Here is a 144,179-nt window from a genome sequence, read left to right as displayed (position 1 = left end):
TGGCCACGGAAGGCATTGATTCGTTTTCTTCACTCTATAGACGTCCTCACTTCTCTGAAATATCGAATCATCTCTGGTTTAAGGTTGCAGTGTTTCTATTGCATGAAAATAACTGGTACGGACTATCTAAGGCTAGAATAACAGGTAGGCTAAGATAAGAAGCCAATCACTGAAGAAATCACCGGTAGCAGATATTCAGCCTTTTACCACTGCACTGTCCATCCGTCTTTTAACATGTGAAACTTTTTTTTTAACATTGCATGTGACATGTTTGTATATCGATTTGCATTCGACCAGAATGAGTGTTATTACTGGACGTTAACAGTTAAACTGCATCATGGTTATTTATGGAATCATTTCTGACGGTGATTGTGGGGAACGGCATAGCGGAATGGGAGCGACATGAGCTTCCTCTTGTCAGTCTTTGTCAACGATGTCATTAGAATTTAATTCTAAATCAGCCCATTCTGTTTGCCTGATTGTGTTGATGAACAATGGTATTATAAAAGATATTTTTGCATGATCAAATATGCCTACATTTAAGATCAATTAAGAAATAATGATGTGACATGTATGAATTCAAGGAAGAAGGGAAAATATGCTTATATTAAGATAAATGTAACAAATGCAACTCTTAATTTGTGTGGAGTGAGGAAAATCACTCTGTGGTGACATCAGCAATGAAAAGATTTCAAAAAGCTCAAAATCGCAATGTGAAGGGTGCAAGCCCCTCATCTAAGGTGGTGGTGACATTCCAATCATCATCCAGTGCCTTACAGATGTTCCCTCTGATCTTTCAGATGCCCCCTGTGCAAGGCCTCAGCCCTTAATGGTACACCCCGGTCCCAGTCCCGACCGTGGTCCTGAGTCTGGCTGACAGCGTGGTGGTGGGGGAGCTCTGTGGTGTTTCGACCTCCGTCCGCCCCTCTCCCCAAACCAAACCAAACCCCTGGCCCTCCTCTCCATCCACCCCCCTCACCATAACTGCCCCCCCCCCCGCCCCCCTTTCCTTCTGCTGACGCCATCTGACGGTGATGGTGAGAGTGAGTGAACAAGAAAACAGAGTGGACTCTTCCTCTTTACACCGTGCCCCAGCTTGACCTCTCACCTCTACGTCATGATTTTCCAGACTGATATCACCAAGGACACACGCTAATTTGCATGGTAAGTTAAGCACTGCATTCCAACCCCCTCAGACACACACATATACTCACGTGACGTATGTGAATGTTGTTTGACTGCTTCACTCTCTCATATGTTGTTGGAGCATGTTTAATTAATTAATTAATTTATTCATTTATTACTTCTTGTTTGTAGTTCATGTGCAGGTCATGTCACGTCATGTATGTCATCACTGCATGTGATTAGCTTTTTGAGCACCATCCACTGAAATACAGCACATCTTTTGACACATGTTCCAGCTAAAAAAAACAAGCACACACAATAAGATCATTTCATAGCCATGATAAGCCATCACAGCACAGCACAGCACAGTGCACGCTGACGCAAGCCTGATTGACGACTGTGAGTGCCACTTTATTTACGAGGTCTTGCTTTACCCTGCTGTTGTGGCGGAGATGTGATGAAAACAAACGTGTTACATTTTGCCTTTAGGCCTACAGTGTTACCCGGCCCCCCCGCACAGCACACCCCCCAGCCTCGCTTGTCCGACAGTCATTGGTCTGCCTGTGTAACATCCCCCTCAGAGCTGCTCTTTGTGAATGATGGTAAGAGGAGGCCCGTACTGTGCAGCCAACCGTGACTAGTGCTATGCATCACTTGCTCCTGCCCTGGAATGTGTACGATGAAGTACAGACAGAGAGAGAGAGAGAGAGAGAGAGACAGAGAGAGAGAGAGAGAGAGAGAGACTGAGAGAGAGAGAGAGGGAGAGAGAGAGAGAGGTGTAGATAGAGAGAAAAACAGATAGTCAGACAGAGATTTCCTACTTGCTAAGCACATGCTCTGTTTTGCCTTCGGAGGTGACCGCATACTGTAAGTTGGTACCACTACCAAAAAGGCTACAGAAAGTTTAAGAGACAACATTGTTGCCACTATGTCAACATAGCAAGGCCCTTTTGTTCTGTAGGTCTTGCCCAATGATTGCTGAATTCAAACACATGCAAATCCTTAATGACTAAGCATACACTGGAGGAAAATAGCATGGGTTTTACAGTGTGCTTCTGCGCCATATACAAGTCCTCAGACAACAATATTGCCTTGGTGTCCTCATAGCCATGTACAGCTTAGAAAAACATAACGCACTGGGGCTGAAAGATGTTTTCGAAATTGAACGTTTCAACTAATGCAATGGGCAAATCGCGAAGGCTGCAATTAATTCTACAGCTTGCGATAATTTGGGTTTACCTATGATGATTTGCGAGTAATTTGGGTTTACCAGAAGCAAACCAAGGTACTAGGCAAAACCTACTGTCAAACAGTTTTGACCTTCTGAGAAAACACAATGAACATGTAGCAACTTGAAAAAACACCACAGACAGCAGTACAATGAAAGTACAGCAAAAAAGCCTAGTTGAAGTAGTGCTGATCTTTCCCAGTGAGAAAAGAGTAAGCAAGCAACTATTTCCTAGTCATGGGATGTAGCCCGTTTTCTGTATTGCCTAGCATGAAAACGAGTGTTAGACACCGAAATTTCGACGATTGAGCCTGTTTGTGGAATTTGGCAGCTTTAGAATGGAGCTCTGTTTGGCTTCTACATTGCTCGCTTTGTGCATGGACTATTCTGTCCTTAAAACACCCCTAAACGTTTGTTTTTAAAAATGTGCAGCTCACCGAGTGGTTACTGGTCTTCAACGATCTTCTATAGCAAGTTTCGCAGTGAATTCAAATTCTGTTGTGTTACAGGCACACACGGTTGTGAGGTATGTGAAAAAGTACTTCCGGGATTTCGAAAATCCCTGATAAAAGCAGTATTTTGCTGCTAAACTTGCTATAGAAGATCGTTGAAGACCAGTAACCACTCGGTGAGCTGCACATTTTTAAAAACAAACGTTTAGGGGTGTTTTAAGGACAGAATAGTCCATGCACAAAGCGAGCAAAGTTAAAGTCATACAGAGCTCCATTCTAAAGCTGCCAAATTCCACAAACAGGCTCAATCGTCGAGATTTCGGTGTCAAACTCTCGTTTTCATGCTAGGCAATACAGAAAGCGGGCTTAAAGTGTAAAATGCCGAAATATTCCTTGAAGCTTGACTTTCATGACTGCAAATCAAATTGCAATCACATTATTTGTCAGAAAAATCACATTTAAATATTTTTCTTAAAGCCCTATAACACACACACACACACACACACACACACACACACACACACACACACACACATACACACACACACACACACACACACAGAGAGAGAGAGAGAGAGAGAGAAAGAGAGAGAGACAGAGAGAGAGAGAAAGGGAGAGGTTTTAGCATCTCTAGGTCATGATACTGTATAGTGCTCCTAACTTCTGTGTTTTGATTTTTAAAGCAGAATTTCTGACATACTGTACTGTTTCCTCTTCCATTGTAAGCTGTTACGCTGTTGTTATACCCACACAAACAAAACAAAACAAACCCTGTTCAGTTTTATGACTGAATACTGCCTGTATTCTGAACTGGTCACTGTGTGCTTAAATAGAGAAGTGCTGTGAAACGCTGTACTGTACATGGCTTTTGTGTGTAAATACAGTAAGAGAGTGAAAACATGGAGTGGTTGCCTATGGGTGCCCACATCAGTTCATTTAGAGCAGCCCTTGCTGCAGCAGCATGTCTGAACATTTCGTCTCAGGAGACGACAGGAGTGGAAATGGGACGGGAATGTAATTAAATGTTTTAGTTGAGGTTGCTTAACTTGAACAGGATATGTTAAATACACACAAGAATGGAACTGGATCTGACACATTTCTTACATGCATCAGTGGTTTGGGCAAATCGAGAATGCAGTTTGAAAAAATAAATCGACTTTTCCGTACACAATATTTGGTTGTGTGTTCCCAAACATACAGTGCCTTTTTTCGGTAGATGACGTGGAAGATCATAATTGACAACCAACATGATGTCATCATCTGCTGTGCCTGTACTGGAGTGGGTTTGCAAAACAGCTTTGGAAAAAACTTTTGGTTTATTACCGGTTCTTACGAATATAATGCGAGTCCTATTTGCATACCTGTACCCGCTGTCTAGTAAGTTAGAACAATGGTGTTCCTCACTGGGTTTTGCATCAGCGTCCATGTTTTTCCACTGGCTTGCCCTCATTAAATGGCCACCACAGACATTTTTGCATATTTTGCGTATTTGCACTGGCTTCCCAGTTACAGTATCAGACAGACAGAAGTGTGTGTGGCGGACAGTCAGTTCAGGAATGCCCATGGGATCTTGATGGCAGTAGTCTTGAGTAAAAGGAGAGTTATCATGGTGGACAACATCCCAATGCATGTCCAGGTAGGATCGCTTTTCATGTGTGTGATGGAGGAGGCAGTGTGTGAAGCAGGTTCTGGTATGATTTGAGTGTTGTTGTTGTTGTGTGACGGGGTACATTAGAGGAGGATATATGATTAGAAAATGTGCTTAAACACTGTGTATCTGTTCTCTCAGTCGCGTTGGCACACTTCTCAGATTAGAACGGAAATTCTCAAAACTGCCTCATATAATCGTGTCCCGTGTGCATAATAATTTAACATATTTTGGACATTCGTACTTAAATTTACTTACTTACTTAAAATCCATGCAAAATATATGCAATTGTTTGCTGTTTAGTGTTACAAGTACTAGGTATCTATTTATCTATACCTTTATAGGCATATTTATTTTGCTGTAAAGCATGACATGCTAATAGGTTCAATAGTTATCTATATGTGTCAACCATGTGTGCAGTCATATCAGTTTCAGTGACGTGGTGTTTGTGAAATGTTTGTTAAGTTACCCTATTTGTCATTCAAACCTTGATTGTTTGCATATGATTGAGGAATGATTAAATTTGCTCAAATGCAAAAAAAAAATGAGGCCACTAAGACAAATTGAATGCCAAGCCAGCATTAGGGAAAGTCCAGTAACAGTATGCCTGCATCACTATATGTTTGATCATGGTTTCACCACTGGGCCTTAGAAAACACAACATCTTACCTTCCTCGAAATCAGCCACAGGCATCTCATTCATGAAAACGAATTTTTTTTTGCCAAATTGCAGTGGCGTGCCAAATGACGTACTGTATGTGGTCATTTGATTCAATCGTCACTAAAAACAACAGAAGGGAATGGTTTGGTGGTGGACTCAAAAGAATACTGATTAGCTGTCTATTTCACTTTGCTATAGTATTTCACAAGTTCATTTCTGAATGATGATACATTCTCTATGATCATTATGATTGGATTGATTTTTTTCCAGATTGTCCCATTGTTTCACACAGGTTGGTTGTAGTTGTTGCTGTCCAGTCTTTCAAGTGATGGTCTGCATCTTTTGTCAATAACATGAACATTATCCAATTTAAAAAAACAGTTACTTGGAGATATGCATCTGGTTTGGTGATGACTTGCTATTAGTGAAAGATGAGTTTTGTAAAAAGCAAGCGTTCTTGGACGCATTTTGGTCATTCGCAATGTGATTTCGCTGACTGCTTTTCTTTGCTGCTTGAATTTTAGTTTGGTAAAGAATTGTGTGTGTGTGTGTGTATGTGTGTATGGGTGGGGAGAGAGAGAGAGAGAGAGATAATTCTCTACCTGGTACGTGACTTTAGGATGCCCTGGAGTTGCTTGATAGCCAAATGGCATCTTGTTTTGCAAACTGCCACCAACCTGATGCAGTAATCAGTATTTGCTTATGCCATCAACCATGGGATCATTTGGTTTTGCGTTCAGTTGTAAATGTACTCATATGCCTAGCATCGGTCATACTGTAGCTCTGTTTCTAGGTAGATTCAGGTCTCTAGGTTACACTTTTCTTGATTCTCAATCTCATGCTGCCACTGCTACTTTGGCATCATCTACAATATCATTTGAAGGAAGACAGTGGCCAGCACCTTTGCACTGAGGGGATCCAAATTGCATACAAGCATGTAAATAGATAGAAAAAACACACAACAATGCAAAATGCGCGGTTGGTGTGAGAGACCCAGGTTGAGATAGTGCATCAAATACACACAGCTTGTGTTTGTTTTGGTGTGCTTCACATTTTTTTGCATTTTGCTCTATTCATAGTTTGGTGATTTATCGGTTTATCGACTTTCTGTAGTTTCGTTTGTTACGGCAGCTTGATACAGATGTTTAATATGGTTTATAAATAAACATAACATTATTCATATAACTATGAGGATAGTGCTTCAGTAAATATTTTTTTGTTGTGTACTTCCCAGTTGATTTAAGTGAGATTCTTGTTGTGGACATAATTTGTCATTTTATATTTGTCATAACTGATGATTATGAAGTTCTTCTTATTGGTCACATACGGTAATCACAGATGGGCAAACAACTATGGGCAAACAACTATGGGCAAACAACAAACAACCATAAACAGATATGTCTCACGCTGGAATGTAAAGGCAGTGTCCAGGGAAAACTTCCAGGCTGATAGTGATGGCTTGACCAGAGTATGTCTCTGGGGAAGATCCCTGGGTCTGGGAAGAGAACTCTGATGCATAGGGCTGTACCTAGGCCCCGCTATGTATATTTAGGGACATTTCACAAACATTTTGCTTAAGATTGAGCTCTACTTGTGTTCCCAGGGGGTGGAAGCCATTCTCGCCAGTGCCTCAAGCTCCCCTGTTTGTGTATTTGCTGTGTAACAGGAGAAGCATGGGTACCGTGCAAGGATGCGGTAATGGCACAGACTTCATTTGACTTCAACACACACTAGAATGCCAGAGATTTGATCAGTGGTTTGCCACCTTACTTCCACCACTGAATGCTCACTGCTGTTTAGTGAGCAAGTCGTGTAAAAACGACTTGCATTTGGGAGTTTAGCAAATACATTACCCCAAACATTGACTTTTAACATTACCGACTCACTGTTCCATCACTTGAGCTACACTGATCAGTGAGTGTCCTCTCTGGTGAAATTGGCGCTCTCTCTGTGGCTGTATTGAGCTCTCCTTAGGCTGACCTATTGAATCCCTTGATTCCAGAGTACTTTGGGTACTTAGTACTTAGTGGCACGTCCTCAAGGGGGAAAACTAACAGTGGCTGAGATTGTGCCATACTGTATCTCACAGAGGGGACTTGTGGTGTGGAGACATGATTGGGTCCTCATCTTGACCATAACGTTGCTGACCTCTGCGTTGATTCATGATTCCATTATCCTATAGCCACCGATCACTTCATCATAGCCATCTATTCACGCAGTACTCACCCTTTCCTCAAGTTAAAGTGCTTCGCAAATGACCAGAGACAGACATTGATCACATGCTTCTCCTGTGCTCAGACATGTCGGACCCGTCTCTTCCTTGGTGAATTTGACTTGCTTTTAAAACTTGTTTGAGTGTGAATGTCTTTAGTTGCTTACTAGTTTTAAAAAAGTTGCTGTACCAAATGAGCCATTGCTGGTGCGTTGTGTTCAGGGATGACCTATAGTAGAGGTACGCTACTCACCATTACAGGGTCATACACATAAAAGTGCCAGTAAACAGCAGTGAGCATTCAGTGGTGGAAGTAAGGTGGCAAACCACTGATCAAATCTCTGGCTTCAGTACTGCTTTCTTGTGTAATGGCTGTATCTATGTATCACATATGAACAAATCCAAACCTCTCTTGACACAGACTGGCCGTGTGATCAGACTATTGTGGCGCACATCAGAGCGGTGTGTGTTTCCTGATACTTCTGTCTTTTGGTTGTCTTCCTGTTTTTCTTTCCCTTTTCCAATTCCTATTTCAACTTTATTTCTGTCCTGTGTTTACTGCCCATTTATGTTGTCCATTCTAGTGTGTGTTGACCGATTTGTACATCATGTATGTAATTTCACGAGCACAGTGTTTATCCAACTTTCTGATGACAGAGGTGGCTTTGGCTGGCCTCTAACATAGACGAAGATGTAGCTCTTCCACACTTCTTGATTTCCTGTCAGCTGTCTATTTTGACTGCCCCCAACCTAGTGTGAACCAGCAAGGATTTGCCAATCTGTCAATCATGTCATGAAATTGAGCTGGAAGTTGCTTAAAATAGCCTAGATATAAGATGCTCACTCATAAGACAGGCTATATACTGTAGCTGTGCTATTAATTTGAAAGCGGTTATGACAAGAGCTGCATAGTCATGGGGTGTTTTATGTGTTGTGACATGCTGTCAAAACAATATCAAAACCAAAAAAAAAAAGAAAAGAAATGAATCTCATGAACTAATGTTAATCTGCCATATTAATTAAAGCACAATGTAGCAGTTTGGCAGCTCAACCAGAACAGTCTTAGAGTCATTACAAATTTTACTGATTGGCTACATCATGTTGTTGATACCGTTCTCCCTTACTACAACAGTGTCTCTGGTAATTCTCCATAACACAGATTTCATTCTCTCTGAGACAGCACCTGTCATCTCACGAGAAACCCCTTCAACTGTGCGTCACAGCAAACTCACACTATTTCTTCAAATCCGTGTTGTTTTGGACAGAAGTGACAAAACCAAATGCTCAACTGAGAATGGCCCTCAGAGGGAAGTGGCTGAGCTGAAGGGGTGGGGGGGGAGTGTGTGTGTGTGTGTGTGTGTGTGTGTGTGGGGGGGGGGGGTTCATGGAAGAGACAAGAGAGAGAAAGAGAAAGCTGGAAATAACAGTGTCCTGTCTTCAACAGTACACACGCACTTCTCCGCCATTTGGTCCCCCCACACTTTAGTCTGACACTCCTCATGTAGTCTGGAATGTGTCATCGCTGCTCTCCACGCCACACGCCTCTCTGTCTGTTCTCAGGGAGATGGAGTGTTGGGACAGATACAGTAAATGCCGGCCACACACACCACATTCAGCCCAGATCAGGGCCAGCGATAGCTGCTCTGTGTGCTTTTGGAGGAAGTCGTGTCTCTTAAGGTCTTATGCTGTCTGTAGTTAGACAAGGGCCAGAAACATTTCAAGTCCGCTCTGTAGGCATGCAATGTGTCTGTTTCATGAGGTATTTCATTTGTAACGCGAAGAATATTTTATTTTAAGTCCATTTTTCTTGTTTTGTTTTCAGTGGAATTATATATGTGTACTAGGTACTATTTATAGTGTATCGTAGAGATGGCCTTGCAACAAAACACAGAGTTGGCATAAAAAAGTGCTGACTAGATCCTATACTGATGGTGATGGACCTAACATGTACAGTAAAGTATTCCCAGGGACAAATGGATCTGCTCTTGTATTTGTTACCTTTGATTTTCTCTGTGGTACTCAACACTGACCCAGGGATGGAAGAGTGCTTCAGAGCTCCCTATTCAATGCGTCTGTTCTTTTCTGAGTGAGCTAGAACAAGCCTCGACTCCGCGCAGCTGCACCATGTACAGTATGAGTTTCTATCTCTCGCTCTCTTCTTCCTCTCATAGGGTTAGTTGTTAAGGACCCGTTTGTCTGATAATGTTGCAGAATGTCACTGGTCTGAATAACCTTGCGTAAATTCTCTCTCTCTCTCTCTCTCTCTCTCGCTCTCTCTCTCTGCCTCTCTTGGTCTCCTGACTATCTATGGTGTTTCTCTCTGTTCACCCCCTCCCCTTCCCCTGTATGAGTGATCTCCTGTCTGTCTCGTAGCAGCAGCAGCAGCAGCACAGGGCTTTGGCTCAGAGACGCTGGAGTCTGTGTTCAGACCACTCCAGCAAGACTCCAGCGCATCACTTCCTTTTGTGTCATCATTTCCTGTCATGTAGCAGGAGTGGTGTACCCAGGGCGTCCCTAATGACTCTTAATGGGGAACTATTGAACTATTGTGTTTCGGAGTGACTCAAAGCCTGTGCATGGTATTCTTTCTCCCCTGTGTTCAATTCTGGTCAGAAATGTGGACTTTTAGAGGGGCTCTCTACTTAAGTGTAGATGCTATTTATGGAGATGTTGTGTGTGACCCCGGTCACCCAGTTTAAGTTACAGATATGATTGCCCGCCTCATCTGCTTACATCAGGCTGTGGAATTTATATTCCATTGGCTGGCAGTCATTTGCATGTGAGCCTTGCTCTTCTAATCCTGTGCGCTTTTCATCCGCTTCTGACGTTTTTGTCACTTTCCATACAAGATAAAAATGGGAAGTGATCTGAGCTCTTGTGTGACAGTGTGATGTAGCCACAGGCGAGGATATCCCCTCCTCTGTACTGCCTTCATCCTGTCTAGATGAGCCATTCTGTCTGTGGGACTGTTCCAGGGTCTGTCTCCAGATTTCTGTCTGTGTGTGATTTTTAGATATCTTATTCTTTGTAGGTCTCCTGTCAGTGTTAGATTTGATTAAAAATGTCAGCTGGGTGAAACTCTTGTGTCTTGTTTGTACAGATGTTTTGCACAGATCCCGTGCACAGTCAGTTTCTAATTCAAACTTCTTACTTCCTCTGTCCGTTTCTCTTCATCCATCCGTTTCCATCCCTCCGTCCCTCCCTCCATCCTCCTCTCCTCTCCAACGCAGCCGCGCAGTGTAAGTGGAAGTGAGATGAGAAAACGGCAGCAGCCACACATCGAAGGACCCCCCCAGGATCCCGGACCCCCCAGGCCCAACACCTGCTGCCTGTGCTGGTGCGGTTGCTGCAAATGCCTCTGGTAAGCACCACCACCACCACCAACACCACCACCACCACCAACACCACCACCAACACCAACACCAACACCAACACCAACACCACCACCAACACCAACACCAACACCAACACCAACACCAACACCACCACCACCACCAACACCACCACCAACACCACCACCAACACCAACACCAACACACTCAAGCACCTCACTTATACAGTTACATTTCAAAACTATATGATATATTACAGTTACCTTTCAAAACTATATGGTATATTACAGTTACCTTTCAAAACTATATGGTATATTGTGCGATATGTGCTGTATGTATATAAAGCCTAATTGTGAAACATGTCATTCTGACAGGACAATGCAGCATAATGATACGTGAATATACAGTTCATCTGTTGAGAGCATGTCGAAAATGAAATGATATGACTAAGACACCTACGCCGCAGAGAGATTTCATATTAGATAAAGATTTATTTTTAGAGTTAGTGTATAGACAAAAAAAATTAAAGAAAAGGACAATAAATTCATTAGCTCAGGCACTATTTGTTTTGAGGGTATAATGTTCTGAGAGACGATCCCTGATCTATCTAAGACGGTGCTGGGCCGGTGAAGGTACATGGTATACTCAGTATACTTGCTTTTAAAACAGCCGAGGGTTTGTCTGTTGACGTCGCCAAGACGGAGGGAGGTTTGTTTACGTCCATTGGAGTGAATGAGGCTAATTTGTCTGACATTGTAGTCTTTCTCTGAGGCACCCTTCCTGGAATGCTTCCCCCGCAACTTTCCTAGTAGCACCCTGGAGCTCTCGGCAGACAAACCCGTCTTCAGGGAGATAGGCAGATTGATTCTAAGAATGGAAGGGTGGTGTCCTGCCTCCTCCTCTCAGTACTCAGTACATGGAAACATGGCCTGTTATTGATGATCGAATCATCAAGATGTTTGCATGAAAGAACTGAAGTTTCCCCTGATCTAGGGATCAGAGGCACCCGTATGTGGTCTCTGATGTTGAATCTGAATTTGCCTATTGTGTGTGTGTGTGTGTGTGTGTGTGTGTGTGTGTGTGTGTGTGTGTGTGTGTGTGTGTGTGTGTGTGTGTGTGTGTGTGTGTGTGTGTGTGTGTGTGTGTGTGTGTGTGTGTGTGTGTGTGCGTGCGCGCGTGTGTATTGTATGCCCTATACAGCATCTGTATGCATGGGTGCATTAACATTTGCATCCGTTTGCATAAGTGCAACATTGAATAAAGTGTGTAGCGTGTCAATAAACACACTGGGTCTATGAGATGGTTGGTTCGGCCACCGTACTTCATTTTCCTCAGTGCCAAAAATGTACAACTATGTGTCCCCCAAACTGAACACGCTCCAGCATAAACGGATCACCGACTGGCTCGAACGTTCCCATGTCCAGGTTCTGTGTCTGGGCCGACCAAACAAGGCAAGACTGAGGGTGCCCTCGCAGAGATCAGCACCAGCTATTTATAGCGCTTTTATAAATATAAATACTGTATGAAATAAAGAAAACATTGAGGGAGGTGGACAAGCTACTGTTTGTGAGGCCCTGCGTACATGAACAGAACACCCCATTGCCTCTACAACCTCCCCACCACCACCACCACCCCCCCACCCCACCCCTGCTTCTTTGTGGTGCCATTATCTTGTCTGTGAACAGCTATTTCCATCTCGGCATCACATGCCAAACAGCTGTGTCCACCACGGTATATATTTAGCATCTTCCCTTGCATGTGAAAGCCCTGTGGCTAGTGCGCCCAATTATGTTGGCACAATGAAGACTTTGATTGAGAGACAGTGGGGGAAGCTAAAACATCACCGTACGCGGCAGAAAATAGACACCCGGGATTGTTTCGGGCCTTTGGGGAGGAGGGGGTGGGGGGGGGGTGTTCCTGAATGCTTTGAAAAAGTGCAAGTTGTGAGGGTGTTTTTGTTTGTTTTTGTCTTTGTGATTGCCTCTGTGGTTCACATTTGTGCTGTTGCTCTCTTCGAAATGGTGGATTGTACATTTCGTGATTGTGCTCTTGGTGCTCTACACACTGGCAGTTTTTTTTTTTTTTTTTTTTACGATTCTCAGGAGAGAAAAGTACTACAGGTTTTTTATTTTTTATTTTCTACTCAGCCATGGAGCTGTAGATGTGTTGTCCATGTCCATATGGACTACGTATGTCCATAGTTTCAACTCTCGAGCTGCTAGAGATTTTAGGCTTCTCCTAAGCCAATTCTGTCTGTTTTAGATGTACTGTATCAGATTGTGCTGCAGAGATTCTTCCCTGCAAGGCAAGGGCCATTTCAAAATTGGAGCTGGGCAATGCGACTTCAAATTCATATCTCAGTTATTTAAAGTTTTACTTTGATTACAATTAATGAACATTGTTTATTATACTCATGCCCTCATATTTCTCTGACAAAGTACTGCCAACCAGTTTGTCATAGAGCCACCAGCTTTGAGTGGACTGGGGCATAGGCAAGAGACAGAACACCACAGAGTATGATTGCACACATTGATTAACAGATTTATTGACATTATCAAGATTAAGTTGATGACAGCTTGTAAATGTTGGTAAATGTTAGCATATTGTAGGGTTTGTTTTGGCCCCGGGGTGGCATTGTGCTTCAGACAGGTTACAGAAGCTCTTCAGAGCAGGAAGTTACTGTACATCTAAAATAGTCTGTCTGTCTGGATGTGTAAGATGTGTAACATTTCTAAAGTCCCATATTCCTTCTCTGCACTCCTGCAGGAATGCGGACAGAGGGGAACAGAATAAGCCGCCCTTCCCAATGGACAGCATAGAGGAACAGTAAGTCACCAGACCTTTTTTTTTTTAACTCACTTTCCGTGGCAGATGTGAAAAATGTGAAAATGTCTTCTTTGATGTGTAAAAGTTGGATGCTGTTAACTCCCGAAAGGTTGTGGTTCTTCTTTGTGTCAAGTCTGTTTTGAGAAAAATGACCCATCTTGCAGTCACTAACGTCACATTTTCAGTTGATTCTGTTGACACATCCTCTGATGGTTTTCACTTGATCGCCACATACGTAGCATGACACCTTGGATGGAAATCTAACACTGTGGTATGTGTCATAACGATTATGCAAAGGACGGTGTGATGAATTTTGGTGTGATGTCGATTTGTAATTAGCATCTTGGGAGTGGTTAAAGCTGCAGTAGACAGGAAGCAGTTAGGAAGCACGACTCTCCTTCTCTGTTCCGCAACACTAATATGGGCTTCCTTCCCCTCCCTCTAATGCATGTTTATGTCCACCTGATTGGCTGATCGCAAATGACATTAATCACATGGAGATGTCAGTGCGAGGGAGTTAACAGTCCTTCAGTGTCTCTGTCCAATCAGCCCCTATTTGGCTTGTCATTCCTGCATCACATGCTACACACACAGAAAAGGAAGGAAGTCACTCGTGTGTTGTGGACCCTCTTATCTACTGCAGCTTTAAATGATGGCCCCATCATGGTGTGTGTGTGTGTGTGTTTTTGTGTGTGTGTGTGTGTGTGTGTGTGTGTGTGTGTGTGTGTGTGTGTGTGTGTGTGTGTGTGTGTGCGTGTGCGTGTGCTGTGTGCGTGTGCTGTGTGTGTGTGTGTGTGTGCTGTGTGTGTGTGCTGTGTGTGTGTGTGTGTGTGTGTGTGTGTGTGTGTGTGTGTGTGTGTGTGTGTGTACATGCACTCTAACTCCCTGTATTAGCCAATTAGAGCATGCTTTTTTTTCACTCACCTCTTCCACACTTTTAGCTGTTTGTTTCGAACAGCTGTTCCCTCTGAGGATTTCTAAGGTCACATCACATGGCAAAGCCATTTTCTTCTCTCTAGGCCCTCTCTCTCTCTCTCTTTCTCTCTCTCTCTTTCTCTCTCTCTCTCTCTCTCTCCCTCTCTCTCTCTCTCGCTCTCAGTCCACTGAAACCACACTTTTCACTGTCTTCATGGAAACTTAATGCACAGGGTATGGCTCGCCATGTGTGCTGATTTCAATCTGATCAATCATTAGGGGCACTATGGCCTAATGGTCTGCTTCAGACCAGCAGAGTGCCCTCCATCTTGATGTTATTTGTTTGTGCACTCACCCCCCTGCCTCTCCCCTCCCCACCCTCCCTCCCTCCTGCCAGACACCCCACACTGGACGAGGTGGTCTCCTGGGCACGCAGCTTCGAGCAGATGATGCGCTCCACGGAAGGCCGGGACATATTCCGGGAATTCCTGCGCTCCGAGTACAGCGAGGAGAACCTGCTGTTCTGGCTGGCCTGCGAGGAGCTCAAGGAGGAGAGCAACCCCGCCGCCATCGAGGAGAGAGCCAGGATCATCTACGAGGACTACGTCTCCATCCTCTCGCCAAAAGAGGTAGCGCGTCGGCTTTTTTTTCTTGATCTGATTTGATTTGATTTTTAATTACCACACAGCCAGGCTGGTGGAATTTGTTATCAGTACAGCTCTTCAGTACAGCTCTTGGTACAGGTTCCAACATTGGGTTACATTACAGTAACATATAGTATAACATACAGACACATACATACATGATACATACAACATACTGTAGATACATAAATACATAAGGGTCATCCTAATCCATAACAGTCCTCAGCGTTTGGAGTTCTTCTCCCGTACTCTCAAGCATAACACGAGTGTTGGCCTGTTTGCATTTACCAGATTGGCAAGGTGTTTTCTGTCAGTTGTCTTTTGTTGTGCTTTCTGCATATGCGATTTTAATTAAGTGGTCATCGCCTATTATGTCATTCATTTCTTAGGATAGGGTCCTGCTAAGGTAAGGGTGCTTTTAGTTCACTAATGTCAAAGGTTTAACAAAAACATTTGACCAACATGCTGTTTAACACTCATAAACTACTAGCAATAATACGCAATTGTACTACTAACTTGTACAGCTACCTTTCCAAGGACACCATCATTCTGAATATGAAAATGAGCCAAAGATCTAAACTCTAACTTTAAAACCTGCAGCACTGGCCAATGCCTATCAGTTCTTGACTGACTAGCCCACCATATATTATACTACATGCATAATGAGTCGTGTTGTTTTGCCAACTCTAACATAAGATGATGAATAGATTGCATTGTTTGTTGTTGTTATTGTTATAGCTGCATTAGTGTTTTTCTCATCCTCGGTGAAGCAATAGACATCAAGTATTGTGTAATCACAAACAGCCCTCCAATGTCCCCCATATTAATTACAGAGAGTGTTTTCTATTCTGCACCACAATCAATTGCATTTGAACTTTCATTGCTGCTTAATGTCTTTGCATCTGTTTGCCACTCCATCCAGTAATTGATTGGCTTTAATCCGCCAATATAATTTCAGACATTGAAGTAAACCACTGGTCAGTGAGAATGCTGTTGTTCTCTCAAGTTCTTTTCCAAGAGTGTGGAATTGAATTGAAGTAAATGCAAACATTTTGCTTGTAGCTCACTGAGAAAGTTAGTATATTCATCACAGATTGTACTGTATATGATAGCATAGCACACATTTTAGTGTGTCCTTTTAGTGTGTCTTTAATAATGATTTGAGGTGTTTTGCACAAATATTTTCATTTGTACAAGGGTATATAGTGACATACAGGGCATGAAATTGGCACCCGCCAACTAGCCAAATGCGGGTAACTTTTGTGATTGGCAGGTGAAACTTTCAACCTACCTGCCACATTGGCGGGTAGCCAATAAAACAACGAAACACTGAGAAACACTGTTAAAACGAGACTCGCAACAATGTTTACAGAGATACACTGTAACACCATGTAAGATCAGGTGATTGTCTTGACTGATATGTCTGTCTACACTGATGCCATTCAAAAGAGGCTTTGCACGTTACTCCAGTAATGAGCTGTGCTTAGGCTATGTATATTTTGTTCATTTGTATTTTGGACACAAAAAAATGTGGCTGGTAAAAGTACACAGTGGCTGGTGGATTTCAAAATCCACCCGCCACAATGGCTGGTGGCCAAAAAAGTTAACTTCATGCCCTGGTGACATATATAAAGTACATTAGTCACACCTGTTATTCAGATGGTCCAGGTCCTCTCTTCTATAGGTATCAGTGCTTATTAAACATCGGTGTTAAGGTGTTACTTGCAACATATGCAGATGTTCTTAGAAATATGGCTGCATCAGTTTATTACACCCCTAAATCTTTTCTCTGTTCCAAAAAAGTATATATTCTATTCTAAAATGGCTCAAATGTAACGTTATACCTTCTTCCTCATTTTGGGAATTGGGATCTATCTGGTCCCCCCCCCCCCCTCCCCCTGTCCACACATGTTTGGCAGAAGACCTCCACACCTTGAGGCAGGATTCTGTTTCCCGTTGCAGGTCAGCCTGGACTCGCGCGTGAGAGAGGGCATCAACGTGAGCCTGTCGGAGCCCGGCCAGCTGATGTACGAGGAGGCCCAGCTGCAGATCTACACGCTGATGCACCGCGACTCCTACCCCCGCTTCCTCAACTCCTCCGTTTACCGGGACCTTCTCGAGAGCAAGAGAGGCTCCTGTCTGGACACCTAAACAAAAGGACCTCCGTCCCTCGGCCCGCCGAGCGCAGCCCCGCTAACCGTAACTTTTTATGAATACGACACAAACAGAAACAAAAACGAACCCGACGCAAACACAAGGTGCCACAATGGGGGGGTAAAAAAGCTAAGCAATCCTTTTTGCGACTCACTAGCGCTCAGTTCCTGCTCAAGTGCCCAGTGGAGCTCCTCAGGCAACTGTGACGTTGAGAGACAAGATGAAACAAAACGATAAACGACCGACAGACTCTCGCTTCCTGTACTGTACTTTCTGAGGAAACTTTGCTCTTCACTTCTCAACTCACTATCTCTCTCTTTCTCTTTCTCTGCTTGTCTCTTTCTTTCTCTTTTTCTCTCCTCCCTCCTTCCCCTAGCTCTGTCTGTCTCCCTCGCCTTCGTCTTACTCTGCCACCCTCATTCTGTTGTATCCTTTTTCATGTCTGTTTCCTCTAACACTCTCATGATGTCTCAAAAGTTAAGGCAGATTTTAACGGCAGTGCTCTTTTTGGTTGGGATGTGGAGCTTGACCACACAGATCAAGTTGAAAAAAGCACCCTTTTGCATGAAATTTAAAAAAAAAAAGAAATGTATTCTAACTTGACGTTTAAGGGGTGGACTTTTAGGATTTTTTGAGAGGATGTTTTCATTTGTTTTCATGGCGACAGGCCATGCCAGGCTCTTGAGGTACATGGATGGAAACTTAGTTTTTATTGCCAATTGTCATTTTTTGAGAGGATTTAGGACAAAGTGAAAAACATTGCGACTGTGTCACTTTTCTGTCTCTGGCAGAGTTACGTGAAGTTGGGAAGAGAAATGAAACAGCAAACAACAACAAACAAAAAAAACAACAACAGCAAGGGCTAGCATTGAGGCCGGGCAGCTAAACTGAATCACCGATGTTATTAACCACTGCAAAAATCACAATGCCTATCTTTTTAAAAAAAAGGGCAGAAAAAATAGCTGCTGAAGTGGGCAACAAACTTGAGTTTGTTGTGCACCTCTGTCCTGTCCCTCCCAGGCTGTAAAGAAAGATGGTATGAAAGAGAGAGTGTGAGATGCACAGGTGCTGATCGTGAGATGTCATTCTAGCTAGAGCAAATAAGGGGAGCCTTTTTTAACGTTGAAAATAAAATTCCACCATCTATTTGTCAAATGACCTTGATCATTAGAGAATTGTTTCTTAGCATATAAACAATGTTTTATTTTTTCATGTGCATACTCTCTATGTGTGTTTTAGCATATAATTTAAAGAGGAGAGATCCTGATGCCTTGTTTTAGGAGGTAGCTGTACAGTCCTTGTTTGCTTTAGCACTGTAAAGCTGTCCGTGTACAGTGGGTGTTTTGCGATGGTGAGAACGTGAACTGTTCGAAGAATATCTTTCAGTTGTTTATAGGGAGTGGCTCAGAACGGAGAGAGAGGAAACACAAAATGAATCAGACTATAAGGTGGCGTCAGGTCATGTTTTGGGTTTTGACTCTGAAGGTTTTGCTCCAGGTTGTTGCATTGCAAATGCCAAGGCGCTTTTGTAACCACTGTAACAGGAAGAGAGAAATACAGTTCTTTCTCTCTCTGAGTTTGCCAGTATAATTCTCCACATTCAGAGTAATGCGGAGGCTGTATTACCACCTACAGAATCTACCACGGTAAGAGCCATAGTGGGAAAGCAAACGAGATGAGTTCTTTTGCGTCCTGTCCTTGGAAGTAACTTCTTCACTGTTTTGTCGTGCAGAGTGCAGTCTCGGACAGGGCTTACTCCACTCTGCGTGGTCTTTCTGTGGTTCTTAGCTGGACTATGGAAGTGTGATTTGATAGTGATTGAGACAGAGACTTTGGTCACACCTGACATGCAGGTTACAGGAGCGATAAGTCCTCACACCTCAAGGGCTTGGAGGCGATTAACGGGTTTATAGAAGAACTTCAGACTTGTGCGATGGTATCTGCTTTTTTCTTTTTTTAAATCGAGTTGCTTGTTTTGCAACCAAGTGCATGCGTGCTCTTTGTGAAGAAGAGGAATTCTTTTTTTTTTCGGAGTGCGATGTCACAGCACCTCGGCTTTGGGCTTGTTCGAATTGTATTGGTGCAGTCAGACCACTTGAGCATGCACCAGTCCTTGTCGAAGATGAGGAACCGACTCACTTACCTTAAAAGATTCATGTGCCAAGAGCAAGTTGCCAGTGAGCCAGTGAATTGTAATCATGTTTTTTAAATAGCTTTGATGGTTACTTAAGTGCAACTGGATTCTATTATAGACTTCATGCTTTTAAAATGAATCTATAAAATGTACTGTAGCTTTTTGCATTATATTGTCATTCATAATGTAGTACGGACTCCGGCCCATGGGCATTGGTCGTGTAATGCACATAAATGGAAATGCATGCGTCATATTCGTAAAAACTCTTACAACATATGTAGCTCTGTCTGCAGCACTTAACAGTAACAAATGATTTGCTGGAGACAAAAAAAATTATTACATAGATTTTGTCAATCTCTGTTTGGTTTTTAGGTTTGTGAGCGTAGACCAGACAGCTTCATGGTGTCGTTGAGCAGTGCGCTCACCTGTTGGGCAATCAATCTGTAGAGGCAGGTGAAGCCAGTTACTTTTGAGCCATGTGGCATATTCAGAGGAGCCTTCTTTTGCCGGGAATGTTCCGTCCTGATTTTCCTGAAGGTTTGAGTGAAGTTGATGGGGTAGATGTGCCGTCCGTTTCTCCGTGCATGCGCTGTTCCTGTTTCTCTGCCAGACCTGGGAAGCATCAACCATTTTACTTTCACTTCTGGTGGAGAGGTTGTTCTTTCTCTTTTCACAAGACCCTGTTTATTTCACTGGGGCAACTTCAAAGTCACACCACATCATGTTTTGACGGATCGCCAATTTATATTTTGTTTTATTTTTATGATGATTTTTATTTCATTTGAGATTTTTTTTCTGTACTGAGAGTGAAGCTCCACAATGGTTAGGTAGGGTTCCCCACCCCCACCCCCACCCCCATCCTCCTCTTCAAACCAACCAACCAAGAGTAAGACCTTGAACTGAAATATCATATCCTGCATGACTAGAGGAGCTTTGGCCTTATCTGAGTTGTCTCTCTCTTTTGAAGAGTCTTATTAGGGTTCACTACCTCTCTCATGTTCATTAACTTATTTCACATCCAGTGGTCGATGTACAATTTTTATTCTATTTTGAACTACTTGAAGCCTAACACTGTAATTGAAATGTGCACAGAAGAAATATATTATGTACTGAGGGTCAATGAAGAGTAGCTGATTTTTTTTTCATTGTTGTTGTTGATATTGTTGTTTTTGTTTCTGTTTTGTTTGTCAATTGTATATTCAGCTGAAATACATTTTTAGACATAAAGAATTCAGGAAATACACTGTAAAAGGGCTAATCTCATTTTGCCTATGCAAATAAGTTAACAGTTGAAAAGGATTGAATAGAGTATTTGTGTGAGACCTTTTCAACAATATTTGGATGGAACAAGGTTTACATTGCCCTTTGCTGATATTCTTCAATCTTGTTCAGCAAAAAAAAACAAAAACAAAAAAAAAGAATTTTTTTCTTATTTTGTTTCTATATACATATAACAAATAATATATATATAGAGAAAATAGTATATGCCTTCGTGATGAAAAAAAAAATCAGATTTAAATAAATATGTGTTGTCTGAAGTGTTTCGTTATTTTGGCTTGTAAGATGGCCGTTTGATGAATCTGTGGGTGACACCCATGGAATGAATGCTGAGCAGTAGTAAACATTGACCATTGGTGTAGATCAGCTTTTATTAGACTTTTATTCATCCACATTTCTTTCTTGACCCAAGAAGCAAAAATGTAAAAGAGCAAAAGAGAGAAAGACCTCTTGCATGGATTGATGGCACCGCCCTTATTTTATGGTACTGGTAAATCCTGGTTAGCTGTGTCCCTGGACAACATGTCTCTAGTGTGTTTCTGGGTCTATCAAAAGTCTGTTAGTGGGACAGTATTGTAACATTCTCTTCTGGAAAGGTGAGATGTTTACTTGGCATTTGGTGCAGTTTCTTCAGTGGCTTGGCAGGTGTTTTGCTCACAGCAGGCCTAAGATCTTATGTATGTCAGTATAATGTGCTGTAATACCCAATGAAGGACCACTCTCAAATGCTGTAGCTTTCAAGAAGGGCATCTGTTCCCATCCTTATATGTTCCTCACGCCACTTGAAAGGACATGTTGAAGTGACAGGACAAAACTACCTCTGGTTGGTTATTCTCACTGTCTGAAGCGCCTACAGGAAGCCACTAGTTATTTGCAAATACCACAACAGAGAACAGTTTTGGTTCGAAACACGTTAAAGGCATGGCAAACACAATACAATTACTCAGTTTTACCTTCGTGAATAATTGCTATTTTTGTAATTGCGTTACAGTGAGATCGCAGACATTTCTTTGGACTTGAGTTGAGGGTTGACTTTAGAGCAGAAAACTTCAAACTCAGTTGGTGTGATCAGTTTCAGTGACAGTAACTTTAAATACAAAATCTTTTTGTGTTAAACCACAGGACATATGTCAGAAAGCATGATATTTTGTACAAAATAACAAAAGGTTGACACAAAGTGAAAGTAAATCAGAAACTTTGGCCAGCTGGCATATTAAACTAGATAGATGACTGCTGAATTAAGAAACATAGGGTGTTTGGTTTACTTGTAAAGTCTAGTTAGGCACATTATTCTGCTAAACAGCTGGACTGAGTCTAGTGGCCAGGCATGTGATTGAAATCTCCTCTGGCTGCATGAAGACTCCCCCTAGAGGAGCACTGCCAAAAAGCCTTTTTTTTTTGTCAAAGAGTGATGATTTCATTGAAGAGGCACAGAGAAGAGCATATGGATAGTGTTGTGAGAGATTATTACACAAAAGAGTTTTTTCCCCCTGGAAAGGAAAACTCAAAGCTTCATTATATTACTATAAGAAACGTGTTCCTGTACTGGCAAATTTCTGATGAATACACAAGTGGGTGACAAAGAAATATGGAATATTTTCATGTTTCTATCACAATGTCTAGTGAGTGACAGTGAGATTAGGTGAGAGACCGGAGAGATTAGTAGAACACTTGTGGTTTGTTTGAGCCTCACAGGTGTACACCTCATCTTGATATTACTTTGTACATAAATATATCTTATCCTTCTATGTCAAGACACACTTTTTGGTATGGCATTTAATTGAATGATATTTATTAATTTAAAATGCCATGAAAAAGTCAATGCCTTTGTAGATACCATCAAATACTGACTTAAGAAAACATTTTGATTGAAAGTTATATTTTCTATTCAGCATGCCTTTGCTAAATGAAATAATTTAGTTATTTATAACAATCAATACTGTATGAGTATGTATTAAAGTACTGCAATATGCAGACAACTAGTACCATTGGAACTTTGGAAAGTTTATTATTTGACTTTGTTGGTAATAAATTAATAATAACTACAGTAGTCTTTTTTCCAACAGATTCTTAACAATTGCCTGGAAGATGGAAATCCTCTTTATATTAACGAGATTAGATGGCTGTGTCGACTGACGACTAGAGAGAGATCAGCTTTTGCATGAAGTTATGGAGCGAGGCTCTTACGATCTCATACGATTGCTGGTGTACCAGCGGTCAACTCCATGCATTAGAAAGCTGACCATTCGGAATGTTGGCTGTATGACATCGCTCATCCTTTGAGGGTAGTTGGTGTGTGAGTTGGCAGACCTGTCGGAAAGGTCGGAAGGACAGCTAGGATGGGTGTAGTTGAGGACTGGCAAGGGCTTGGAGGTTTGCTTTTAAAGAAGTTGAAAACAGTAAGCATGCATTGTATTGATTCCTGAGCACTTTCCAAGCGTTTGCCAACACCGAGATCAGTTGCACCAAAACACCTGTATGTACTGTGCAGATGAGATGCACTTGGGTAGAGTGGAGGAGATACAGTATGCGTTCCCGGACATTTAAGGCTGAGCTTCAAGTTTCCCAGTTTGTGTGTGTGTGTGTGTGTGTGTGTGTGTGTGTGTGTGTGTGTGTGTGTGTGCTTGTTGTGTGCCTGTGTGTGTGTGTGTGTGTGTGTGTGTGTGTGTGTGTGTGTGTGTGTGTATGGTCATGATAATATTTAAGAGCTTGTCCATGAAATTGTAGCATATTTATACAAGTGCAGAAGGTTTGTGTTTTACAAGTAGGGATCAAGTTACTGACTGTGAAGACCGCACACAAGCTTTATTGGTTAGGATGTGCTTTTCTCCATTGTCACTCCATTCTGCATGTGAAAAAATAAGAACATTTGTGTTAGTTCTCTACACCCAAAAGAATGCCTGCATTTTGATGATTCGGTTGGTTTCCTTGTGAAAGGAAATAGACAACAATTGACTCCTCATTTACTGATGGTTTCTGGCACCTCAGTGGCAGCCATCTTGCAAAAGCATATTATTTGTATTCTCTTGAACTACATGTTGCCAATCAAGTCTTTGACACATTTTGAGAGCATGTTTAAGTGCCAAGTACTCTCACTTTGCCTAATTCCAGTGCTATATTCTGCCTCTGCGTGCCAAAATACAGTATAATAAAAAATATCAATTTTCTTGGGTGGCATCTGAAGTGTGTTGTGTTCTGGCTAGTTAAGTCAGAGTGAGTAGCAAACCCTCTTCAAAGATGAGCACCGTGGCTTTGTTTTCCAAGGAGAGTGAATCCATAGGGCTCCACCATTAGGAGGTCTGACTGCCACTTAGTCACTAAACCACAGAACCTGAAATCAACTCCCAGAATACTTGTGAGGGGGAACACGGTCTCCAATGACTCAAGAAACAGAACTATTCTCCTTTTGCACATGTTTGTACAGTGCATCTTTCCTTCGCCTTGAGGATGGACAACATTGGTCTTCATATCCCATTATAGACCGAGGACTTAACCATAAAGGACGTATCATGAGTTCATCAGTTTTTTCGTCGCTATTTTCAGGCCGCCACACGGAGACCGTTTTGAGATCCAAAATGCAGATATCCTAAAATTGTAGCCACCTTTGTTAAATGTTCAGTCTACTCCGATCATGGCCAAATGATGCTACGTGCAGAGGCTGTGTTCTGCAGAGGGCCCTTGTTTTTTTGTACCTGTGTTCATTTGTGTCCCAACATTTCACAAATACTTTCTTATGATATTGCATTATGCTTTTAATAAGTTATTGAAATGGTGTGTAGTTCATTTGTTTTAGATTTCAGACTTTAGACAACAAATGTGTGATTCACCTTTTTAAAACATTTGAAACATTTTGGCTGTGGTGGTTGATACGATTGTGGCGAAGGAAATAGATGTTTAATTTTTGTTTGTTTGTTTAGTTTTCAGTCATTAATGCCATGAAGGGGGGGGGGGGATCCTCACTACTGTAACTGCCCTTGAATATTTCTGTGTACTTCAAATAGTGCTGCTAGAAAAAAAAGACTGAACTTTAAATGTAACATATTATCTGACAATAAATACTTTTGAGACTTTTACCCAGTAGTCATTCTCTTTTGTGTGTAAATGCTGTGATTTATGCTGTTTTGCAGTAATCATTTCTTAATGTCCTTGCTACAGTTCACTAATGTGAAACTAACACTGTGCTCTTCTAAAACTAGAAAAACACTCAGAGTGCGCAGACCTCCACCAAGTGAGAACATAACTGCCTCCTGGATCCAGACGGTGATCCAGATCACACCCAAAATGTAATGGAAATCATCGAAATCCATCAGTAACTTTTTGAGTTATCTTGCTAACAGACAAACAAACAAACAAACAAACATACAAACAAACCCTGATTAAAAAATAATAGTAATAAAAAATAAAAAGTAATAAGCAGTTATAATGAAATGTACTAATCCATGCCCAAGTCCCAAATACATTTTTTTTTTAACTCCATGACTACTTGTACACACAGTACATGAGCGCAGAGCACCTACGAACACTCAAAATGGAGTAATTGCAATATTCATTTGTAATAATGAAGTGTTCATATTCAACTCAATACCATGTAGTCCTATTTAGGGCAGACTCCATGCATCCCAAATCAAACTCATTTGAGTTTCCTTAAGTTTTCAAGACTTTGACACAGGTCCGTAGGGACTTTTCTTTGAAGTGAAAAAGAGAGTAGTGCAGCCTGAAAGGAATTGAAACATACTCACCCCTCAAGTGGCATTTTTTTTATTTAAAATGTGAAGTGTACAATGATTCCAGTGACAGAATTTAAATCCCATGTAAGACACTTACTTAAAGGGCTACTGCAAGAGTGTCCCGACCCACGATCACTTCCCTCCCCGCTTATTTTTGCAGTAACTTCAGCACAACACACTCTTGCCATTATATAAAACATAAACATAAACAACTATGTTAAATTCTGTCAGTCGTACGTTCACATGGGAAATGTGTTGTCAATGGCAATGCATAATACTGCATATTTCCTTACAGTAAAAGAGGATAAGACAGTTCCTCTTCTTTACCTTAAACTGTGACTGAAAAGAGTTTTCAGTTATACCACTATGACTTGTGCCTCATACAAAACCCAGTGAAAGAACACATGATGACACATAATTCAGTCGTAGCAATTCTCCGCTCCTTCTGTGAACATCCTGATATTGTGAGAAGAGTATTCATTGGTAAACAGGAGAGACTGTGGGAAGTCGGCGTTGGTCAGGCAAGAGTCCATGTGGTCATGCACCCATTGGTTTTGGAGGAAACTGAAAGGTGTGTGTGGAGACTGGGCAGCACCAGTCCATCTAAAAATACTTCCCCAGATGTCCGGGGAGAAACTGACCGTCTGCTTCCTGTAAAGATCAACTGAGTGTGTGAGAGTTAAGTTATGGGTGTTAAAAAAAAGTCTGAGTTTGTATCAGTCGTTTTGGGGGAGACACTGACCAGACTACAGACCCTTCACATTTTTCTCTGGACACAGTACTTGAACACTGTACCGTACCTTACCGTACCGTACCGTACCACATACACACACACACACACACACACACACACACACACACACACACACACACACATTCACTCACACACACTCACATAAATACACATACACGCAAAGACAAATTGCCCTAAAGTATTTCTTTCAATTAACCTTGCCACTTCCAATTCAGTGTGATATTAAATGTGGAAGATGTTTTTTGTTTGTTGATTTGATTTGTTGTTTTTTTTTTTATTTTTATACATGAGTACTTTTTTAAAAAAAGTCACAGTCAACATGTACATTCAGGAAACTCATAATCAACGTGCTGGGAGGTGAGGCAGGTTTCGGTGGCCTGGGCAAGTAGCAGGAGGTGGAGGTCCCCTTTCTGGACACGATTGATCCCGCTGGTACCGCTGGCTCAGATGGTCTTCTGGTCCGGTAGCTCCTGGACGGCGGAGGCCAGAACCGAGTCGTCCTGGCTCCTGTCCGTGCCTTGCGTGCTGCTGCGGTCTCGGTCGATGGACGGCGGGTTGTCTTTGGCCCCCGTGAAGACGTTGGAGTTGGTCCCGTCCATGCTTTCAAAGGCCTCTGACGTCCACTGTAAAAACAAGAGTTGTGGGCACCTTATTTACATTCCCAGGGTCATGCCACAAACATGGTCAAATATGGATTAAAATCGGGGGGAAATGACTTATGGCATTAATCATGCTGTCAAATTCAAAACCAAACCAAAGGACTGGGTGGGTCTAAGCCTTGTTAACATTCATTTTCAACATTTCTGTCTCGTCCATAATATTTCTTTAGCCTTATACAGACAAGTTCAGCAGGATGTTATTACCTTTCCATGGTTTGAAGCAAGTCAAGTCAAGTCACATTTATTATTCACACTTAAATGCAATTCAATTATTGCTTATTTCTATAAGGAGATTATTCCAGAGTTGAGGGGCAGCAACAGAAAAAGCACTATCAGCTTTTGTTTTTAGAGTTGCAATGGGGACTGAGAAAGATCAAAGATCTGCGAGGAAGATCTTAGTGGGCTAGCAGGACAGTAGGTACTTGAAGGGTCACAGATATACTATGATGCCATCCCATTTAGGGCTTTGAAAACAAAAAGCAAAACTTTCAAACGAGTGAATCAGTGTTATTCTGCTGCTGTGAGCAACGCTCTATGGTGATGCTAACCTGCGTTGCTCTACTGGTGGACCTCGCCGACTGGCCCATAGCTGCGATGTTGACGCTGCTGGAAGACTGCGTGTCGGTGGTGTTGCCGCCCTCGGCCGCCGAGAGCCCCGAGATGACCAGGCCACTGGAGAAGCTGCGCTTGCCGAAGAGGAGGCTGAGCGTCGAGCTGGACGACGACACCTGACCTGAGCGGTGGTGATGACCCCCTCCTCCTCCTCCTCCTCCTCCTCCTCCACCTCCACCTCCGACGCCCCCGACCCCCCCGACCCCAATCCCCGCCGCCACAGTGGCCGCCGACTGCAGCCCCGCCGTGGAGAGGCGTGGGACCTGGGAGAAGATGGAGGCGATGGAGGTGTTGAAGGACAGCTGGCTGTTGGAGAGCCGCTGCACCAGGCTGGGCCCCGAGGCCGACGAGCCGTGCTGGCTGTCCAGGATAGGGCCCGACTGGCTGGTGACCGGGGGCCGCTGGGCTTGGGGCTGAACCGACCGGCTGCGGTACTCTCGGCGACCTGCAGGGGGAGCAAGAGGACAACTGCTGTCAATAACTCTTCCAGCCAGATCTTCCACATGAAAGTGATTCACTGACAGAGTTACAATTAGTTGAATGTACACTTGTGAGTGGCAACACTAGCCGAATCTACTACAGAAAATAATATACAAAAATGCTACCGGAATCCTAAATTATTCATCCATTTATATGCATTATTCATCCGGACCAGTGGTGAAAACGAGCTCCAGTATCTTTGACACATAGCATAATGAGCAGGCTGCTCTACGCAGCTCATCCGGACCTGCGGCGTGGTGCCGGACCCCCTGGGAGGCCCTGGGCCGGGCCTGGTACGTGCTGAGGCTCTGCGACGTGATGGAGTTGTGGTTCTGGCTGAGCGAGGAGCCGGCGCAGTCCACGTCGTCCATGTTGACCCCGCTGTTGCAGCTGGTCAGGTTGTCCTTCCGCACCCTAGGACAGAGACAGAAACACACCGCTGCTGAAAAGCCCACGCCGGCATTTGCGGGAGACCGGGCCGGTCCAGAAGCAGAGGGTCGGGGCCTCTCCGAACGGCCGTCACGAGATCTGGAGTGGCTCCCAGACGTGAGAGCACTGTCGCTGTAAATCACACGGGCGGCGGGGGAAATCCATTGTCATCGCGCTGACACAGCAGAAATCCACCACATCACCACGACTGCAGGGAGGGCCAAGCTCATTCCCAGAACCCTCCCATTATATTCCTCCTCATCTGTCATTTTTATCTCCCCTTTCTTCTCTGCCCTCTCTCTGCCTTCTCTCTTTCCCTCCTCTCCAGTCACCCCCTCTTTGCCAGATGTCCCATCATCGACACCCTGCCACAGCTGATTTGCACAAAATGGTACACTTGCCTGTTTTTGTTGCATCATTTGTAGTATTATTATTTTAAATAGCATGTCAAATAAATGTCTTTCTATAAATTCAATGTGGCATTATTATTGTTCTCATTATTATCATCATTATCGTTATTGTTATCGTTATTGTTATCGTTATCATTATCATTATTATTAGTATTATCATTATCATATTATCATTATTACCACCAATCTCAACTCTCATCTCCTGCTACATCATGCACCTTTACAGAGAGTGCTAGCACTGCCCCTGTCTGTTACTCACACACACACACACACACACACACACACACACACACACACACACACACACACACACACACACACACACACACACACACACACACACACACACACACACACACACACACACACACACACACACACACACGCACACACACACACATAGACGTATTCCACCGCGGGCACTCCCACTGACCGTAGCCACTTGGTGCAGAGCCAGCCGCGGATGGTGTCCAGGCTGATGGGGCCGCCCCAGATCCCACGCAGCTGCTTGTGGGTGCCCATGTAGGAGGTGGTGAGGGGCGACACGTACATGGGGTAGCCCAGCGGCTGGTCGCACGACGAGTTGATCATGTTGCGCAGCGCCTGCTTGGAGTTCTGGATGCTGCCGCGCTCCGGGTTACGGTTGCGGAGGAACACCAGCTCCTGCTGCTGCCCCGCCCATAGGCCTCGCACACACTCCTTGTTGATCTAGAGAAGACACACACACACACACACACACACACACACATACTACATGTTTAGCTGTTAACTGAATGTTGAAAAGAAAGACTTTTCTACTTTGACATTATCATGTACAATTTAATCCTTCCACACGTACATACACATGTGCCATCATTTCCAAATACCACCACACACACACACACACACACACACACACACACACACACATTTTAATACCTTTATTTGTGTTCACATTTTACAATGAATTTCACTGAACACAAACAATTTTAGACACCAGCATTGCAAACCCAGTAGCCTATGTCTCTGGTCTCAGTTCATGGGTACATAAAACAACGCCTTCTCCATATGTGGCGACTGCCAATTATCACAGAAATTGAGCAGAATTTTGCTAGAGCCTTTGCTCTTGGCTTAGAGAGACCAGCAATCTGCAAACCCCTGACTACTAGTCTGTGGACATTACCTAAGCTTCCAAATATACACACCAACAGCTTACATTTGTACCCAAGCTGTACAACAATGTCTCTGAGTGGCTGATACTTTAAAAGCTTGGTGAGGTAGGCATCCTCTAGACTGTAGTCAAATGCACAGCCTACTTCAATAATGGTTACTTCTCTGCTGTCCTCATCAACAACAACAACATCTGGCCTTTTTGCAGCAAGATTTAAAAACACATTATTTCCACTATTACAGAGTTTGAACATGCAAGGTGAGACGCATACATTCTTGTAGATTGTTGTAAGCGGTGAAGCACATGGGATTATGTGTTCAACTATTAAGTCAACAATTCTGTCGTGTCTGGCCATGTACATTCCCTTATACACATAGCAGCCATTCAGAATATGAGACAGGGATTCAATACACACACACACACACATACAGTACACACACACACACACACCCTGACCTTGATGACTTTGAAGCTGAGGTGGCGCTTGTAGAGCATGATGATCTTGTACTCGTCCGTGCCGTCGTCCACCATGTGCCTGAGGGTGAGCAGCGTGTCGCGGCTGGACAGTACCGCCTTGCGCCAGGCGGGGTCGCTCTCGTGGCAGATCACCAGGCTCGTGCGGTAGTTGGTGATGGCCTCGTACAAGATGGCTGGCTCCTCCGTCTCCTCCAGACAGGTGAAGTGATCCTGCAGACGAGAAGGAGGGGAACCGTGGGACCGGCTGGCTGAGTTGCCCTCCCTTTACCCCCCCCCCCCCCCCCACCTCCCTCCACCCCCACTCCATGACTTTTGGCAGGGCGCCCTAGGCCGATCGCTAACGGGGCACCCTGACTGGCGAGTCAATGTTCTCAGTCAGTCAGGCTGCTGGCAGGGGTGTGCGTGGCACAGGGGAGGCCCCTGGGACAATGTAAGTGCTTTAAATGGGTCACCTGCACCAGGCACAGGTGGCTTCCTCTCCGCTACAGAGCCAGAGGGGGATGTGACCTCTGCTCAGAGGGAGGAGAAGCATGAGAACTATACTTGAAGCCACACCACAATACACAGCCTGGTGAATAAAATGGGCTGCTTAACAACACTGCTCTTTAAGTAGGGTTCAGACCAAAGATTCGCGACGAGACGAGCCGCGACGTTCTAAAACCTTGCGACTGCGACTCAACGTGTTTAATGCTCTGCGACGGCTTGCAACTACTGTACGTGCAACTTCTAATTCACACCGTTGCAACTCAGTCTCGTCGCGTGGGGAATCTTTGGTGTGAATTGGACTTTAGTGTCTGCATGGTGTGCATAATGGAGATCATGTAGAAAGAGTCCTTACTGTTTTATCTACATATCTAATGATCCCTCCCATTTCTGGGGACAACTCCAGACAAATTTGGTGCAAAGGCAATCAGGAGAATAGCAATGGATTTGAATGACTGCAAACATTTCCTTTAATCGCCATGGTTACATGTGGCCTTTATGATCAACGCTAGTGTTCCCTCACAGGCATACTACATAGGGTGCCTCTCATTCGTGTTTTATACATCCTCCCTTCCTTCCTCGGTCCTCGTCCTCACTGATCTAGATAAAGAATGATGGGGCGGCAAAACACTCAGTGTTAGTTATACTGTAGATCAGTGGGAACGAACCTGAAGGACCGAGCATCGAGGAGAGAGGTTGAGAGGCACCCATAGTATCAGACACAGCATAACCACAAGCTCAGAGATAACCGTGTCCAAAGCAGACGGCCTTTTATTCAGTATCTAAGTGCTTTTGCATGCGTGTCCCATTGAATGGGACATCTCTGGGTTTGTGTGCCTTACCTGGTGCAGCTTCAGACTCATCCGCACACCTGGTGCCACCACCTTCTGCAGCAGATCCATGTCTGCAAACACCCACTCGTCCTTGCTGGAGATGCGGAAGTCCCCTTTGAACAGGGTGTTAAAGCCATACAGAAACGACTCCAGGCTGGAGAAGAGAGAGAGAGAGAGAGAGAGAGAGAGAGAGAGAGAGAGAGAGAGAGAAAGAGAGAGAGAGAGAAAGAGAGAGAGAGAGAGAGAGAGAGAGCGAGAGGAGATACACTTTTCAGTATTCACGCTGGATATTGCCGCAACAACAGAAATAGCTTGATAGTTGCAAATATGCAGATGAGATGAGATGAGAATTGACATTATAATAATTGAAATAAACATCCAAAATATCAAATGGTTTGTTTCGTTTAACTCAGCCTGAGTAGGTATTTAAAACCTCACCTGTTTGACATGTTGTGGGATGCTGTCCCCAGTGACCGTCGACCCAGCACTGACAACCCGAAACACAGAGTGACCAGGGCTGAGTCCTCATCACACTCCATCGGCTAGATCAGACAAGGCACAGAGCAGGAGCACAGAGACATCAGACATCTCCACCAGGGGCTGGCAGAGACAAAAACACCTACAACTACAGCACTGCCAACCGTGTAAACACAACACCAGCTCAGATATTGACTTGTAGTCCCACTATACAGGTGGGAAAAAAACCCCAAAGCTGACTGAGACTAGGCAACTGTTATTGATAGGAACACAACGAACTGGCAAGGCCTTGCAATCTGCATAGTACAAATTGTTTTTTGGATGAAAATGTAAGGACCCAATAATTTTGTTTAAATAGAGGATCTGAGTATGTGTATACTGTAACATCAACATGTTCACCACAACCATTAGTATGCACAATGCTGTGAATATTCAACGTTCCTTTACATTTAAAGAAGACTTGACGTGACTTTGCCACTCTCTGATGAGAGTACAACATTCAGAATGCAAAAGTGGCAAAAGCTGGCACACACCTAGCTCTGGACTTGGCTTCTCTCCTAAAACCCACTTTAGATTTTACAATACCATCATTCACTCTGGCTGTTGACTGTTGGATTTTGCACTGTAATGCAAGTATTGGGTTGGTTTGGAATGTGCCCAACTGGAACTAAAATACACCAATTCACGACGTGACTGTCACCACACATATACAGTATATTTTAATATGCAATGCTAAAAGAGGCTTCGAAGTCTCCGAAAAATGTACATCATTCTGACAATGAACCAAATAAGGTTGTCCCCACATATTCATGGGTTTCATCAGGTCTCCACAGCTGTATTAATCAAGCACAATACAGTCTGCATTCATATTCTTGGTGCTTGATTTTATACACCTGTGGAAAGGGACCAGATGAAACCCATGAATATATTGTAAAACACAGAACTAACTGAGTGCAAACCTGTAATGTCTCTTACCTCTTCCTGCTTGCCGGCACAGTACTGTATCCACTCCAGGTAGACATTACAGAAGCTGGCTCTGGTCACCCCCTGCAGGCAGTGGACGTAGTCCTCATCGATCTTCACGCTGAACACGGCGGGGTCCCGCTCGATGTGGTGCCACTTGGTGTAGGCCTGCAGCGCCTCCAGCATGGCGGAGTCCTTGAGCCACGTCTGCAGTTTGGGCGAGTGGACGAGGAAGTAGATGATGCTCTGCAGGTAGAATAGAAGAATAGAATATATACTTTTTTGATCCTGTGAGGGAAATTCAGTTCTCTGCATTTAACCCAATTTAACCGAATTAGTGAACACACAGCACACAGTGAACACACAGTGAGGTGAATCACACAACCCAGAGCAGTGAGCTGCCTGCCCAACCAGCGGCGCTCGGGGAGCAGTGAGGGGTTAGGTGCCTTGCTCAAGGGCACTTCAGCCGTGGTGGACTGGTCGGGGATCGAAGGTGGAGGAGAGAAGACGCTAGAAAAGTCAGAGAAGTGCTGAGAGGACAACTAACACTTAATGCGCCATGGAGCGCCTCGTGATTATCTGGGGAGGAGAGAAGACCCAGGGGCCGATTTCAATTTACTGTTCAAAATGAACGGAACGTTTTTGGAGTGTTTGACAAAAACAGTGAGAATTGTTTTTTTGCGTAAAACCAAAGTTTATATGCTGATACAGAAAAACGGTGTAATTGCAAAATTAACTAGGCGTGTGATGAGACTTCACCTTTTCAACATCAGGGTGGAGTTAGGGTACTTTGTAAACACAACACACTCTACCACTCAGCAATTTGGTTTCCCACAGGTGCGCCTTTCACTACTCATCAGCATGACCTCTAGAAAATGGTGGATTGTCCTTCCCTTCATACTGGGCGCTTAGAGCATTATCTCATAGTCATAGAAATCAATGCTGGGAAAGACACCTCACTACCTTTCAAATCTTCTCCGCCTTCAGCAGTAATTACTGTTTAATATCTGATACTTTTCTTAGGCTCATCATCCCTTAAGTCTGCACATCTTTTGATCTGAACTCCTTTAAGTTTTACTGCAGCAAATGGCTGGAACAAGCTACAACATGTCCTCAAACCTGCCACTCTTTCATCATTTAACTTTCATGTCCATCCAAAACCATTGCTGACTGCTGTACCTGTTAATAAGCTCTTTCTTCACTTTCTGTACCCTCCCTCATGCTGTAGTGTTGTTACTGTATGTGTGGTTTAGTGTTTTTGTGTGAAATGTGCTCATTTATAGTCGCTGGATGCCTCTAGGCCAAATAACCTTTTAAAATGAGAACTGATTCTGTAAGATGAATAAAGGTCAAAAAAGGTACCGCGTACATAGATAATGAATTTGACATCGGTGCTATTGTTAAAAGCAAGAATAAACAGGAAGATTCAGATTGTTCATATTGTGTTCATAACGTTACTGTATATCCAGTGCATGGCGACACACACACACACACACACACACCGACTGTACCTTAAGGTAGTATGTGATGAGCAGCTTGCGCAGGTCGTACACCTGGAGCATGGTTGCGGCGTTGTTCTCGCTGATGCTGTAGCCCTCCAGCAGGTACTTGGTGGTGGTCACCTCCCAGGCCAGCCAGCGCAGGTTGAAGGCGGCGTTGCAGGACAGGACGTGGGGCAGGTGACCGGGCTCGCAGCAGCAGCAGGCGTCGTCGTCCTCCACCCCCTCCGTGATGGCCTCCACCTCACGCTGCTGGCAGTATGTGCCTGGAGAGAGAGGTGACGGGGTGTGAGTGAGGAGCCGAGCTTGACTGACCAGCAGAGACACGCCAGCCTGTCATTTGAACAGGACTCTGTATATTCAGGTTGAACAGACACACGTTTTTGCTTGGATCTTAACCAGCAGACCGACACAGAGAGAGACTCATATGCCAGATACAGGGTTGAATAACTTTCTGTGTCTGTGTACAGTCTGTGTAGTCTGCTGAGAGGAATCACGGCAACACTGAATAATTGAGTGACACAGTGCGTGATAAGTTCACTTTGACAATAGCAGAGTCCGCCTCTCTAACAGGCGAAGTTACCTCAGTGGGTTCCCTCAACGTATAGGCGTATCATTCCCCGTTTATCTTCGCTAGGTTTGAGCGCCTCACTCAACATATAGGCGTATTATTCCCCGTTTATCTACGCTAGGTTTGAGCGCCTCACCCCGGAACTCCAGTCCCCGGAGCTGGAAGGTGACCAGGCCGTTCCCGATCTCGATGAGGTGCACGAAGGCATTGAGGTAGTCTGAGGCGAGGATGAAGCAGTCGCCAGAGCTGTAGTTGCCCCAGCGTCCCAGCATCAGGTCGCCACAAAGGGAGTGCTGGAGCGAACGCGTCAGGTACTCATAGAAGATGGAGTTCAGGTTGTTGTCATCGCAACCTGAGAGAATTAAAAAAATCACTCTTCATATGTACTGTACTGTAAGTAGGTTACATTATTCTTAGCTGCTTGTTCAGGTCTGTTTTCTACTTGTTGTTTTGTTCATATTTACAACAGTGGGCAGTGGACTGTGATGTGAATAACAAAGGCGAGAAAAAGAATTGCAGGTAAATTATGTATCACTAGAGTCATATTTATTTCATAAATGCATGGCGGTGGCAACATTTGAGCATACGGTTACATACAGTATTGCTTTGGCAGAATATGTGTGGTATAATTTTGTAAAAAATAAATAAACAGTTGGACTTAACAGTTACCTGTATCTTTATCAACCTGAGACACCAGCCTGCTGTTGGAGTTGTCAATCCGTTTGGTGCTGTGAAGCAGACAAGAAAACGGGCAACACGTGAGTTTGTTTGGGGCTGATTCCATGGGCACTTCCAGTAAACAGTAAGGCGATCCAGACCACAATGAGTCAGCGCTGATTTTATTGGGGCTATCTCATTCTGTGTGATCACGGTTTCACTCCGGAGAAAACCTCATCAATAACTTATGACCGGAGCGTCCATTCGTGAGCTGCCAGAGACAGGCTGCTCAGCTGAGAGGATGACATCACTGCAGAGGATTAGCACAATGGATCGGTCCATTGGACCAAGTGGACCGTACCAACTCACACACAGTACGCTGAGCAGCAGAATCATTCTTCCTTATAAGATCAGAAAAGTGACTGAAGACGAGAGACTAAACATGACTATTTTTGAGCTTTCAGTTGACTTTGCAGTCATTGCATAAGCATCCATTTGGAAAGCAAACATTCCCAGAACATTCATGTCGCCGAACCCTCACGGAATCTCTCAATGCTGACATCCTCGGGGCTGAAAATAACTGGTGTGCCAACAAGCGCTGGGAGAGGCAGGCAGGCCCCATGCATATTTCACAGTGCCATTTCCCCCGGGGTGGGCGCTAAGAGGCTCTTACTTGTAGTTCCTCTCCCAGAACTTGACGGGCCGCGGGTAGGAGGTGATGAAGATGGCGCTGCCCAGGAAGGGGCTGAGCGGCGTGTAGAAGAGCGTGGTGAGCAGAGTCTGCAGCAGCAGCATGGCGGAGTCTGAGCTGGGCCGTGAAGGAGAAACACAACACAGTCTGGACACACACACACTCTCCCAGACAAACATATATGCAGATAAATTCTCCCTTTCTCTCTCTCTCTCCCCACTCTCTCTCTTCCTGTCTGTCTCTGTCTCTCTCTCTCTCTCTCTCTCTCTCCCAGACAAACATATATGCACATACATTCTCTCTCTCTCTCTCTCTCTCTCTCTCCCTCTCTCTCTCAGACTTACATACACACAGGCATATTCTCTCTCTCTCTTTCTCTCTCTTTCTCTTTCAGACAGATACACATGCACGCATTCACTCTCTCTCTCTCTCTCTCTCTCTCTCTCTCTCTCTCTCAGACAGAAATACATGCAGACACACATACTGTTGAATACATAACATGACATTAACAATGTTCCCAGTGAGAAGAGCTCTTGTAGAGAGACTCACAGTCTGAGTTCTAAGAATAACAAGGTCAAGTAACATAGGTCATTATACATACTGAAGTCCACAACTGTGTTTGGTCATCAAAAATGCATACATTTGTGAAACAAGTGGTGTGTGTGTGTGTGTGTGTGTGTGTGTGTGTGTGTGTGTGTGTGTGTGTGTCTGTGTGTGTGTGTGTGTGTGTGTGTGTGTGTGTGTGTGTGTGTGTGTGTGTGTGAGAGAGAGAGAACAGTGAGGCAGAAGCTAGGATACGAGGCACTGCAAAAGGCTGCGCGAAGGCATGAAATGCACTTCCCCATGCGATCTGCCAGGGCGCGATGTACACCATGATGAAGTGCAGTTTGTGGAGCAGGTCCCAGAGCTGTGGGAGAATCACAGGCCGGCAGAGTGAGTCAGGGAACGCCAAAAACACACACCTCATTATTTTTGGATAACTTCCCACACACCCACTGTCTGTCTGAGCTGCTCAGCCCAGCAGCTCAGCAACTGCAGTTGCCTCCAGGAAAAAGAACAGATGGACTCTGTTTCTTTTTCCTCTTTTGTGGCTTTCGACTACACACACAAACACACACACACACACACACACACACACACACACACACACACACACACACACACACACACACACACACACACACACACACACACACACACACACACAAAACACACACATACACACAAACACACACATACACCCACACCAAGTGGACAAAGGTTAATCATAGCGAGAGCACTAGCTCTGTTGTCAGATCATGCAATGTTTGCCACAGACTACCATACAGGAAGGCATGTGAGCATCTCTACACTGGCAGACCCCTAATCTTCCTTGACAACACAGTAGGTGTGAAACACAGTTTTGAAGGTGTTGGTTACTCACCTGGACTTGTGACAATGTTAAATGTAAATATTAAAGTTAGCGTCTTTTGGTCCTTCAACATGATCCTTAATCTACTGTACCAAATATTGATGACCATCTCTTCACTTTTACTGATGGTATGACCAAACAGGGCTGGCTCTAGGTGGGGGTATAGCCTACATATGGCCATTTTTTACATATGTAGGCTAGACATCTGTTTCTCCAAGTCACTGAGTACTGTCACTGCTACCTAGCTTGAGCTGATAGAGCAGAAAGGCAGCTACAGTGCTACAGGGGCATGATTTTAAAGATGCATTTCCCCCAGAGTGCAGCAGAGTGTCGCTGCTTGGCTGCTCTAGCTGTTGGCAGGGATGGACAAAAATACAGGTAGCCTATTTTAAAACAGAATATCAAATACCCTCATTTTAGGTCAGAATGAACTGAAAAACACATTAGCCACGCCATGTATCAAAAATAAAATACTGTATTTTGTATTATGAAAGTACTAACAATACTGAACTTGTCAAGCGGTACAAATGGAGACTGTCAATGCATGCCCAAATTAAGCAATGTTGCAGGGCAACCCAACCACATAACCGGTTCCATGTGTTACAATTGGGTGATTCAAGTTCTCAAGAAACTTGAGGTTGGCATGAAAGGAAGTGCATTATGCGTGTGAGCAACCTACAAGTTAGTCACTTGCACTGGATCATCCTCCTGAATCTCAATGTTATCATCACAACAAGTCTGAGCAAATTAACAAGTCAGCATCAGTCAAAGGCTACATTATTTTGCACTTTTTGATGTCATCACACCACCACAAGTAGGCTATTGGCTTTACCAACAATACCTGGCAGTATTTTTAAACTACAAATATAGACACCTATAAAGTATTTTCATACAAAATACGAAGCCATTTTCTTTAACAAAATGAAATACAAATGGCAACATACTATTTTGTATTTGAAATACTTGTACTAAATACATGTATCAGAAATGCTGTCCATCCCTGGCTGTTGGCTGCAGCAACTAAAGCAAGGTAGTACCGATTTTTTTTTGTGTGTGTGTGTGTGTTCGTGTTTTGTGTTTATGTCAATTTCTTTCCAATTTGACCGCTATGCCACCCAAAATTTCTACCAGCACATCCAAATGTAATAGGCTAGAACAGACCCTGTGACCAATGCAATAGGCAAACTCTAGGGGAGAGAGAGTTCTTTTAGGTCCATTTTTAGAACCCAAAGCCCTTGCTGGGTTTACCCATAAGTTTATAAGAGTACAGCAGCAGCATGCATAAGAAAATGGGAACTACAGCATAACTAGGTCACTATGAATGATGTCCAGTAGTGTTATTCTGGTAGCGTGACCTGACCTTGTGGAAGACTATGGTCATGAGGAAGAAGTTGAGCAGGAAGGTCTCGGAGGCCCTGCTGCAGTCAAACTCGAAGAAGATGACGGTGAAGAGAAGTGTGACAAACTGGTAGCTGGGATTGCAGAAGGACGAGCGCAGAAGCTTCATCCCAGCAACTGTCATCAACAAGACATCAAAGCTGGAGCGAAACACAGACGCCTGAGATACTCAGATGCAGAGGCAAGGACACCAGGCAGCAAAAGCACACAGGTGACACATGAGAGAGAGAGAGAGAGAGAGAGATAGAGTGAGAGAGAGAGAGAAAAAGAAAGAAAGAGAAATAGAGAAAGAGAGAGAGAGAGAAAGCTATGGCTGGACAGATAGAGTCCAGCGACATCAAGAAGAAAACTCCAGGTTCAGAAAGACAAGGTCCCAAGCCACTGAGTCAATCAATATCATCAATTGATATCAATTGATATCATTAGTAATATCTAACTTACAGAAATCAGATCAGTCAGAAGAGTAACTAAGAGCTGGAGAGGAGGCTTATGCTTCCATAGCTCACGGTGCAGTGCTACATAGTACTGTACATCAACTGATGAGTACAATGTAGTTTTTACCTGACAACTTGATGCAAGTGAATTTACATTTAGGCAGAGGATTAGTGATTTGAGATTACACAAGAGCTACACTAATATTGTATGAACATATAATAACACACTAATAACAGGTATTAATGATAAGTAGCTAAGGGAACTTATACTCTCTGAGCCCAGATTTTCCACCAGTGACAACAGTGCATTGCACAGAGAAGGGGTTAGTCAAAGCATATTGTCTACAGACACAGAGCTAAATGTGAATTAGCGTCATCCAAGTAACATGATCAATTGTCTGACTATTTTCCATTACAAGTACAAACAACAGTAGTTAAGTGAAAGCAATAATTAGTTCGGATGGTCTATTAGAGTGAGAGCTGACAAAAACATTTAGTGATGCTTCAAATCAAAAGGTACGCTAAATAAGGCAAGGTAACAGCGCCACTTTGCAACAAAGCAAGGTGTTGATACGAAAATTATATATTACTTCATGATGAGCACGCTTTGCCAAAGCAGGCTAACTGTACAACACTGTACACTGAAGTCCAAACAGTGGCTTGTCACTGGATGGATACATATATCATATAATTGAACCGCAATTCGTCAGATTATTAAAAGTTGAGTAAAAGCCGCAGCCTGACAATCGACAGTCCCACCAGTGTTTGTCCAGAGGGCAGGGCCTGATTAGGGGCAGATAACATCTGACGAAGAGAGAGAGATAGCGCTCTGCAAAGCGTTTCCAATGAAACCTGACGGAGCTGAACACGGCCCAACCCAGCCCAGCCCAGCCCTGGACACCAGGGCAGCACACTCACAAGCAGAGGACACTGGGCAAAGTGCGGCGGGATAGATGAGCCCATTGTTGGGGGAGCAAGAGGCCTTGTGGGAAGTGGCCGAGAGTGTCCAGAGCCGGCTGATGTATGGTGTGGTGATGGGCCTGGGAAAGGTCCCCCTTTGTGTCAGCACCAGATTAATGGGGACATTAATGTCTCGTGTGTTTCCAAGGACCAGGGCTAGATTACAATGCACGGTCCACCTGGAAAGAAGACACTTGGATTTGGTTCAAGTTTTTTTTTTTTTTTCTAAAAAAAAAAAACCTCTTGAGGGCAAAAGGTTAAGGAATGTGTGTGTGCTTTTGTATCTGTGTATGTGTATGTTTGTGTGTGTGCATGTGTGTGTGTGAGAGAGAGAGAGGGAGAGAGAGAGAGAGAGTGTATGTGAGTGAGAGAGACAGAGAAAGAGAGAGTAAGAGAGAGAGAGAGAGTAAGAAAGAAAGAATCAGTGTGAGACACTCCATGGAAACCCAGCAAAACCTGGCTACAGTTCCATTTGAAGTGGATCCTGTCCTCTGCACACCACACACATTCCCTTCCCACCTATGGCCTGGACAGAATACAATGTACCAAGTACCTTGAGGGCCAAACAGAGGCAATACGGAAACAGCTACTTACTGGATGCCCAGCTTCTTGCGGTGACTCAGTGCAAAGCCGTCGTTGGTCAGGGCGCTGAGGACAATGGCAGGGTAGACCACATATTTCTCAAAGGAGAGCAGTCCAACGTACAATCGCTCGTACCACATCAGATGGGCGTCCTCTGAAAGACAACCACACAGGCCGCAGTCACGACCTCCATCTCAGACAATGGAGCCCAGCACTGAGAACGAACCTTTTAAAAGCCTTGCTGCTCAGATGCTATATCTCAAGTAGAAAGGGACTGAAATATATACAACATTATCAACAGCAGTGTGCTTCTGTAGCCACCGTGAGACAAATCTTATGTCCTCTTACGGAAAATGGTTGGAGGCCACTTTTCAAAGATGAACTTGGGATGAACTCTCCTCATAGCAGGAACCCCTGACCCCTGCAAAACGCTTCTCTGTGGTTCTTCTGTGGTGCCTTCATTGACATGAGTGAGGAGAATCACACTCGTCTGGCGGTGACAGAGCAGCACTGCTGATTGACAGCCATGTAATGTGACAGCTTTAGGAGCTCAGCCCCCTGCTGCGATCGGTCCCACGCACCCCTGAGAATCGGCAGCTCTTATGAAACCGACGACTGCTTCATGAGCTGATCCATCATCAGCTTTTATGGGGACATTTTAACTTATGGTGTAAAAAATGAAACAGTGTTCATCGCAACATGTATGACTATTGAATAAAAGATAATGGCAGATATATAAGGATTAGGAACTCATATTTTTACTCATGAACAAAGAGTGCAGTGTTGGCATTTTGATGCAGGATTTTAACATGGAAACATGGGATGTGTGTAGTAGGAACTGAACGGCATAATGACAGCAGAAATGGATGCTGAAATAAATTGAAATGGCTTAATACACTTAAAATGTAACTGATTGATTATTTAACATTAAGTATGGCTCTCTCAATATGGACAATCGTGAATTTCAAAGTGTTCAGACTTAAGACCATTACCGGTAAATATACACTATAATTTCCATTTGATGATGAATAATCTACCGTATCTTTTAAATCTTAAGTCAATATAGCTTCACCTGAGGAAGGTCTATGACCGAAACGTCATGAATACTGTGAATAAATGTTTGCATGGGTAATGGACAGTGTGCGGGATTCTCTCTTTTAAGTATTACTGGTTAACCTTTTCCAACGCACCTGTCCCCACAAAAGAGGCGTGCAAAAGCGATTGTAAACTAAGTGTGCAGAGTTGACTGACCTCGAGGCTCAAACTGGGAGTACTCTCTGCTCTTGAGGACAGGGTGAGCGATCCAGAGCCAGGGGTGATGCTTCCTCAGCTGGGGGATGAGATAGTGGGTGATGAAGCCCACCGTCCCAGCCAGCGCATACAGCACGATGGTGACAAAGGGCTGAGGATCACACACACACACACACACACACACACACACACACACACACACACACACACACACACAGAGGAAGGTAGTGGTAAGAAAAGTGTCAAAACACAGGGACTAAACAAAGGGTCACAGATGCTAAAAATGAATGAATGATTTCATTATTTTTGAAGGCTTCATGGTTGTCCTTTGAAAGCAGCATCATGGTTGTACTGAACACAAACACCTACACTGCATTCCTGTTGTTCCATTGTAGCAATAGCAAAGTTGACGTCTCTAATGCCACAGAGTAGCTACTTAGCGAAATAGCCTCATATCAGAAATAGCCTTTCACATTCAACAGACTGATTTTTCTTTCAGTATTAGCTTAGACACTGGATTCTACTGCCAAATGCTTCCTCTGCTGTAATACTAGACGACAATAAAGACCGATATTTTGGAACTATAGGTTAAAGAGAGACAGACACAAAACCACAGATCAGACTTTAGATGTCCAGACACTCACCCTCAGAGACAGGAAGACGGTGCTGGCCGTGACCGCAAAGGTCAACACTGACGCCAGCGTGCACACAAACAGGTCTGAGATTAGGATCTCTTTCTGCAACAGGGGAAATGTGTCAGTCACACTATTAGCTGATGTATATACATCAATCGGTAACATTGACAATGACAGCTGTCAATCTAGCCATTACGCATTCTGTCAGCCATTTTCCACCACGCCAGTGGAAACACTCCTCACCACGGAGCCTCTGAGCTTCTCTGGTAGAGGATCTATGTTCTCTGTGGTGGCATCTTCCTCTTCTTCACTTCCCCCCAACACAGGTATGAGCTTGGATTTGATCAAAGACCTGCAGAGAGAGGCATGGTTCAGATTAAGGAGATTCAAACTTTTAATGAGGCAAAAAACATTCTAATCCATCACATAATTTAGACAACACAATACCCCCAAGGTATGCTAACAGAATAGAGAACCACATTCATCTCTGACATGCTAGGAAACTCATGAAATGAAAAAAATGTAGACCATCTACTGTATTTACTCAATAGTCCGTCCCAAGATGATAAACATTTTGCCATATACTGCTTCCCTTGGTTTCCTTTTATTCTGATTAATGAATCATTGCTTGACACACTCATTCACTACTTTACAGCTCACAGAGCAATGTGCACAACCCTTAGTCAATATTCAAATATTAATCAAAGGTATGTAGGAATACCATGGTGGAGCATGCTTAGATATCTGCCGTCTATATGTAACACTGCTAAGGTTTCTCTGGGTGAAAGCAAAGGATTCATACTTGTACACTTTTCTGTTTCTATTTTCTGCTTGTGTCGTGTTTTTGTCTTACATGAGCACTGAAGGGTCGCTGCTCTGTCTGCTGAGGTGATAGGAGAAGACAACCAGCAGTCCACAGAAGCCGGAGAACAGCGCTGGAATGTGCTGCTCGTCCCACGGTTCCTGTGAAGTGAGAACTCAGTTCACCGTCAGGTTCACAGACAACCCTCAGATGTGTTGTCTTTCATGTGAAAAAACGCTGGCAGCTGATGCTTTTTCAAAGGCATCTGTAGCTCAACACCTTTAGATTATTTCTATCAATAGCTCCCTCTGATGTTATTTTGAAATGGACGCGTGTGTGCAGGAGCCTATTGTCTTCCATGGCAACAATACCCCGATATTTCAAAAAGCTTATACAAAATGATAGTGTGGCTTATCACGGTTCTAGGGCAGTTTTACACATATTACTTTTGATGTCCTCTTTTGCTTTTGACTGATATGGGAAAGCAGGTCATGAGAATTAGGCCATTTCTCCCAGTCAGCACAACTCAGCTCAGCATTAACTCAAAAAGCACCACCAGAGCTCAGTTGGATTCTGATAAATGAATCGTTGCTCACCACACTCACTCATTCATTACTTTACAGAGCATACAGCAGTGTGCACAAGGTCTAACTGATCCAATTCTCTCATACTGCCACACGAGTTTCAGTGTAATATAGCCCACCTTTAAAGCGCCGAGGCAGAAACCATAGAGTAAAGCGATCGCAGTCAGACTTCTCATGATGCTATACACTGCGGAGACAAGCCCAGTTGCAGCTGCCAAAAAAAAAGAGACAAACAGTCTTTGCGTATTTTAAATGATTAAAAACAATGGCTACCAATTCCCTGTTAAAGGTGTAGTCTGCAAGTTTAATGGCACTTTATCAAATTAATTGTAGTTCTCTGTGTGTGTGTGCTATTCCAGCCAATCAATAAGCTTTAGGAGGATGGAAGGGAGACTGCATTCTAATTGGCTGTTGGGCTCAAATGTCAACAAGCATTCACCAGAATCACTGACTGAATGTTTACAGTATGCACTGATTGGTCAAGACCTGCAACTGACACTTACCTGTTCCTCCAAAGAAATGCATATCAATCTGTTCCAGGAAGTATATTACAAATGTGTTAATCTGAGGGAGAAGGCCGACGAGGAATGTAACAGGGAAACAGTATGTGAATCCTGTAAAGAAATGATAGATGACAGAATGAGTTATATCAATATGGGTGAAACCAAGGTGACAATATAACAAACATAAAATATAAGGACCAGTCAACTGGCAGTACTCACCAACTAAAATGTCACGGACAAAATGGAGCGTGTCAGATAAGACAATGTTCATGCCGTACACTCTGGACACAGGAAGGTTTGACTGTTTCAACAACAGTTCCAGGATCCAAATAAGGCCACAGAAAATACAGAAGTATGCTGCTCGACTGTATGCAACTAATTGATTGTGTCCCTAAAAAAGAAAAGAAACCATGGTCATTATTGTCGCTGTTATTATGGCTGTCTTCCACTCTGTAGTGACATTTAATTGACTGACTCTAAAGTTACAGTTTATTGCAAAGACATGAAAACTGTGTTCAATATTTTCCATCCACTTACATGAGTTGGGGAAGCTGCATCTGGTTGGACACTCTGTAAGATATTGAATAATTGATACCGTGCTGATGCGACAATAATGGAATAAGACACTTCACAAAGAATGCACTACGAATCTCCACTGAGAATGTTTTTGCTACAAGAACACTTTTTCAATAATACAGAGACACAATTATACATCTTTGATTTATAGTACAGAGAAATGACTAAGTAATTAATGAAACATTCGCCACCTCATAGACACAATAAACACAATAAATACAATTGTGTCAGTGGGTGCTTTTCTTTTCACTTTTACATAGAACTATATAAATAGAGAGCAGCATTGCTTTAGCACTCAGATTGTATGTAGTAGACAGCTTGCGTGAGGGGATGTCTCTACCTTTAAGAGGGAATACTGGCAGCTGGCGATGACGAGGCAAAACTGGAATACCCAGATGTCCTTAAAGCAGCCATGGTTCAGCAGGACGAATCCCAGGAAAGACACCAGGAACGCCAGGAAGACGGCTACCACGTTCTCTGACACGTCTTGATTCCTGGGGACATAAAGCACCATTAGTTCTTCAATTGACTGCTGTACCCACAGTTCCTTGAGAAACTCAATGAGAGACGTCTACTCAAATCTGCACAACAGCAAAAAGCAAAGAACATCACTTGTCAGGCCACTTGAAGTCACCTGTCAAATAATGCGAGTAAGGTCAGCCGATCATACAGGATGTTGACCCACTTCCCGGGAAAGACCTTCAGCTTGTAGTAGAGCTTCCGAGATGGCTTCTCCTGAGTCGACGTGTCTGACGAGTCATCCAGTGAGTCCTCTTCCTGTGACAATTTCACAAGAAGCGTGACTGAATGATTGATGATGAATGAATTATTGTGATGAATGAATTACTGATGAATTATTGAATTGATGAATGACACATGCTCCACATGAAAAATATATCCCATAGAGTCACGGTCTGTGTCTCACTCATCTCCTTCAGATACGGTTTTACTTTTATCAAACCAATTATCTTTTGTGATTGATTATGATCAATGTCACCTGAAAGATCTCTGGATGCGTTCTCCTCGGGCGCAGTCGGTGAGCGGGAATGATGCGGCGCTGGAATGGGCAGTCCGCATGACCTCCGGCTAAACCGTCCTGGCATTCCGAGTTGGATGAGGTCGACAGGAGATCACTGAAGGTATAAACAAGCAAACATGAAGCAAAAGAGAAATCTTTGAGGCTGAAATATCATAACTATAGAGACATATTGCATGAGGTATTAAACAGAGCTGCAAATGCTGGAACTCTTTGTTGGCAGCCGAATAAGCAGACTTATAAATAATATGTGTGAAATTCAAGTACATTACCACATGTTGCCAGTAATCAACTCAGCCCCAAGGGGTAAGTTCAGGGCTCTCTCATTGTACAACTTCCTGGGTCTGTCTCCTAGAAACGAGCAAAGCAACTAGTCAGTAATACAGTAATAACATGATATTCAGTACACTAAAGATCAAATGTCACACCAACTCATTCCAACAAGCACATTTCAACTACCCTCTAGTTGCGGAAGGAATGAATTAATACCACCTATCATCAATCTGCACAATCATTCTTTAAGTTTCACCTTGTGTTCACTTGCCACTTACAATCTTAATCCAACCATTTTAATCACATCCATTTGTCTTCTCAAACAAAGCATGTTGTCGGATGGAACAATGGCAGCATATTTCGGTAGTTACAGACAATTGACTATCTGAGATAACCCCATCATCTTGCTTTCAATTCCATCCTTGAGTTATTTAACTTGACCAGTAATTGCGGTCTTAATCATCTCACATTCAACTTCATTGAGCTCCAGCAGCTGACTTACTGTGTACGGTGTGGAAGGTGTAGGCCTCCTCCTTGGAGGTGGCCTCTGGTCTGCAGATGACCTGGAGCATGGAGCTCTCGGACTGGGACGTTTGGGAGGGAAGGGAGTCGTAGTCTGGGTCCTTATCTTTATCCGTCTGAGGACTGCAGGGAAATTGATTAAGGCATGGTTTAATTTTCAATCAGATATTCTTGACTTGTTCCGCTAACTTGTTAATACACATGAGCTTTCAGAGAGATCAAATGTTTTTTTTTTAAAGCACCGATCACTTCAAAACAAATATGACAGCTCATAGCTTTAATGTTTCATAGCTTACTCACTGTGTAATGTAAGAGGCATCTCTCAAACATCATAACATGAAAACCTCAACCGACCATGCTGAGTCAGCACTTAAAAAAAACAGCATAGTCTACTGTCCACTGTCCAATAATGACCTCATGGATGAACTCATGGTTTCTGCTCTCAACATCCATAAGTCCAGCAGTGACAGACTGTCCATTCTAAGGAATTCAAACTGAGGTAACAAGGTAAAATGTATCATTTGATTTAATTTGAGCTGGACCTGTCGGGAGAGACGATGGGGATGAGCCTCTCTGGAACAGCGAGGGGTGTGTCCGTGGTGGCCAGACTGTTGGGAGGGTTGGGTCTTTCTGGACGCTGGCTCTCCGTCTCGGTCTCCTCATCATTCTTCACCGTCACCATGGTATCATCTGAAAAGCACATACAAATTACATCATACATACTATGATATTGATTTCATAAAGCATGCATGTCTTCATATCTCACCAAAAAGAACAAAAACAAAGGAAAAGCTGTTCTACAGCTTGAGGGCCAAAATAGCTTTGATATTTCTCTTATCTTTGGATTGGCTGAGAGCCAAAGCTCACCAAGACACTTCAAAGAGCATACTATCTCTAGTTGTTCAATGACCCTTGCTTACAAAAAACCTTTAGGGGTACATTCAAATATAAATATATATTCCCATCAGAATATGATTCAGAGACATTTTCAGATACAAATATTACATATCACAGCCTTTCTCACTAAAATTGGGCTGTAATTTCACACCATACAACATCTTTAGTTAGTTGCCACTGTTAATCATCATGGGACAACATAATAATAACCGAATGCATGAAATGCAAATGTCAAACTCAGATCACCATTTTGAATTTTGAAGTGAATCAACAACTCCTCACCTTCCTCGTCCTCTTGGTCATCTGCGTCATCCGTCTCAGGCTGAGTGCCGCTGGCCGCTCGCGTGCTGTTGATGGACTCCAGCAGCGACACAAACTCCACAAAGTTGGACTCGTTGGGCATCTGCCCCTCCTTGGCTTCCAGGTCCGACTTGGAGGTGGTCATGGTGTGCGTCCGGCCCCTGGAGCGGTCAGCGATGAGCACAGCGTCCCTTCCGCTGTCTATGCTCATCCCGCGCACGTGTGTCCTGCCCCCAGGGCCGTAGCGGCCGTAGCCGGCCGGGATCTGCAGGAAGCCGTCGGCGTCCATCCGGAGCTCCGGCGCCTCGTTCTCGTCGGGGTGCGAGTGGACGTCGATGCCCGAGGAGCTGTTGTCGTTGGTCAGCGGCAGGCTGCTGTGCTCCGCCTCGTGCTCGTCCGGCTCGTACTCCCGACAGTCCTGCGTGGCCGAGTCCGAGCTGATCGGTTCTTTGGAGTGGCTGAGTTCGGGATTCTGCATCGGCGGTTGGTCGGCCGGCTCGTCCTCCGCGGCTAGTCTGTACTCATCCTCCCGGTCGTCCTCTCCCTCTACGGTGGCCTCGTGCTCGTCCTCCAGGGGCGAGTCGAAGGTGATGACCGGTATCCGGATCATGCAGTCTCCCCTGGACTCCCCTTGCCCGTCTTTCACCATCTGCGACTGGGCCGACTCCAGGATGCTCTGCTTGACCGACTCCTCCAGCTCGGCGGCCGTCTGGGCGTCGCAGCTCATGGTGATGATGATCTTCACCGTGTCGCTCTCGTCCAGGCGCACCGACGCGCCCGAGTTGTCCACCAGCACCACTGCGATCTCGTCCGAGCAGTAGGTCTCCTCGGCCGGCGCGTCCTGGACGGGGGAGAGGTCGTCCGGCGAGAGGCCGCCACCACCGCCGTCGTCCTCCTCGTTCTTCTCGTCGTTGTTGTTGGGGTCGGTGGTGGGCGGCTTCTCCTTCGCCTGCCGCTCGCTCTTCTCGTCCGCGCTCTCGACGTCGCTGTCCTTGGAGGGCGGCAGGCCCTCGTCCGCGGTGTCTCTGTCCGGTGGCGGCCGCTGCTCCTGCTCCAGGAGAGGGGCGCACTGGTCTGGGTTGGGGCTGGACATGTCCTCTGGTGAACCTCCGTCCTCATGCTGGGGCTTGTCTCTTGACCTCTCTTTAGCGGGGGAGTCCCTATAGCCTGAGCAAAGAGAAGCACATCTATTATCAAATGTAATAGCACAGATTATCAAAACACCACTTGAGTCAACCAAAATGGCCTCAGCCTTGGGAGAGGTTGACAGGAACATGCTGCCTGAGGAAATGCTTGAATTTTCCCTCTATCTATCTAATCTTCCATATTTCAAACCTCTCCATCTCATTTGCGATTTCTCAATCAGAGAGATGAGATCATATCTCACAAACACCAAAGAAATACTGTACGCCGTTCTACATTTAAAAGCCATATCCACCAAACCGCATTTTCAGCCAAGTGCTTCAAATCAGTCAAAAACGCCTGAATAATCCACTTTACCATACAGCTCCCAAGATTGCATATTGACTTCCTGGCAACGCAATCAGATTCAATCAGAGCTCACAGTTCCTTTTTGATGAGGCATTCCAGGAAGCCAGCCATGGTGCCTGCTACCACATGCTTAGCTAGGCATTTCTACAGTTATGACACACTGGTAGAGGCAGCAGTCGTCAATTAATCTGTCGGTTCATCAGGGTCCCTTTCACAGAGTGTCCTAACAGCAACTCTCAAGAAATGTGTGTCTTCTTCTCATCATGCTCACAAATTAGGCCAGCTCTAAAAATACGGCATACAGTACATACCTTCTGTGCTCTTCAAGTCCTCTGCTTTGGGGCACTCCTGCAGGAGAGAAAACAGAGCAATGATAGGTCATGCTATTATTAGATTTTCGATAAAAAAAACTTGTGTCTTCTGAACAAACACATGAATGTGTTAACTGCATGTAAATCGGTCCTACAGGACAGTTAATCACTTGGTGCACTGTTGGTATATGTGTGCATGTAAATGTAATGGAAGCTTGGCTCTCTGGCGGGTGACCACAGAGCGAGAAAGATTGATTAAGAACACTTCCAACAGAACCTTTCTGGGTATTAGTAATTATTTTAGTGACGTTCTCTTTTCCGAAAATCGAATGCATAAGAGAGCAATGATAACTGATGCACTACTCACCACACCGATCAGACCCGGATCCGTCTCTGTTTGTTTCACAGTCACTTGGATAATGGGACTTAGATGGTTTCTGGTCAATACTGTCATGGCAACGCTGTCAGGAGCAGTACTGCTTTTTCTGCATGGAGAGAAAGAGTATAAAAGCATATGCCAAAGTCATGTGAGGCAGAGTATAAAAGCATATGCCTAAGTCATGTGAGGCAGAGACTAATTAGTGACGGATAAATCAACAAATCAACAAAAAGCATGAGTCAAAACTACACATATAATATATAAAGTAGCCGACAGAAAGGTGCAATTAAGAAATACATTATGATCTAAACTGCATGCAAATCTACCCTTTGTAGGAACACACTTTGTTCATTAGGGAGCAGAATCAACACGACAATACTCAAACCCACGGAATACCTTAAGTTAGCAGGAAGGCTGGGGTCAGAGGCGTTGCTTTTCTTGTCAGCACCTTTGCTGACATCAGACACACTGTTCTGGGCCACAATGTCGCCCCTGTCGAACATAAGGTGGAGCCGGTAGTTTGCTGCCTTTATGGCGATGAAGAAGATCGTCACTGACGTGCAATAGATGCTGAGTGCCATCGTGGTTGGGGGGAGGGCCTGAGCAATAAACACATGCACACACACACATCCATACACACACACACAGAAGAAGGCAAAGAAAATGAGGGAGGGAGGGAAACGCTAGTTTCTGTCATGTGCATGTGTATGATTTTATTCAGACATTTTCTATCAACAAAATATAAGATTTAGTCTGTAGCGTGTGAATAGCTGCTCTCTGTTTTGCAGGCTATAATCAATCATCAGTTGTGTCAGCAAAATCTATTCTGCAGGCTGAGATTACTTTCTTAACACAAACTGCACTTCTTGTTGCCACCAAAAAGTGGCTCTTGTAATCAATTGACTGTTATAAAATGAACAATGAGTTATTATGCCATGACATAAATTAAATGGCATATGGCAAAATTAAGTGGACCAAGGATATGAATGGCTCGCCTGATACTGATATTTATTTAGGAATGTGCCACCCTTTGGCAGCTTCCATGACAACCAATCACAGACTCACTAGCCAATCACTGGATCCACTCGTGTATTTTTCATTCAGTTAGGTAACACTGATGCCGACTTGCATATACGAAAGGAAAAGCGTGATATTGGCCTCGTGCGTAAACTGCTTGTGTGCATGGCAAAGAAACACTGTTCCATTAGCAAAGCGCGAGGCCTATTTAATTTGAAAAAAGATCTTTCAACATAGACTTTTATGGTTCAACCCCGTGCATTCCATCATAGTAGCCTTCAGTAGCCTATGCAGAGAAAAAATGCGACAGTAGCCTGCCTCTACACTTAAAGTAAACGCGCTGAGTCAAAACACAGCGAAATGGACTGAACATCTGTTTAGCTTGATTATCTACGAACCTATCCAGGGCAGGCGAATGTTAATTGACTTCACATAGAAAGAGGTGACCAATTTTACGCTGCACCTTTCATAAACACAACACAATGGAGCTGCTGGCCTATTATCCGCTCGATACTTACCAAATGCAGGGACAAGGGTAGCATAAGAAGAAACATCCACAAATAAAGGTGACATGAGTTATTGAATTTATTCTGGTCCGGGTCGTGATACCAGCCGCCGGTAAGCGAAGCCCACACTCCCTGCCGTAGAGTTTGAACCACATGCGAGCCCATCTTGACAACTGCAATGATCGTTACAAAGGTACCACACTGTATAGATTCAACACGCTGCCATGTTGAAGCAGCATCACCGTTTCCAGTACCGATTACATTTTTTTTTCATTCGAGGTAGCACTTGTCCTAACCGCTGTCCTTGCGTTGTCTGCCTTTTGTTTTATTTTCCATCATTTAAATACCGTGACCTACAGCTCGGGGCTGAACGGGGTACGATGCTCTGCTGCGTGCACCATCATACGACCTGCCGCCTCCCGTTCCTCAGCATCCTCCTGGAAGCGAGGATGGGTGGGGGTGTGGTGAGAGAGGGATGAACCAATTTGCGGTGGGACTCAAAAGCACGTTCCATTAATCATTTGCCGTGTTCATGACAGTGGCTGAGTCATCATGCCAATCTCTAAACATGAGGCTGGCCATTAAAGAAATCTGCATCTTCCAATATTAGCAATTACGTCAGTGCGCCACAATTAGGCTAAAATCGGTCCGTGCTTTACCAAACAGATATGATTTGCATGTAGGCAGTATATAGCCTATAATTTGGGGCTCATGGGCATTTTTCGAACCAAATAGAGACTATTTGATTGGTCGCCAGACTAGATAATTTATCTCAAAATAGCCTGGTTTTCGTCTAGACTTAATCAGGTTTATAATTTGTGGGTGGGGTTGATAGGTCGAACAGCCTTCAAAGGGTAGTCGAAAACAACACGTGGTAAAATTAATACAGCCCACCACATATCACAACAGAAGGCTCGTGTGAGGCTTAATATTTGTATGCGGCGGATGATCAGTGTAGGCTATTTTTATATGATAATAATTTCTAACCTAGACTCACTCTTTGAGGAACATTATGGTTACATTGTTAACATTTAAATTGCAATTTGTAAAGTTTTCACCTAGAGTGTGATCTCCTGAGAATCTCCTCCCTAAAACATTTACCACGTGATCTGAAGGAACCAATCCTTTAGCGCTTCTCCTGGTCAGACGGGTCGGTGGAGTCTGGGAGCGATGGCGGCGCAGTGTGGATTGTTTTGAGTCAACTTGCCGAATCCATCGTTATGGGATTTTTAAGTCGGTCTCAATTCAGGAGTTAGTTTGGGACATTTTGGAGTGCTAAGAGAAGACAGCAGATATCCTCGTGGTAAAACGTCAAACAAGTTTTTTGCATAACTCTTGTTGTTAGTTTTAAGCTGTCAATGTAGGCTACCCTACAGGTTGACCGTAAACTTTTTAAAAAGTGTGTGAACTTACGTTAGCCTGAGTGGCTAGCTCATCGTTTGTTGAATCGTGCTAAAATGTATATTTCAATCACTTGGTTATTCATTGAATTGTGGAATAGCTAAGTTTTATGATAAAGTTTGTGTCATTGGTTGTGAGGGAAGACGTCTAATTTTAACGTTGTTGCACTTCCGAACCAGAAACCTCCGTTCAATGGATAATTCTTCATCATGGCCTAATGGCAAGAATTTCAAAACCAGCAAGAGAACTAGTATTATGTCTAAATGTAAATACTACATGACGTGAAATGTATCACCCATAACACCTTGGTACATTGAATTAGCCGAAGTCTTCGACTACGTTATGTATTTGGAGCACAGTCATACTTGTGTATTTTTTTTTAGCGTTAGCAAACACTTGACGGTACAATACAAAGACACATTGCGACTCTAGATAGGCTACGTGGAGGCAGAGGCCACCTGCCACCAGTCATGTAGATTTGCTGATCTATTTAACGTTTCTATGAGATTCAGTTTTTGTTGTCTTTTTTATAAATGTCCTGCCTTCCCTTTTGAAGCCATACGATAATAGCCGCAGTGCTATATTTAATTACAATTTGCACCAACAACTAAGCACCTTATGGTGCGGCGACAGACACCGAGACATGGATCTTCCCAAGGGTGGTTTTCTAAATGGTGAAGGAGGCCCGATCCAAAGTGGAGACCATGCCTGGACAGAGTCCCCCACTGCCAGATCTTGGGCTCATTCTACGCCCTCATGTCCTCGATCTCTGTGGACGGCTGTCTACGACTATGAGCCCAGCGGAGAAGACGAGCTCAGTCTTCGGCGTGGGGACGTGGTTGAGGTACTGTCCAAAGATGCCGCAATATCGGGTGACGAAGGCTGGTGGACAGGCAAAATCAATCACCGTGTCGGCATCTTTCCTGCTAATTATGTTACCTTTCAGCCTGCCATTCACAGACTTCCCGCCGGTGGCACGGTGGGGGTGCGGGAGAATGTTCCGACTTCCCCCGTACAGATCCCTTTCAGTGAATTAGTTTTAGAAGAAATCATCGGAGTTGGTGGTTTCGGTAAAGTTTACCGAGGAACATGGAAGGACCAAGAGGTTGCTGTCAAGGCTGCTCGACAGGACCCCGATGAAGACATTACTGCAACTGCGAACAGTGTTAAACAAGAAGCAAAACTGTTTTCCATGCTACAGCATTCCACTATCATAAAGCTTGAAGGGGTATGTTTAGAGGAGCCGAACTTGTGTCTTGTTATGGAATATGCTCGTGGTGGAACATTGAACCGGGCTTTGGCTGGTAGAAGGATACCCCCCCACATTCTTGTGAACTGGGCTGTTCAAATCGCCAGAGGCATGCACTATCTTCATGAAGAAGCAGTAGTCCCCATCATTCACAGAGACCTGAAATCTAGCAACAGTAAGTAAACACACACACACACACACCAACAAACACACACACACACACACACAAACAAACACACAAACACATGCATTCTTGCTCACAAACACTTTCCTGGATTGCCTTATTGTTCACAAAGTAGGACTAAGGCCTGTTTCATTGCCACCTTATCTCTTTGCAAACATGCACTCAGGCATGTGTTAGTGCTTCTTATATCAAGGTGTCAACTCTAAGGAATGCGCTTTTTGCAATGAGTGGATGAATGATTAACTGTTCGTTATTGTATGTGAACTACACTGCACCTTGTGATTTGTTTCACAATACAGTTCGGTCTGATGTTACCATAAACCTGCCACATCATACCCTTTTCCACTCAAGTCCATAGATGGACAGAAATTGAGGAGCTGCCGCGTGTGAGTCTGAGTTTGAGTTATATAGAACCAACTCCCAGGTACATCAGGATGATTGGCATAACTTGGATAATGTCTATTATGACTCCTGTGCTCTGTAAAGACACACAAAGTAATAACACATTGCTTGATAATCTTTGGCAGTACTGCGTAAATGTTGGCACTATATTGAATCTGTTCTATCGGTTGGTCTAGTCACATTTCGTCTCAGTAGACTTTATTTTGGAGGTACTACAGGTATACAGTAGCGTATGCTCACTCCTTGAAATGAATGACAAACTTCTACCCCCAGGTATTGGTAGTACATCTATAGCTTGGTCTCGTTGCTATATTTAGCTCCTCTGCCTAATATTGTTTATTTGTACATTTATACACACTAGTGGTGCTGAGGGAAGTGACTAGGCTATGCTCTTGTTTTTTCTCCATTCAAAAAGAATGCTATGTGACAAGAACATTGTCTCAATGAAAGAAGGGTTTTTGTGTGTATAATGGTGTTTTTGAGTGGAAATTGTAAGTGTTTTGAGAGCCTTTTAGTTTTCATGTCATGAAATGTAATTGGTTTGCTGTTAGCTTTATGATCTAGATGGAGATATATAGACTCAACTTGCATAGCTTCATTTAAGTAGTCAGTGTGTCTAGTAGAGTGAAAAGAGTCCAGTCTGGTGATGTTGAACATTATCTTTGCAGGTAACACAATCACTGAAAACTCAATGAGAACTAATGGGCGAATAACAGACAGATCTTTACAGCGTTGTCACCTGTAGTAAAGGAGTGCAATCTTATCCTGACAGAGAGCCTATAAATGTGATGGATGTTAGCAGGATGAAAAGGGGCTTTGTAGTTAAGGGATCACCTGTTCTTATTTGGGACAGGCCCCTCCAGCAAAAGAGACCCCTCAGTGTCTATACAAAAAAGCTGGTCTGACAACCACGGCTTCCCTACCTGCAAAGAAGGTATAGTCATTGGACTTGTGAATGCCGTTTTAGCTCCAAACAAGATTTCACAAAAGCATATCTGTTTGGAAAGTCTTTGAGGTAACGCACCCATTCGCTGTTTGGTGTGTTAACTTTTTAGTGAATGAGTTCAGCCAGAGGTTGAGATCTCTGTTCTAGATTTTGGATTAAATTAGGCAATAAATAAATTTGCCATCATCATCCACACATTTCTCAGCAATGGGTGTTGTCTCACTGACCCATTCTATCTCCTTCTGCCCTCTTACCTTTATGCTGCCTTTTGCATTTCGTCACACAGAAAAACAAACTAGCCCATGTCACAGATTGGTGGTACCACAAAGAGAACGAGAGAGTCTTTTCATCAAGTTGTCCTTTAGCTTTATGTGATAGCTAGTCACTTGTAGCACGTCATACACACGTGGGAGGGTAGAGACAACCAAATTACCACATGATTTTTCTGGTGTACATTTAGTATGATAATATGTTCTATACGGGTGGACTGTTATTTAGGCACTTACCCTGTATGCTCAGGCAACACATGAGCAGACTCGTGTGCATTAAAGAATCTGTTAGGGATGCATTGATTGTGAAATTCTGGGCTGGTACCAGTGCATAAAATAACAATTTGGCCAATATCCGATGCAGATACCATCCTTTTTTCTTTGTTTGTTTACTTAGCTTTTCTTGTTAATTATACCCTTTGGTAAAGTGGAAACAAAAATATTCAAAAAAGAAAATAACTGAACCATTTTCAAGTCTTTTTAAGGCCTTTGTAGCGCAACATTTACCTTGTGTAGAACTGATGCAACATAACAGATAAACATCAGCCACTGCCATAAATTTGCTGATATCAGTCAACAAGGCCAATATTGGCCAATACCAATGTTGGCCGATAAACTTGTTCTGTAGTAAATGTGGGAACTGCACTGTTAGTGTTATCATGGGCACACTAGTTGTTTGGTTTGTTAGGCAGTACAATTCGGAGATATTGACTCTTTTAACTCTTAATTTCTTTCACCACTAAAATAGTTAAAAGTTAACGTTGTCTTAATGAATCACTCCATGTTCAACAGCATACAGGAATGTATTACCTTTTGAGGTGTGTTTTAGTGGGCAACTAGTGTTTGGATCATCTTCAACTTCACACCAGGATTTTGTGAGGGATTGTTGTCATACTTAAGGGAGTTTGTACACTTTAAATCCTTCTTTGTGGTTTATTTTCTTTTGGCACAGAATTACGTTTCGACCGTGTGGTCTTCTTCAGATTCACTTTCACAGAGTTACTTGTATGATACCTGTGATTTGGAAGTCATATTTGGCTTGCTACAGAATGAAATATCTCTCTCTCTCTCTCGCTCAACAACTAGATTATCTCCCCCATTCTTTCTGTATTTCTGTCTTTCTTTATTTCTCTCTCTTTTTCATTATTTCTCTCTTTCCCTGACACAAACACACACACTCACTCTCTCTCTCTCACTCTCTCTCTCTCACAAGCACTCACACACACACACACACACACACACGCACATATGCATACAGGAAATAATACGTTTTGCATGCACAAATTGCTCCCCCTCCCCATCAAATATTGTGTAGCATTTTGAGAAATTCTGATTCAGCTATTCCATAAAGTAATTTCCCACATATAAGCCACAGGGCAGTGTTTTATGCAAGTTAAAAGAAACAAAACCATATTGACACCATATTAATTGCCCCCCTGTATTAACCTCATAGCGGAAGAAATTTTGCAAAATCAATATAAAAGCCGCGGCTTATAGTCAGGACATTACGGTACTAGGCATAGAATCGGACGTGACGGTCCACCCTTAATAATGGTGTATGGCTGGACCTTGGTTGGGTGATTGCCAATTTTAAACTTGATGGTATATGGTACACAGCACTGTTGTTCCCACTAGCTGGGCAGGCTATGTAGTTTTGAAGTTCAGGCAGAATAACTCTGCAGATATGTAAAAAAGATGCCTTGTAGGCAGCTAGGCACATTAGTTATAGGCCAGCGCTCTGCTGTTTTTACTAAACTGATTAACGTAGACAATCCCTGTCAGTAAAGCAGTAAAACTCACCATAGCACATAGCAGTTGCTGCATACTGTAGGCAGCACATTAAACACTACACACAGGCTATGTTTAGTATAGGCTGTGTTTTAATCAATGAAACCTGCTGGGAGGGGCTCAGGGATTGCACCTTTAATTGAAGCCATTATGTCTGGGTACTATGGAGGCTAGCCATGCTTAGGACCTTCCCAACAATGTGACTGTTGTTCCAGTCACAGATGCTTAGGGTCTGGGGTCAACATGGTATGAAAGCTTTGCTAAAGTGGCACAGTAGAAGTGCCATCTTACCGTTCTTCCTACGAGGACCAAGGTCAGCTGAGGTTAGAGGTCTTGACTGACCATTGGCAGAAGACCAAACCGTGGTGGTTATTTGAGTTATGGGTTGTCATTATAGGACATAATTCTGTTGTGAGAGTGTTACCTGACACTACTTGGACTTTCAGGGGACTATCTTTACCCAGTTCTTATGAGCACTAAGATACACAACAGCATTGGCGTTTGTGAGAATAAGAGTGTATTATCAATCATAAATGAGCTTGACTTTGTGCAATATGTAATGAACATTGCACAGTACGTTACAGCCTAGGCTGTAGCAATGATCATCTACTGTGTTACTGCAGGTAACTCGTCTCCAACCAGTGTTGCCTACTGCTTTCAAACTCTTTGCTGTCTTCAAACTCTTAAGCCTAATAGAACTAAGTTGGATGATACGTTTCCCAGCACTAGTGTGACTTTGGTGTTAAAATCTTATGTTTGCATTTGTTTTACGCCCCTGCCCAGGGTGGAGACAGTGTGTGTTGTGAAAATGGCCACAATGGCCCAGTGAATCAGCAGGCGTTGTCCATGAGGCACATGTATTATTACAATATAAAACATACTGACCACCATTGTATAGGCATAGTAAACTGTATTCTGGTGGATTATGTGTTAATGCTTGCTGCTGACAATAGGTGATGAGAATAGCTTGTTGTTGTTTTAAGTCTCGCTTCCTTCCGTACCCTGGTTGGTTGGATGGTTTAACTTGAGTTGGGCTTTTATAAGGCCCTAGGCCTACTTTTTCCTCAAGCAGAAATATTATTGACCTTTGTAGTTCTGTGCTTTTTAAAGAGTGATTGGAGTATTGGCTTAAGTGTTTGAACTTGGAGGAAAGTCTCAATTTTTTTCTGAGTAGTTTCTTCATTTGGTTTTGCTGTATTAGTGAGAATAGGGTCAAATGTTTAACTAATAGACATCACCATTGAATCACCATTTCCCATTTGTTTTCTCACACAAAGATTTTCTGTATTATAAAGTTTTCAGACAATTGTTTAAATATGCAAATTAGGCATGTCAAATTGTATTTAGTTTTTATGGATAAAATACATTGGGCTATGAATGATGGATCAAACCTCTCTGTAAAGACCTTCAGAGTATAGACATGTATCAAACTGATAAGTTTGGTCTAAGTTGCACTGTATGAGGCCGGGGAGGGGGGGGCATTTTAAGGAAACACCCTAAAGGTATCGTGATTGACTAATGGCACTAAAACCAGCAGGAAAAAATAAAGACTTTTGCATTTTTTAAGTACCCCAATAATCATGACCCATATAAAAAAGAAACAAACGGCAGCCAAATTAGTAACACTGCCCCCCTACTGTATCCCCAGGCCGCCCCATTAAGTAAATAAAGGTGTTTTGGGCCTTTTCACTGAGCGAGGATGTCATGACTTGTTTCTCCTAATACACGTGGCAACAGCTCTCGACCAGTCTGGATACAGATGATGGGGTGTGGGGCCCTGAGGCCGGGGTGAGGAGTGGGGGGAAGGGGGGGGTGTTGATCTTAGGTCAGCTGGCGAACACTGGAAAGCAACAGAAGCAAGTGGGAGGTTTTGGGCTGGGGGGCGTGGGGGGTGCTTAAGTGGACGTGAAATGAGGTCTCCGTTTGTTCAGCTGGTCTCTCTTCTGAAATGAAAGTTGGCTCTCATTTAAATCCCCGAGATACAGCATTGGCTTGAAGTGTTGGATCCAGTTTGGGAGTCACATCATTTCTCTGTTGCGTGTGATGTAGTGTAGTAGTACTAGTGCAGTCCTTCTGTTCTTTAACTAAGTCAGTTTGGATGCATTGCCATGACATTTACAAAAGGAATAATTACAAATGTAACCAATTTCATCTCAGAAATATTCTCCCACTATCCCAGTGATGATCTTTGATAGGCCTAGTAATACTGTAGTTTGCAGATCTTGCATGCATGAGGGAAACTTAACTAAATCATGTGAAAGACATTACTACTGGACAGCAGGCCATTGGACAATTAACTTTAAATCTCTTTTTTTGAGCCTTTCTCTTGGTGAGGACTGGACTGTCAGTAGTTTGTGAAAACACGTAGGTTGTGGTGTTGTGCAGGTCATTTTCAAAATCAGTTGTGGGTCCTTTCCTGATGACCGTTCCAGACTCTGATTTCTGAGCACTGCAAGTTCACATGCAGGGGACCTTGCTTACGTTTCCAAGAGTAACTTGGCTAATTGTTTTAAATAATCAATGAATGCAGCCACTTGAAATGTTCACTGTGTTCTCGACAGATGGAAGGGGGGTCACGTAGCCACTTGTTTGAGACGTTGGCAGTGTCGCTTTGGAACACGATTCGGGCGCAGTGTAGTCTATCACTTTTACAGTATGTGTCTTTGTCTTATCAGGTTCTTGTTTCGTGGAATTGGAGTCCCGTAGAATCCAGTTAAGCGGGAGCCTGCACAGTGAAGGCCACTCACTCCGTGGACATTAGCCAGAGAGAGGAGGGGATGTTGTCTGCCTGTGAAATTGAACACGATAGCTCTGCATCTTTCAGTAGGCACTAGGCAGTGTTGCCACCGTTGTGCCCGATGCTGTTTTCCCGTCAAGTCAAATTTTAAATTCATCTCTGTCTGAACTTTGCTTGCCCCTTTAGTGGGTGAAAAAGAGTTGCCGTAGACAGACACAGGAGCCTGAATGACTTGGTGGGGGCCTAGCAAAGTCACTGTTAACGCAAGTCAGTTTGTTTGCCTCTCCACACGATTGTGACAATCAACAGTGCTAGCTTGCCAAGCTTAATTGAAAAAATAGCATGTTTGCCCAGAGTCCCAGTGAATGCACCACCCACTGGGGGGGCTGAGCTTTTACTTAATGCTCTGTTCGTCAGGAAACCGCAAACAACAAATAGCCCTACACAACCCCATTGGCTATTCATTGGCCAGAGATGCATTGTGTGGGAGGTTCTTTTTTTTTTTCAAACTGAAGGACAACACCGAGAGCTGGGACCCAGATGCTCAAGCCGCACCTCATGCGGCCCATCTGGGTTGTCTGTGTGTGTGTGTGTGTGTGTGTGTGTGTGTGTGACGAGAAGTCACACAAACAGGACTGTGTGTTTGTGCATTCCTTAATCTCTTAATGCCTCGCTCTCTGGAATTCTACTAATGAGAGGCCAAAAAGCTTAACATAAGTTTTCACAATGGAGTGGTCAAGCACCGGTTGCTTGGTAACCGTCTTCTTCAAGAATGCCCCCAACTCCAGGGTTCTGAGAGGCTTATTTTCATTATATCTAATCTTCCCACCCCAGCCCCCACCCCCACCCCACAGTAGCAGCTACTCTCCCTCTCCTGTTACGGCTGCCACTGGTCTTGCTGTTGCCCTGGTTAAAAGCAGAGGCAGATTATTTTGTCCTTAGTTTGGAGCCAGATGGATGGAAGATAGAAGACCGTGTTAGCATATTGCTGCCTGTCATTGAAACTTGGCCCAGAGCCAGGAGTTCATAGCACACTTTTTGTAGTTTCGAGCGCGCCAATTGAAAGGTGCAAGGAATCCCAAGCATGTTGGCCGCACACTCTAAAAGACGTGCGCATTGAACACACACTCTCATATACACACACACACACACACACACACACAGTCTAAGTGGGTCTCATGCAGAACAATGGCAGGCTGTGGCAGCCGTAGCCAGCGCACCTCAATGGTTGCTATTGTGGCGAAGGTGATTTCCCGGCCTCTGTGGAATGGCCACCGTAAATATCTGCACTAAGGAGATGGGGGCGGGAGAAAGTGGAGCTTGGTAGCTGATCGAGAGGTGACCCCCCCCCCCCCCTTCCCCATGTTCCCTCCCAATAATTGCCTCCCTTTATGAGATGAACAACTGGCCTAAGCTACACTTTTGTTACCAGTGTACTAAAGAGGTCTTGAGATGATCCATTATCATTTTTTCCTGCATATCCTATAGCTTAGGTCAGGGTATTGTGCTCTTATGCTAATGCAACTCATGCAGTTTATGCACTGTTCTTATGGCAATGGTCAGCAATAGACCTCTTTTGATATTAGATTTTAGCAATGTCTTGTCGTGCTGCATGAAGAATATGTAAAAAATAGTTTGGCCTAGACAAACTCAAACTGGTCCCTCTACAACAGTTTTTGTAGTAAACTGACAGTGAGCTTGGACAGTTGGTGTTTAAGAAATGTAGGTTACATAGTCTTAGCATAGGATTATGCCATTATAGATAGACAATATTTAGGTCTTGATTATAAAGCTGCTAGCCGCGTTGTGTGTAGGGATGGGTATTGATAAGTTTTTATCAATATCGATGGCATTATCGATTCTGCCTATCAATCCAATTCCTTATCAATTCTCTTATCGATTCCCAAAAAATGTAGGTGCACCCACATTTTTCATTGCATCGCCTTTAACGCCAAAAGGTCACCTTTTATCGCTCTCCTTTCATATAATGTGAATGATTTTTTAACATTAAGGCGTAGAAAAAGCTTGTCTTTATTTAAAACACAATAAGGAATATACATATTCTTTATAAAGAATTATAAAGATGTATAGCCTACAGTGTATATATATAATATAATATAATTCTTTATATATTCTAATCTATAGCCTACTGCTGACATTTCTGATATTCATGACATTCATGACTATTCATATTACAACTCTGCCTCTTTAATTCAGCTGTCGGCTTGAAGCCTCAAATTGTAAACAAAGTAGCATAGTTGGCTAGCTAGTCTACTGGTTGGACTGTTCAGTTTCCCCACGTGTGTTTAAGTTGCAAGGTAGGCTAATACTTTGTCTCCTTGGGACAGGCCCTTTTGAGTCTTAGAGTTGGAAAACATTGAGATGATCAGTCAACTTGAATGCAAGAGTTTGAATCAAATTTGTGCAGTAGCCTACGCTATGATGCTAACCGAAATTAATTATAATGTCGCTAGTTGTCTTCTATGCGTCATTGCTTTCACGATTGTGAATGTGCATGTCGAGGGAAGGGTGTCGCGCACGAGAGAGGGAGAGGGAGAGAGAGTGGGCCAAGGGGGTTACTTAAACAGTTTGGCAAAGTTGCACGCATAGTCTACAATTAAAACTCGTGAAGGAAACGTATGCTTTCACCCGAGCAGCGTCAGGTGCACCTAGAATTATTTTCAGGCACACTCTTAAACATTTTGGGCGCATACACTCTGGAGCCCTGGACCGGGCAACGTTAGCACCCCTCCGTAGTCTGTCAAACACATGACACTCTTGGAGCTTAATCCATGCTTCACGGACAAATGTTTTAACATATTGCTGGTATTACTACCCTTACACGATTTGACTTGTAGTATGAGTCGTCGCAGAGGGCGTGTAGTAACACAAAATTTCAGGAAAACCGGAAAAGGTCCGACGTCATGCAGGCTGAGGGAATCGTTAAGGGAATCGATAACAAAAAAGACGTACGATGTCGATGGAATTGATAAGTTAAACCCGGTTCCAAGACGGAACCGGTTATCGATGCCCAACCCTAGTTGTGTGGGCTGAAAGGGGTAGTTAAAGTTAATTCAGGGCTTTGTATTTCAGACAGTCTTCCTCTGACAGTTTTCTTTCATCTGACATCTACGGTTTAAACTGTGTAGCCGGGTTGCATTTCTCAGGATTTATCGTGGATATGCTGCTGTTTGTGAACATAGACGTTTAATTATAACCTTGATATCATTACAATGAAACCGAAACTGTAGCTTGCTTTGTGAAGTTAGGTGTGGGACAAACAAACCAAGGGACATGAGCACTCCATAATTTTTACTTTACTGAATATAATCTACTTTTAAGTGTCCAAGTAGCAGGAACCTACAGTATGCTGGCCGTAAGCAGCATCTAGCACAACCAGTCCTTGTAGATGCTGATATTTCATGGTTGAAAGAAGTATAACACTATTTTCAATAAATGACTTTATTTAAGTATGGACTATTGCCATTCAAAATATTCTACTAGATATCTCAATTTTAAAATATTTTGCAAAGTTTCCCTGGTCATTCCAAACAAGAAGCAAGCCTGCTAAAAATAATACAGTGACCTTTTTTTTCATAACACTTTTTCGTAGCAACAGGATGCACTTTGCAGAAGTGAAAAAGGAGACGGTGAAGGTGTGATAAAATAGACCAGCTTTACTAGTGGGAGGAGATCCGTGTAGGAGGATGCTCTTCAACTCATTTACGTCAGAGCTCTGTGGCTACAGAAGATAAAAGTTACACTTTTTGACAGAGACTAGAAGGATGTTTGTGGTCAGTGTTTTTGTTTCACCCAAACACCAAAATCTCCTCTAAGACTTAGTAGATGACCATGGACGCCACCAGTCAAATCAACAGCAAGAGGAAGGTCACTGTTACTAGAACATGTACAGTACTATTCCCACTGTGGATGTTCCAATGAAGTATTCATTGACTGCTAATAAGTGGTCACTATTTTAAAGCTACTGTAGAAGCTGAACTAATGTGAACTACCTGTTCAACCTCCTGCCACCTGTGCTGTAAAGCCCCGGCCAGGTCCCAGACTGTAGTCAGTCACCCCACCTTGTGCCATTAAGATGGATGCCAGAGGGCCTCTAGGGCCAGACATATGAGCCTCCTCTCCTATTTCAAAGGGGAGCTCATCACAGCGCTGGGTGGGGTGGGATTATAAGGTATCGTGACCCCCTCCAGGATCGAAGGGCCACTCTCGAGCTGGTCGCTTCAGAGGGTTTGAACTGTGGGGTGTGATTTAAAAAAAAAAAAAAAAAAAAAAGTTCTATGACAAGAGTATCTAGACCACTCCTGACTGATCATGTCCACTTGGATCTGCCCAGAATTTACAGTAATTTTTTTTAAATCTGGCACCAAATGTATGACTTATCTTTGTTTATTTGTGTTTAAAATGAAGAGCCTAATTGTCACATTCACACTCCAGTAATTCTGCCTTGATGTTCACCATGATCACTGTTGCATGTAGATGCTGTGTGCAATGCCAGTATGCCAGTATTTCCTAGGAGATCCACTTGGGAATGTGGCATATGTTTGTAGATTTTTCAATACTTTCAGAGACTTCAAGTTAAAGGAAGAGTTTCAATTTTTTTTGATGGTTTCATTGAGTGAGGTGGTAGTCGCATTTATTTATTTATTTATTTATTTATTTTCCACTACCCATGTATACCCATTTTTGTATATATGTCTTGGACAAAAGTCCAGTACCTCTTCAGAGTTTCACTTCACACAGTATAAAACAGGAGGTGGTAAACCTTTGCCATGCAGGCATGCGGTTTTTGGCATCCCTGATATCAAACCATGGTAACGCATTAACGTGTTCTGGAATGACTGTAACCGGGACTTCCTCATGCGCATGTTTTGCTCGAATTAGCCGGGATGTTGTGAGGCCTGCATTCTCAAATCAGTGCCAAACCAGTAAAACTGGTTTTAAAATACAATTAAAGCATTTGTAGTTTCCCCTCAATAAAAGTGTTGACATATTATTGCATTAAGAACAGAGTATGAACCACAGCTGTTTAGATAGTCCACGCATCAATCTTTGTCCCAGAGAACTTAGGCATCAGCTTTCAGATGGAGGCGGCTGAGTGGCTGCAACTGATGCGTGGGGATAGATAAGATGGGTCAGATTCTGAGGTAAAACAAAATGGCCCTAAAGAGGAAAGGAAAAGAAAGTCAAGGCCTTTATGCTGAAAATAGCGATTCTGACATCCTCCTTACTCCTTTAATCTGAACAGTGTTTATTTTCTCTCCTACACAGTGAGGACAGTGTGTGTGCGTACGTGCGTGTGTTTGTGCGTGTAAGAGACAGAGAGAAGATAGTGTGGTGGTGCGTTGACTGGCCTTGTATGTATCCCCTGCCAGGCCTTTGCCTTTGTGGTTATAGTCTTGTCTAGTGGTTCTGGGCACGAGCATTGGAGTCAAGGTCTTTGTGCTGGTCTTATCTTGGACTGTGCTGTAATAGATGTTAATTAACCATCAACACTCGGAGACAGGGGTGTAGGAAGAGCCCCCCCAACCCCAGTCCATCTGTTGTCATGTGTTTGTTATGTTTCTGTCACAAGAAACCTTTGTCAAGGACAACAGCAGAAATGTATTAATAGACATTATTTTTCATATATATTCCCCCCCCCCATCCTGCTCATCCCACCTTGTTTGCCAAGTAGGTCAGATCTACTGTCTTCCCTCATGTGTAGTTACTACACATCAGACTGCCGTGCTAGTATAGTATTTTGATCCCAGTATATCATGTTATGATCATAAAGAATGTGCTTGGTAAATATGGGCGGTGTAACTGAACAGGCGCTCCCTGCATTTTTATATTGTTAGTCATGAGTGAAGAGGCTCCGTGCCAATGGATCACATGTACTGAAATTAATATTACACTCCAAAGCCCAAGAACAAACAGTTGCCATAGAGCAATCGATCCCTTTTATCTCTCCAGTGTGTATCCAATTAAAGGGGTTCGTGTAGGTGTTTCCTTACGCAGAGGTGGGGACAGTTGTATGTGCAGAATGCAAGGCACCTGCAGGGGAAGTCCCGATACACTATACCTACCTTTAACCTAATTATCAAGTCACTGAACGACTTTGGACCTTGGGATGTGTTTTATTGTGTGTCTAAACTTTACCCTCTCTCTCTCTCCCTCCTTTTCTCTCTCTCTCTCTCTCCCTCCCTCTACCTGTATCTGTCTCTGCATTATTTCGTAATATCTCTCTCACTTTGTTTTTGTCCTTCTCCTCATCCAATCTCCTCCAGTTTTATTACTTGAAAAAATCGAGAATGACTACATCGGCCGGAAGACTCTGAAGATCACAGACTTTGGTCTGGCACGAGAGTGGCACAAAACCACCAAGATGAGCGCCGCAGGCACCTACTCTTGGATGGCACCCGAGGTCATCAAGTCCTCGCTCTTCTCAAAGGGCAGTGATGTCTGGAGGTGAGTCTGCTCTGCACCCCACCAGTGACTGAAAGCTGAAGTACTGTATGCTTCACCTCATATGCATCAACTTCAAGGAGAATTTTAAAAACAAAACATGGCTCTGGTGTTAATCCTACTCCTGTAGTTCACTTCTGTCTCAATGCATATTCCATTAAATGTATACATTTGCATGTGTGTGGTACGCTTATCAGGAAAAGTCACTAAGGCCATGTAAAGTTTGTATGATACACTTGTGACTCTATATCCGCCAGATCATGGGTGCAAATTATAGGAGCCATCATTGTGCTATTATATTAACATCACTTATGTGCAATGATGTTAGTGCTCCATTGCTTTATTAGTAGTAGAATTAATGTATTATTATGAGAAAAAACTGGTAACATTTCTGTCCAAGTCCTTGAATGGTGACATTGTGTGGTGACTCCGTTCTTTTCCCTGCCAGTTATGGGGTTCTGCTGTGGGAGCTGCTCACTGGGGAGGTTCCCTATCGAGGGATCGATGGGCTGGCTGTGGCCTATGGCGTGGCCGTGAACAAACTCACCCTCCCTATTCCCTCCACCTGCCCAGAGCCCTTTGCTAAGCTTATGGAAGGTTTGTAGTAGTCGTCACAACAACCCCCAACAGGATGCACAACACCCCACCCCACCACTTGACCCAAAGTTAATTAAAGAAATGGTCTGAAAGACCGCCAAGTCATGAAGTTAATTTAATGGAAGTATTTGCAAACATATGTCATGGTGGAAAAGTAGCTAATGAATTCAACAAGTCAGGTTTGATTACTTTTAATTACGTATGAAGAAAAAAGCCATGCATTATCAAACTTAGGATAAAAACAACACACATACTGTATACAACATTTGTGCTTTAAGCCGCATGTTTTCCCTTCAAGTAAACACAGTCCTTAGCAATGAGTTCAGCACTGATCACTAATCTTATGTAAATGGGCACCGTCCATTCTGTGTGCAGAGTGTTGGGAGCAGGACCCCCATATCCGTCCGTCGTTCTCCGCCATCCTGGAGCAGCTGACGGCCATCGAGGAGGCCGTGATGGCCACCATGCCCCAGGACTCCTTCCACTCCATGCAGGAGGACTGGAGAGTGGAGATCCAGGAGATGTTCGACGAGCTGCGCACCAAGGAGAAGGTCAGCTCAGGGTCCTAAACATTTAGTGTTGTATTTAGTGTAGTGTGACCATTGATTCTTTGTAATGGATACAGAGCAGAGTCTTTGCTGTAACTGGGTTGGAATACTTCTGTTATTCTATCTCCATGCTCTAGGAAGGCTGATGTTAGCGTGATGTTGATGTGTGAATGGACAATGTGACACAATTAGTTTCTTTTTTTTTTTTTGGTAACTAAAATTGGATTGTGCACATCAATTCATACAGAGTTTGCAGGAAATAATTTGTGCACACTAAGGCTACCACCTGGGTGTACTTTTCATGTAGGCGTAACCAGACTGCCCTTCTGGTGGAGGTAACCATATGGTTAAAAAATTGCACAAAAAAACTGGAACTGTGTATGAGGACTGGAGGGTAAACAACCAAAGGCTAAAGTGCCAACCCTTGTCGTTGATGTTTGTTTTTAGTCTGCATGCATTGCATTCATTTTGGATGAATGGTGTTTGTGTTCTTGTACTTCTTGTTCTGTTCATTCCTCTTTTGCCATTGACAATTAAGGTCTGTGTTGTTGAATTGTACTTCAGTTGTATTGAGTTTCATTGAGTTCACTCACTCTGCTTGAATCAGCCCCCAATGTACTGTAAGGTTCTCCATTTTATGATTTGATTGTGTCCTAGTATTGTGTTGCACAGCAAGCTGTTAGTCCCTGACTATTCTTGGTGAAGGCCTCTGTTAAGGCAGCAAGCCAGAGAAAATGCAGCCCGTGGTCACGTTTATCACAAATGGGGACACAAGAGTAACAAGTGAGCCAGTCTCCCCCCATGGACTACGTGCCGACTGGCCCAGCACTGTGGCTGACATTGCCTCTACTCCACTGTGCTTATCTTCCAACACTTCTTTATTCAACAGTTGCATTTCATTCATCTTAATATTTGATCAGTGCTTTTCCCACACTCAAACTGGGAAAATGGACCATACATTTAGATAAGAAGGCATATCGCATTATCAGCAGAGGTGCACTTCAGTGCTAGAGTTTCAAAGAACACGTTCCTGTGCCCCAAACGAATCCATTAAGAAATTAATGTTTCCTAAGATGGATCAAAGTATTGATAAGTTGGTGTAGTTCAGTCGAAGTGTTTACAGGCGTTTGGCCCCCTTGGGTCAATTAAGGACTGTTTCTCTGTAACAGATTAAATCTGGAAGCCCTAGTATTTTGATCGCCTTTGCTTTTAATTGGTTAGTTTTTGTGCAAGTGAGTTAATCGTCGGCTTAACAAATGCGAGCCATTAGCAGCCAAATGGTTTAAGCAGCGTTTCCCGTGCTTAATTCCATAAGCCGCTCACCCTCTTACTTGCTCGTTATTTCAAATGGGGATTTGCCAATTGCCTGAGCAAAGAATGTGCCTTTTCTGCACATTCAGCTCAATTGTTAAGAGGCAAACTTGGCAAGTTCTGTTGCAGGCTGCAAAAAAAAAAAGAAAATCTGTGCATCTGTTCCAGTGAATGTCCCTTCAGTCGACGGCAAGTCGCTCTCGTCCACTTGCGTGCTTGAGATGAATCCTTGTCAGCAACCGTAAGAAGAGTTTTGCTCTTTTGGAAGGTTGTAAGTTAAAGGTGATTACAGTGAACAAAATCCTTTCACCTTTTCTAGGGTTGTGAACAAATTTAGTAAAATCTGCTTAGAGAGAAGTCATTCTCCATGGATTAAGCTACTGTGTTTGCACAAGGGGGGTAGGGGGTGGGTAGGGGTACTGAGGTCCTTAGTACCGAGATGTTGTCAGCACCACCACTGTAATGTGTTGTCTGTAATTCTTTTTACTCTTTTCTCTTTCGTAATTCTTTAGTGTTTTTTTTTCTGGGTACTTTTCAGCGCTTGTTGCACTCTCGTGTTGTCTTGGCACCTCATGTTGGTGGTAGAGGTGGGTGAGGAACAACCGTTCAACATTCCTGATGGTTCATGCAGGTAGTGCTTTCTGAAAGCCTTCAAATGGGTGACATCACATGGTCTTATTCAACCCATAAAGCACTAGGTCTGAATCAGTTCAGTGTGAGCTGTCAGGAGTACGTTCACAGTCTGTCACGCGCTGATTTGTGATCAGTTGTGTTGGAGAGAAACCAGAGTGCTTGGCCCTGGGGCTGCCGGAACTGAAACTGGCTGCTGTTTTTTTTTTCTTTCTCTGAGCCAGTGATCCGTGGCCCTAGGTGAATGAGCTGCCCCGTATGCCGCATAGCGTCAGAAAATCTTCTGAAATGCATCCCAGTTGAGGCCAGGTTTGCTCGGCCTTCACTGTGGTTTCAGGCAGTTGACAGTTGCCTCCCTTTTCAACCTTGAGTGTTATGAAATAACTATTGTTCCTGATGGGCTATTTTTAGATCCCATGGATACTAGTAACAATGTTGCACGTGATACCTAAAGACTCTCAAGTGTAACGTTTTTTTTGTCGCACGTTTACACACTTGATCACACATTGGTCTTCATTACCAAGACTGACATCCACATTAACTCCCTGTGTTCCCTCCTTGTGACAACAGTCCAGCTGTGAAGGCTTGTTAATGGAGAGCTTAGGCCTGTATAATAAGGGGGAAAGTTTTGTTGTTTATCCCATTACAAATGCCTGACTTCAATACACTTCGGTCCTGGTCAAGCATGCCAATTGAGGTAGACTTGTAAAATGTTATCATTTTATGACCTTGTATCATTAAGCTAATGTTTATTACTTTTCCTATCTATGCAAAACTTTGAGAGGGCACATACCACATATTAAAACCCACAGAGGATGATAATTGGAGGCAATTAATATGAACTTGCTGTCGAATTTTGTTCTATTGATCGTGTAATATTTCAGTGATGTTTTGAGTTGAACTTAATTGAAACGTTCGTCCAACTAATGAGTTGTCTTGAGCCTTAAAGGAGTAGGATCAATGATGTGTAAGGCGGGGATCACACTAGCCAGCGGTAAGCGGCAGGTTTCCTATAGTTCTCTATGGTTCGGCAGCGGATCGGTGACAACGCTGGCGTAACGCTAGTGTTGAGCAAACTGGGAGTTGAACTTGGTTCAACTTTGAAGCGCAACGCTCGGCTCATCACAATCAGTTTTAGAATGTTTAGGTATTTTGACCAATCAGATTCGTCTAAGAACGTAGCAACAAAGACTGAACTTAGGAATGAGATAGAATGTTTTGGATTTATTATTATGGTCTGAGCGTTGCGTTACGCTTGCCGCTGCCGCTTGCCACTGGCTAATGTGATGCCCGCCTAAATGGATGCTTTTTGTGTGAGTTGAAAGTCTTGAAAGCAAATGTATGCCTCCTGAATTGCAGTGGGTGAGGAATAAGTGGCATTGACCTCTTGACCTCTTGGTAGTAACTGATTTATGTACCTGGAAGATCACTAGGATGAACTAGGATGACCTCTCCTAGTTTTGTATGTTTATCATGAAGATCACCTCCAGTGTCCAAATTTCAGCCTAACCAAGCAGATATGTGTTTGATTGTGATATCTGCTGACCACCTGTTTGACCCCAACTTTTGGAGAATTCTATCCCTAACCAAGCTGTCCTGTCCTGTCTTGTCCCTCTCGTGTCCTGTCTCATCTCGTCCCGTTCCTGTGGCGGTGGTCAGGAGCTGCGCTCGCGCGAGGAGGAGCTGACGCGGGCGGCGCTGCAGCAGAAGTCCCACGAGGAGCTGCTGAAGCGGCGGGAGCAGCAGCTGGCCGAGCGCGAGATCAACGTGCTGGAGCGCGAGCTCAACATCCTCTTCTTCCAGCTCAACAAGGACAAGCCCAACGTCAAGAAGAGGAAGGGCAAGTTCAAGCGCAGCCGACTCAAGCTCAAGGACGGCAACCGCATCAGCCTCCCCTCAGGTGAGCTCAGGGGACGGTCAGGGGATTGGGCCCGTTAAAAAAGTGACCACTCTTAATGTCGCGACAGGAGATGCAATGGCAAGACGTCTTAACTGGGGAAGAAATAAAATATTGCTTCAGTACTACAGTGTGGTACGCCGGGCTTTTCCGTGCATGTTTTTATATGACGTCCTTTTGACACAGAATTACAAATATTCCGAATTTTCATAGGAATGTCAACAACATGTGAACACGCTCCTGCTTCTTAGGCTGCACTCTATGGTCAAGCTGTACAACACTCCACAAGGCTGGGTTTTTATTGTTGGTCATAGTCATACAAGTGATGCAACACAGGAAACCTCACTTTTTCCATGTCCAGAGAGGAAGCCAGTGGGCGAGTTAATGACCATGATGATGCAGCCTTGCGTGGGCAGAGGGTTAAGTCGTGCGTTTTTATATTGATGCTGAAGGTGTGCTTCTGAGGCTGTCTGGACAAGTACACAAGTACAAGTTTGCGCAACAGTTCTGTTGTGCCGTGGTGAAACCTTTCTGTGGAGATCTGCCAGCCAGACATTTGTATTGGCGGATAATTATCGGGAGTCCACTTTTTTTACAGTCAGTCTGTGAATATCCTGCCAAGGAAAACTTAGCCTAACTCCTTCTGACAAATGCAAAGACCTAGAAAAAACTCCTCCATCAAAAAACTCTCTCGAGCACTGTGATGGACAATGTTAAGTAATTACTTTTCCTGAGACAAAAAAGTGCACCCACATCTAACACAGTCTGCAGTAGTATGGAGCTCATCATCGCATCATTATTTTGTATTGCAGTATTTCATATTTGTGTTCTCAACGTTTCCTCACAGACTTCCAGCACAAGATCACGGTCCAGGCTTCGCCCTCCATGGACAAGAGGAGGAGCCTGAACAGCACCAGCTCCAGCCCCCCCAGCAGCCCCACCATGATCCCTCGCCTGCGCGCCATCCAGCGTGAGTGCCCACCTCCACCTCCCACTCAGGCCTGTAGCGTAGACCAGTACTGCAATAGCAATCCTAACAACAGTTAGAATTTAGATTTCAATATGATTCTAGAATTAGTTCACCATTTTATTGCTCGTAGCTGTTGCTTACTTTAGCTGCTCATAGTTTCATAGTAATGCAAACATTAGGTTTGCTAAGTGTGGTAATACTTAAAGGATGAGTGAAGTTGTTGATGTACACATTGCAATACTCCAGATTATCCTATTCAATACTGCAGATGTAGAACATATGTTCAGTGTTTATGTTGAAAATCCTGTTCTACAATGGCCTTGCATTGAGTGATGAACATCCTCTTGGAGCCTGTAGAGGGCAGTGTAGATTAAATAAAATACTTATTTTGCAAGTTGTCTAGTTCTTGGTTTTCACCCAGAGCATCAGCCATACTAGAAATTGAAACATAGTAATTATTTGGCAAACCACCATACCCCCCTTGTTCACTGCTGCAAGAACTCAATACTGATAACCAATCAAAGCTGAGTCTTACGGATCCTAGTCAGGTGCTGTTGCTGACCAGTCGTCAGGGTCACCCCTAGCGTGACCCTCGGGTGAGTTCCATGTCAGAGTTGCGTAACAATGTTCTCTTCCTCCAGTCAGCACACGCACTGAGACAGTCTGCAGGGACAGTATGTATGTGTACCACCAGGATGTGGATATCACAAGCGAGTGCACTCCACCTAGTGGCTTTAGGAAGAAAGGCAAGGAACCTGTGGCTTTGTGGGACTCTTTGGTCACCTTTGTGTGTGTGTGTGTGTGTGTGTGTGTGTGTGTGTGTGTGTGTGTGCGTGTGTGTGTGTGCGTGTGTGTGCGTCCGTGTGTGTTTAACCTTTGCCCAGTGGTGATACACAGATGTGGCAGGAGGACCTAATGCTAGCTTATTGCACTGACAATAACATTGATCATTTGGTTGCAGTTTTCTCAGAGTTCAGGAAGTTAAACAAAAACCTTGGACTGGTTTCTTGTATGAGGCCGAGCTTATAGTATCGACAATCCTGGCCAGGATGTTTCTCCACTCACTCCAGGAAGTCAGTCCACGATGTTGATCTCTTGAACTCAAAACCCCATGACTGACTAATGTAATAATGAGCATCACAAAACAGGCTGCAGGACAGTGACATGCTGGGTTACCAGAGCAAACAAACATCCAAAATATTTACTGAACATCGGGCAAGCGCAATGATCTGCGATACTTTAGCAAGACTATGAATGGCGCCATCTTGTTACGCTTGGTGCGACCCAGCATATACTTGTAAGTGCAGTCTGTGTGTGACTCTGGTTTTGTGGCTCCTCTGACCAAACGTCTTCCCGCCTGACATGCCGCGGATGGTGGAGGGGGGTCTCACTTGACTCATCAAGCTTCTTAATCCCAGCGTGTGGTTTTTGATTTACTATTGGAGACTAACAAAACAGCACCATATAAACTGGCTCCCCCCCCCCCCTGTGGCTGTGGAGCTCTGGAGCTCCCCCCCCCCCCTTCACCCAGAGCTCTGTCTGACTGATGTACCTGTGGTTGCAGTGACCTTGGACGAGAGCAACAGGACATGGGGGCGGAGCACCATCTACAAGCCCGAGGAGTTCGAGGACGTGAAGAAGGGCTTCAAGAAGAAGGGGCGCACGTGGGGACCCAGCTCCGCCCAGACCAAAGAGAGGGGCACCTGTGCCGAGAGGTGAGTGCTGCAGCAAGACACGGCAGAGTCTTGGGGCCTAATCCCTTCACACCCCTTCGCTCTACCCCTTTCCCCTACCCCTCCACTTTGCACGTTCACGTGTAGGGGTAGGGATGTGTCAATTTCCGTTAAGGCAGAGGGGTAGGGGAAAGTGGTAGGGCTATATACCCCTCCAAGCGAAGATTTTTCAGAGGCACACTCCAAACGGAGGGGTATGAGCAAGGGCAAGGGGAAAGGTGAAGGGGTAGGGGTAGAAATTAGAAATGGGATTGGCCCCAAGAACCTCCTGTGTTGGGTTCAGATGTCATGGCTTTGTTTTTGATTCATTTGTTTGGTTTCTTGTGTCTGAATGTTGGGCAGTAAGACTTGTGTTGGGGTCATTGGCACAACTATGCAAAGCAAAACAATTCAATGAATGCACACATTTTATGCATAATCCCTGCCCATGTCTGTGAACTAACAGTGACATTCCTTTTGGTAGAGTGCGGCCCCTCTCTGATGGGAGTAACCCCTGGTCCACCAGCCTCCTGAAGAGCCAGAAGCCTGTGCCCCTTGCAGCGCTGTTTGTAGAGCAGGGTGAGTGTCTGAACAGACTAATGGTGCACCAGCTGCATTTATGGGATATATGGGGTAATTCACAGGTGTACCAGTACCAGTATGGGTTTGAGATGCTGTCCTGTAGATAAAGAAAATGAAGATTGTGTTTTGTGTTCCTGTGCTTTTATCTGCTATTACTGTTTGTTTTTTGTTGGTTTATGTAAAGCACATTGAATGACCTCTGTGTATGAAATGCGCTATATAAATAAGCTTGACTTGTGTCGACTTGACTTCCGTTAGGCTCAGGTAAAGAGGAGGCCGGTCCCGCTGACGGCCTGGATGGCAAACCAAAGCAACTGAAGTTCCCCAATCAGGTGTACATCGATCTACCTCTGTGGAAGGACGAGCAGGGCGAGGGCGGGGGCGGCGCCTCGACGGGCAGCGCGTCGGCGAGCGAGAACCACGACGACGCGGCCACCTCGGCCAGCTCCACGGCCAGCACCACGCCGCAGCACACGCCCACCAACAGCCTGAAGCGCGCCTCCGGCCGCCGGCGCCTGGACGCCATCCTGCACAGCTGCGCCGCCCTGCTGGCCTCGGTGGCGCTGGGCTCGGACGTCAGGGCGCCCCCTGCAGGCGAGGAGCCGGAGCCCCGCGAGGAGCGCAAGAAGCGCGAGGGTCTGTTCCAGCGCGCCACGCGCTTCCGCCGCAGCACCAGCCCCCCCACCAGCAGCGGCGGAGGAGGAGGAGGAGGAGGAGGAGGAGGAGCGGGCGGGGCGGGTCGCTCCCGGAAAGACGAGATGGCGTCGTCGGCGCTGTCGTCGTCCTCGTCATCGTCCTCTTCCTCCGGGCCCGTCAACCTGCTGTCCATGTCGGTCATCACGGAGTGCAACTCCACCAAGTGTCTGCTGCAGTCCGACTCCGAGGGGCCCGAACCCAGCCCGGTGAAGGAGGCTCCCCCCGCCAGCTTGGCCAAGATGGACGCCGCCGCTCCTGAACACACCCCCAGCTCACTGCTGAAGAGGAGGAAGAGCAACCCTGTACTCACTCAGACAGGTGAGGGAGCCATCCAACGTGTGTGTGTGTGTGTGTGTGTGTGTGTGTGTGGGGGGGGGGGGGTGTATGTAAGGGTGTGCGTGTGTGTGTGTGTGTGTGTTTTTGTTTTGTTTTGCTTTGTTTTTAAGGTATCAAAGCATATCAATGTGCATTAACATATGAACATATCAAAATGCTTTTGTAGGGTACACCAACATCGTATCAGTCTCTAAGCAGAGGCTTGAATTTGCTGTATTTTTTCTTTTCACCCGATTCTGCTACAGTGTTGTTAGGTTAAGTCTAGACTATAGCAATGTGTTTGTTTGGCCTGCTGTGATTGCCCAAGTGTCCGCACTGTTTGTCCTCCCCAGCCAACGGTACATCCAGCAGCCACTACCCTTCCACCGGCCCACCCTCTACCACCAGCATCACATCCTCGTCCCAGAAGAAGAAGCCAGACCGTGAGCCACCCCCCCCAGAGAAGCCGAGCCAGCCCGAGCCGCCGCCGCCGGTCATCGCCAGGCCGCGTCCGCTCTCGCTGCGCGGCCGGCCGCACGCCTGGGGCCTCCTGAAGGGCCGCAACAAGAGCTACTCGCTGGGCCACAGCTCGGGCGAGAAGAGCGCGCACAGCGTGGCGCAGAGCCTGGCGCTGGCCAGCGAGGTGAAGGTGGGCCGCTCGCTGCTGGACGTGGACACGGAGGGCCAGAAGCGAGACTGCACCGTCCCCCTCTGCCGCATCCAGAGCGGACCCAACCGGACCTCAGTCTTTGAGCTGGAGAAGGAGTTCCTCTCGTGAGGAGGACACAAGCTGCGGTGTCTCTTGTCTGTCTGTCTGTATGTCAGTCCGCCTGCCTGCGTGTTTTGCTGTCCCTCCCTCCATGCCTCAGCGCAGTGGAGGGGTTGACTCAAAAATGAGCTCACTGCCAGACAGTGGCCTCCCAGTGTGGAGAAAAGGCCTCACATGGTGCAAGACGGACTGTTCCAGATATGGAACACTCTCTCTCTCTCCTCTCTCCGTTACCCCCCCCCCCCCCCCCCCTCCTCCCCTCCCTCCCTCCTCCCCCCTGGAGCACTAACTGACTGCCATCTCGTAGCATTCTCTTGTCAGAATCACTGGATCCCCCAACTGACCCCTTGATCAGTTTGGATTTTGGTTTGTAATTTGACCATCTCCATGTGGCCTGCACACTCATCTGCATTCAGGCCTTTGCTGCTGGAGTTCTCTTGTGGTACTTGTCCTTTTTTGTTTTTTGTTTTTTTATTTATATCTGTATCTCGTTGCTAGGTAATTTAATATGGAAAAAAAGACATTTTTAAATAGTAACTGATGAAGTGATCAACATTCCATTTTGGCAGGCAAAATGGCCACTTACTGTACATTCATCTATCTTGTTTTGTTTGGACATCATATGTCACAACCAAGAACTGGGCATTATGCATGCACCACATTATCGAACAAACCTCTTTTTTTTTTTTTTTTCATTACAGTGTTCATGTTCTTCAGCATTCTGTTATATGGTGCCCAGGAGCTGTGATTGCCTGAGAGAGCATTAGTTTGGCAAAGACAAACCAGTCTCAAGAGTAACAGAAGGATACCATTGGCATGGCAGCTCAACAACTTTAAGATGCCTGTGAGCTCTCCCCTCAGATATGGTCAATTGTAGCAGTAGAGGACTACTATGAACTACACATGCTAGTTATGAATTAGAGACCCCTTTTGAGATGATTATGAAGAAAGCATGCAAAATCAATCTAAATCCTCAGATTAGCTACATGAATGTGAGATTGGTTGATAAATTCTGTTTTTTTTTTTTTTTTGCGGCTTGTTTGTTTGTTCTTATCAGTCTTGTCAGAGGCACTATGTGAAAGGTACCACCTGTTTGCAAAATAGCTGCACATAAGAGCTCTGTTGGTCAGACATCCTCTTTAGGTCATTTGTTTTTACACACACGCACACACACACACACACACACACACACACACACACACACACACACACACACACACACACACACACACATGTAAGGGTAGTTCTCTGATGTGGAGTCTGTGAGAAGAGACGGTGTTCTGGCAGTGGTGGCAGTTTCCTCCATTTGCTGATTCTATTTGTTCTGGTGGGTGGTTAGGTCTTGGCACCTTTGTATCACATGATATATGTGCATCTACTGTTGTTGTCTTAGCACATGATAACTATTGCACTCATTAACTGAATACACTGGAGTTCGTCCTGTCACGACAAGCTTAATACTGTAATTTCCCCATTCAAATGTCATGAAATTATTTTTTATGTTAACAAATATTTGTCTTTGTTTTTAAGTCAACAACCTCAATTTTGATATGCTCAATAGATACGTATGAACATTTTGGCACCCGTGCAAAGTTTCTGTTTATAGAGCAGCAGAAACCTGTGCATGGTCACCACAGCTAACTGTTTACACAACTGAGTGACATTGAAATTAATCGTGGATTGGTGTCCTTATCAAGCGCTCAGTAAATGTTGACTACATTCCTGCCACCTTCTGAATGTCACTGATTGGCTAGTCACTGCCATGACTTCTTCTCAGAATGCTGCTCCAAGGCCCAATCAGTAGTGCTGTTATGTTTTCCTGCGTTGTCCCGATGGCTGTATTTAAGTGATGTGATTAGTATTCTTGAGGTCCATAAGTAAAATTATGGTGTGAGGTACAGAGGGACGTTGAATGTTTATTTGAGATTTGCGTTTCCCAGACATCCATGTTTTTCATCAGATTTCTGCATCTACACATCAACACATGGTTTAAAAAAAAAAAAAAAAAAAAAAAAAACAATTATGTGATTCACTGTAAAATGCATGAATTATGCATCCAGCTTTCCCGAATTTTACACCATGTGAGAATTGATAAAAGCAGTTGCTTTTGATATCTAGTGAAATGTTTAGTTTGAAGAAATAACATTTTCGGTATGCTTTTGTGTGGGAAGCAACTGATGCAAGCACCTCGACTCTAAAACGGTACCTCTTTTGAAGACCCATGAAATAAAGAAGTTTGACCAGGGCGCCTCACATTTTCCTCAGACTTAAAAAGACTATGTCGTGTGGGGGATCCTCTCTAGTATCCAGCCTCAGAGACGAGGTATAGTCGGAAGAGCACAAACCTGCCCACCTTCCCTGGTGGGACCCTTCATAGTGTTGGAGTGCCTTTTTTATGCTTTTTGCTGAGCCTCTAATGGACTGTGATGGAAACAGGAAATAGATGATGGAGGCCTTCCCTGATTGGTTGGTTATTGAAGGGACCAAACAACTGCTCTGCATTCCTGCATTTTCACCAAAGCTTACTCCTAGGGCAAGGGAGACAATTTTTAAAACCAAGCCTTGGTTTCATGAAATTATCTAAAATGTCAAATTGACAAAAGTGTGTATTTCATAGATTTTTTTTAATTTGTTACATAGCTGAAACATGTACATAGCCTTACATGTGATTTTACCAGTATTGTGTGTCGGAGGGCACCCAAGCGTTAATGAATAGTGCATGGATAGTTAACAGATCCCGATCCACCTTTGCAAGAAATCTTTGATCCCAGCACACCAAAATGTGTCCACAACCGCTACAAATAAGTAAATCTCACTAGATGTGTTGTGTGGTCAGGTGGGTTGTGTTGAGGCCATTTTTTTTGGCTACTATCGGTCTTGTGTGTTTTTTTGTAATGTGACTACATGCTCAAACTGAATGCATGGCCATTCTGAAAGATCTAGTACACACACTATCTGTTACCATCAATGGTACTTGTATTTCTGAAACAATCACCTTTGATGAAAAATAAATATTTTTTGATTGTTGAATACGCAATTTTGAAATCAGTGGCTGTGTTTTTACTTCACAATATAATCTATTTTGATAAATTGATGATTAGCAAAAATGTCCACAAGGTGAACTGTTTTCATAAGCCTGGTTGTCAAATGACTGGAAATTGTAATATTATGAATTGTAGATTCTATTTGATGTCTGAACTTTCAGGGTGTTGTTTGCTTACATAAAGCAACTTCAATAAAGATCCACAATGTTTTTTTTTTTTCCAAAGCAAAAATAGCCATTTGTTTTCTTGACTTTCTTATGTGAGCACAATCACATAGTTTACATTATGTAAGTATATATCAGATCAATCAGATTGCTGAATTCAAACAGCCAATCAGATTGCAGGATTCTGTGAGCCAATCTGATTGCTGAATTCCAACAGCCAATCAAATTGCAGGCTTCTGGGAGCCAATCAGATTGCAGGATTCTCACAGCCAATCAGATTGTAGGATTCTGGGAGCCAATCAGAATTGCTTCATTGCTAATTGCAATAGAACAGTACAGTGCATTTTCATGCACTAATTAAAAATGTAATAAATAGATACAAATATATGCATACATGTAAAGTCAACTCATATCAAGAGGGTCTTTTACAGAACCAGACCTGATTTCATTTAGAATCTGTTGAACAACACCAGTACAACATGGAGACACATGAAAAATTAATATCTAGGTTTATTGGGTGACAAACTTACAGGGGGTGATTTTAATAGCTAGCTGTGGTAGATAGGCATGCATATTACAAGGACACCGGGTCATGACATGTAAGGAACATGGTACTGCAACAAATAAATGGAACCACTGTCAACATTGCAGTCACTTCAACTTTATTCATTTATGGTGAATAAATGTTATACTACTGTGCACAGCCCCATGCTTTTCAAGGCGATGCTAGCATGGTAAACTAGTGCAAAAGAATAGGTCGTCGTCATTATCCCCCCCCCCCATCATCTACTTCCTGAGCATAAAATGAATGCTGATTCTTGCAAAGCATGACATTGAGTTTCATGTGAGTTTAGTCATGTTTAACTGTAATACCGTGCAATTGGCATATTTGCATATAATTTGCATATTTGCATAACTAAATGATCATCACACAATCGACATGAAATCTGGAAATAATCTAGAAAACTATTCAAATAACTATTCAAAGTTATTGACATCCAGCCCTAACACTGTTAGGCTACTTAACTTGCATGCCATGAAAAAATAAGACCATGTGTGCTGTACAAGTTTACATTTCTTCACACAGTGCCTATCATAATGCTATGCTTTACTATACTTTTTCTCTTTGAACTGACTTTGTTTCAAGTCACATACTACTGTAGCCTATTTATTGTACATATATATTACATAACTGTAATGCAAACTAACTTGTTTTCTCATGTAACCCACTTTTACCTGAATTCATGATGTATCTGATGTATGAATTTAATTCAAGACATATATGATTTTATCCTTTTTTTTATTTTTACTTTGCAGTTCTGTCCGTAAGATTTCATCTCCTCCCTCTCTTCCTCTTACTTATTAATCTCCTGGTTCTCATCCTCATTTCCCTCCTCTAATTCATACTCTAACTCTCTCCAAAATGGTCCTCCATTGTAATCCAGACCAAATGCTAACCCGTGGCTTATTTATAATGCTCAAACTCCGATCGCTGAGTGAACTAAAACTGTTTAACCATGTCAATGTGGGAAGGCAAATTGTGCATCATGAATCACTGTTAGTGTATACAGCACCTTGATTATCAATGCAGACTGCATGGTGCTTGATTGTATACACCTGTGGAAAGGGACCTGATGAAACCCATGAATACTTCTTCTTCTTCTTCTGTAGTATTTGGCGGCTGGACATGCCGGAGGATACCCAGCAACGCTTCGTCTGACATCACCGTGAAAAGGGCTAATATAGGCACCTGGGCACTGATAGTGCAGTATTGGAGAGGGGCTCAGTAGGGAGAGCACACTTTTCGTTGACCGTATCAATTTTGTACCATCGTTTATTTTCTCGTTTTACTGTCACACTGGCAATAGCACTGGCACTTTGGATAACATTTTTACCATACATTTTTGGATGTTTTTAATCTTTGCTAATAAACGAAAGAACGAACAAGATTGTTTGCGCGTCAGCGTCGCTCCCTCCCTGTGCTCCTCGGTGGCCTAGGTAGCCACCGCAACAGTAAGTATTAAAAAAACTAAAACATTTGACAAACATCATATAATGTATATGTACAAAGTACATTGAGGTCAGGAAGCTTTTCAAGTCAAGTCTAACGGATGAGGGTGCAAAGTTGTGCAGGTGTTGAGTCGGTAATCCAGTGGCATGTTCTCCCTGAGTGCAACAGATGAGGGGCACACAGGTGTTCAGTTGGCAATCCAGCACCATTTTCTCCCTAAATAACATGCAGAAAAGATTATGGTGAAACTAAAGGCCAACTGCAGAATATGCGCCTGGCTGAAGTACAGAGAGTCAAAGTCACAAACCAAAAAGAGAACCCTTTTTGGGATTCATCTAAATGCCCATAATTGCACCAAGACCGCATTGCTCATTAAGCTGCTACACTTAAAAAAGGTTGGCTAGCTAGACAGACGTAGCCTGGCACGCCCTCCCAGTGACGTAACACCTTCGGCTTTTTCTGTCTCTGGTCTGGTCAACTGCTAATCGGGAAGGATTTCTGAGTTCCCGAAATCTGCGGAACTGCCCCCTTTAGTCAAGAACCAATTAACTTTGAGCAGCTCCAACGGCTCTGGGTAGAGGCGTGTTCAAGGCAGAGGAAAGAGTGTTGTTATTGGTTTAAACTCGGCAAACCGCTTTCTGACATCGACCAGTAGCAAATCGAGGCACTTAAAGGAGGCGGGTCAACCAGCGCTTGGAGAAACCGTGTTAGCACAGGCTCTTGGTCAGACTAAAGTCTCGCAGAGCCTTTGAAAGTCGATGGTAATCAGGCTAAGACAGACGGTGGCACAATGTTCAGGTGCTCACAGCAAGGTGAAAAAGAACTTGAACTGAAGAGCAGACCTGGTGGTGACCTAACAGTTGCATCTGTGAGTATGCTGACTTAAAAGGGAACTCACCATGGGCCCTTGCTGCCTATGGCGTGGTGACACAGGTCGTAGGCCCCCTGTGACTGACTTGCCCCCTGCGGGGGACCAGCGTCTCAGCCTGGAGGCAGTAAGTCGTTTTGGGCTTCAGGTCTATGATCCTTAGCTCTTTGGTATAGCCATCCATTTCATGCTGCTCCTAGAGATTGAATAATACGCTGACAATTAGCTCATGCAAACCATTATGTATAGTTACATACATACATACATTACACATACATTGCTGCCTTTGAATGCAAAAAATATCAAAAAGATGTATACTGTACATACATGACAGTGAATATCCCTACCCTGTTCTACTGTTTTCTGTTTGCAGAATCTAAACTCGTTGCCATTCATGCCTCTTTAAAAAGAGAAGTTTTGAGGAGGAAGTCCTGGCCCCTACCTGCTCTCCATTGTCATGGGTGAGGTGTATCCTGAAGAGGAGCCTCTCGTATTTGGTTATTGGGACGAGTCCTCCATTCGCCCTCCTGTGAGCGGTGCGAGGGGCTCGGACACGGACCACAATGCTTTGCTCCGTCACATTCAGCTTCAATGTTGGTGGGCTAAACAATGCTGCAAAAAAACAAAGACAACGACATTGTGATGTTTCCGTTCAGTGAAATCGTCTTTAAAAACTAGATTTAAAAAAAACAAGTCATTTTTTTTTGGCTGAACTCAGATTTAACACCAGCAGCGTGTGACTCTGTTGCTGTGTCAGTGATGGGATGGATTAATACTTACATTCCCACTGAGGGTGGAATCTGGGACTCAGGGTCCATTCTGATAGGACACCGTTGCTGGACACTTGGACTCTGGCGTAGTACCACTCCCTTGGGTCTGATGTCTCTTTGCTGAGGTCACAATGGTGCTGGCTGATATTCTGACAATGTTGCGCATCTGTCCACTGCTTGTCACCATATCTGTCATCGGAAATGGTAATTTATTCCATTTCATCAAAGTCATTGTGCATGCATTATAGGTTACAGTAGTAATAGGACCAGGCAAAGTCAATAACTGTGAGTTCTCAATTTGTTCTTCTAGATTGATTTTTTCCAGACTCCAGGTATTGTGTAATCTATCTATCTATCTATCTATCTAACGATCATTTAGTTCATGCATATTCCACAGAATTGCTGTTACAACAGTATTGCTACCTAGCTCGAATTTCTGCAGCCAACAGCTAGAGTAGAGCCGACAATACTCGGTGACCTCGAGAAACAGAGATTTCCTTCCCATTTCCTTTAAGTCTCTCAAGAATCATTGATTAATATGTTCAGTACTGAAATACTCTCCTGTATCTTACGGCCACTGGGAAAATGAAGGAGCAGACTTACATTTTATACTGCACAGAGAAGAGAACTGTGTCTAAGGTGCTGGGTTGCATTTTCCAGTTTATGGTGTTTCTGTAGTCCAGAGATTGAAAGTTGAGCTCCAACGATGAGGCATCATCTTGCTGGTATAAGCCAACTATAAAAGCAAAAGAATGCGTTGGTGACTGATGAACAGACAGACAGAAGACAGACGGGTTGACATTAGTGGATAGACAATGTCATACTGACCTGCTGCACACCATACAAGAAGAGGGTTGCTCAGCACAAGTAGTGGAATGGACAGTGACATGTCTGCAGGTAGAGTAGGTAGCGTGTTAAAATGACCAACTTAGGTTCAACCTTTAAATAGGCCATGCAGGTGGACTTCCTACTTTTGTCCCATTGTCTATTCATGTCAGGTGGGTCTACGAACACATGATATTGAACACTCTGCTCCCACCACGCGCATCACGCCCTAAAGATCATAATAAAAAAGAAAATATAAAACGCGCAAGAGAAAATAATAAAAAAATGAAGAATAATTATAGAATAATCTTTTTTTCCCAACGTCCACTATTGACATCCACAGGACCTCTCTACAATGACCAAAAAAGGTTACCTAGTTCTACTGACGTCCAAATGGGGTCATGGTTAGACATCCAAATACACCTCTGAAGTTCGCCTACAAAAAGGAACCAAAACTGCCATCTTTGCCCACCTAAGGAGATCCGGATGTTAATTGAAGCTACCTATACCTATGGCAAGTTGCATTGTACTGTAAGTTAACTCTGGGGTCACTTATCGAAGATCACAGTATCCACTCCAAAACTCCAGGACAAAACTGTGTAGTACAAAACGTCTGCATGTCCAATTTCTCTCCCCTGGGGATTTTAACAGGTGCGATAATAATAATAATAAAAAAAACATGTTATTTTCCCATAGAAAAAAATCTCAAGATACCGGATCTCCTTATTTGGGCAAAGATGAAAGCAGGTAGGCAAACTTCAGAGGTCTATTAGCGGACCTATAGACCTCTGAATTGGTCCAGGACTAAGAAATGCAATAAAGACGTGATCTGCACGGCCATCAAACGTCTAATGTGTTGTGGGCTTTACTGCAAACTGCTTTTCACTATTCCTCGAGAATGCCTGTTTACATGCAAGGAGTCTAGGCCTACTTTTTGTACCAGAAAGCAATTCCACTATGGGCATCAGTGAACACTTTTGTTTTCGCTCCCATTTTTTTAAGAATTTAACCCAAGTAAAAAGATCTGGGCCTGCATTCACAAAGCATTTTATCTTACCACTAAGGAAAAAAAGACAACTCCTAAGATAAGAGCTCTGTTGCTATGGTTGACAACGTAATGCACAAGCTTGATTGAAGTGACCACCTTGAATGGCTCATTCTTCAAGATAAACTGCACATTTTAGAGTGCCTTTTGCTGTAAACAGCCCAAGGCATATCTGTGGCAAAAATCATACTTTATAATCAGCATCTTTTGATAACATAGTTTCCCAAACATACTCAGTGGGTGATATGTCTGGTGAGTAAGTAGGCCATGGAAGAACCGGGATAATTTCAGTACAGATTCTTACAATGGACCGCACATTGTCATGCTGCAACACGATGGCGATGGTGGTGGATGAATGTCAGTGGAATGGGCCTGATCTCATCAAGGCATGTCTGTGCGTTAAAATTGGCATCAATAAAACCCTTTGTGCCTGCCCAATGCCCATCCCTTAACCACACGGCCACCATGGGCTACTCTGAGGCCGACAAGCTCTCAGATGAGCTTCCCTGAGACGGTTCTTGACCATTTGTGCAGGAATTCTGCAGTTGGGTAAACGTTTTCATCAGTGTGGGTGGCTGATCTGATCTCAGATAATGTATCTAGTGCTGTCTCTGTGTTGGAGTGGTTACATGATTTGTTTGAGCAGCTGTTTTAGCAGAAGTGGAGACTTTATGAGGTGTAAGGTTTTGAACTGGCATTCAGTGTGAAAGCATCTGAAATAAGGCAAGGAAGATTCATAATTTTGGTAATGAGTAAGCTCAGGGCCGGTTCTAGCCTTCTGCATTTGGGTGGGCTAGAAATCTTGGGTGATCAACATAACAAAGCGGTCAAATTGGATAAAAATAGACATGAACACAAAAGAACAAACAAAACTGCCTGGCTGCAGCAACTGGTAGCAGTGGTTGTTTTCGGAGGGTTTTTTTGTACTGACTCGGTGACTTTGAAAAAACTATTTGAGTTCTATGTGAAAAATGACAAGAGCAAGGAGGGGTGTTTATCTAACATATACTGCACATGTACCAGCTAGTTATCATTACACTCAAAGCCAATTGACTACAATTGATTGTGTAATGTGTGAAAAAAAACATGACTTGTGTCAATGGGGTTAATCACAGACATATGTGGTGCCAATTGTGCTTTGAAAATATGACAACATGTAACAAAAAGATATGGAGACAATTCCTGCCCCGCCAACAGCAAACTCTATTCTCTCCAAGATTGCTTGCATGTGTTTGTGTGTGTGTGTGTGTGTGTGTGTGTGAGAGAGAGAGAGAGAGAGAGAGAGAGAGAGAGAGAGAGAGAGAGAGAGAGAGAGAGAGAGAGAGAGAGAGAGAGGAGATCCTAGCAGGAATGATCACCAAGCCTCACAGGTAAAGCTGAAGTGAAACGCCAAAAGACAACAAAAACTGCGGAACTAGCATAAAGGTCATCTTTTGACTTGCGTTCGCATGGTAATGATGCCCTTGCTTCCTCCACCAGCGCTGGGTGTAATGGAAACAGCGCAATGACATGAGACAGCAAATACATCAGTACATACATGTATCTGGAGAGGGGAGTCCCTGGGAGTCAGCTGACAACAAGATCCGGTCAACTGTCCGGGAATCTGTGGAGTTCTTGTTATCTTACATAATGGGTGGCGTGTCACTTGTAATTTTAGGAATCCTAATTTTTTTTACTAAGAGTAATTTCATGAAGCATTTTAACCCTAAAAGTAGCATTTTAGTCTGGGACAGCTTACTGTAAAAGAAGTCGAGAGAACTCCTAACTCACAGTCAGTCTGTGAATTTTGAATTGAGCCAACAGGAAGTTTAGGTCCCTCCCTGGGGGTCCTTCTCACGGGTTGATAGCAAATATATCAGTGCCCATCCATGACAAAATACATTGAATATCAGATCCAAATGTTTTGGTGTACTCGTTACACTTGCCCTGACTGAGAGAACAAGCTCAAATCCTCTACTCCAAACATACAGTTCATACCATGTGACTTAATTAGCTTCTCTGCAAGGCCCTGCCAGTGGAATGATGCTGTGACTATCCATATAAGGGGTACAGTATATGATGTTGGTGAGTCTAAAGTCTTGTCCCCATTTTTTTATTGACCGTAAACAGAACAGTGAACAGTGAGATCTACTGTATAGCTGCTGACAAAAGTATTATCACTCCAGAAATGTTGCTTTTTAAGCAAAATACACACATTTTTTTAGTATTTTTTTAAAAAATGTTTTTGTTGAGAGAAGAAAGAAACCAGTTTGATAGTATTCCCTTCCTGCATCATTTTGGCGATATTTTGTGTTGAAATCAATTGATTCAGTTGTGCTGAGCTATACGGAAATGATCCTCGGTTTGTTTGTTTTCTAAAAAAAACTTCAAAACACTTAAAAACAATACTTTTGTCAGTACGTGGATCCACATCTTTCTGAGGGAAACACTTACTACAAGCCTAGATCATATGCATGATGGAGTGAGCCTCTATTTTCATATTTGAGATACAGTAGCCTATTGCTTTGCAACGAGGGGTTTAACACACTACACAAAAATAAGCTGTGATGCATTTGAGTTGTCTCAAGAATGTTGGGTCAACACTGTTGGGTCAGTGTTGAAAAACCCGAGGCTGCTTTTTTGAATATTTGAGAATCTCTGATCTCATTTTGACAGCCCCATGTAGTAATGCATTTTCACAGCTGTCTGAATCAGTCCTTTCTGGGCACTTTGTAGGATAATCTCATGACCTACCAAATGAAATATCACATTTAACTACTCTAAATGTTACCAGTCCTTCCTGGTAATAGTTCAGATTACTTTCCACTCAACACCAGCCACTTGAATCGTTCGACTGTAAAACCAGTCAGAAAGTCATGCTATCGTTAATTTTATGGAACACTAAAAAAACTGTAAAAATGATTGCATCAGGGTTTGAGAATGGTGGAAGGAAGTGTGTGTATGTGTGTGTGTGTGTGTGTGTGTGTGTGCGTGTGTGTGTGTGTGTGTGTGATTGTGTGTAGGTGTGTGCAATTGCTGACATTTGCAGTGGTATCAGATGAATTCTTTGGAGATGTATTAACTTCCCTTTGTCAATAGGTTGTATTTCATTGACGGAGACGAGAGGCCTCACAGGAACAAATGCTTATGCAATTACTGTAGGTGCCATAAACGGCATGAGGAAGCAGGCACAGTCCCCATTCCCATCCAGTACAGGTTTCCGGTAAACCATGAGGTGTGAACTGCATTTGTGAGGAACTTCCATATATGGCTATAAAGTCTCTTTTATTTACAAATCGTCATGTACAAAATAAAGCCAAAATATAAAAAAGCACAATGAAATAATCTATATAAAAAAAGCCGGGCAAGAACAAAGCCAGCTGTAGTTCAGCAGCAATGCTTATAAAAAAAGTAACAAAATGTCCATCACTACAGTAATTTCATGTGTATTAGCCACATTGTGTATAAACCACAGGGCAGTGTATGAATCCCATAGCTGAACAAATTTCGCTGCGAAATTACAGTATATTCAAAACACTTGCAGACATTCAGACAAACTATTCAATCAATCAGCAACATAACTCTCTCTCTCTTATCTCTCTCTCTCTCTCTCTCTCTCTCTCTCACACACACACACACACACACGCGCACACACACACACACACACACACACACACACACACACACACACACACACAGTCACATACAGTATCTGTACACATCTCTCATATAAACAACATGAATCTGCACTGGCCGTGCAGGAAAATGTAAATGTGTCTGTAAGACAGAGTGGTTATTAACTGCACAGAAAACACACATATCATACGAGGGTATACTGTATGTACTGTATGCATTTTCACATTCCCTTTGGGATCCCACAGTCTTTTGTAATAATGGTAAGCTGCAGGAAAGCCAAGCTCCAGCAGGTGATGTTGGCAGGTTATGATGTGCAGCCAGAAGTCTCAAGTAAGAGGAGTAGAGATGGAGACTGACGCCACGTACATGTATGTGCAGTAGCCCGTGAGCCTGGGAATGAAGGACACCCCACTGGGAGGTCGGAAGGTGATGATGTGTGGGGGTAGGGGGCTGGGTACCCTGGGTCCTTGACACTCTCCTCGATCCTCGAGGGGCGTTCCCACTGATCTATAACTAACACTGGATAGACTGTCCCATTGTTTTCGCCCCCATCATTCTTTATGTAGATCAGTGAGGATCGAGGCCCGAGGAGCGAGGGGGGGACGTATAAAAGCCCAAATGAGAGGCACCCTACTGTATATGAGGGTTTATCAGAGGGAGGAGGTCACCAAGGCTCGGCTCTGGAGCTAGCGAGGTCCATAACCACTGACCAGGTCTTCCGGGGCGATCTCGAACTCGATCTCGAAGACGGAGCTATGAGAGCTCTCTGAGGTATCGGAAATTCTCGCTCTCTGCATGTAGCCGTCATCGTCGCTGCCATCATCGCGCTCATGCTGCGGTCGTGGCTCAGGCTCAAGGTCGTCCTTGAGGCGAGCCTCGTAACTGTCCCCGGGCTGATCGTCGCTGGACCGGGCAGGAGAAGGGAGGCGGAAGTGGGTCTCCTCGGGGCAGCCGTCAAGTGGGATGACAGTTGAGGTCTCTACGGGGGAGTCCTCGGGCAACTGAAGCAGAGGAGTGCTCCCTGCCTGGGCGCAACTAGAAACGGTAACCTCCGGCTGCAGAATGCATGGGGCACCTGGTGTTCGCCTGGGTCTTAAAGACACCTGTACAATGTATGAAAAAGGAGAGAAAGGAAAGATAACGATAATGTCAGCATGGCAGGCAACAGAAGGAGGTAACCACTGCTTCTGAGATGAGAAGCAAATACTGTTTCTAAAACGGATAGTTCCGGTCCTTGATTATGATTCGCGTTTGATGCCCATGTAAATTTCACAATAAACACATACTTTGACCGCATTTCGTTCTATAGTAATGCACTACCACAACTAGCACAAAAGTTAGAGTGGCTGCGTCTCGTTGTTGCATGGCAACCATTCATATGGAGGGAATATATTTATTGGCGAAAGTGATTATCTTGGAATACATCGTTACATTTTTGCTGACTTTTAATGTATAGATTGCAATCATCTGGTTAAGACACCCATACTCTATATGGAAACAATTGTCAAAAACGAGTAATTCCATTTTCCATTCCATGCACTCAGATATATTTTCAAACCATTAGTATACAGTACATGTGTGTGTATACATGCCTATGTGTGTACTCTAGCTGACATAACCAGGTTGTTCAAAACCAGGATATGGGCTTATCTAGGTTTCTGAAATCGAGATACTGTATGTTTACGAAGGCCAAACATGGGATACCTCTGAAAACCTTTACTACAGGCAGAGTACTCAAGTCCATGTAAACACACTGGCAAAATCAACATTTCTTCAGAAGAGTGAGTTTCTGACTTACCGGCACATAGTGGCTGGAGCGTTCAATCACGGTCTTAATCATTTTCTGTGCACCGAGGAGCATACCCACAAGTGTGACAAGGACTATCACACAGATCACCACAGACAGAAAGATGGGCCAAGGACCTGTGTATCAGACAAACAGTGTTTAATATGTCGGCAGGAGCACCACAATAATGTTTCTGATTTGAACTACAGGACCATGCTTAATGGAAGACTGTACAGAAAAGATCAGTGTACGATTATCCATACCATTTATATACTTTACATCTTAAGATCTTAAAGGGACACTTCACTGATTAGCATTAAGCTTTGTATCTTTAGAAAACCAGTCATGTTTTTGAATGGTCATGCATCATTCCCTCGATCAGTTTGCCTTGAGATGGGAGAAATACAGATTTCAATGAAACCCATGAATAGGACTTCCTGCTTTCAATGATGTAAAATGATGACTTTTACATCATTGAAAGCCGGAAGTCCAACATTGAAATCCGTATTTCTCCCATCTCAAGGCAAACTGAGGGAATGATGCATGACCATTCAAAAACATGACTGGTTTTCTAAAGATACAAAGCTTAATCCTAATCGGTGAAGTGTCCCTTTAAGCCAAGAGCATCCTTTGTAAAAAGGTTGCGCACAGGTACGGTCTAAGTTAGTAAGAAGTTTTGCTAATACCAACAGCACATTCGGCACTGATGTATTTTTGCAATATATTAGGGGTGTGGGGCTACAGAACTTTTCTCTTTTTATCGTGGTTATGAGAACCAAACTGTCTCGATCCATATAATATCAAAATGAATTGGAGAATGTTTGTTAAAATATCATTACCTATAAAATATATATCATAAAACATAAAATACCACATGATATTGTTTTAATCCAAACAAACAACTTATCAGACAATATTTCTAAATGTTTGAATAGAAAAATGTTGCTTTAGAACAATTGTAAAACATTTTGCCTACCTATTCGAACATTCAGAGAGGGTAAAAAAAAACCCAAAAAACCTATGCATTTATAATCAAATAATTTACCATTCTCAGGAACCTGGATGCATACTTCCTTGGACGTTTTATAGCGAATGCCGCCACTGGCTCCCTCTACCTCCAGAGTGGTGCATTGCTCTATAGAGTCAACACTCAGCTGGATTTGGCCATGACACACTTCATCCACCAGGGAGCACTCTAGCTCGTGCTGTGGAGCACAACATTTAACATGAGGACATGAGTAAGGGCAGAGACTTTCTAACAGAGGTGGAAAACTCCAGCAAAGATCGTATAGTTACTAAGATGAATCATAAAGGGGTTTTTCAATGGAATGAAATGGCACCACGTCCGCCTCCTAAAGGAGCGTGATCAGTGACGACTGACGAGATAATCGGTTTAGAACGGTGTAGAATCAGCAGAAGCAGGTGCCGTTGATAACAGGTTTATTTCTCCCATAGAAATACCTCCGTTTGCCTCCAACATGGGAGTGGCAGTTGCGTCACAATGAAACCAGAATTTACCCTCATATGAATCGTCTCGCTTTATAAACCGTCTCTGACTCCAGCTTCAGAAAGTAGAAGTCCAATCATGCATTGGTTCTACCTGTGCACTTAATACAGGTGATCTCACCGATTAGCTGGTCTACCTGGCTGAAGAGTTGTGCTAAATCAGAATCAGCTGGTTTACTGTAAGTGAGTGGTTGGCACAGATATGTACAGTATGTGGTAGGACTTTTACTTTCTGAAGCTGGACTTTTCCACCTCTGCTTTCTGACAAGGAGACACAGCACTCAAAGAATCTCCCATAGAAATGTATGGTGTGTTAGTCTGAATGCAAAGATGGCGGTCGTCTACACATATTCCGCCCCTTCTGCCGGCAAAACTTGACATGCCACTTGACTTGACACTGTTCCAATCATACGGTATGTTGTGAATACATCGTGCCATTCACGTGCTGTGATCTCATAGCTAGAGCGAGGTTGGTGAAGTCGTAAGCACGTGCAGCTCTGCCCAAAATCAATGCCTGATAAATGCCCAATGATATACTGTAGCCACTGGGTGGGGATCCTTATTACCTAAAAGGACTTTGGAAAGGGCGCATCGCCGGCATGAAGACACACGTTTCATCACACTATAGCAATTATGAGTTATAAAGCAGGCACGATTATTAGCCATATTGCAGCATTTACAATATTGATTAAAGTGTGCATTCCCTATGAATAAATAATGAAGATAATGAAGATGAGAGCTATAAAGCACAAAATATCAACAAGACTTAGAATCTCACTACGGAGAGACAATTTTGCATTGATATAATATGTGTCAAATGAAATATATTGAAAAAAATATCTATAATAAAACGTGCTCATCGATACTTAGCCAATCAGCCCCGAGAGGCCATAGGTTCCAGTGATTTTATAACTGCTCAGGGGCGTTGTTAGTCATCATGCAAAGTGGAGATTCCCTTTACCTTATCATGAGTGGTGTTGACAGTGTAGTAGATGGCATTCTGCTTGTATTGTGGATGGGCAAAACTGAATTTAATCCCATCGGTTTCAATCATCAAGTTCAGACTGGGTAAGGCCATAAAACCTGCAGCAAGGGAGAAGCAGTCCTTGTCAATCAGTTTAAAGCCACATGATTGTCCATTGCATCATTGCACTGAGGTATCAGCAAAGGCCCTGAGATGCAAACACAATACTTCCAAATCCACTCTAGAACAGTCTGCAGAATGAACTACATAACACGAGGACTGACTCCATAGACAGTCAAAGTCAACTGGTCCCATCACCCAAGACCAAACAAGACTACAAGCAAAACTTTACCATTGCAATCTGCATTACAGCTGGCAACAACACACACTTCAAGTACCACTAAAGCTCTTGCTACTTTTATTGTATTCCTAGTTTTGAACGGCCTCTTTTTACCTCTCAAATACATACAAGTTCACCTCTCTATCTCTACACCTAATTCTAAGCACTGATGTACAATCCTCCCCATTTGCATTTGAGTCCTTGAATCAGTAATGCACACATGCCAGATACATTGAATCAGAAAATGGTGCTCGCAGTATTCTGACAAATACAACATTATACTATTAATAGCTTTGAATAACAGCCTCTGTTAAGCAAACATAAACATATACCAGACAATTAAGTAGTTTAGTTAAGTACTTCATTGACCCCGTACGTAACCATTTTTTTCAGTGAGAACACCAATGTAGTGTCAGTCCTCAGTACCCTAGTGTTACAGAGGCCCTTGAGTTACAGTAGAATTAGAGATACAAACAAAGGCAATACAGATACAAAGAAAGAAAGAAAGAAAAAAAAAAGATGACTATAAAAACATCACTGTCCGGACTCGCTGAACGGAGACACAGAAGGGGTCATGACCTAATATTATCTTGCAGGAATTCATTTAAAGAAATAATCACTTGGGGTATAAATGGCCTGATGGCAGCAGCTCAAAAGCATTTAAGATGAGATATCTTCTGTATAATATGATTTTCTCTGCTTTGTCAAGGGATCTAGATCTGTGGATGTCCTCCAGGCTGCTCAGATTGAAGCCAATCAATTTGCTGGCAGTGGTAATGTTGTGGTTGAGACCACACTAGCCGTTCAATTAAAGACCAATTAGCACTCTGGAGGAAACGTGATCCAAGAAGACACGCTAAGACCCAAGAGAGCTGCTGTTGACCACACAAGCTTAATTCACAATACTTCAACAGTGACACAGCCTGACTAAGCCAATGTACAACCGATCAGTACAGTGAAGCAGATGTGCAGATGACCCATTCTAATGAGAAGGTGCGCACGATCTGATGCTAGAGCTGCTGTGCTCTATCTTTCAGTCCAGGAGCCTCCAATTTCCTACACTGAACACATGCAATTAGAAATTGGAGTTTGTCCCCTCAACAGGCGACTGACATGTCATGTCATGCCAACCAGAGCCCTTATAAGACAGGCAATTGACTGTATTGGTGGAAGGTCCTTCCATGATTTCTATAACCAATAATATATGACATCAGACAGTTAACCTTGTCATTGTTTAGCTGACTATTACTGTATAGTGCCCATGGTGTCGGGGCCGTTTTCCCAGCTGTTGCAGCTGGATCAAGCTGGCTAGGATTTAGGGATACTAGACGCTTTTCCAGGCATCCAGTGGAATCAGCTTAGGCTTGGGGTGTGTGCTTAGAAGGTGTTGTAACGGGCAAGTTTCAGCAAACAACTGAGCGTGTGAGTTAAGGTTCCTGGACAATGGCCTCTGCTGCACAGTGGTATGCAGCCCTTGTTCTGGAAATGTACTACAGTAACTATTGGAGTGGCTCAGGGAAACAGGGAGTGCCTGTTCTTGAGTCCATTTCCCATCGCCCTCTCCTACTCTCTTCTTGTCCACTCACTAGAAATCAGAAATAAGAAGCCCCCAAAAGAGATGATAGTCACTCATTTAAGTCTGTTGTGGATTATCTGAATTGATAAGTACTTACAGTGAATAGCAGCATAATCATAATCACTGGCATAGCTGAAGTCTTTATAGACTTCAGCCGAACTGTTGAGTCCTTCCCAGGCAGTCAAGGAAAAAAAGTATGCGTCATCCCCTCTAGGCACTGTGTCATTTGACATGTTGATATGGTGTTCTGATGTGGTGCTGTTAAAAATGGTTTCACCATCCCTGTTGATAAAACAGCATCATGTGGTATCACAAAATCATTTAAGATTCCCATTTAGTGTGAAACACAGATAATTTAATTAAGACTTTGTGTGAGAATTTGGAAAAAGGCAAACACCTTAAAGAGATTTTTTCTAACTATTTGAAAAGCTGTTTGTTGTGCCTGTTGTAGCCACTTACATTTGGATAGCTAAATGTATGTTTTCAAATTCTAACTCTTTGGAGATTAGATTAGATTAGATTAAACTGTTTTGTCATTGAGCAGAGTACAAGCACAGAGACAATGAAATGTGATATCCACAGTATAGACAGGAGGTGCAGTATAAATAGTAAAGACATGAAGTGCAGTGTAGGCGCTACCATACAGTTAAGAAAGTGGTATGGTATAATATAAATAAGAACATAAATACTGTATGTGTGTAGTATAGTAACGTTATTAGAGTAGTAAAAATAAGTGTATGTGCAGTATGAACAGTATAAATAGAAGTGGAATATGAAATTGTATGTGTAATTACAGAATGTACATTTTCTAAATATAAATAGAATACTATGGATGGGATAGGGTAGTGCAATTGTTCAGGGCGGTTGAGGGGCAGCCTTGATTGTCCACCTCCTTGCTGTTCCTGCCAAGGTTGCCACCCTTACAAAAGTTTGCGCCAGATTTGCAGCAAATGCCAAGGTTGGCTGCTAGAGGCAAACCTCCAGTAAAGTCAAAGATCGTATAGTTACTAAGATGAATCATAAAGGGTTTTTTTCAATGGAATGAAATGGCACCACTTCCGCCTCCTAAAGGGGTGTGATCAGTGACGAGATAATCTGTTTAGAACGGTGTAGAATCAGCAGAAGCAGGTGCCGTTGATAACAGGTTTATTTCTCCCACAGAAATACCTCCGTTTGCCTCCTAAATGGGAGTGGCAGTTGCGTCACAATGAAACCAGAATTTACCGGAATTTACCCTCATATGAATCGTCTCGCTTTATAAACCGTCTCTGGTAAAGTTCTAGAAAATATGAGTTTTGAACTTTGAACTTTGCCACTTGTGGCAAATGTGTTTGCCAGTGATTTGCCATCACACTTAGCCAATAATGGCAAACTTCCAGGCAACTTCTGGAGATTAACCTAATTTGCATATGACATTGCTGCATATTTGCTGCAACCTTGCCAAAAGTTAACTGCAACAGTTTAACAGAAACCTAATTTGTATGTGAAAATATGACCTTGCAACAAATCTGCGGCAACTGTTTGCCAGAAACCTGAAGTTTCTGTATGGGGAATTGGGGACGTACGAGTCACCAACCACAAAATAATCTTAAAGTTCATTATAAACATGACATTTTCAAAGAGATTTTAGATCTTTTTTCTTTGAACCTTGAACAGTGGCATTACAAATGGGGGGCGGTAGCTCGACCTGTATCAAGATATGCAATTTACTTACATGTATCCGGTGACCTTCACTGAGAACAAAACATCTGTAGAAGACCCAGAGTGGTTCCAGTAGGCAATGTTTATGCCATTATGACAGAGGATGGTCAAGTTTTCAGGAGGTGCAACTGCATAGGAGAGCAAAAGAGAAAACAAGAATAGAAAACAAACAAAAGACATTAACACATAATAACGTTATCTTCAATACAGTCATTCCAATTAAAGCATTGAATCTGGCTATAACTGTTGGGGAGGGTTCAGAAACAGTAGACCACACAGCTACATAGTGAATAGCCCGGATATTATGGTTGGTTGCAGTATCTGTATCCTCCTCATATAACTTTGTACAGCAAATGTCGTAGGACATTGACACTAGTACTTTATGTGTACAGTACGCATCATGGCTGTCGGACGTATCCTGTGTCCGTTTAGTGTATCGATTGCGCACATCCTGGAGAAATAACGCAACATGTCCACAAGAGGCAATGTTTACACACATTCTAGGGGCAGACTAGTATTAGCACAGTAGGTGCCAGTGCATGAGCGAGCATGAACCGGCTTTATTTACGACTCAAGACTTTCTTCAAAACACAGCTCGTTGTGTACTTGAACGTACATGAACCCTTGGGTCAAAGGCAACTATCCTCTGATTCACAAGGCTGTTGAGGATCACCTCTCATGGTTGGCTCAGCATATTATATCTGATGACCTCTCTTCCTTCCTACATCTGACATCAGCGTTGATAAAACATTTCCTCTCTCCCTGTGCATTCCTTTCTACAGTGCATTTGACCTTATAAACATGCAGCCACTCGTTCTTTTCTGTCTCTCTTTGGCTAGCTGAACTAATCATGCAATAACTTTTATCATCTCACAATGAACGAACTATGTAAAAGAGGAAAAAGGCTGACACCGACAGGCGACAGCTGCAATCTGTCATTCTTTTTTTTTAAAGATTATTTTTTTGGGCTTTTTATGCCTTTAATGGACAGGACAGTAGAGAGAATGACAGGAAGTGAGTGGGAGAGAGAGTCGGGGTGGGATCCGGAAAGGACCACGGGGCGGGAATCGAACCCGGGTCGCCGGCGCAATCTGTCATTCTAATCCAATACACTCTTTGCTAAATTCAGGTAATTGCTCCTCAGCCACTTACTGTAGCTGTGTTTTTTGTGTACACACTCAAAAACATTCCAATTAGCTCTGTTCTATGCTCTGAAAAAGGAAAAACATAAACAATAATGGCTAAACAATGAGCACAGAAAAAGGGTGTGCAATATGATTGGTTGTTGAGCTCAAATCAGGACTGCTAATGTAGGCCCAAATGTATTCAAGGCTGACGGGACTGAGTCAGCCTCGAATACATTTGCAACAGTTCAATGCAATGCAAGCATCAAAGACTAGAAGGATTTTGATCAGGTAAAAACATGCAACTCCAAACATCCAACATGTGCTCCTTGCAGGCAATGCAGGGTCATTCCGTGCCAAATCAGACAGAATCCAGAGTCGCTGCACTGATTTTGCTGTAAGTTTGTCTACCGGATATTTAGTAAGACCTTTAACATACCCGTAATTTCCTGACTACATTATTTCATTACAACCTCATTACATTATTTTTATATAAGGCCCTAGATATGGAACAAAGTGCAAAACCGGTGATATTATATGTGAGTTACTTTCACGTAGATTTTGAAGTGCCTACTAGCCACCCCACATACCATTTTGATCCAATGAAAATGATTGAAACACAACCTTAACCTCTTAATCCTTCAAATCTTCAACCCCATTATATGTGAGAGCTAATATTGGTACAACATTAATAAAATATAAGCCTAGTACAATAACAAGTTACTGTTACATACCCGGCCTTAATGTCACTCTTTTTGCACTTTTCCCAAATCTAGGGCCTTGTAGAAAATCAATGCGAATGCCGTACAAACTTGTGATGGTTCAGTGTGTTTTTCCTTCCACTCTACAAAGTTTGGGATGCCTATGAATAATACTTTTCATTATATTACTGCCCAAACTTTGCTTCCAAGGTCATGAGATTTCCAGGCTGTAAAACTGATGTCATTTCAAGGGCTGAAAATAAGAAGACATAGGATTTGAACAGAAAGGTTTTACAGGCCTTGGTTTTGGGAGCCATTCTTGATATAGACAAGGTTTGAACAATACAGTATCTGAGATGGAGCAGCAACAACCTAAGCTGATTTGACACGGAATGACCCTACATGCTTTCCTGAGATGTGGACCAGGCCGTAGACTGGCATTGTTCATTGTCTTTATTTTGGAGAGTATACAATAGAGATGAAGGCTTTCTGCCCCTTGCATGTGATGCCTATTTCACTTCCTTCTCGAGGGCAAGGTCCGGTGTAGCAGACAGGAAGAACCACATCAAACTGAATTGGTTCCGTGCTTTGCATGCCACTTAGGGCGCATTCACACTAGGTCCCCTGGACCGGACCCGGGTTTGTTTAGTCCGATGGTTCGGCTGTTTTTGATAATGTGAACGAACGCAACTGTACCAAACTCGGGTGGAGACCGGACCCGGGTCCGCCTGAAAGAGGTGGTCTGGGGTCCGGTTCGCTAGAACGCTGGAGCAGGTTCGCTAAGCAAATGTTCTAAAGAATCTAAAGAATCTTTACCTTTGTCTTCTTCACTGCACCGCCTTCTGCTGTGTTGCCGAGTGATATTTGCAAACAGAACCCCCATATTCTGGAGGTTTGTGTCTAGATGCATGGTCATGTATATATGTCTATGTGCATGGTGCTTATGACGCAAACGGACCAGGGTGCACAGACAAACATGTAATGTGAACGCAGACCAACTACGGTAAGAGTAAAAGCCCGGCGCCCACCGGACACGCTGTTCAGCGGTGTTCGGCGGTCTGGGCTTGACGCGCAGGACTTTAGAATAGTCTTCTATCTCTGTGCGGCTGCTGCACGGCAGACGTTTCCAGTGGGCTTTGCCAGACACACTTGGCTTTGCTCCATTGAAAACAATGGAGTTCTAATTGTTTTATTGTCGCGGCACGCCGCATACGGTACGTGTCCGGTGGGCGACGGCCTTAACTAACCGCAGTCGCGTCCGGCCCATCATTCCTGTATACTAAGTCACTGCAGGTGTGTCAACAACAAGGTTAACTGTTATAATTAGGACATGGCTCCTGCACACTGCTCAGTCTCAGTTCTTAGGTGGCTATTTTTCACTTCACTCTCTCTCTCTCTGAAGTAAAAAAACAAAACCCCATCACTGCAGATGGAGCACAAATGACACCTCTTACTGAGTCAGAACGAAACTAACATATATCAGAGTCCGGTTCCTCAACCAACTAGAGATACCCGTATGACATGTGTGAACGACGCCACATGCATACCATCAGTGCACCCGCCAAAAACATTTTCATCTGAAAGTGAGTGTCTCTGACTGAGGTTATATAAATGCAGCACAAACGTCTATAAACAACTAATTCCAGGAAGACTGTCGTGTCTGGGCCACAGCTTTAGGAGGAGAGGATGTTGATCCAACCATAGTGAAGACAGCCTTGTGGTTAAAGTCTCTCCAGGTCAACCTGCACAGGCCTGTAAAGATTGATTCCTATTCCTACGAGTCCCGGCTTGCTTGTTAGCCCCAAAGCTTTTACTTGGAATGCACTGCCTGAGCAAATAAGGGTAGCTGATTCTACTGTGACATCTTTTAAATCTCTTCTTAAGACTCACTTGTACCGCAAAGCCTTTTTATTTTTTATTTTTGTTGTCTTGTTTTGATTTTGTTTAGCCTTGTATGCTGTCTAGTTGCTATCCTTTTTGTTTTTGTTGTTTTTTCTAAAGATACATTTTCATTACTCTTGCCGATGTTGATATGGTTGTACTGTTTTTAGACATTTTGTTCTGTTTGTTCTTTTAGATGTGTAGAGCACTTTGTAACTTTATTTAGAAAAGCGCTCTATAAATAACGATCATTATTATTATGGGACCATAAGCATCATCATCACACACTCCTGTGTGGAGTGTGGTTGAAGTTGGCTTATATGCTGACCTATGCAACCAAAACAAGAACAGGAGATTGAAACTTCCAAATCTGACTTGGCTGTTGCATACTTCTGCAAACACTTAAATCATGAAGGAAGTTCACAGGGAAGTGGAACATAGCATGTTGCAACAGCAGGCTACAGAGAATTGTGAAATCTATCCGATCTGTGATATTTCTCAAGAGGGACGTCTTTCAGACTTACAGTAACTGGAAATCATTAGCATGGGGTGAGTCTGTCGATCAGCAGTGTTTTATGGTGAACTTGTAAACTCGGCATAAGAAGTATTTCTCAGTATTTCATGCTGTTCACAAACTTTTACTTCTACTAAGCAAATTCCTAAATTAGTGTCCTCGACAGCATTATGTATGTATGCTGTGTGTGTGTGAAGTGTGAACTAGGTTGAAAGTGAGCAAAACTAACTGTTGTAAAGCCAGCAACACTACAAAAAGAGACAGCTTTTCTGAGAGCTGAAGTCACTGACTTGAGCCTTGGCGTAGACACTTGCACATAATCACACACAAGAACATATGTCAAAGTGTGAAACATGACCATCTTAGCATTATCAAATGGGTCATCAGTTATCCCTACTTACGTAATCAACTACTCATTTAATGATTTCTACACTATGCTGCATCACAGAATGTCTTCTTATTGGTTCCAGACTTTATAGAGACATTTTGCAATTAGATCATTTTAGTTTTGCACAACATTTGCTTGGTTGATGACCTTCAAGTTCCACAAACCCACATCTGTTCGACTGCTTTTAACAAGCCAATATTTACACAAGTGGAAAATATTTATGGAAGTGAAATTTTATTTTACGTAGGATGGATACTCATAACTTTTTTCACAAGAACTGTTTGTGGGTAACAACAGGGCATAACCAGGCTTAGTGCATCCTATTAGTTTGCCTGTGATATAAGAGGGTTCACATTAATGGGTACTGGGTGTAATTCAGAGAGATTGTTCGACACGTTTACAGATTTGATTATATTCATGATCTGATTCAAATCTGATTATATAGGAATTTTTGGTTAAAGACTTTGCAAAATTACCAGCAGACTTTCAGTCTACTCTTGCCGTAAATCTGACTACAGGAACGGTCAGATACATTTATTCAGCTCTCTCTTTTAACATGTAGCATACGCTGTGAGAGGGTTGAGACTGTAGCCAAAATAAGCTTTTACTTCTTGGACACACAATGGTCTACTACGACTTCTTATTACCAATGGGAAAACTACACCATGTATGATTCATGGGTGTGGCATCTGAAAACCTGTCTAGACAATACACTTCAGCACATCCATAGAAAGTAACTATGTGGCTTGTTTGTACATGGTTGGGTGTCAATCAGGTTGGGTGTCAATCAGGCTCGTTTTATGCTTACATATTTCACTGCAGAGCTTCTCCTACAGCTTTAGCGTGCATATTTTACAAAACTCCTCAATCTGTCAGTCTGCCTTTTCATGAGCAGGATCGAGACTTAACATGAGACTTCCTAGACCATGGGTGCGTGTACAAAGTTAGCTACTGTATGTGGTTGTCCCATCTCAGACTAAGTAGGCTATTTAATTTACTACAATAATAATAATAATAATAGTAATAATAATGTAGTACTTTCTGTTTAAAATTTCTGGCATAAACTGAGACAGCTCAGACAATGGCCGGGTTTCCCAGACTCGTTAAGAAGCTCTTAAGTGCTAAGAACTTCTTAGGAGCGCTATCAGAACGTTCTAACAACACTCCTAAGAAGTTCTTAGCACTTAAGAGCTTCTTAACGAATCTGGGAAACCCGACCATTATCAGCCTTCAACTGCAATGATTCACTTTGTTCACACATATGGACAACTGTATTTGTACAGGCTATTAGCCTATGAGTGTGACTCCCATTAGGGCAGTTTCCACCAACGAATTTAGCCGGTAAATTTACCCATTTGGGCGTGTCTCCCTTTGCAGAACTAAGAGCTTCTTTCAAGGCTTTTTTCAGGGCCAAAATAGTACTTTTTTCTGGTGAAAACCAAAAAGTGCTTCATGTGGGCTTCAACCATGTTTCAAATGAAACCCCATCACCTCGTTTGATTAACTTCCAATGTTTTTAATTGTTGTTACACAATTAGCCGTGATCACCATCCCTGATCACTTAAAGACACTGCAAAGGGGATCCCACTAGGGTCCTATTTTTGGAATGGAGACACGATGGCTGAGTCCTCTGGAAACAGGAACTCATGATGGCCTTGGATAACTACGGAGCACAGTATGGTGAAAGAGACAATATGAATAGCACATCCATATTGTTGTGACACAACCAGATCAAGATATGAGGCCACTAACTGAAACATACTCTGGACCCTGAGTTTCTGTTGTTTAATAAAAAATATTACAAGTGTCTAAGGGCAACTCAATATTACTCTCTGTGTTGCATTAGGGTGGCTACACCTGTTGATTTTCATTGAAGCGCCCAATTTCAACTGGTTACAACATTCACAGTGCCTACATGGGACATGACTGCAGGATCATCTGTCATAGAGTTTCAGCATGAAGCTTATTTTTGGTAAAAAGTGGTAAGAAGTAAGTAGTTTAAATTCAATGAAGAATGATATGCTGGCAGTAGCCATGCAGCAGCACTAATGCCGGCAACGTGAGCACACTCATGCAACAGAGCCACAGCTGTTGAGCTACACACACGCAAAGGTAGACAATATGAAACGGGTCCTGCACAGTAACATGGGCATGCCATTTAAGCTTAAATGACTTTCGCTGACTTACCATACAAGGTATCAGGGTTATCGTGGCTAGGCCTATACCATGTGACTATGACTTGTGTCTGCAGTATATAAACACTGAGTTTGTAGCACCTAAAGAGGGTTGACAATGATGTGATATGATCAGTTAAAGGGGAATCACATTTTTTCCACATAGATCTCTGTTTCTTGAGGTCACCGAATACTACCAGAACAAAATAAATATGTTGGTGCTTGCCTGGCTGATTTAGCTTGAGTTGCTGCAGCTAACAGCTAAAGCAACCAGGCAGCTATGCCACACTCTGGGGGCATGTTGTGGCATCATATCATGCCACCATAGTGTGGCACTGTAGCTCATGCCACCATGGTATGGCTGCTCTAGTTATTGGCTGTTGTGTTGGCTGTTTTCGTTTTTTTCCCTTAAAGCAACACTAAAGCACTTTTCCTCTGTCGCATACAAGCTATTTGTTTATCAAGCAAATAACGATGTCCACAAACAATGTAGAGTATGTTGCATGATTTTGTGACCGTATGATCTATTGTGACATCGAAGCAAGTCAAATGTGTGGTTTCTTATGTCTCATTTCATCAAACTACAGGTACGCTACCCGACGCTACAGGTACGCTACCCGCGGTTATGGCTGATAGAGGGCCGCGAAGTGAACGCAGAAGTGCTGTTCACCCTGTTACGAGTTGATGAACTGCTGAAATTATTTTGGAAACATTATTTTTAGGTACGAAAAACGCTTTATTGTTGCTTTAAGGGCCAAGGGCCTAAATCTGGTTTACAATGGCCGCAACGTAAAGCAAATAAAAAGGCTGAAGATGTCTGCATGCGTCAGATGTACGTTGAAAACAATAGCAAAACAATATGCATGGGAATAATGCAACACTGATATGTGGAATGTTTGCTTCCGGTCTTGTATGATCGCTCTGTAAATGAGGTCTACCGGTATGTTAAATGAAATTCCTTCCTCTCGACTCTCCTCTATTCTAAGCAAATGTGACTGCAAAAAAACATTTACTGACATACTGTAACCTAGGACATGAGCATCACCATTGGTAATCCATCTATCATATTTTGTGTTGTTGTTTTTTTACATAAATGCCAACACCCAAAGCCTACTGTAAATATGTGCTTACGTTACAAAATGATGTAACGTTGATGTAACGTTACAAGGTCCTTGCGTTACAAAACAATAGCCCCGTTTATACTATGGGCTGAACCCGGTGCTGGAACTTAAGCTCAGCCCAGGTAGGAGTTTATACTAGACGGGGCTGGGCTGAAACGGGGCTTAACCTGGAACTATTGCCCTGACAACAAGCCCACCTCAACGGTCAGGGCCACGATCCAAGCCCCAGTGCTTACACGTCACATCGAACTGGTTACTACGGCTACCGTTCTATTTACTAACTGCCCGTGCCTGCTGCCTGTAGAATGTTGTTCACGTTTCTATGGATCCAAGGTTGACAGTTGGCTACATGGCCCACCCCAGAGCCACCCAGTATAAACGCACCGAGAACTCTAGCCCTGGTGCTTGTGCCCTGGGCTTAAGTTCCTGGGCTTAAGTTCCTGGGCCAATGGCCCATAGTATAAACGGGGCTAATGTGTGTTCCACTCATTAGTTGTGATGAAACCAAAGTTTGCACTGTGACTGTCTTCCCTATCATGAAGTTAATCAGGCTAAACAAATAGCCTTACCTAAAAACAACTGTTAGGACTGTGTCATTTTTCTGTAAAAAATGTCACAGGCAGCTATGCTTAAATTCTACTTACTTATTATAATATCATATATATATAAATATATATATATATATATAATTATAACAGATTTTCTACAGCAATAGTGTTGAACGGGCACCTGTAGTAGATTAAGTAGACGGATATGGAAGGTTTGCAATGTGATTTTATGATTCCTAAAACAATAAATGTGTATTTTATTTTGATACATGGCATGGTATTTTGAAGTTCATTTTTACACTAAATTAGGGTATTTGATATTTGTATTCATTTTAAATACATTTTGATCTATTTCCCCCCCCTATCCCTTCACAGTTACACGTTTATTTTATATAATATGTTAAAAAAGAGATGACAAATGATGACAAGCCAGCTGGAACCTGCCAGCCTCTGGTGCATACTAAAGATGTGTCCCCAATTAATTGATCTGCTGCATGGATGGAAGTAAGTTTACTGGCTGCTATTTATAGGCTACATTTTGGCATCACCTTTGTCCCTTGGTGCCCCAAACATAGATAGACAATACTGTGTACTGTCAACACTGTTTACTGGCTTTACTGGCTACATTAGCCCACATGCACAACCCCTCCCTCCATCCCCTTGACTGGACTGTGGTCTAAGTTCACACTTGACCAATGGCTGATACCTTCATCCAATCAAACTTATCCTTGCACTGCTGCTATAACTCTTATATTACTCTGTTTATTTTCTCTTATTTTGACCATATATCTCTAACTTCATACTTGACCAATGACTGATGCCTGTACCCTTATCTAACTTATCTTGCACTGCTGCTACAATTCTTATATTACAATGTTACTTTGATCTTATTTGTCATTTATACACTAGAACAGTTACTACAGTATATGCTTACATTTTGTGTCCATATATTGCTGGTCACCAGACTTTAACCTTGCACTGTTGGACTTATTTGCACTGCCATCTTGACAAACACCTCATACTGGATCACATACCATCATTCATGTGCATCTTTATTTTCATCTTTAGTATATTTTACTGTTCTTAAGTCATGTTGATTGTTGATTTGCTTTTATCATCCTGTTTACATGGTGTCTTAAGCAGGTGGGACCTTGCATTTTCCCTTTGGAATCAATAAAGTATATCTATCTATCTATCTATCTATCTGTATATGTACTGCATGATGAGTGTAGTGGGAGCGGTGGCTACATAGTTCAAACATGTCCTGTTTCCTTTCACCAGATTTGCCCCGATGCACTCATACTCCCACTTATGACCATACTAAGCGGGCGGAATCCAAATCGCCGGCAGGTCAGGCAGAGTTTACCCAGCCTAACTCCCGCTCGCTCAGTGGTCCGTTTCCCAAGATCACAGAGCTAACTACGACAGCAACTACTTTGGTAGGGTCACTAAATGTTCAGATTATGTTCCAATCCCTGCTGCTGTCCCTTTCTACATTAATATAAGATCTGCAACACCTGCACACACATGCTCTTGCAGTCAGGTCTTTGATGTTCTTGCCCAGCCGTTTTCTAGAGGGGCTGTAGAGGCTCCTTTTCTCTCTCTCCTTCCCTCTCTCTCTCTCTCTCTCTCTATCCTTCCCTCTCTCCATATCTCTCTCTCCTTCTCCCTCTTCTCTCCATCCCTCTCTCTCTCTCTATCCCTCCCCCACAACGTGGAGTTGTGGCCAGTCAACAAAGGCATGCCTTTATTGTCCGTGAAGGTGGGCTACACAGGATTTATTCCACAGTATACTGTTTATAAACACAAGACAACCAAAAAGAAAACCGAATAGCAGCAGAAGAAACCAATTTCTTGTGAAACTAGAAATTATAGTGAGATCATTTTCACCAAACCCCGGGACAATTCGTGTCCCGGTTAGAAAAGATTTGGTAGGCCTAACACTTTACTTGACGGGTTCATTCATAACACATTCATAACAGCTGTGATGAACTGCACATGAAGCATTCATGACTGATTCATGAAACATGACTCAACATTCATACCAACACTTTCATGAATGTGGAAGACAAAACGACGAAAACTTGTCAAAATAAAAGTCCAACAATCTAGTAATCCATATACAGGGTATTATGAATCCTCTCCAGCGTTTGTAAACATCTCATGAATATTTGATGAAGTCTACTTCAAATTTCACTTTACTATAGGAGTTGTGAAGTATTCATCATACTGAGAAGTGAACTACTGACCATCTGTGGACCTCTGAATGGTTGGACATTCCTGTTTTTTTTTTTATATCTATACAGTCATTGGTGTAGACAATTATGCATTCTTCTGAGGTTACTATCATAAAATAAACAAACAGACAAACAAAAAACTAAATTCTTCTGGACTTCCCCGTTGACTAAGATGTGACATGATCAGGTTGGCTAAAACAAAAAAGACAACAATGCTGCTTTGCGATAGTTGGACTTTCATTTTGACAAGTTTGTGATGTTTTGTCTTCCACATTCATGAAAGGGTTGGTATGAATGTTGAGTCATGTTTCATGAAACAGCCATGAATGCTTCATGTGCAGTTCATGACAGCTGTTATGAATGTGTTATGAACGAACCTGTCAAGTAAAGTGTTACCAAAGATTTTAACTACTATCCGACATGGTCACTCAGTCTCGGAAGTAGGCTTGGCTACGTGTGGCAACGCTGAGAGTTTATGTCCGAACTTCTAACATTTCATAGCCTAATATGTCTAAATTGAAATAAAACAACAAAGAAACAAATAACGTGTATGGTATATAAGGCGTGTAACGTCTCAGCGCCTGAAAACAACATTAAGCCTACCTTTTGTGAAATCACTATGGCATGTAGGCCTACCACTGATCTATAAAGAATACTTTATAGATCAGTGGGCATGTACTCATCAACGTTAAAATCTAGATCTATTTGACGTTAAGTTGTTCCAAAGTAGCCTAGCCTGTTTTCCCACGATGTTGCCGGGGGAAACAGGCTAGGCTACTTTGGAACAACTATTTAAATTTAGGCCAACTTATTTTTTATTTAACCGTGCTAAGTTAGATAAACTACGGTGTGAATATAGACACTTACCCAGCATGACATTTCTGACACTGACCAAGATGAGAAATATACGAAGACCTTTCATTGCGTCCCCGGCAAGTGCTGATCATTGCTGGGAAGTGGCAGGACAGGAGCGGATCCTTGCCTTCCAGATGTCAGGCAGGACGGCCGATTGTTTGTCCGAGTCCGATGTGTGCCCCACTAGCCACGGCGTGGGCCTACCTAGAATACAGATAGCATCACGCAGCTAAGCTGTTCTTGAATAGTTGGTCTATAGAAGAGGCAGAGGAAGGAATCAGAAGGCGACAATCAGCCAACAACCCTACAGCATGAAGGCAAAGCCAAGGATCATAAGGGCTGTAGCAGAGGATGCCGTCGAATAAGGGCTCTGACAGCCTAACTAGAAGTGAATGGGAAGGAAATAGACAGTTAGCCCCCTCTAGTGCCACTATTAAGAATCACAACTTCCAAATAGTTTACTTTAGACTTGTTTATTTTAGTTTAGTTTAGGGCCGCATGAAGATTGATGTGGTGTGTGAACAGTATTTAGGTATAAAAAAATATGTACACCTTCAAATTTGCGGTTACACATTTGTGACTTTAGTGTGCGCATGCGAATTCTGCAATTAAATGTGCTCGAGATATTTGCACCAAATATAGCCTAACTTCATAGAAATTGCACACATGTACATTTGAACAACACTTTACACACACACACACACACACACACACACACACACACACACACACACACACACACACACACACACACACACACACGTACAGTACACACACACACGTACAGTACAGTACACAAACACACACACACACACACACACACACACACTTGACTGCAGAACTTTTTTTTTGTTTTTGTTTTTTCGTGCGGAAGTACATTTATTGGACACTAAACAGAGAACAGAGTTGGGCTAGAAAATGGGGCAGCCATCCCAGACAAACTTACAAAAGCATACACAAGTATGTATTATATGGGGGAATGTGCTGTAAGAACTTGTATAGTGTGTGTCCTCAGTCCTGATCTTAAAATACACACACACACACACACACACACACACACACACACACACACACACACACACACACACACACACACACACACACACACACGCACACACACACACACACACACACACACACACACACACACACACACACACACACAGATAGACATGTGTCTTATTCTTCTCAAACTACAAGAAAACCACATCAACATACACATATCATCATCATCGTCATCATCATCATCATCAACATCACTAAGACACTGGTCTGATCTTCATGGTGATGGATTTCAGGGAGTAATGAAACCCTTTCCACTGGTTCCAGATGACCCCGTAGCCATAGCGACTGTGGGTGCCCCACATGTAGAGCCCGTTGGGGTTGGTGTGGTGGCAGTTGTTGTACCAGAAGGCCCCGAAGTACAACAGAGCGCAGTTCTCAGAGGAAGACCAATCCTGATCCTTGTCAAAGGTGGAGAACTTCTTTCCATTGTGATGAACGAGAGCGTCCCCTGCTCCCCCGTCTTTGTATCCAGACACCTGCAGCTGGTAGCCATCAGTCTCAGAGGCCACAGAGAAGGAGGAGTACTGGGCGTGGACCTGCCCCCCCTCAAAGTCCTCCATGTCCACCCTCAGCTCGTAACTCTTCTTACTGGTCAGCTGGTGAAGCCACTCCAGTCCCAGCCAGTACTCTCCATTCTTGTCCCCAAAGCCCTTCCTGTACTGATTCCAGGGCCGGTAGAAGTTCACAGTGCCGTCCATTCTCCTCTGGAACACCGTCCACCTGCCCTCGTCATGTTTCCCATCACAGCCCATGTCACAGTACACCTGCACAGGTGCGCTGGGTCCGGTGGGGTAGATGGTGTAGACACCACTGATGGTGTGGCCGCTGTTGAAGACGTCCTCACAGTTGGCTGGAAACTCTGTCTCAACAGGGAGAGAGTTGACCACCAGGGGGAGCACCAGAGCAACGATCCAGCAAATCATGGTGCTGTTGTGAGAGGTATCCAGTGGAGGTTCAGTAGCTGCTTAGATGGTGTCCTCAGATGGACAAGGGAATTCTCCATTTCACCTTTTATAGTGTGTGAATATCTGATAAGCTGTAGCACCCCCCACCTCTTTCTGTCTGATTGCCTCAACTGCACATTTCCAGAATCGCAACATCTGTGTGTGTTTTTGTTTGTTATTCAAGCCGATAAAATCCTCAAATGAGGCATGAGCTGAATCAAGGACAATATTCTGGTGTGGGGTTTCCCAGTGTTGCGCAATGTCACTGAGCTGCTACTAGGAAAAGGCAAACAAGTGCAAGCAAACAAGTGGGCGACAGAACTGGGACACAGAGTGACACGTAGTCGGAACCCTTACAGTACGTACGTTACAAAATTTTTTTTTTTTTATTTACTTCCACAGCAATTACAAACATACAACAACAACAAAAACACATATACACACACAAAAACAAGACAACCCTCCACCCCCTTTACTCCCCAATAAGAAACAGCCATCCAGATATCGATATGTATTCTAGCCAATCTTACCCAGGTCTTCTATTGATCCCATCCTTCTGCCTCTTTAATTTTGACCCATCTTTCAATATATTGTTTCCTTTCCATATCATATGCCATTAAGCACTCGGTCATTGAATATGACCTAACATATTGCTTAAATCTGGCTAGGTTGAGGTGTTTTTTTCTCCTCTATTCTAATTATAAAGAATTTCCCCAGAAGGATAACAATGTTTTGTATACTGGTTCCACTTTTTTTTAGATCACCCATAGCACTGTACATAAATCCAACTGAAAATCTTCGTGACATGAAGACAACCATTTTGTAACCTCAGTCCAAAAAAAGGCAACTATGGAGCAATACCAGTATAAATGTTCTATAGATTTATCATCCTCTTGGCAAAAGCGGCAAGAGGGTGATGACACTATTCCCCAAGTATCCAGCTTCTTTCGAGTTTCTAGAAACCTATATATTAATTAGTGTGCTTGCAAAAGCACACTATTGTTCTTCCTATTATTAGTGTGCTTGCAAAAGCACACTATTGTTCTCCGTGCGTTTCATATACTACTTATTATTTATCTTAAGTCAAACTTTTGTCTCCCTATCTTGTCCTAGGGATTTAGAGCTAGAGACGCCGTTCCACCTCTCACGCGTCGGTCCTGATGCGAGGATGGTGGCTTGTATACAGCTTTTTGATACGCCTTGTCGTTCTCCCGTTATTCCAGTTTTTCCGGTCGATTTTTTCCCATAGGAATGAATGGAAAAGTGATTTTTGAGCGCTGATGCCCACACATTTGTCCACCTGTAGCCCAAACCGTAAGACATAAAGTCATGAAATTTGGTACGCTGATAGAGGAGACTACCCTGATTGACACCATCAGGTTTCATGCTCGCCACTCTCACGCTCTAGCGCCACCAACTGGTCAAAGTTGGAAAACGCGTTCATGCCCGTAACGTTTGATCCGTATGGCCGATTTTGATAAAACTTATACCGTTGGAATCCTCTGACTCAGCTGATTCCAACACACTATGTGACGTCATTTTCCGCCATGATGGATTTTCCACCATTTTGAATTTTGTCCAAAGTCAAAGTAAAGCAACTCTGGCCGCATAGTTCCTCCGATCGTCATGAAACTTGGCACGCGTGATCTACAGACCAAGGCGGATCAACCGCCTTGATTTCGCCTTCATACGTCCAAGCGTTCGCCTGTGACAACCAATTAAATTCAGCGAGCGAAGCCGCCAAACAGGAAGTGTGCCTATCTTGGAAATACTGTGACGTATGAAAGCCATATTTGGTGGGATGACTTGAGACCCCATCCAAAGCACCCTCAATAAATTTGGTGTTATTCGGTCTGTCGATGGCTCTATAATTAGCAAAAACGTGTGTGTTGGCGAATGTATACTATTAAGCAGAATAGCTCATCTTAAATTGCTTAGGTCATGCAGAAATGACATTTCAGAGTGATTTAAGATACAATGTTGATATTTAAAAAAAAAAATCAAATCGAGGCCATTCTTGTAAAACATATTGGTGTAATTCTCACAGCACTATGGAGTCATTCCATGTAGGCTATTTTCATACCTTCATTATGGAATGGTAGTTGCCTTCCATTGTTCAATTGGTCATTGGATGACATGGCTCATGGCTCTGTGCCAAGCAATGCTCTCTGTTTGCCAGCCAATCAGCAACTCGCGTTATCGACAGTTCTGTCGACAGTTTATCGACAGTTTTCTGCCTCAGGCCAATCAGCATCTCGGATTGTGAGGCATAAAACAGACCCAAGTCATGGGCAAGCACCGCAAGTTGATCTGATTGGTTATTGTCACCTTGAGTTTTTATTGGTTCATTCTGTGAGTTCGGCTTATTCCGGCTTGTTCCGGTCGATGGCTTTCGAAGGCAATGGGTATGTTCGTCTTCTCAATGAGAATGTTGAATCTTCTGCACGACGCATTATGTTATTCGAATTTAAAAGTTAACGAGTACATGCAGCCACGTTTCAGGATATGGCTGCATGTACTCGTTAATAATTCGCGGATATTTATAAAGTTGCTTTGGCATTGAAACGCTAACGGCTAGTTTTTTTTTTCTTTTAAAATTCTTCTACTGTACATTCGTGTTTCGTGTCATCCCATCGTTTGGATATTGTTGTAGCGACATCTAATGGACGGGAGTGTATCGTTAACGATCAGAGCGCAGAGTATTAGATTATTTAAATTTTATTGCAAACGTGCGATAGTAGGCCTAAATAAAGACATGTAGTTAGACACGTGTCTACTATGTTAATTAAACATACATTTGAGTGAATCGCTGGTATATTGAAAGGTGTTGACATGGTTGTTTGTGGCCAGAATATTTCTCTCTGAAATGCTCTTTCCACTTTTACATTATGGGGGTTTCAAACCTGCCTAGAAATGCACCAGGGATCTGCAGTGTATCTTTTTATTATTATTATTATTTTTGGATTGTTTATTTGTTAAGAATCTCAGGCATGTGATATGTGACAATCACGTTTATATTCCTCTGCAGTGCAGCAAAAAATAAATGTTATAACAACAAAAATAATAATGTTAATAATAAAGCATTTGCATTTATAGTAGGCAGCATGTGTTACAGTTAAGGTGGCAAGGCATGTGGAGTTTTGCATTTTGCAGAAATGACTTCCTTTAGCAGTTTCTGTACAGTTTGTAATTACTTCCTTTAGCAGTTTCTGTACACTTTCCTCGTGTTCCACTTTTCTACTTTAACTCATGTGTTTATGTATTAGCAAAACTCTCTATTTGTTGTTCTTACATGTTTCTATGATGCAGCTTCAAGAAAAAGAGCCGAGGACATGAAGTCAAATTCAATGAAGTCATTTCTTGGCATTGACTGGGACAATGTCCCTGTTCTTAAACAGAGGAGGAAGGTGAAAAGGGTAAGTTTTGAAGTAGTAACTTATGTCTAGGTTTTCCTTAAACTGAATAATGACAATGTCTTGTTGGAGCATTTTTTCCCAACCTTGAACTTAATTGATTTTAACAGACACATTGGAATCCTGTACCTGTGCCATCTGCTGCAACTTCTTTTAGAGGTACTCCAATTGTTTGTCAGGCATTTATGTATTAACCAGACTAAAACATTTCTACTCAAATTGGTAATGCAACAATGTGCTGTGTAAATGTCAAGTCAAGTCAAGTCAAGTCAAGTCAAGTCAAGTCAAGTCAGTTTATTTGTAGTGCATTTAACAAGCACAGATTGCAATCCAAAGCACTCCACACACAAGACTTTGACACATTAGCCCAGGTGTCACCAAACCTTTTTCTCTGGGGGCTACTGTTATTGTTCAACAAATAGAAATAGTTCATTTTATTACTAAATACCAATTTTTAACTGAAAAATAAATCAACAAAACACCAGATGCAGACATAAAGCAAAAAAAAAAAAGCCATGACGACTTCTGAGGATTGCCTTATAGGGCAGGTTCAATTAGTGGGGGGTAGAGGGGCCGGGGGGCCGTTCAAAGGGGGGTGGAGGGCCTGAGTCGACCCACGGGCCTTAGTTTGGTGACTCATGCATTAGGCAAAAGATGCCGGGCGGAGCAGCGTATAGTCGCCAGCGTACCCGTGACAAATAAGAAATGATTTACAAGACAGAAATGCCGAATGGAGCGCTGTAATCACCAGCGTACCTGTGACAAGACAACTGAGAACAGTCCCAGGGCAATGATGATGGCACACAGCTGTTTCTTTATACCAGATCAAACCTGTGTACCAAATGTGTCAGTGTGTACTTTACAGCTGATTTGCAACTGTCTATCAACAAAATATACATAACTAATTTGTGAGTGTTTTTTTTTCTGCCCTGACAGATGAGCAGGTGGAGCAGGTGCAGGCAGACTTGTCTTCAGACACTGGTATGTATTGAAGCCATTGTACATCAGAGAGGATCTGATCCAAATATTGTTATTGAGTTAAAGGTGTTTGTTTTGATTTACAGATGTCTCTACAGAAATAGTCTCCCCCAGCACAAGCAGTGCATGTAAGTTGTGAAAGAGATTAATATATTTGTTTAGATAAGTGTTTCCCAAATTGGGGTCAGAGGACAGAATTTTCTGTATTTCTCTGCCAAAATACTATATTGTTTATTTACATTGTTTATATCACATAGCTATGATGTCACAACCCACAAGCGGATCAAGATATTTTCCAATCAGACGCCTTGGATGAATAAGGATGTCCGTCTACTGTTAAAGGCCTGTGACGCTTCTTTCCGATCTGGCAACACGGAAGCCTACAGCACATCCAGGGCTAATCTGAAAAGGGGAATACAGAACACCCAACACAGCCATAAATTTAGGATTGAGGAGCACTTCAATAACTCCGACCGCCGACGTATGTGACAATGGACAACTTCTGTGCCAGTTTCGACCGGGACAACAACACTACGCCTGCCCCCCCAGGGATGTGGAGAGCATGCGCTGAGCAACTGTCTGGTGTCTTCACTGACATATTCAATCTGTCACTGACCCAGGCTGTTCAAACCCAGTGTGCCTGAACGACTACCCCAATCATCACCAAGTGCCTTGAGAAGCTAATCCTAGCCCACCTCAAGCCTACTCTCCCTCCTGCACTAGACCCCCAACCAGTATGCCTACCGTGCCAACAGATCGACTGAGGATGCCATATCCACAGCCCTACACTCTGCCCTCACTCATCTAGATAATAGCAATTCCTATGCTTGGATGCTATTCATCGACTTCAGCTCAGCTTTCAATACAGTCACACTGATCTGATCATGAAACTATACAGATTTGGCATCAGCATATCCATCTGCAACTGGATATTGGACTTTCTGATCAACAGACCCCAGTCAGTGAGGTTAAATAACCTCTCCTCCACTACACTTCCTCTAAACACTAGTGTGCTACAAGGGTGTGTGCTCAGCCCATTACTGTACACCCTCTTCAGTCTTCACCCATGACTGCACCCAACACTAACTCCATGATCAAATTTGCAGACAGCACAACAGTGCTCGGCCTGATCAGGAACAATGATGAATCAGCCTACAGGGAGGAAGTGCAACACTTGGCTGCATGGTGCGCGAATCACTACCTTGCACTCAACACCTCTAAAACCAAAGAATTCTTTGTCGACTTCTGGAAAGCAAAGGCAGGCATCAACACACCCATTCACATCAACCGAGCTGAAGTAGTGCGGGTCACTAGCTTCAAGTTCCTGGGTGTCCACATTTCACAAGACCTTTCCTGGTCATTTATCACTTCCAGCTCCACCTCTGGTCAAGAAAGCTCAACAACGCCTCTCCCTTTCCTGAGAAAACTGAAAAAAGCTTGACTCTCCCCTCAGATCCTCCAGCAGTCTCAGAAACAGCTTTTTTTTTCACAACACTACAACACTGCTCAAGACTCACCACTAGCCTCTGCCCCTGTGCCGCCCTCTCTCCCTTGCACATGGACTATGGACTGTCTGACTATCTATGATAACTTTATTATTGCACCTCAACCTATATGATCGTATGATACGTATTCTGTTTTTATTTAATATGGACTATGTACTGTCTGATTAAGCTTACTCAATACACTTTATGTACAAAATGGATCATTTTTAATCATATTTCTTCATGTACCGCTATAAAGAAAATAAGCACTTTTTTAAATGATTGAACTACTGGTTAGATGCTAAACTACATTTTGTTGTACTGGTTGTATTTATTTTTGCAATAACAATAAAATTGTATTTAATCTAATCTAATATTCATTCTGCTTTTATAAGGTAACTCCTGATACACTGCACACATTTATATTCAATTTCTATTACTCCGAACCACCTTCTGTACACCAACTACAACTGTCCACAATGCAATATTTATTGTCTATTCACCACCTGTCTATACTTGTATGTCACATTGCAGTTTCTGCTTTTTTCACTTCTTGTTAGACACAAACTGCATTTAGTTGTCTTTGTACTTTGTACTACTCTGCACAATCACAATAAAGTTGAATCCAATCTAATCCAATCTAATCTAATCTAATCTAATCTAATCTAATCTAATCTAATCTAATCTACAGTTATTTCAACAACAGAAGAATTCACCTCAGCTGTGAGTATGTAAGATGGAAGTCTATTCTAAATGTGTTTCATGTTTCAAGACCCAAACCCTTGTAAGGTATTCGGGTTTGTGTGACCCATTTCAGTGTTAAAAAAAAAAGAAAAAGAAAGATATTCATTATTTCTTCTAACTCAAACCCTTTGGCCTTGGCTCATTTCCTATGAAGCACATACAAAATAACTTATTTTCAATGACTGCACATGATACACTCCCCTACACATAACTATTACATATGAGGTGTTTGGGTACTGGGCCCAAATGTAATATTTGTAAGTACTATAAATCTGTGTCCTCATCCTAACTGGCCCTGCTGTGTGTGTGTGTCTGTGTGTGTGTGTATGTGTGTAGTGTAATGTTGTCCTTCTGCACCTGCTGTTCCCAAAGTAACAAAATAGTTACATTTCAATCACTTTCACCTGTTCTGATTAAATTCTAAGAAATAAGCACCAGTAATAATGAGATTTTCTCACAAAAAACGAAAGCGATGATATGATAATAGAAGTTTTCTCACGGGTAAATGGCAAATGTGAACCATATCAATGTCTGTATATTGGTAATTGATCTAGTAAGCATCTGTTAAGTATTTCTACATAAATTGTTATGACTATTGATTGAAAAGCCTCATACTGTAGTGGGTCTACTAGACCTGGGAACATCAGAATAGGATATACTGTATACTTTTTTGATCCCGTGAGGGAAATTCAGCCTCTGCATTTAGCCCAATTAGTGAACACACACTGAGGTGAATCACACACTAACCCAGAGCAGTGAGCTGCCTGTAACAAAAATATTAATACCTTTCAAGGGTTAAACATTGCTTTAATAATGTTTTCCAGTCATCGCTGAAAGATGAATATATTCAGCAACTTATACTGTCAGAGCACATCATGCTCTGCAAGCAGAGTTCCTCAGAAGAGGTTTATCTTCTGTCTTCTCAATATAAAGGCAAACATTACAGTGATGTAAGTTTTTCCATTTCACATTATCTCCACCATATTAGCTGAACCATGAGTTGCTTTCAGTAATCTAAACATTTGTCTTTATGTAGACCTCAAAATACGTCTTTGTCACTCGACGTCACATGGTTTTTACTGATGGCACCAACTGGTGCAGTAGTTGCACATGTGACAACTTTCGTGAAAAAGACATCTTGGCTTGCCAAGGAAAAACTAATTTATCACATTCAGGTATATCATAATACTGCATTCTCTACATAACCAGTGTTGCTGTTACAAAACATAAAATGATTGTTCCTATTTCATTGTCCTTTCGCAGAATTCCTAGCAGTGTTCCCTTATTGCCTCCATATTCAGGCATTGTTTGCAATTGTTGGAGGTGAAGTTAAAAATGGTAATTCTTGAAATGCTTAGATGTTGATAACTGGTTCGTGCTTGGATATTCTGTACTTTCAGTAATATAGTTAAGGTTGTATACTTACTATAAAAGGTTTCTTTCTCATTCATAGATTCCGAAATACAGGCAGTGGATGTAAGTTTATTTCACTCAATTTTAACCACTTCATATTTACTTACAAGGAGAAAAAGTGATGAACATATACAGTTGAGGCCAAAATTATTAGCCCCCCCCCCCCCCTGTGAAATCAGACATAATCCTGCATGGTTTTCACACACACTCTTACTTTAAGCGTATGCTACAGATTCTCAATGGGGTTGAGGTCTGGTCTCTGTGTAGGCCACTCCAGGACCTTGATTTTGGTATCCTTTAAGACGTTTTGGACCACTTTTCACAGATGCTTTGGGTCAGTATCATGCCGAAAGACCTGGTGGCGACCTAAGCCTAGACCAAGAGCAGACATCTTGATGTTATCCCTCAAAATGTCAATATAATCTTTCCCATCCCATGCACCCAAACAAGGCGCTCTGTGCCCGAGACAGCAGAACAGCTCCATAACATGATGCTCCCACCACCATGCTTCACTGTGGAAACTGTATTTTTATGGTTGTAGGCCTTCCCTTTTTTCGCCAAACATAGGCAATCATCCATGAGCCCAAACAGCTCCAGTTTAATCTCATCAGACCAGAGGGCAGTTTTCCAACACTCATTTTTAGCTTTTAAATGTGCATAGGCAAAGTTCAATCTGACTTTGAAGTGCCCCTTTTGGAGTAACGTTTTTTTCCTCAGCCAATGGCTTTGGAGGCCACCACAATCATAATAAAAAAGCCCCTGCTACTATCTTCCTCAAGACTTTAACCCCAGAGGTGTCAAGGTCAACAACTATCATTTTGCCAGATATACGTGGATGCTTGCTAACATCCCTGATGATTTTTTCTCTCTAGAGATTGAGATATTTAGCATTTTCATCCACACTTAGGTTTATTATGCACAAACTTAGAACTCCTGCACAGCTGTTCAAGAGACTGCGAAGCATCAAGAAATGACAGTACAGCTTTCCCCCATAGTGTAGATCTCAATGATTTTCTTTCTGAGCTCCAGACTGATTTCTTTCATCTTCAGCATGCCTGTAAAGGCAGTCCCCTCTCAGACAGGTGTTCAAGTGCCTGTGGGCCTGTTCCTTGGAGTCTTTAGGTAAACAATCAATGCTGATTGGATTTTCAGGTGTTGTCTGGGCACTAACTGACTGCAAAGGTGTGGCTTGAAAGGTGACAGGCTGGTCGTTAAAAGGGTAACAAATCACATGGGGGCTAATAACTTTGACCACTCCATTTTTCACACAATTTGAGATTAAGCATTCCTAATAAGAGTATTAACACTCCAGAATGCTCCAGATACTACATAACAGCACTGGCAAATGTTTGATTTTTTTAACATCAACCCATAGGGGGAATTTTAGAGTAATTCTAGAGTAAAATTTCAGGGTTTTTTGTAATTTTGGCCTCAACTGTATTTATTATTGCCCATGCTAAAGAAATGTTCTTATTCCACTGACAACAGAAAAATACTTTTAAGGGGGAAGTGGACACCTAGTACAGTCATTCCTTATGCACGCCTATAACGACAAAAAAATTAAACTTTGCTTTTTTCCCTTTCAGGATATACCACTGATACAGATCCCTTTTGAGGACAGGAAGTACATATTCAGTGGCAGACATGGTTGCACTGTAGTGGCAGGAAAAGACAACAAAATTTATTGTTGTCTTTGCACTTGCCACTACAGTTGCAACCATGTAAAGGACCTCAATGAGCAGCAACACCAGGTGGCAGAGATAGCGGAGTTTGTTGAGAGTGTCTCCGCTGCTACTCAATACAAAGAGCGCAGGCCAGTTTATTTGTCAAAGCAGATAATTCCTTTTGACATCTCAGACCAGGTACTATGTGCACATAGCCTATATCCTTTGCTGAATGCCTACATGCAAATAGTTTATTTTCATGTTTAAAATTCATGTTCCTGTGTAATGTGCATGTACAACAGCCTGTCTTCTCAAGCTCTCCGACGCAGCTCTTCAGCACCGTGGAGGGGGTGCTACAGGTCTTCCCTGAGCCAAGGGAGGCCTGTAGTTGTGGAGCTCCCATTAATGCACCTGTGCCAGCTGGGGAAGCACAGCTTTATCTCAGCTCTTCTGTGTACAATGTGCAGAGTATGTATTTACTGATAGTTGTTCACACAAATACCCATTGCTGCATGACACAAGATGAACAATATGAATGATAAAAATGCATTAGCTATATCTATCTATCTATCTATCTATCTATCTATCCATCAATCAATCAATCAATCAATCAATCAATCTATCTATCTATCTATCTATCTATCTATCTATCTATCTATCTATCTATCTATCTATCTATCTATCTATCTATCCATCTATCCATCCATCGATCTACAGTATCTATCTATCTATATATCTATCTATCCATCTATCCATCAATCTATCTACAGTATCTATCTATCTATCTATCTATCTATCTATCTCTCTGTATCTCTCTCTCTCTCTCTGTGTGTGTGTGTTTGTGATGTATGTATGCACTGATTAAGTAATAACATTTCTTTTCTTCAGCATTCAAGTACTTGTGCCAAGACTGCCAGGTGTCCTATTATTTTGATGGTGGAGCGAAATATATTTTGAACATGGGGCCTTTCCTCATCCACCACGCCGTATTGAGGGACTATATGTATCATTTCCTGTTTTCAGGGTAGGTTATTTTTCATATGGTGAGCTCTGGTTAGTGTGAGTTCTTTTCTAATGTGTGTTGAATTGATTAATATGTTTCTCTATTGAATCAGATCATCCATCTACGGCTTCTTTCGGGTGTGGGCAGCACGGCAGCGGGATTGTGGTAGTCGTTTTTCAGAAATGAGCTACCACAGGTTCAGGATGGCATGGCACACATTTTTGCAGCTTCTGCATATGGACCACAACAGTGGTTCCATTGCTCAGTGTGCAAAGATGAACCCAAGTACTGAATATTTTCTGAAATCCTTGAAATGTGTAATTCTGTGCAAACAGTCTGTCACTTCTAGCTGGCTATCACCACACCAAGCTCCATCTTTTGAGATTGAATATTGGTCTGCACTGTATTTCTACACTGTATTTAACTCTTTTGGACACAGATGTGCTGTTTATATATATAAGGCCAAGTATAATAATATATTATAAATATATAAATATATTTATAAGGCCAAGTATTTCTACTGCACAAGACTGTGATCAATGGGGATAGTTCAAATGTTTGTGATTGGTTCCAGCAAAAGTGGAAGTGTAGATAAATGTGTTTCCAGTCTGAGATGCCCGCCGAAATCCAAGTACCGGCAGATCAGGCTGGATTTGCCCAGTCTAAATTATTTGTGAAATATGTTATAATATTCTTACTGCAGGCAGCTCGTCATGGATGGCACCACACTAGGGTACCACCAGCGGTATGCTGAGGGCACCATCCGTGCCGATACTGTGTACTTGGGGACAGGGAGATAAGTACACTTACCTTTGTAAACTGGCAACTAAATATGTTGTAGATAAACAATACAGTACGGCATTTTTAACAGTAATGTGTTTCTATTTCTGTGCACCAGGCACAGTGATAGAACAGTTTTGACCTAAGCGACAGCCTTGCAAAGTACCATCCTGACAGCTATCGGCTGAGTTTTCTGACAGTTTTGGATGCACAAAAGTTCATGAATCAAAACACACACCTCTAAACATCTATATTGTGGTATTATATGATGTATGCAAGTGTTTTGATATGAGATATACATGGTTTTCATGCTGGACAGTTTTGACCTAAGCGACAGCCTTGCAAAGTACCATCCTGACAGCTATCGGCTGAGTTTTCTGACAGTTTTGGATGCACAAAAGTTCACGAATCAAAACACACACCTCTAAACATCTATATTGTGGTATTATATGATGTATGCAAGTGTTTTGATATGAGATATACATGGTTTTCATGACATCATCCTGCTGGACAGTTTTGACCTAAGCGACAGCCTTGCAAAGTACCATCCTGACAGCTATCGGCTGAGTTTTCTGACAGTTTTGGATGCACAAAAGTTCATGAATCAAAACACACACCTCTAAACATCTATATTGTGGTATTATATGATATATGCAAGTGTTTTGATATGAGATATACATGGTTTTCATGACATCACCCTGCTGGACAGTTTTGACCTAAGCGACAGCCTTGCAAAGTACCATCCTGACAGCTATCGGCTGAGTTTTCTGACAGTTTTGGATGCACAAAAGTTCATGAATCAAAACACACACCTCTAAACATCTATATTGTGGTATTATATGATGTATGCAAGTGTTTTGATATGAGATATACATGGTTTTCATGCTGGACAGTTTTGACCTAAGCGACAGCCTTGCAAAGTACCATCCTGACAGCTATCGGCTGAGTTTTCTGACAGTTTTGGATGCACAAAAGTTCACGAATCAAAACACACACCTCTAAACATCTATATTGTGGTATTATATGATGTATGCAAGTGTTTTGATATGAGATATACATGGTTTTCATGACATCATCCTGCTGGACAGTTTTGACCTAAGCGACAGCCTTGCAAAGTACCATCCTGACAGCTATCGGCTGAGTTTTCTGACAGTTTTGGATGCACAAAAGTTCCTGAATCAAAACACACACCTCTAAACATCTATATTGTGGTATTATATGATGTATGCAAGTGTTTTGATATGAGATATACATGGTTTTCATGACATCATCCTGCTGGACAGTTTTGACCTAAGCGACAGCCTTGCAAAGTACCATCCTGACAGCTATCGGCTGAGTTTTCTGACAGTTTTGGATGCACAAAAGTTCCTGACTCCATCCAAGCACCTCTTAACATCTATATTGTGGTATTATATGATGTATGCAAGTGTTTTGATATGAATTCACACTGTGACCTGAGAACGTCCTCGCAAGCTAAGTTTGCACCTCGGTCGCTGTCCATGTCTAGTGGTGCTGAAGTTTCCTTGTCGTAAGTACTATCCTGACAGAGAATTCACAGTGTCACCAGAGAATTCACACTGTGTCACCTGAGAACGTCGTAAGCTAACTTTGCACCTCAGTCGCTGTCCATGTCTGGTGGTGCTGAAGTTTGAAAAGTGCTGGCTTGGTGCGCACTTCACACTCAGAGAATTCACACTGTGACCTGAGAACGTCTTCGCAAGCTAACTTTGCACCTCGGTCGCTGTCCATGTCTGGTGGTGCTGAAGTTTCCTTGTCGCAAAGTACTACCCTGACAGCTATAGGCTGAGTTTTCTGACAGTTTTGAGAGAGTTTGAATAGTGCTGGCTTGGTGCGCACTTCACATTCAGAGAATTCACTGTGTCACCTGAGAACGTCGCAAGCTAACTTTGCACCTCAGTCGCTGTCCATGTCTGGTGGTGCTGAAGTTTGAAAAGTGCTGGCTTGGTGCGCACTTCACATTCAGAGAATTCACACTGTGACCTCTGGGTTCTGTCTTTTCTGACAGACAGGCATCAGAGAGTCAGAGTAAATGGCCATCTCAGCTCTGATAAGTTGATCTCCACAGGCGCTCCACAGGGCTCTGTAATCTCACCGGTTTTATTCACACTTTACACTAACGATTGTCAGAGCACTAACCCAGACATCACATACATCAAGTACTCCGATGACACTGTTATGATGGACCCCACCAATTCATATGATCAACTACAGTCTGAGCTGGCCTCCTTCGCAGACTGGTGTACACATAATTCTCTGGACCTAAACATATCAAAAACCAAGGAACTACTAATTGACTTCCGTAAAGCCCCCACCACCATCCCCACTCTAACTGTCAACAACCAGTCTATAGAGAGGGTTGATACATACAGGTACCTTGGGACAATGATTGACCATAAATTGAACTTCCATCATAACACAGACAACGTCTTTGCAAGCTAACTTTGCACCTCGGTCGCTGTCCATGTCTGGTGGTGCTGAAGTTTCCTTGTTGCAAAATACTACCCTGACAGCTATAGGCTGAGTTTTCTGACAGTTTTGAGAGAGTTTGAATAGTGCTGGCTTGGTGCGCATTTCACATTCAGAGAATTCACACTGTGTCACCTGAGAACGTCGCAAGCGAACTTTGCATCTCTGGCGCTGTCCATGTCTGGTGGTGCTGAAGTTTGAAAAGTGCTGGCTTGGTGCGCACTTCACATTCAGAGAATTCACACTGTGGCTGTGTCTGAAACAAGCCTGAACTGACACTAAACAAGACACTGTATTCCATTTTATTAATAAAAATGCAATTTATTTAAAAAAAATCCTCCATATTGATGGTGGTCTCTGCCCTGGGTGTTGGAGGAGCTGCGACCACAGCATCTTCCTCATCTTCCTCAGCATCTTCCTCATCTTCATCAGCATCTTCCTCATCTTCCATCATCACCACACGTGGCTTTTGCAATACACACACACAAACCGACAGCTTATTAATTTTCACAATTTCTCACCAATAACACGATGTGTGTCTCTCACAACAAAAATCTTACTTTTAATACTAACACACGGAGGTCTGGGGGCCTTTCAGACACTTTGAGGCAGCCTGCTACACCTTGACATTTTAAGTTTTTCATCTAACTAAAAACATCTATGCAAAAGTGGCACATAAAAGAGCTCAACAATAATGATATGACAGTAAAGTGGATGTAATGAAATTAGTTTTTTTTAATCATAATTCAGTGTAAACAGAACGATATAAAAGCTTCAAGCTTTGAACTTCAAATAAGAGTAAGAAGAACATTAAAAAAATGGGTTGTTTTAAGTTCCCTACCTTAGTGGGGACCAGATGATAATGCCTATTGTAGGCCACTACCACATCCTGCAGGGCTGCACTGTCCAACCCCCTCCTGTTTGGATTGCGTCCTTGTTGACAACAGAACACATGTAAGGACCTTTACAACTTTGCCATTCATAATTAAGTATCACAAGAAGATGTTACCGTCATTTGGGGAGATAAATGGCAGCCCATGAGGCCACCATGGAGGCTGAAACTGTTTTAGGTATCGGATTGTCCCATGTGTTTTCACTGTGAAAAACAGAGAATTACTTTTAGCTCAAGAGGTGAAGCTTTTACAGGTGAAAATCCACCAAAACAATGAAGATGCAAACATGAAAGTACACACTTTGTTACATTGTGCGTGCCTTTGCTAAAAAGTGCCAAAAAGTAAGCCTGCAGTTCATTCTACAAAGTTAAGAAATGCCCAAATCTAAACTGGGCCACACACTATATTGCCAAAAAGTATTGGGTCACCTGCCTTGATCTCCATATGAAATTCAGCCACATCCCATTCCTAATGTGTGTGAGTGTGTGTGTTGAGTGAGAGTGTGTGTGTGTGTGTCTCCACCAGCAGCTCCACCAGCTCCACCACCAGCAGCTCCACCAGCACCACCAGTGTCTGCATCTCTGTGTCTGTGTGTGTATGTATGTATGTATGCATGTATGTGTGTGTGTAGCCACTGCAGTGCTGCCACAGTTGGGGTCAGTGTGTGTATGTGTGTGCGAGTGTGTATTATTTTATTATTAATTATTATTTATTTATTACCATCTTCCTCCTCACACACACACACACACACACCTGACTGCCCTCCTACCCCACTTTAACCTAACAACCCCACATACACAGCACACTGGTGGTCACCCCCCCCCCCCCCCTCCCCCCCTCCCAACACACACACACACACACACACTGCCCCTTACCAGCATCTTATTAAACCACATACATACAACACACTTCCCACCACCTCGGAGTCATCAGTATGCCACTGCCCCATATTTGATTCCAGGGTCTAAAAATTGCATATGGTATTGATCACTTAACTGCCGCTACTTACAATGTGCCCTGGTCAGCCTTCCCACCACCAACCGGAGAGCTGTAAGGTCCATGCTCTCCGGTATGTACTGGGCAAACTGTTTGTCTTCTTGTTGTACTGCTACATAAAACATACCAAAAGTAATATTTAAAAATAAAAAATAAAGTGAATCTAACTAATTAAGATACAAAGTTATTGGGAAACCTGGCCATAGAAATAACACAAAAAGATGTTAAAAACATACATACAGGTGAAACTAAAAATAATAAATAGAATATTGCGGAAAACTTCATTTATCTCAGTAATTCAACTGGAGAGGTGAAACTCTTTACATGCAAAGTGAGATATTTCAAGCCTTTATTTGTGATAATTTTGATGATTATGGCATACAGCTTATTAAAACCCCAAAATTCAAAATCTCTGAAAATTAGATTATTGTGAAAAGGTTCAATATTGCAGGCTCAAAGTGTCACACGCTAATCAGCTAATTAATCCAAAGCGCCTGCAAAGGGTTGCTGAGCATTTAGATGGTTTCTCAGTCTGGTTCAGTAGAATTCACAATCATAGGGAAGACTCCTGACCTAACAGGTGTGTAGAAAACCGTCATTGACATCCTCCACAAGGAGGGAAAGCCTCAACAGACCATTTCTAATGAAGTTGAATGTTCTCAAAGTGCCTTAATACATTCATAGAAAGTTGAGTGGAAGGGAAAAGTGGGGAAGAAAAGGGTGCACAAGTAGCAGAAATGATCGCAGCCTGGGGAGGATTGTTAGGAAAAGGCCATTCAAAAGTGTGGGGGAGTTTCACAAGGAGTGGATTGAGGCTGGATTTACTGCATCAAGAGCCACCACACACCGACGAATCCTAGAAATGGGCTTCAAATGTCGTGTTCCTCTTGGTAAGCCGCTCCTGAACAACAAACGTCAGATGCGTCTCACCTGGGCTCATTTTCCATCAGGACTTGGCACCTGCCCACACTGGCAAAAGTACCAAAACCTGGTTCAATGACCATGGGATTACTGTGCTTGATTGGTCAACAAACTCGCCTGACCTGAACCCGATAAAGAGAATCTGCCATGAAGCATTGCCAAGAGAAAGATGAGACATGAGAGGGTATTGTTTGAATTTGAACGATTCCGATTCCGGTTCCTAACGATTCTCGATTCCGATTCTTGTAAAAGGCAGGGTAAAAAAAGTTTGGATATTTTAAATGAGCTAACTAACCAACGGTCTTTCTGAATGGCATTTACTATTTCTCACAGAACTGTCGTCTTGTTGCCTCAGCTCGGTTATGCAAACACCTTTTTCGTTGGTGTTTAGCGGCTTTTTCTTCCGTTTCGCAGACTGGGAATCGATACTAGGAATTGAAATTTAAACTTTTGAACGATTCCGGGAGAATTGGAAAGCTAGTCCCGGTTCCCATCGATTCTCGATTCTCGATACCCAACCCTACCCGACTGAACAATGCAGAAGAACTGAAGGCAGCTATTGAAGCATCTTGGTCTTCCATAACACCTGAGCAGTGCCACAGGCTGATGCATCCTGGTCTTCCATAACACCTGAGCAGTGCCACAGGCTGATGCATCCTGGTCTTCCATAACACCTGAGCAGTGCCACATGCTGTTAGCATCCATGCCATACCGCATTGAGGCAGTAATTCATCCAGACGGGGCACAAACAAAGTATATATAGTACATATGCATGACTATACTTTTCAGAGGGTCGACATTTCTGTATTTAAAATCCATTCTTTTATTGATTTCGTGTAATATTCTAATTTTCTGAGATTTTTAATGTAAGGTTTTCATAAGTTGTAAGATATAATCATCAAAATCATAACACATGAAGGCTTGAAATATCTCGCTTTGCATGTAATGAGTCTATACAATATATTAGTTTCACCTTTTAAGTGGAATTACTTTCAACTTACTTTTAAGAAGATATTCAAATGTTTTGAGTTTCACCTGTACTGGGTGGGAGGACTGGTCTGTTGGAGAGATGGTGCTGCAGGATGTTGTCCAGCACCTCGCTCGACAGATAGGCCCTCATATGTTCTGGGCCTGAGCATGGAGACACTGGTTAACAGGAGCCCTTTAACATTACCATTGATTTACTGAGTAAACAAACTACAATTCCAAGAAAACTGGGACAGTATGGGAAATGCTACTGTACATGTACTGTTCTTTTTTCTTTGTGCATGCAAATGCTTTTGAAAATATATAGACACTACCCTGCTGAAAAAAACAGGTTGACCAGCTTGTTAACCAGCTTATTTGACCACCCTATGATGGTTAACCAGCTAGACCAGCAAAACCCTCGCGAAAACATACCTTCAGCTGGTTTACCCAGCTAATGATGGTAATTCAGCTGGTTTTGATTGTCGTACCACCTAAAGCTGGTCATTTTAGTTGGTGTTGCTGGTCTACATTGCTGTTTTTTACTGGCCACGCCAGCTTATGTTGGTCATTATAGAAAACCAGCTTGACCATCTTTGTCAAGCTTGACAGGCTGGTCACCAGCATGACCATCTTAAACCAGCTGTATCCCAAACGACAGGCTGGTCACACCAGCACGACCAGCTTCCTCAGATGGTCACGCCAGCATGTCTAGCTGGTGGCCTAACCAGCTACACCAGCAAAGACCAGCAGTAGCTGGAAGAAAACCAGCAAAAAACAGCTAAAACCAGCTAAAACCAGCTACCAGCCTAAGCTGGTTTCTTGCTGTTTTTTTCAGCAGGGTATATAGACACTTCCAATTTGATGGGCACTGACTCCAAACTAATCAAGTGTCTGAATAAGATTAGGTTTGAACTGTTTACTCATATACTATAGAAGGTGAATGGCAATATTTCAGAGGGGTTTTATGTGATAATGTAGTGTGGTAATTTTGATAACGTAACAAATTTGATGAAATCAAAGTCTGCATTGAAAGAAAACACGGTTGGACACACCAACATGTGTTGGTATTCAAATATGCAATATGACCATTTCACAGGATGTCACATTTTCATTTATAACAATATTTCACTTACCATATTATCATTATTAATAATCATAATCATAAACATATTCAAATGTACAAATACGCCTAAATTCTGTGCAGTGATGTACACATTGTTTTTGACTTTAGCGCAAAAGCATGAATTAACAAAAACTGTATGGGGGAAAAACACAGTGTAGATGTTAACACAGTAAACATGATAATTTCTGTCAAATTTGTAAATAATAGAACAAATAACTGAACAACACCTTGCCATCAATGTTCTTAAATGCTGTGACTTAACGGGTGTCAAACATAAGGGCAGTGTTTCCCAAACACGTTAAGAAGCTCTTACCGCTAAGATCTTCTTTGGAGCGCTCTTAAGAACGCTGTGAAAGAAGAACGTGTTTCCCAGAGTCGCTCTTAGCTTAAGAAAATCTTTCACCAAGAAGGAAACGTAAGATCGAGCTGACCCACTCTTAACAGCCTTCTTAGCGATCAAATGCTCAGTGATCATAGCCTGCCGCTAGGGGCACCTAGATTTCTAGGCTTTAGTGATCAAGCTGCGTCAGGGAAATGTATCCTCCACTTTTTTAAACAATAAAACAATTTTCAATGTTGCAATGCACTCGTGGCAGTGGACCACTGGCGCAAGAAACATAGACTTATAGAAAAATAATATTGAATTACACGTTTAAGTAACACATCTGCATATGAGTTTATAATAGTTCAATAGCTACATAATTGAACTAAGCTGAACCTAATCCAATGAGGCTTCACCTGCTAAAGTACTCTAGGCGTTGCCAAAGTCCGCGATGTAAAAGTCCGGTTTACATTAATGTATATGTGCACCCCACTCGCAGGCCACATGGGCTGGAGGGTTACATCTTCTCGGATATATTAAAGTAGACTAGCCTACATCACATGCCTACTACCACACTATCTGTAAGAGAGATGGGATGCGTCTTGCATGAGTTAATATATGAATGGCCTGAGCTAATAAAAAATAGACCTAGGCTATATTGATAATCACCCTGTTTTATCAGTTAGTTTGAGTTTTTTGGCAGACGTGAGCCGCGACCGCACAGCCCAGGCTGCAGAAGTGCCGCAAGGACGCAGCAAATTATCTTCAGAAACAATATATTTAAGCTCACGATATTCACACCGGCCCAAAACGTTAACGGCCCACCGGGAATCCTCCCGAATCTCCCGATTAGCCACCCGGGCCTGCACACACACACACACACAAACACGCACGCACACATGATACACCTGTAGGGGGAACACGGGGCGCTGTGTGTGACTTGTGCGCTTATAAAGGGGTAGGTGATCGATTTGCCTAGCATCGATTGATTCAGTTTCAGCACCACCGTGGTGAACAGCTCTCGTTAAGAGCATCTTAAGAAGCTTCTTTGGCTTGATCTTAAGGTGTTTGGGAAACACCCGTATCTTAGCGCACCTTCTTAGCGATTGCTTCTTTGGAGCCTTCTTAAGTCCTTAAGAAAGATTGCATTTGGGAAACGCGGCCAAGGCCTGTGGACTTCATCGGGCGCACCAGCAAGTTTCATACCTAATATGTTTTGTGCTTACTTTGCTACATTCAGGGCCAGATGTACTAATGTAGAAACATGGCGAGGTGTGTACAAACAGGTCGCACTGAAGGAAAAATGCAGATTGCCTGTCGTGGGAGCTGAAAACGGCTATTTGCGCTTTTCCATGTCATCCATATGCATTCTTGAGAGGGTCAGCTAAAAAGTGGGTGTATCATGCAAGCACAGGGGAGGAGAAGTGCTAATAGCGATTGATTAAGTATTCCGCCATATGTATGAAAACAGTGCTAAAAGCAGGTGTAATCCAAATTCCAAGTTAAATGCATCTATTAGAGAAACTTGTAGAGACAGCTGAATCAGTATTTAGAGCATCAGTTTTCTTCATTGTACTATATCAAAGGCAACCATAATTTTTGTTTGCTTCTCTAATATCGTATTTTCTCTTTCACGACATAGCCTACACTTCCCAATCTGTTAGACTAGGTACTATTAAGTCATAGTCCTAGTATACGTGCAGTAAATGGTTCAAGTACTTTTTAAGTGGATTAGTAGAACTACTAGGCCTACTCTGTCTGTCGCTGCTCGTTGACATCTTTGTATCATGTATGATCGCTAAACTTTGAATCTTTTTAATGTTGCAATATTCAGCTGCGCTTGTGATTCAGCTAAAATTGGCGCAATTCACGCAATTGGCATTGTAGAAGGGGCGGGGACAGGCGGTGATGAATGCTGATAATGTAATGAAGTGACAGCTTCATAAATTCCATGCAATATAGCAAAGCACTCTGCGCATTCAAAAACTCGGTATTAGCGCTTTCTTAGTACATCTGGCGCTGAGTTTCATAACAATGCTCTCTTTAAAAATGTAATCTTTGAATATGGATGATAGTTCCAAAATCACTGAGTAATCACATTTAATAATTGTGATCTACAATTGACAACTTTGTCTGTGCCCTGACCTGTCCATGTTTTGGGTGTGTGGTCATGCACGATTTTAATAAGCACAATTATTTCAATTAAATTAATATCAAGTGCAGCAGTGCATTGAATGTCATACAAATGATGACCTAAGGTCAATATTGTAGAACTTTACATTGAGCATACTACAAACTACCAGATTGTGTCTTTTTTGTTTGTTTCACATTGCTGTATACAGACAAGGACCGGGTTTCCCTAAGAACTTCTTAGGAGTGCTCTAAGAACGTTCTAAGAACGCTCCTAAGAAGTTCTTAGCACTTAAGAGAATGCAGAACAAATGTGTCAAGACAGAACAATTACATGCTCTGAACAGTAATTGTACAGTCTTTCACGCAATATTTGACTAAAACAACAGTAATCCCTGGAATTTATATGAAAAGGAACGCAGGGCCTTACAAGAACTGTTATAATTGAACTAGACCATTTTAACCCCCAGTAAGCTTGAAGCCAACAGTGCAGATTTCAAAGAACAAGACTGCTAAATTCTTTTAAACCTCAGATCCTGTAGTAATCGTGTGACCAAAATAGATTGGGTATTTTTTGGAAAGTGAATGATACAAAGGAAAGAAACGATTTTAACAAATCAAATTGTTCAAAATGATTTGAACAAATCAAATGTTTACATAATTTGAGACAGATATGCATCTTATGCATACAGAATAAATCTTTCATCTTTTACAACAAGTTATGTAAAATTGGACCAAAACCAAGTGTATTTATAGTTTTGTTCAATATACAATTTTTAGGTTGTATTCAAGTTTTTACACTGCTTACACACTGCTCAAGACCTGAGATTCAAAAGCGTTTTCACAGACAATATTAAATAAATATTGATTTATAACATCAACTGACAAGCTCAGGATTGGCAGTTTACAATGTAATTCCAGAAAAGGCATTGAAATGCTCTTGGTCAGAATGGCGATGGGATTTTTAATAATCTAAAATTTTGTGTGGAGTTATAGGTTTAATCTGATCAACTTCATATGTCATCACAGTGTTTCCCCTAGAATTTTTTCCAGCAGTGGTGCTAGGGTCTGTCAAGTACCCTAATTTCAACGATGACGTTGGCCGTTGTGCTTTTAGAATGTGGAAGTAGGCCTAATTGTGGTGACATTACTGATCATGTGAAGATGTTGCAGTGGTGCTGAAAATCCAGCCGTGGTGCTGCGCAACTGCTGAATACATTGTAGGGGAAACACTGCATCAAGATTAGATGATACACTGTCAGCCTTATCTTACTGGGGTTAAATTATGGACAAAACTATACCTGCAAAATTAACATTACTTCTGCCTTTCTGTGTATCAATCCACACAGAAAGGCAGAGGGGTGTTGAGGCGAATTCATTTTGGGCCTTTTGACACCAGTTCGACATCTATAAGTTAAGAATCATGAGAAGAACGAACAGCAGACTTGTATTAGCATCACAATCTTCAGACATGTAATCCCCCCCCCCCCCACACACCATACAGAAATACCTTTACTTACCCTCTTCTCCACCTGATGCCATTGCGCTTGGCTGAAGCGTCTCTTCCTTTGAGCGAAGGTTCTTGGACGAAGGTTAGGCATGTCTAAATCGTAGTATGAACAGAGTACAAGTTAAATAAGACATACGAATGTACAATTTGCATAGCTACATTTTGTAAGTCGCTATGGTTTAAAAAGAATCAGCTAAATTACTGAATGCATAAAAATGGATCAAGGTTTATTTAGAGAGCATGTCTAAAAATGCAACTGATTTATTAGTACACCGAATATATCAGCTGTCTGATATATATCATATATCAACTATCTTATTAGCTTGAAGTAAACATGAGTATACAAACATCTACTTGGAGTGTGTGACATGATGTAACATAAGTACAGAGGGATAGGTTTCAGAATCAGAATCATTTTATTGCAGTTATTTTCTTTTCCACATGAAAAAGAATTTGACTAGGTGAAATGGTGGAAGACACATAAAAAGTCCTTGATTATGATCGCGTTCGATGCCATTGTAAAACACAAACATACAAGCTTACACCTTGAGCGCATTTCGTTCTAAAGCAATGCGCTACCACAACTTACACTAAAGTTAGAAAGAGTAGCTGCGTCTCATTGTTGCATGGCAACCATTCAGATGGAGGAAATATATTTCTTGGCGGAACAATGATTATCTATGAATACCTTATTACTCATTGTTGTGTTTTTGTTTCATGAAATCTAAGATAGACGTAGTAACCGTTTTAGAAAAGCAAAAAGCCACTTGAGTCCGTAGTTTACACTGACTTTAGAACAGCTAAGGGGGGTTTTAGGCAGTCCGCTTTCGCGTCATGCCAAACAATGGCCCTTCACTGTTAAACTCAGTGTAAACTACGGCCTCTTGGGGATTATTGCTTAAATAGGCCTATATAGAAATATGACAAAGTGCAGATGCAAGTACAAAAACACTACGCAAAAAGGGGGGGATATGCTTTGATGAGGAGTCCAATTGCAGAGGGGAAGAAACTGTTTTTGTGGCATGAGGTCATGATGGACCTACAGCCAGAGGGGAGTGTTCGGAGAGGGAGGGGTCTGAAGCTGTCTTTCCTGCCCGCCTCAGGGTCCTGGAGGTGTACAGACTGGAGGGAAGGCAGGCTGCAGCCAATCACTCTCCCAGCAGAGCAAATGATCCACTGCAGATGGAGATGGAGGAAGTGAGGATGAATTCTATGATGAGAAGAGTAGAAGTGCTCCATCATCGACTTTGGCAGGTTGGATTTCCTCAACTGCTGCAAGGAGTACACTTTACTGGGGGAGTCATGGAGTATGATGGGGGGTCACTGCATCAAGTTAGCAGACTGTCAATCTCTCTTAGCTTGACAGACTTGTGACTGGAGACAGTGGTTGCTGTTCAGGGAGAAAAGCAGGGGAGAAATAAAGCAGCCTTTGGGGGCATCAGTGCTGATTGTCTGATGAGACATGCCTGCCCATCCTCACATGTTACTTCCTGTGTGACATGTAGTCAATGATCTGGCCGGGATGATGATGTTGAAGGCCTGTCCTGCAGCCAAACATGGATTATGGTGAAGGCCAAACTAAAGTCCACAAAGAGTATCCTGGCATTGGTGTCTGCACACTCCAAATGCTGGAAGATGAAGTGTGCTTCACAGTACTTCAGAGTGAATGGAGATACAATGCTTTACTGGGGTTCTGTCTTTTAAAAACAGTGTTTACATCTCTCTCTAATACGGAGAGAGAAGTCATGGTGATGGGAGGAGGGACTTTTAAGGTAATAGACAACAGGGGGTTGCTGTCATATGGTTGCTCAAGATGGTAGAAGATGGTAGAGGATTGTCCCATTGCCTGTCAAAACAACAGTAGAAGTTATTCAGGCTGTTGGCAAGTTGTAGATTGTAGTATTGGGGGCTTTAGGTTGAAAGCTAGTAAGCTACCTGACCCCTCTCCAGACAGAGGCATTGGCTAAGAACTGCTGTTGTAGTTTCATAGAGTACATGTGTTTAGCCTCCCTCACAGCCTTGTTGAACCTTTTACTGGTTTGAAGCGGTCTCTGTCTCCACTCTGAAACGTTTCTTCCTTTTCCATCCTTAACTTTCTGAGTCTACCAGTAAACCAAGGTTTGTCGTTGTGTGTTGGTATGCAGCTGTCCTCACAGAAATTGATGTAGGCCTATAATATGTTTAAGATAACTGTCCTAATAACCATAAAAAAATAACATCAATGCAATAAAACTTTCTGAGTCTACCAGTAAACCAAGGTTTGTCGTTGTGTGTTGGTATGCAGCTGTCCTCACAGAAATTGATGTAGGCCTATAATATGTTTAAGATAACTGTCCTAATAACCATTAAAAAAAATAACATCAATGCAATAGTTCAATATAACAGTAAACAATTTAAAAATTGGTGATACTACATGAAGGAAAATATCCATATAACCCATTACATGCATGCTTTAATGAAAGTAACTATGCAATATACAAACCATAATGAATAAGAAACGCTTCATAAACTACGTGCATGCTGTACAGATCAAATAAGAGTTATCATATACATTTACAAATGATTCAGGTACAGTTGACAATTATATTCTAAGTTGACTATGAAATCTAATGCAACTGCTAGCTAGTTGACAACAACATTAGCACATATCGTGACCAATGCGTCAGCTTATGTTGATAGTATGAAATGCAGCAAGCAAACAAACAAATACGTTATATCGTTCCTGTATCACTGTATTGTGCTTGTATAAACCCTTCTTTGGATTTCCTTTAGGAATACCGAAGGTTAATAACGTAATTTCTAAACATTTCGTGTGCTTACTTACCGCAACCATAGACCGATAGCTCGATTTTAAAAGAGACAGGAAGAGGCGGGGTATTTACCTTCGTCTCGATATCTAGCCAATCAGAAGGCTATTAACGGTTTAAACCAATCAAAGTAACTCGCGGTGCTTTACCCATAAGTCGGGTATGTTTCCTTTCTCCATACCTCCGTCCGTATTTTACGTGTGAATGCATAGCGCCCCCACTTTTTCGTGTGATATTCCTGTGGTAGTGTTCGGTATTGCAACGTTTCATCCGTTTCATCCGTAATCGTAAGCTCCTCAATTTCATGTCAAAGTACGGACGAAATCAACGGAAAGAACGTGTGAAACACTCCACACGTATCCGTATTCGTATTTTACGTTGAGCATGAATGGGCCTTTAAGCAGATTCTGGGGTTTCAGAGTTAAACAAAACGGTAACATTAATATAAATCATAACAAATGCCTGTATTCTCCGCCATCTTGAAAGCAAACCTAAGGTACAGCAATAGTTTCCGGATTGCCAGCCAATGGGAACAACCAGCGTTCGACCGACCAATCATATACATTTGCGGTTCTGTCCCGTATCTCCGTATCTTATAGTCAAGTAACGAGCAGACGTGCAAGTTCGCTGTGCAGTGTGCTCCGAGAAAGTTATAGTTTTCCTGCCTTTAATAATATTCAGTCTTTCAGTCTTAATCCAGTCTTTGATATTGAAAGCTGTGAGTCATTGACGAGAAGTAAGTTTGTGTGATGTTTACATAGTTGATTCATACTGGTATGCCGTAGGTTTGCTAATATAGCTAAACTTGCTTTAACATGATTTCCATGAAGTAATGTGTTGTAAGTGTTCTCTGAAATCGTAATAGCCTACTTCATGTGTTTAGCGTGTCGAGTATTTACCGTTTAGCTGCATTTATACTGTTGTAAAGGACCTATCGGAGCGGCAGAATGGGAATGTGACGTGGCGAACCATAGACTGTATATATAGAACTGGACAGTGTGTCTGCATTCAGCAGTGTTCTATGGAATTGAAGCAACCGCGGCGACGCCATCTTGCAGCCAATTTGAAGTACGCTTGCGCAGTAGGATTGGACGCATGCGCAGTGATGAGGAGGTCGGAGCAGACACACTGCCTACCTAGCTTGAGTTGCTACAACCAGCAGCTAACCCAGCAAGGCAGCTTGAGAAACAGAGATCTATGAGAAAACTCGCCGGATTTCTTCTTCAATATTCAAAAAACACCCTTTATCTGTCCTGTGATTTACAAAGATACTGCGAGTTGTCTCGGCAGCTTCATGTGGAGCTTTGACAGTGAATGATAGGATTGTTTGGTTTGGTCAGTGTTTTCACTAAAGTGTGGGTCATGGTACACTGTCTGTGGTTGGGTATGAGTGGTGGCTGTTGGGCTTTTAAATGTTACACTAGCGGTCAGAAGTTTAGGGTCGCTCAAAGAACGCTCCTAAGAAGTTCTTAACACTTAAAAGCTTCTTTTAAAAGCTTCTTAAAATATTTATGTAACACTACCTATGTTTAACTATAGGCTACTTTATTTATTTGAATCATTATACAGTTTTCAAATATTTATTATTACATGTAGATTGTTGTAAAAGCTTGTATCATTCTTAAAATTTCAATTGCTAGGTTTTGTTTGTTAAACTAATAAAAGCTTATGCATTTATTTACTAGATTTGGATTTTACTGGATTTGTGTGAATTTTCAAGTACTTTTGGTAGGTGGTCTGATTATTGTGATTAGATAGATAGATAGATAGATAGATAGATACTTTATTGATCCCCAGGGGGGAATTCAAGAACTACTGAGGTCAGGCACACCTGGGTTATTCTGTTGGAATGTGCAAAATGTAAAATGAATTGAAATCGAAGGGATACCTTTTCATGTGTGATTTCTGGAACAATTGTAGGCTAGCCTACTGAACGTTTAGATACTGTTATGCACGTCATGTTATGCTGTTTGGTTAAATAGGTACGAAACACACTTGTTATTGAATTAATGTGCTACAATGCAGGCCTGTTTACTAGTCTTATTTACAACAGTGGTTTGTTTTAAACTACATCATAGCAATTTATTTAGTCAGTAATGCATGCTCATTATAATGAGTAATGAAAGTTATTTTTATTGCACACAAAATTCCGCGATGTCTCCCGCGAGTCACGTCAGGCAAACTGCAGCAGGACTGTTCGGGACAAGGGGCCGTCGTCTCCCGGTAAAAATCTCAAGTTCACGTTGACATATGAAGCCAGTTTAGTCAGCTGGGAGATTTACGGTGAAATACTGCGGGTGGACGGCTAGAAAGGGTAAAATACAGGACTCCCCCGGCCAAAAATGGAGACGGGTCGTGTCAAGCTAAACAAGATGAATGAACTGCTCTAAGGTAAATTCTCGTAAATACGTTCAGTTGTGTCAAGCAAAACTTAATGAATAAACGGCTCGGAGGTCATTCTCGTAAATACGTTCAGCGGTTTAAAGAGAAATAAGACGAATAAACGGCTCTGAGGTCAATTCTCCGAGGTGGCTTTAAAATTTCGCGGCATGCGTCGGTCATTGTGTTCGCGTCACATGTAAACATCCGGGGTCAAAGGACAGGCAAAATGGCTGCCCAGTACGTCCGAATTGTATGCCTACTACTCGCTCGCATACATAAATAACGTACTAAATTGACGGTTGAGTAGTACGTTCTAAACGAAGCTAGTATGTACTGACTATTCGGATGCAGCCCAGGTCTATATATACAGTCTATGTGGCGAACATTTCGCGGTTGCGCCGCGGTGGCGTATGGGATGCATAAAGAGTGAGGCCACTTGTACGTTGCTGCCAATGCTGTATCATTGTAAACATCGTAAAACATTGCTAACTCGCTGTTTCTAACACTGTTTTTCACACATCATGGGACGAACCTGTTGTGTTGTTGGATGTCACGTCCGTGCCTACGATCGTCAGGTAAAAAAAATCAACAACGGAGTGTCTTTGTATCACTTTCAGGGTCTCACGTCCACTCTCAGACGGTCTGTCATAGGGATCCATGCTACCGATCAAAGACATCTGTTGTAGAATAATCTTTGATGTAGAATGTGAAAAGGCCGACAATGAACCCCCCCGGCCAGCGCTAAACTCCCGAGCATGGTAAACTAAATTGGATATTTCAGGCGATAAAAGCCCCGGTAAGAACCAAGCCAGATATTGTGCTAATATACACACCTATGGCTACCGAAATATGTGAGGTTCATTTAGCAAATGTTATTTTAAGGTATTAAAAAACATTGTTGTTTTAGAATTTTCGAACGAAACGGCCGACAATTAGGGGTCTTACGAAATGCACACTTCCTGGACAAGGGAGCTTTTCCTCGCCACTGTTGCTCCTGGGTGTCCCTTGGTGCTCCCCAACCCCAGCTCTTCCCCCTCCCCCCTGGCTCCCGCAGAGCTCTGTGTCCAAGCAAATGAATACAGCAACCTGGGCTCTCATAACACCTTCAGTGCCACAGACTGATCGACTTCTATCAGATATTCGTGCCCAAGGGTCTATGATTTGTTAATCCGGCCCTGCATAAGAGGCATGGGCATAATTTCATATGACTACGCTTTTGGATAGTCCTTCAAACAATCAGACCAACGATATGGGTGCACCTTTTGGATAAGCTAGTTTGTGACTGGACCCAGATGATGTGGACAGGAAGCAAGATAGATGTGCAGATGTTTTCAGCCTGAGCTGCTGGGCGAAATCCAAATCTCCGGCAGATCAGACAGGGTTTGCCCAGCCTATCTAGGTAAGATTTAATGCAACAACCAATGGGGGAAAAACATACCCTAAAATTGTTCACATAATTCTGCTACGTCTTTCTGAATGTTTTGTTTGCACAGAGGAAACCAGTGGAGCTCTGAGCATCACTTTCAGCACAGAGTAGGCCTATAGCCTAATTCAACTCCTGTTTCAGTGTTACAAAGAATTCACAATTTGTTTGACACAAACAATGAAAACTTTTAGAGAAGCTTTTAGAGAATGTTTACCAGATAATTGGCATCCGTTTTTCCATGTGTAGGCCTATCTGAGTAGATACTTAAGTACATCTGAAGGCAGTTGTAGGCTAACATCTTGGTCAAAGGGGGTTCAAGTCTCCAAGATAAGAGGGCTTTATCAGAAACCCAATTTCAACATCATGGCTAGTTCATGAAAAGATGAATTGTCCTCCAGTTCATGCTGTGAAGACTGTGTGAGACAAAGTTAGAAAAACACTCCCTCCCCAAAATAGGACATCATTTTTTGTAGTATTTCTCTTTTATTATTTCATTGGATCCTGGGGTTTATTTTTTTTTTTTAGCAAGGACCTTGACATCTGTTGTCACCCGGCACCCACTGGAAACAGAGGAGAGACCTTGAGATTCTGCACAACAGAAAAGCAGCTGTCTTCCCTCTGGTCAGGAACACAGAGGTGAGACACATTTTCCCCTGAAGATTGTATTCTAGCCGATCCTCACATACCCACTCATGCACTTCAGTCCACAGAGGGAAAAGAGTGGAGAGAGCTGAGAGCAGCAATCACATTTATTACATAACAGTTGCCTATCTAGAACTTCTTGAACGCCCTCACGGAGTTATATATAAATATGTGCCGTCGTATTGTAAAATTGTATTCATAGCGAAGCTCCTTCGGTTAGTGCTAAGGGAAAATGTGTAGAGAAAGTGAAGTATACTTGAGTAGTGGTAAGAGATGTTATTGTGTAGGACAAAAGTGTAGGTCTTCTTGACAACTGGAGCTTCATATTCTACAATTACATGCTTCCTCTCTAATTCAAATACTCCACATGTCGAGGGAGAGGAATATGAACGCTATTAACAAAAGGAGCATTTTGAAGCTCCAAAAATGTGATTCCCATATCTCATCACCGCTGATATGAACAGAATTGGCCAGACAGGAGGGTGTGTGTGTGTGTGTGTGTGTGTGTGGCCTCCAGGTCTCGCCCTCACCACACACACACTGGAGCAGTGTAGTAAACAATATCTCTACGTGTGGACAGCAAGTTTCATACCTCTCCATGAGACAGCACCCAAACTCCACCTCCCATAACCCATTCAAGGCCATAGTCCTGTCCTGTGCTGCTCCTCTCCTCTGACAGCTCCCGCTCTGGGGAACCCGAAGAAGCCTTCGGCTGATATAAAGCCAGTCTTTCTCTCGGGGTCCATCCAGACAACAGGAACTTACGAAAGCAGGTCAAAACACCTTTGACATGTGGCTGTCCCTGCTCCTGCTTCTGCCACTGGGTCTTGCCCCCATTAGCACCACTCCCCTGGAAGAAAGCGAAGACGGCACCTTAAAGCCTCCCAGACAGGAAGTGGGTCAGAAGCCCAGGTCGGAGCACCCCGTGCCAGATCAGTCGTCTGCTATGCCTGCTGCTCTCGGCGAGCATGTGGGGCTTTTGGGAGCTGGGGTGTTGAGAACAGATGCTGATGATGCCCGTGGTCAGGGAGGAAGTAGAGGTGTGTCTTCATTTTGTTGTTGTTGTATTTCCCATGTATGGTAGATGTATTGTGATTTCTAGATTAGATAAGATTGTATTTCTGTATGTTCATATAAGTATTTTTGTGGTTACATTTTTTGTATTGTTTGCATATTTTTTATGTTATGGCCTAGATTCACAACAGCTCCATATTGTCCTTTTTTTTCCATTTAATTGGCATTTTATTCAATGCATTATGGTCATTATTTTGCCTTCAAGGAAGTCAGGTGGATGTCCTGAAATCAAGCCTCAGCCAAGATGATGCTCAAAAGGGACAGGACTTGTTCACGCAGCCTCCATTGATCAACAGAAGGCCCGTCCCCTCCCTGCACAGTGGGGAATCTGGGAAAGCTCCATGTTTTGCTGCCATTGCTGGAGGTTTAGGTAATGGACTGAAAGAAGCCCTGTCTGCCCTGCAAGATGGCTGGAGCAGGGAGAGTGAGTTGGGTAGAGACACCTTGACTCGGTTTGGGATTTGCACTGGGAGTGATGGCTCAGCTGAGGCAGGGCTCTCGTCTCTGGCCACACTGCTTGCAGACAGAGATGGTGACAGTGTGGGCCCTTGGGCAACACATCTGGATAAAGGTACATTTGTTATCGTGCTACTTTGAAAAAATAAATATATAGGCCTATACAGTATATATTTTAAATGAATTATTTCAGATTTAGTCTTGGATGTTGAAAAGAAATGAGTTGTCAATCAAATGAATTGTCCTATCAAAGCTATCTCACGAAAAAAAAAAGTCAATGTGCACCTTTGGAGAATGCTTTTAGAGTTGAACTCTAAACCTTAAACACAGTCTTTGTTCATTCTGTTTTGAAAGGGCATTTTCAAAACAGCTGTGTGGTATGAATAGCTGCAATGCTGTAAGAGTATTGATATTGCTTACTTTGGTTTGTGTTATGTCAGAACTCTGGGTTCCTGGAGAGGAAACAGGAAGCGTTTCTTTGACCTTTGAAGTTCCTCCGGCCTTTGAAGAGAGGACACACCTCAGCACAGTGGCTCCCACGATGCTGTTGTTCTTTGTTGCCTCCAAAAGAACAGAGATCCTTGAAGTTACTTTCAGGAGCGATATGCTCTTTCCCAACAAACAGGTTAACCTTTCAGAACTTCTTGTTTGTTTGTTTTCTTGGTCATGGTGTAGCAACTTTGTATATGTGCTCTGTTTTTGAATCACATTCTGACATTTACAATTGAGTTTTACCCAAGCAAGACCGAATTCAGCGTCTGATGCAGGGAGAAATTTCCACTGAACCAGAAATCAAAGTTGATTAAATTACTAAATGTCGATGACACTAGACTTCTAGGAACTAAAACATAGCAATTAGTTACCATCAAAAACACACTGTTTCAAAAAATAGCATTGACTTCTTGATTTCCGGGTCTGCAAATTGCATAAAACTTGCAAAAGACACCTCAGAAATAGAGTGCATCTGCACCGCTGCAT

The 144,179-nt window shown here is 42.9% G+C and overlaps 7 protein-coding genes across 17 annotated transcripts in view; 3 read left to right on the top strand and 4 right to left on the bottom strand.

Moving 5' to 3' along the window:
* The first annotated feature begins 1,053 nt into the window (after positions 1–1,053).
* Positions 1,054–20,194, top strand: rgs17 (regulator of G protein signaling 17). Of its 2 annotated transcripts, none has more exons than XM_062520222.1 (5): positions 1,054–1,164; positions 10,557–10,687; positions 13,425–13,484; positions 14,797–15,028; positions 17,006–20,194. In XM_062520222.1, exons 1-5 carry the CDS (start codon positions 1,162–1,164, stop codon positions 17,192–17,194), a joined length of 615 nt encoding a protein of 204 aa, XP_062376206.1. In that variant the 5' UTR covers positions 1,054–1,161; the 3' UTR covers positions 17,195–20,194. The 2 variants fall into 2 exon arrangements, with proteins under 2 accessions (XP_062376206.1, XP_062376205.1); XM_062520221.1 differs by lacking the exon at positions 1,054–1,164 and adding an exon at positions 4,379–4,441.
* Positions 20,195–25,482: 5,288 nt separating this feature from the next.
* On the bottom strand, positions 25,483–52,514 carry pcnx2 (pecanex 2). The gene is made up of 34 exons (XM_062520370.1): positions 52,362–52,514; positions 51,223–51,425; positions 50,815–50,932; positions 50,448–50,484; positions 48,628–49,812; positions 47,991–48,138; positions 47,429–47,571; positions 46,926–47,004; positions 46,615–46,750; positions 46,252–46,394; positions 45,958–46,111; positions 45,579–45,611; positions 45,261–45,432; positions 44,658–44,749; positions 44,006–44,115; positions 43,396–43,504; positions 43,162–43,254; positions 42,518–42,668; positions 41,279–41,420; positions 39,253–39,430; positions 37,280–37,388; positions 36,464–36,593; positions 35,803–35,861; positions 35,270–35,485; positions 34,575–34,828; positions 33,076–33,309; positions 32,062–32,165; positions 31,633–31,777; positions 30,287–30,517; positions 29,114–29,388; positions 28,089–28,255; positions 27,565–27,806; positions 27,298–27,483; positions 25,483–26,713 (listed from the first exon to the last, which is right to left on the bottom strand). Exons 1-34 carry the CDS (start codon positions 52,512–52,514, stop codon positions 26,534–26,536), a joined length of 6,111 nt encoding a protein of 2,036 aa, XP_062376354.1. The 3' UTR covers positions 25,483–26,533.
* A 989-nt stretch (positions 52,515–53,503) lies between these two features.
* Positions 53,504–81,086, top strand: map3k21 (mitogen-activated protein kinase kinase kinase 21). 2 transcript variants are annotated; one of them, XM_062519214.1, is made up of 11 exons: positions 53,504–55,174; positions 67,613–67,793; positions 68,239–68,387; positions 68,763–68,938; positions 72,536–72,776; positions 73,621–73,743; positions 74,385–74,489; positions 75,308–75,458; positions 75,940–76,034; positions 76,296–77,051; positions 77,402–81,086. In XM_062519214.1, the coding sequence occupies exons 1-11, from the start codon at positions 54,394–54,396 to the stop codon at positions 77,824–77,826; spliced, it is 3,183 nt and encodes a 1,060-aa protein (XP_062375198.1). In that variant the 5' UTR covers positions 53,504–54,393; the 3' UTR covers positions 77,827–81,086. The 2 variants fall into 2 exon arrangements, with proteins under 2 accessions (XP_062375198.1, XP_062375199.1); XM_062519215.1 differs by lacking the exon at positions 74,385–74,489.
* Positions 81,087–82,986: 1,900 nt separating this feature from the next.
* il22ra2 (interleukin 22 receptor, alpha 2) lies at positions 82,987–85,588 on the bottom strand. Its single transcript, XM_062519494.1, has 6 exons — positions 85,503–85,588; positions 85,278–85,410; positions 84,685–84,863; positions 84,347–84,516; positions 83,935–84,100; positions 82,987–83,252 (listed from the first exon to the last, which is right to left on the bottom strand). The coding sequence occupies exons 1-5, from the start codon at positions 85,561–85,563 to the stop codon at positions 83,951–83,953; spliced, it is 693 nt and encodes a 230-aa protein (XP_062375478.1). The 5' UTR covers positions 85,564–85,588; the 3' UTR covers positions 82,987–83,252; positions 83,935–83,950.
* Positions 85,589–89,789: 4,201 nt separating this feature from the next.
* Positions 89,790–109,917, bottom strand: LOC134063529 (uncharacterized). Its single transcript, XM_062519073.1, has 7 exons — positions 109,588–109,917; positions 98,046–98,160; positions 96,429–96,613; positions 94,413–94,534; positions 92,991–93,150; positions 91,958–92,082; positions 89,790–91,262 (listed from the first exon to the last, which is right to left on the bottom strand). Exons 1-7 carry the CDS (start codon positions 109,640–109,642, stop codon positions 90,846–90,848), a joined length of 1,179 nt encoding a protein of 392 aa, XP_062375057.1. The 5' UTR covers positions 109,643–109,917; the 3' UTR covers positions 89,790–90,845.
* Positions 109,918–110,029: 112 nt separating this feature from the next.
* On the bottom strand, positions 110,030–111,635 carry LOC134063531 (microfibril-associated glycoprotein 4-like). Its single transcript, XM_062519078.1, has one exon. It carries the CDS (start codon positions 111,561–111,563, stop codon positions 110,835–110,837), a length of 729 nt encoding a protein of 242 aa, XP_062375062.1. The 5' UTR covers positions 111,564–111,635; the 3' UTR covers positions 110,030–110,834.
* A 26,181-nt stretch (positions 111,636–137,816) lies between these two features.
* LOC134063924 (muellerian-inhibiting factor-like) overlaps positions 137,817–144,179 on the top strand; it is an 8,987-nt gene continuing 2,624 nt past the window's right edge. The window contains exons 1-6 of one of the 9 annotated variants that reach the window (XM_062519675.1): positions 140,191–140,399; positions 140,511–141,002; positions 141,555–141,665; positions 142,351–142,711; positions 142,951–143,316; positions 143,642–143,826. In XM_062519675.1, the coding sequence (XP_062375659.1) occupies positions 142,462–142,711; positions 142,951–143,316; positions 143,642–143,826 (801 nt within the window). In that variant the 5' untranslated portion in view covers positions 140,191–140,399; positions 140,511–141,002; positions 141,555–141,665; positions 142,351–142,461. The other 8 variants (XM_062519682.1, XM_062519680.1, XM_062519674.1 and 5 more) reach the window with 8 other exon arrangements.

Source organism: Sardina pilchardus, chromosome 18, assembly GCF_963854185.1.
Source record: "Sardina pilchardus chromosome 18, fSarPil1.1, whole genome shotgun sequence".
NCBI lineage: Eukaryota > Metazoa > Chordata > Actinopteri > Clupeiformes > Clupeidae > Sardina > Sardina pilchardus.
This window is presented reverse-complemented; position numbering and strand designations above follow the sequence as displayed.

Bases quoted from the DNA above. Each gene is read 5' to 3' on its own strand.
- rgs17 (XM_062520221.1), top strand. From the start codon at position 4,379: ATGGCAGTAGTCTTGAGTAAAAGGAGAGTTATCATGGTGGACAACATC. The intron at 4,442-10,556 runs GTAGGATCGCTT...TCTCCAACGCAG, and splicing joins ACATCCCAATGCATGTCCAG to CCGCGCAGTGTAAGTGGAAG. The intron at 13,485-14,796 runs GTAAGTCACCAG...CCCTCCTGCCAG, and splicing joins ATGGACAGCATAGAGGAACA to ACACCCCACACTGGACGAGG.
- pcnx2 (XM_062520370.1), bottom strand. From the start codon at position 52,514: ATGGGCTCGCATGTGGTTCAAACTCTACGGCAGGGAGTGTGGGCTTCG. The intron at 46,112-46,251 runs GTGACTTCAAGT...TTATGTCCCCAG, and splicing joins TTACTCGCATTATTTGACAG to GAATCAAGACGTGTCAGAGA. The intron at 29,389-30,286 runs GTCAGGGTGTGT...TGTCTTCTCTAG, and splicing joins TCAGCTTCAAAGTCATCAAG to ATCAACAAGGAGTGTGTGCG.
- map3k21 (XM_062519214.1), top strand. From the start codon at position 54,394: ATGGATCTTCCCAAGGGTGGTTTTCTAAATGGTGAAGGAGGCCCGATC. The intron at 55,175-67,612 runs GTAAGTAAACAC...AATCTCCTCCAG, and splicing joins AGACCTGAAATCTAGCAACA to TTTTATTACTTGAAAAAATC. The intron at 77,052-77,401 runs GTGAGGGAGCCA...TGTCCTCCCCAG, and splicing joins CCCTGTACTCACTCAGACAG to CCAACGGTACATCCAGCAGC.
- il22ra2 (XM_062519494.1), bottom strand. From the start codon at position 85,563: ATGTCACTGTCCATTCCACTACTTGTGCTGAGCAACCCTCTTCTTGTA. The intron at 85,411-85,502 runs GTCAGTATGACA...TTGCTTTTATAG, and splicing joins TCTTGTATGGTGTGCAGCAG to TTGGCTTATACCAGCAAGAT. The intron at 84,517-84,684 runs GTAAGTATTAAT...GTTTTTTTGCAG, and splicing joins ATTCCACCCTCAGTGGGAAT to CATTGTTTAGCCCACCAACA.
- LOC134063529 (XM_062519073.1), bottom strand. From the start codon at position 109,642: ATGAAAGGTCTTCGTATATTTCTCATCTTGGTCAGTGTCAGAAATGTC. The intron at 96,614-98,045 runs GTAAGTAAATTG...TTTTATCAACAG, and splicing joins GTGAAGGTCACCGGATACAT to GGATGGTGAAACCATTTTTA. The intron at 93,151-94,412 runs GTAAAGGGAATC...TGTGCTCCACAG, and splicing joins TCAACACCACTCATGATAAG to CACGAGCTAGAGTGCTCCCT.
- LOC134063531 (XM_062519078.1), bottom strand. From the start codon at position 111,563: ATGATTTGCTGGATCGTTGCTCTGGTGCTCCCCCTGGTGGTCAACTCT.